Source organism: Mesoplodon mirus (genome assembly GCF_964341445.2).
Source record: "Mesoplodon mirus genome assembly, chromosome: 17".
Lineage (NCBI taxonomy): Eukaryota > Metazoa > Chordata > Mammalia > Artiodactyla > Ziphiidae > Mesoplodon > Mesoplodon mirus.
Window position 1 is genome coordinate 28,511,045 of NC_138993.1, and position 144,179 is coordinate 28,655,223.

Here is a 144,179-nt window from a genome sequence, read left to right on the forward strand (position 1 = left end):
GTGTGGAGTAGGGAGGAGAGATTTACTACAAAGTTACATGAGGGAACTTTCTGGAGTGATAAGAAGATTCTAAATCCTAATTATGGTGGTGATAACTATAAAAATTTGTCCAATCTCATTGAAAGTTATATATCAACTAAAGGGTGAAGTTACTGCATGTAAATTACATCTTAGTAAACCTGACTTAAAGAAACAAAAGTAAAATAGAGATTTTTTGATAAAAGTTAAATTTTGTTTGTCTCAAGGAGGCCTGATTGCATATTTATTTCCAATGGAACAAAACTGATCTCAGCTGAAAGCAAAGCTTCCATTCAAAAAGCAATGATAAGGGTAAATGTATAAATACATATACATAAATATTGACTATTTTTTTAAAAAAGCTAAATAAATTTCTTAAAGAAATCTCTTAAGGAATGTGTTAAAAATGTATATGCATAAATAAAATTCATAAAATTGTCAGCACAAAAAAATGATAAGTTCTTAATTTTTAAGGTTTTAGGAGAAAAATATTCAGTATAAAGATAGAAAATTAACATCATTTTACATTGAAATAGTGGGAAAATAAACTAGCCAAGTATTTCATAAGACCAGTCATCTTATGTACCAAAGCCTTTATAATATTGGCATACATTTTGAACTAGTATGAGTATGAGAATATTTTAATATGTGAGTGTTTAAAAAGTATATACAAAAATATTCAAGTCTTTTAATGAGAACAAAAACTTAAAATATTATTTTAATATCTATAAATTAAAAATTTAGTAATTTAATTAGGGTACATCCATGTAATATGTTTGCATGCTCTTTAGAAAACATTATTTTGTTTACTTAGGCATGGCCATTTTTTGTGGAATTGCCTTTATGTCATAGGCCAAAAAATATCTGAAGAAAGAAGGAAGACATGAGTAATATCATACTGAAGACATGAGTAATATCATACTGATGGTGATGGTACTATTAAATATTAGATGGGATGGGGTTATTGAAATTTTCTACTGTTAAGTAGAAATCTACTGTTAATTTTCTTATTAAAGTTAATATAATATTTTCTTATAAGTTTTTGCTTCAGATAAAGTGATTTAGGATTGAATGAGAAGCAACACTCCCATGGGTCTCTCACAATGTATGCTTTTGCCACAAGAAAACACTTTTACGTTTTAACATGCAAAGTTTTCTATTATTGAGAATAATTAAGACCATGAAAAACAAGAATTCTAAGATAAAATTAGTTGAGGTCAATATATTCCAGATAAAGATCTGGAAAAATGAACCTGAAAGGAATAAGAGTTCAAGGGTGGTTTTTGATGCATGCTTATATATTACACTCTTAGTAAAGGAAAAAGAAGTTTTAAATATGGGACCAGACTCACATTGATTATTTTGTTGTTCTGATCTTATTCCAGTTACACATTAATGTGCATATCAATATTTCTGCTGGGAAGCAGCATCATTTATTTTCTATTTACTCATATCCTGGCTTTGCCTATTCCCCATTATATATATATATATATATATATATTTTAATCATCTCCTACAGTTTTAAATATTCTTGTGGAAATGTTGTAAAGTATTTAAAAAATCCATAGGTTTTAGTGCTATTCAAATAAAAAAAACTATTTTAAATTTATAATTAATATTTACTAGTGTGTGTTTGTATGTATCATCTCTGAAATTTCAAACTAGCCTTAAATGATACCTATAAAAATATTAAAGCTTATTCTGTGTCCTGGAAATGAAAGACAGGGGTCTTGAATTGGAACATTAATAAAGAATTGAGTTGATACTGGATAAAGTCTCCCTCTCTACCCACCCATCTTTGGAATACCCCTTACGGAACCAAGTAAAGAATTTTACAGAGCTGACTTTGGTTGGGCTAAATTGAGTTGCTTGAATAACTAGTGTGACCAGAGGCACCAATTTCAGAGGAATAATTCAAATTCTTAACAATAAGAGTAGTTAAAACCCCAAAAAGGGACCAACATCAGAAATGACCTATGGTGTTAGGCCCATCTGGGCAACTAAGACCATAAGTATGTTGCTAGTGGAGTCAGGTGAACATGTAATGATGGATGAGTTCTATGAGCACTTCCATCTCATTGAAGTTCTGTAATAATTGAAGGCCCAATTATATGAGTTAGGTTTATGGTTAATATTAGCTTTCATGGCTTAAATAGCAGGCGTTTATACACGCAAAAAATATTGAAGTAATTTCCAGTTATTGGTGATACAATGTGTGATTTTATTTATTTTTTATTTTATTTTTATATTTTTAACATGTTTATTGGAGTATATTTGCTTTACAATGGTGTGTTCGTTTCTGCTTTATAACAAAGTGAATCACTTATGCATATACATATGTTACCATATGTCTTCCCTCTTGTGTCAACCTCCCTCCCACCCTCCCTATCTGACCCCTCTAGGTGGTCACAAAGCACCGAGCTGATCTCCCTGTGCTATGTGGCTGCTTCCCACTAGCTATCTATTTTACGTTTGGTAGTGTATATATGTCCCTGCCACCCCCTCGCTTTGTCACAGCTTACCCTTCCCCTCAACATATCTCCAAGTCCATTCTCAAGTAGGTCTGAGTCTTTATGCCCATATTGCCCCTGGTTCTTCATGAACTTTTTTTTTTTCTTAGATTCCATATATATGTGTTAGCATACAGTATTTGTTTTTCTATTTCTGACTTACTTCACTCTGTATGACAGACTCTAGATCCATCCACCTCACTACAAATAATGCAGTTTTGTTTCTTTTTATGGCTGAATAATATTCCATTGTATATATGTGCCACATCTTATTTATCCATTCATCTGTTGACAGACACTTTTTGAATTATGGTTTTCTCAGGGTACATGCTCAGTAGTGGGATTTCTGTGTCATATGGTAGTTCTATTTTTAGCTTTTTATGGAATCTCCATACTGTTCTCCATAGTGGCTGTATCAATTTATATTCCCACCAACAGTGTATGAGGGTTCCCTTTTCTCCACACCCTTTCCAGCATTTACGGTTTGTAGATTTTTTGATGATGGCCATTCTGAGCAGTGTGAGATGATATCTGATTCTAGTTTTAATTTGCATTTCTCTAATGATTAATGACAATGAACATCCTTTCAGGTGTTTGTTGGCAATCTGTATATCTTCTTTGGAGAACTGTCTGTTTAGCTCTTCTGCCCATTTTTGGAATGGGTTGTTTGGTTTTTTTTGAAATTGAGCTGCATGAGCTGCTTGTAAATTTTGGAGATTAATCCTTTGTCAGTTGCTTCATTTGTAAATATTTTCTCCCATTCTGAGTGTTGTCTTTTCGTCTTCTTTATGGTTTCCTTTGTTGTGCAAAAGCTTTTAAGTTTCATTAGGCTCCATTTGTTTACTTTTGTTTTTATTTCCATTTCTCTAGGAGGTGGGTGAAAAAGGATCTTGCTGTGATTTATGTCACAGAGTGTGCAGCCTATGTTTTCCTCTAATATTTTGATAGTGTCTGGCCTTACATTTAGGTCTTTAGTGCATTTTGAGTTTATTTTTGTGTATGGTGTTACGAGTGTTCTAATTTCATACTTTTATGTGTACCCGTCCAGTTTTCCCAGCACTACTTATTTAAGAGGTTGTACTTTCTCCACTGTATATTCTTTCCTTCTTTATCAAAGATAAGGTGACAATATGTGCATGGGATTATCTCTCAGCTTTCTATCCTGTTCCACTGATGTATATTTCTGTTTTTGTCCCAGTACCATACTGTCTTGGTTACTGTAGTTTTGTAGTATAATTTGAACACAGGGATCCTCATTCCTCCAGCTCCATTTGTCTTTCTCAAGATTCCTTTGGCTATCCGGGGTCTTTTGTGTTTCATACAAATTGTGAAGTATTTTGTTCTAGTTCTGTGAAAAATGCCACTGGTAGTTTGATAGGGATTGCACTGAATCTGTTGATTGCTTTGGATAGTAGAGTCATTTTCACAATGTTGATTCTTCCAATCCAAGAACATGGTATATCTCTCCATGTTTTTGTATCATCTTTAATTTCTTTCATCAGTGTCTTATAATTTTCTGTATACAGGTCTTTTGTCTCCTTAGGGAGGTTTATTCCTAGATATTTTATTCTTTTTGTTGCAAAGGTAAATGGGAGTGTTTCCTTAATTTCACTTTCAGATTTTTCATCATTAGTGTATAGGATTGCTAGAGATTTCTGTACTTTAATTTTGTATCCTGCTACTTTACCAAATTCATTGATTCACTCTACTAGTTTTCTGGTAGGATCTTTAGGATTCTCTATGTATAGTATCATGTCATGTGCAAACAGTGACAAGTTTACTTTTGCTTTCCAATTTGGATTCCTTTAATTTCTTTTTCTTCTCTGATTGCTGCAGCTAAAACTTCCAAAACTCTGTTGAATAATAATGGTGTGAGTGGGCAACCTTGTCTTGTTCCTGATCTTAGTGGAAATGGTTTCAGTTTTTCACCATAGAACATGATGTTGGCTGTGGGTTTGTTATATATGGCCTTTATAATGCTGAAGAAATTTCCCTCTATGCCTACTTTCGGGAGGTTTTTTTTTTTTATCATAAATGGGTGTTGAATTTTGTCAAAATGTTTTTCTGCATCTATTGAAATGATCAAATGGTTTTTCTCCTTCAATTTGTTAATATGGTGTATCACATTGATTGATTTGTGTATATTGAATAATCTTTGCATTCCCAGGATAAACCCAAATTGATCATGGTGTATGATCCTTTTAATGTGCTGTTGGATTCTGTTTGCTAGGAGTTTGTTGAGGATTTCTGCATCTGTGTTCATCAGCGATATTGGCCTGGAGTTTTCTTTCTTTGTGATATATTTGTCTCGTTTTGGAATTAGGGTGATTGTGGCCTTGTAGAATGAGTTTTGGACTGTGCTTCCCTCTGCTATATTTTGGAAGAGTTTGAGAAGGATAGGTGTTAGCTCTTCTCTAAATGTTTGCTAGAATTTGCCTGTGAATCCATCTTGTCCTGGGCTTTTATTTTTTGGAAGATTTTTCATCACAGTTTCAATTTCAGTGCTTGTGATTGGTCAGCTCATATTTTCTATTTATTCCTGGTTCAGTCTGAGAAGGTTTTGCATTTCTAAGAACTTGTCCATTTCTTCCAGTTGTATTTTTTATTGGCATAGAGTTGCTTGTAGTAATCTCTCATGATCCATTGCATTTCGGCAGTGTCAGTTGTTACTTCTCCTTTTTCATTTCTAATTCTATTGATTTGAGTCTTCTCCTTTTTTTTCTTGATGAGTCTGGCTAATGGTTTATTAATTTTGTTTATCTTCTCAAAGAACCAGCTTTTAGTTTTATTGATTTTTGCTATTGTTTCCTTCATTTATTTTTCATTTATTTCTGATCTGATATTTATGATTTCTTTCCTTCTGCTAACATTGAGGTTTTTTGTTCTTCTTTCTCTAATTGCTTTAGGTGTGATGTTAGGTTGTTTGTTTGAGATGTTTCTTGTGTTTTAAGGTAGGATTGTATTGCTATAAACTTCCCCCTTAGAACTGCTTTTGCTGCATCCCAAAGGTTTTGAGTCATCGTGTTTTCATTGTCATTTGTTTGTAGATATTTTTCTGACTTCCTCTTTGATTTCTTCAGTGATCTCTTGGTTATTAAGTAGTGTATTGTTTAGCCTACATGTGTTTGTATTTTTACAGATTTTTTCCTTTAATTGATATCTAGTCTCATAGCGTTCTGGTTGGAAAAGATACTTGATATGGTTCCAGTTTTCTTAAATTTACCAAGGCTTGATTTGTGACCCAAGATATGATCAATCCTGGAGAATATTCCATGAGCACTTGAGAAGAATGTATATTCTTGTTTTTGGATGGAATGTTATATATATATATATATATATATATATATATATATATATATATATATATATATATAATTTATTTAACTATTTAACTATATATATATATATCAGTTAAGTCTATTTTGTTTAATGTATCATTTAAAGCTTGCATTTCCTTATTTATTTTCATTTTGGTTGATGTGTCCATTGGTGAAATTGGGGTGTTAAAGCTCCCTACTATGATTGTTTTACTGTCGATTTCCCCTTTTATGGCTTTTAGTATTTGCCTTATGTATTGAGGTCCTCCTATGTTGGATGCATACATATTTACATTTGTTATATCTTCTTATTGGATTGATCACTTGATCATTATGTAGTGTCCTTCTTTGTTTCTTATAATAGTCTTTAGTTTAAAGTCTCTTTTGTCTGATATGAGAATTGCTACTCCAGCTTTCTTTTGATTTCCATTTGCATGAAATAACTTTTGCCATCCCCTCACTTTCAGTCTGTATGTGTCCCTAGGTCTGAAGTAGGGCTCTTGTAGACAGCATATATACAGGTCTTGTTCTGTATCCATTCAAAAAGTCAGTGTCTTTTGGTTGGACCATTTATTTCATTTACCTGTAAGGTAATTATCGATATGCATGTTCCTATTGCCATTTTATTAATTCTTTTGTGTTTGTTATTGTAGTTCTTTTCCTTCTCTTGTGTTTCCTGCCTTCATCCCCATGGTTCATCCAAGTTATACTATTGTCTGTTAGGACATTTATCTCATAAGGACTCAATCACATTTTGTTCCTACAGGGCACATCACTTATATTTTAAGCCTATTAGTCACTCTCCTCACAAAACACTTGAAGTAGTTGATTCTTTTTTGTTCTTTTGCTTAATGGGGCCAATAATATCACAGCAACCTTTGAGTCATGGATGTATAAGACAAAGTCCTTTTCCTCAAGGAAATCTTTGTAAAGGCAAGAAACTGACAAGTATATATATAGAGAGAATCTAGATATTTGCTAAACTAGAGGTTCTCAAAAGATTTACAGAGGGAGAATAAATAATTCATGTTAAGACTTCACTGTCACAAGTAAATTCTTAGTTAGATATAGAATGAACAATAGCATATTCAGAGAGAAGAGGAAGGGCAGAGCATAATATACCCAGGAATCTATCTGCATGTCAGTAAATTACTGAGTATATATTATTAATATTTGTTTTGGAAATCTGTGGGAATGAAACTGAAATTGTAAGGAAGAGACTATAAACATATTCACAATCACTTGTATAATTATGCTATATCTGTGTCATGCACTAGGCCTAGAATTAGGGATATGTGAACAAATTAAGATAGACATGTCCCTCTCCTCATGGAGCTTACAATCAAAAAAACAAGGACTGGGAATATAGGTAGAGATTTGAGGTAGCATTTTACAGCAACTCAAAACAAAAACACACTTTCGTTGATATAAGTTCTCTTCTTAATTCTCTATCATGTGATTGGGATTCTGTTGTGTATTTTTTGTGCATACAGAGTTGGTGAGAGATTATGTTATACACATTAGAGATACAAAACTAACTTAAAGCTTGAGAAACTCATTTTTAATGGTGTTGACAAAAGACTGAAGGATGATTAGAACAAGGGCAGAAACACTCTTTAAGAGGCAAATGATACACAGTACATGACATACGTGGGTAAAATCCAAGCCTGTTGCAGCAACAAAGAATAGTGGATTGAGTTGGTAAACTGTTTAGAAGTAGAATAAATGTAACATATATATCAAGGTAGCACAGATTTTATTTTTGATATGTTTTGCTTTGTTTAAAATGAAAACAGTCAATACTATTCAGACTAGAGGCAAATGGACACTGCTGGAGATTGTATAAATTGTTACATCTCTTTTGGGAAACAAGTTGGTCATAGGTAGTAAGGGTCTTCAAATTATTCATGTTCATTGACAGTTATTCCACTTCTGAGAATCAATCATATAGAATTAACTGTAAATAAAAGGAAAGTGTCTTGCACAAAGAAGTTCAATAAGACATTACTTATAATAGTAAAATTAGTGGAAAATGCTTAAGTGTTCAATTCAGGAGAGGTAGTTAAATAAACTGTTATGTGGAATTTTAAAAAAATCTTATATGTTAAATAATATAAATCACACACAAAATTTTATGGCCTATGATATCACACCTAATGAAAATATGCATAAGAAAAAGAGGTGATTCATTAAGTCATATGTTTTAACTCTAGACATAATATCACTTTTTATTTTTTCTTTGTAATCTATTTTCACAGTAGTTGAACGTGAACATTTATTGTTTGTAGTCAAAGAAAAGTTAACTATACTTTATTATTCTTAGGATGCAGTAACTCATTGTATGTGGTAATAAGATACAAAATTAATAATTAATAAAAATGTATACAGATTTCTACCTTTCTGGCTAGACATGGATACTACAAACAGAAACATATTTGTGGGGAAAAGATATGTGTAAATTTGATGATCATTGTAATTCACCATACCAGTAGACTAAAAAAGAAAAATTATATATTTAGTTCAAAAAGAAATCCTTACACTCTAGCTATTGCTTTTGTTCAAATTGATCTTAGTACATAAGGAATAAAAGCATATGTTTACAAAAAATCCCGAAAAAAAAAGTTTCTAGCAGCTTTATTCATAATAGCTAAATATCAAAATGACCAATATGTCCATAGATGGGTGGATGGATAAAAAATTATGATATACATATATAATAATATTCAACACCATATTGCTAAGTGATATTCAGCAATTATGCATCATGATCTACTGACACATACAATAACATGGATGAATCTCCAAATATATAAGCTAAGAACTCAGACAAAATTCACTTGTTTGATTTCATTTCTAGTAGTAAACTACTAATCTACCAATCTACTGCAGCCTAATCTACTGTGACAGATCAGTGTTTGATTGGGTTCATGGTCAGGAAATGGGAGGAATGATTTACAAAATAATATAAAGGAAGTTTTGTGGGTGATAAACACATTGATTCTGGGATTCTGGTGATTTTTAATGAATGTTTATATAAGTTAAGACTTGTCAAAATTTACATCTTAAACATGTGCTGTTTATTTTCTGTAAATTATACTTCAGTAAAGTATTAGAAATTTAAAAATTATCAGATACACATGTATGTACCAGGAATGAGCAAATGTAAACTGACACCTGTTTCAATATCATCAAAATATGTCACATACATGAGAATAAAAACATGAGCCATAAATCATTACTGAGGAAATTTAAAAAGATCTAAACAAATGGAAGAATATGTATCTGCCCATATGTATGTGCATGCATCTGTGTGTATGTGTGTGTGTGTGATTAACACAGATTTTTATGTAATCTGACAATTCAGATAGATATATAGATAGAAAGGTATAGTATCACCAATGTAATATTTAGAAATAAAAATCGAAGACTTATCATAACCAGTATAAATAATTTATATATTCAGTAATTAAGAGTGTATGAAGTTGGCACAAATAAACAATGATTGACTAATAGAATAGAATGTAGAGTTTATAAATAAACTCTCATAATTCAGTGGGTAAATGATAACTTTTTAAATAGATGGTGCTGGGTTGACTGGATATCCATTTGGAAATTAAAATGAATCCTGCAATGTCCCTCATACTATATTAAAAATTAATTCCAGATGAATTTTAGCTTTAATGTGAAAGAAAATATTTAGGTTTAGAACATATGAGCATAATTTTATGATTGCAAATAGGACACAAAAATCATTTGAGTCACATTAAAATGAAAAGAGTTTGTTCATTAAAAGACACCATTAGAGAATGAAAAGTTAAGCCTCAAGTCAGAGACAATAGAGAATGTGTGTATCTTATATGAAGAAAGACTTTATCCTGAAATTAAAAAAAAATAACTTTACAAAACAATGACAAAAGAATGGGTAATTTGATATATATGGGCAAAACTTGAAACTTCAAGATAAGGACACTGACTTCATTAAAAAACATATTAAAACCTTCAAGTTCATTAATCACTAGTCATAAATCAAATTCATTCATCATGCGGATGAAAATTCGTGTAACTAATTCGGAAATCTTCTTGGTGATACCTACTAAAACACAAAATACTTACATTCTTTGATTCAGAAATTTCTTTCTTCCATATATATCAAGCAGAAATTTATATATGTATTCACCAAAAGATGTATTCCAGAATGTTTATTATAGCACTATTTGTAACAGGCTCATCCTAGAAAGAACCCAATTGTCTATTAAAAGTAGAGTGAATAAATAAGTTGCTACATATTAATTCCATAGAAGGTTATAAAATGACGGGAATAACAATCTGTTTCTATACATGATAATGTGATGACACTCACAAAAAATAAAATTTAGCTAAAGTGGTCAGATAGTAAGAACAACATACTATATTTTTTCATTTTGATGAAATTTAAAAACAGTTCATAGTAATCTACAATTATTTTAAAAGTCAGTAAATTGTTTACCCTTGGAGAGGGAGTAGTGATGTCTGTGGTAATTGCAATGTTCTATTTCTCAAAATTCAGTGCTTGTTACTTGAGGAAAATCCACTTATGATTTATGTGCCTTTCTGTATTTATATATATAGTATACAAATAGTATTGTATACTATTTCAATAAAATGTATGTAAAATAATCTTCAAACAGATTAGTTTTTGCAGCAATTTTGAGTTGAGTATCTTTTTAAGGCCTAGAATTTTTTCATAGAAAACTTGAAAAAATATGCAATTTAAACAACACTAGAACATTCAGCAAAAATTACAAAGCATGTATATAAAAGACATATAAAAGACATATATGTGTGTATATATATATATATATATATATATATATATATATATATATATATATATATACATATATAGTTATCACGGTTATCATGCTATTCAATTGTGTACCTTTCAAGACATGGTTGCTTTTGAAAAAGTTTCACTTTGAAATATAATTTCTGAAATATAAATTCTGATTTCTGTTAGGCATGAAATACTTTCACATTTCAGAAATTTCAGCAATTTATTTCAGCAATTATGACCTTAGTTTGGTGAATATTGCTGTAAATTTATTACCTGTTATCTCTTAATTGCAAATGTAACCCCATTCCACCCTATGTTATATTCAAACTTTGTCAACTCAAAGTTCTGTCAGGGAAATTACAGTAACTGTAGGTATACACCATTTTTAAGAAAAAATAAATTATATCATTAAAATAAGATCATGACACACATCCATGAATATACATATACTAACCTAACTTTGCAAAACAGAAGATATCCATTGATATATGTATCAATCATGTAGCATATGCAAGTGTTAGTCTGATTGGTAATTTTATTCTGTTTTCCACACAAATGCATTCGTGTGATATAAATTGCCTACATAATTATTTTGCATTTTAACCTAACTTTCTGCTTTACTATGCACTAATAAAAGCAAATTAGAGAAACAAGATCTTTACATTTTTTAAAAATATATTCTGGAATAAGGAAGCAACCTTTGAAAATATGAAAGTTGCAATTGACACAAGGAGAGAATAAGACGTGTTTTATACCATTCTAACTTCTCATAAGATTTCTTAAAATACAGTGAAAATAAATTTATTTTTCATTTTGAAATAACTTATATATGAATCAAATTCTAATATGTTCAAGGTGTTTGCCAAACACTTTTAAAATAAAAAAAGCAAGTATAGTAATATAACCATTTTTCTTTTTTTTGTTTGTTACAAGAGTGTTTTGTCACAGGAAATTACTCTCTGTTTCCAGCTAAAGACTGTTTTCAAGGAGAATGGGTTTTGCTCAGTTTATTTCTACCCTAAAGAAGTTTCTTATGCATATGTTTAGAAAATAATTGACAATACTATTTTTTTTAAAAAAAAAACATCTTTCCTGGAGTATAATTGCTTTACAATGGTGTGTTCATTTCTGCTGTATAACAAAGTGCGAGGGAGATGCAAGAGGGAAGAGATATGGGAATAATTGAGAATTATTGCTTTTCATTCCCAGGGATTCATTTTTTTCCCCCTTTCCCTGTCTATTTTCTCTTTTTTCCCTCTCCTCCCAGCATTCCAGCAATTTGAGACTTTATAAAACTACAAGCTGGTGGCATAAAGATTTAAACCTCTGCCAAGGGCTTCCCTGGTGGTGCAGTGGTTGAGAGTCTGCCTGCTGATGCCAGGGACACGGGTTCGTATCCTGGTCTGGGAAGATCCCCCATGCCCCAGAGTGGCTAGGCCCGTGAGCCATGGTTGCTGAGCCTGCGCGTCCGGAGCCTGTGCTCTGCAATGGGAGAGGGCACAACAGTGAGGCCTGCATATGGCAAAAAAAAAAAAGAAACCTCTGCCACGAAATCGTCCAAACTAAAACTAGTTAAGAGCCTCAGAAGTCAAATTTCAGCCTCCTGTGACATTTGGTACCTTTCATAATTACATGCTCCGTTCTCTCTAGTGCTCAAGTGTCTCCTTTGTAGAGCCCTAAGTGGTGCCCTGGAAGCCTGAAAAAAACACTTGCTGCCAATGTGCCAGATGTGTGACTAGGGACTAATTTAGGCCTCGGGAAGATCAGGCTCATTCTTTCTTTTACTAATTTTTTTCCTTTCCTTTTTTTTTTTCCCAGTTGAGATGCTTCATTCTTTTATTATTTATTTATTTATTTTTACATCTTTATTGGAGTATAATTGCTTTACAATGGTGTGTTAGTTTCTGGTGTATAACAAAGTGAATCAGTTATACATATACATATGTTCCCATATCTCTTCCCTCTTGCATCTCCCTCTCTCCCACCCTCCCTATTCCACCCCTCTAGGTGGACACAAAGCACTGAGCTTATCTCCCTGTGCTATGCGGCTGCTTCCCACTAACTATCTATTTTATGTTTGGTAGTGAATATATGTCCATGCCACTCTCCCACTTTGTCACAGTTTACCCTTCCCCCTCCCTATATCCTAAAGTCCATTCTCTAGTAGGTCTGTTTCTTTATTCCTGTCTTACCCCTAGGTTCTTCATGACATTTTTTTCCCTTAGATTCCATATATATGTGTTAGCATACAGTATTTGTCTTTCTCCTTCTGACTTACTTCACTCTCTATGAAAGACTTTAGGTCCATCCACCTTACTACAAATAACTCAATTTCATTTCTTTTTATGGTTGAGTAATATTCCATTGTATATATGTGCCACATCTTCTTTATCCATTCATTCAATTATGGACACTTAAGTTGCTTCCATCTCTCCCAGGGATTCTTTTAAGTACACTTCTAAGATCCCATTTAGGAACTAAGTAGAAATGGTGTAATTTATCTCTTGTGTTGCCTATGTAATGGTGAGCAATGCAGACAACATTTTAACTAATCGAATAATTTAAGTCTTTCTGGCAGATGAGACTTTGCTGATATTGTTTTAATCTATGGATCATCTGTCTACTTCTCATCTGATTTCAAGCCCCCTTTTAATGTTTAATAGCTAAGCTGTGTGTTTCATAGTAGCTTACTAGAGAAAATAATATTTTTAATCAAGATATTGGTGCTTTATGAATTAGATAGTAATAAAAAGAATACAACAATAAAATATGTAAACTTTACTTTTTTGGTTTTTTTTTTCCACTATGGTACAATAACAAACCATAAGTATGTAAAATGCATTAATTGTTTTATATAAGCATATATATCTTTAATTCTATCATTTATACTACAAATAAATAAATACTATCATAAATTGGTGTTGAGTAAAATTACTTGTATTTCCTTCATGAACATAATCTTCCATGCAAACGATATCTGTCATTTAAAGTTTCTGTCCTATATGTTATATTCTTTCACATCTCTCCAGAAATTTAAAATCCACTAATCTTTCAAGGTCAATGTCCACAGACATTTTTCTAATAACCATAACTGGAAGAAGGATTTCCCTTCCCTAAAATGCCATAGTATTTTATGAGTGTTTTTACCAGAATATTTAGTACACAACCATTTATTGAAACAACATTTTGAAGCATATTTACTCTGTTGTTTTTATAAATATCCAAAGAGTAGAAATCTAAGTCTACAACTAAATATAAGATTCCTAAAATGTTTTCACATTTTTTATTAAGTACTTATTGTTGCTGTTAATTTATTGAATTATAAACAAGAACACATTTATTTATTTATTTTTCAGTAACAACTACCCACTCTATTGAGAAATTATCTACTTGTTTCCAAAGAATAATAAGATTTAAATGACCACTCGGGGCAATTCTGTATATTTTCTATCACTTTCTGTTATTAAGATGAAATATTTTGCATTTTAATTATTCAATTTCATATTTGGTTTTAAGTTTACGCCTTCACTCAGCACATGATCAAGTTAAGTCTTCAGTGATTTGGAGTTCAAGATGAACAAGTTCTTCACCACTTCTCATGCCTTTATTTCTCTCGGACCTTCCCCCTCTTTTCTCCAACTTGATTCCAATCATGAAGACAGAATACCTCTGGCAGCATATAGGGCCACTGATCTGACAGTGAGGTTTGGTGATAGTATTAAAGGCACAATCAGGATAGTATTAAAGGCACAATCAGGTGCCTTCAGTGTAGAAAGGAGAGACCCCCACGTCTCCTTGATTGGAGTTGTGTTAATATCCTTTAACGATTTTGCATTCTTGTCATCTGCAGTGGTTTCTTATTGTAGTATTTATCAAAATCAACCCTATCGTCCTTGAGAGGCAATACATGTGGCTTTTTGGTCTCTAGCAGCAGTTTCAAATCACCAGATGTTCTCTGGTTTCAGGATCTCCGAAATTTGCTAAACATCATTGTGTTTTGTTTATCATAGCACTTTCAGACTGATGGGAATATCCCAACAAGCAGTAGCACATGAACCTCCTTGATTTGGGCTTTTGAAAACTGAGTGACATTGGAGTCACCAGTGAGCAATATCCTATTGCTCACAGATCACGGGGAAGTGCCCTATCAGCACCTTATAAATACTCATTACATATTTTTTTTTGTTAAAAGTTTTGTTGCATGTTATAAGAATGAGTGAAAGGTGAAAATCTATTAAATGATCAAACACCACACTGGGCCATATCCAGACTTTGTGAAAGTCTAATTATACATAATTTCATAGTCCACAAAATTATGAATGTTAACTGATGTATGAAAGTGAATATTTGAAATGATAAAATAAATTACAACAAACTACAAATTAGGAAAGGATTATATCGCAAACATAATGAGAGCCAAAACAAAAGATATTAACTTTCTGAAAGAACTATATTTTTCCTACCCTTTCATTCCCTATTTTTTAACTTTTCTCTCAGAATACAAAAAAAAAGTAAAAGAAATATGTTCCACAGAGAGAACAGAAAGAAAATTCAATCTTTTCTTTAGTGTGGTTGATTAATATTGTTTATTAGTATTGGTGGTTTAGAGAAATTTCCTTCAGCTTTGCAAATTTAATTGGTAATGTCATGTACTTTTTTAGACTTGTCAAACACAGGAAAACTTCTTCAAGTGTTTTCATTATATTGTCTGAGAGATTTCAAGATATTTTAACTATCCTTACTTAATGACTACTTATAAATAATTTTTAATTCCTGACATTTATTTACTATTTTGCTGTCAGCTTCAAATTTGTTTATTATGAAATTACATTATGGCAATATAAACTGTGTTTTACTATGATATCAAAGTTCACTGTGCCTATCAAAGTTAAATAAGTCCTCAAAATGAAGATGTTATCAGTATTCTTTTAGGTGTACAATTCAAAGTTTATTAGTATATTCACGGAGTTGCAAACATCACAATCCATAGCATTTTCACAATTCCAAAGAAAAGCAATACCACTTAGTCACTACCAATTTACCCCTAACACTCCAGCACTTACACAGCCACTAAACTGCTTTCTGTATTTATAGGTTTTCCTTCCATTACATTGCATATAAATAGAATCATACAGTAATTGTTTTTTCTGACTTACTTCTTTCACTTAACAGAATATTTCATATTAACATAAATATTCAAAGTTTTGCCATGATGAAGCATGTGTCAGTACCTCACCTTTATTGATGAATAATACTCCATTAGGTGAAGATATAACATTTTATTCATCCAGCCATCTATTGATGGAAATATGGATTATTTTCACTTTTTGGCTTTAAGGAGTAATAATGCTATAAACCTTCATGTATAAGTTTTTCTGAGAGCATACATTTTCATTTATGTTGGGAATATACCTTGTAGTGTAATTGTTACATCATATGGTGACTATATGTTTAATATTTTGTGAACTAAATAACTACCTTATTATCTGTATTATTTTGTGCTTTTCAGACCATACAAACTGTACATTACTTAACTATTATTGCATTTCCCTTATTTTTCATTTCTAGTTTGGCAGTGTTCTGATTCTCACAATGTTCTTTATCTTTTGTTGTAATTTTTCATTAGGTATAGTTTAGTGACTATCATGCCATTCTCTATCTTTGTAAGTTGACTATCAAATTTTACTTTCTGTTTCATATATAGAAGTTTTCTCATTTCAAAGTGTGTGACATCTCCTTCTTTTCAGTTTATGCTTTGGGTCTCAACTAAAAGAGCATTTTCAATTATATTTTAATTTCATATAATCACTTTTTCTGCAAAATAAGTACATTTAATCAGACAATAAAGCATATGGAAGAGTAATTCCAACTCTTTTTAAAATTGACATGATAGTGTATAGACAAATATTTAGGTATTACATTAACTCATAGTAAATATATATTTACTCATATACTATAACCTATATAGTTTATACACTCACATGATATATAAGTATACTTATATGCTATATATATTGAAAGCACCCTTTCAAATGAAAAACCCTGAAGCTTAAGCTTCATTACCTTCAAGGTAGTTCTGTCCAAAATAAGTTTCTCACAAACGGTGACACCACATTAGTATTATGCCACACTAGTCAAAATGTGGAATTTTGTTGTATTTACTATAAATTTACATAATTCAGATTTATAGTAAAATTATACATTCACTTATTCATGCATTCACTTAAGAAATAGTAAATTCACACATATGTTTTTTCTGAATAAGTGGTAAATAAATGAACATAGTCTTTGTGTCAAACAGCAAGTACCCCATCAAATGGTATATTAAAGAGGTTATAACATGTTATACTGATTGCTATGAAAGTAAAACAGGTGATAAGAGAGAAAATAACTGACATGCTTTAAGGGAAGGGGATCAGCCAAATTTAGATTGCACATGTGAAGATGGCTGCTGGGGTAACGTGATATTTAAGCCCATCAAAAAATAGTAGAAATTAATAACAAACATGCATTATATATATATTAATTTATTTTTATTGTGATGATTAAACTAACATATTTTGATGTAGGAGTTTTGTAATGGCAGAAAAAAGAGATAAAAAACCCTCATTTCATCAAAAGTACAATTTCATTAGTGAAAACTATAACAAATAAAATCATTTAAGGGCTGTGGAAATTGTCCTGAGAGAATACAGTAAAGGGAGAATCATTCATTCAATCTACAAAATCCCAGTGAGAACAGCAAGAGCATCTGTGGCATGTGAGTCAGATCTACCCTCTTATTCCCACCCTAGCTCTGAACTATGGAAGTGGTATACAAGGTGCTCTACTTTGGGTAGGTGTGGTCAAGAAGGTGGGAACTCTTTCACCTCTCAGCTCCAGTCTGGTCCATGTACTATGATTTCAACATGAGAAGGAAAATTTCCTGACATTCTCACTACCCACTGTCCCAAAAACATGGAGCAGAAGCTCTACTTCAGGCAGGTACAGCTATGAAAATGTAATCTCCTAGGTTCTATCCCATTCTGAATTATAGGGCAGAAACTCCACCTCAGCCATAGCAGATTGAGACAACACGGGCCCCAATCATCTTTGCCCCCAGCTTGCTTGTAGGGAAGAAATGTCCACAATAGAGGGGAAATCCAAAAGGATCAGTGATCACTAGACCATCCCCCATCAAGTACCTAATAGGAATAGGTGTATCACTCTGGTAATATGAGGTCTCTGTCTTCTTTTCTCAGACAACAGAATAGGGATTCTGCCCAGGGTAAAGATAAGCCATAAAGGCAAAGAGTTTTTCAGGTCCACTTAAGGTGACAGACTATCTGGAACAAAACTTATAGAGAATTCCTTGTCTAAAGGCATTGTTGAAAAGAATGGAAATATTGGGAGAGAGAAGTTAAGAGGAAGTTGGTAGCTCCCTGATACAAGCAGCCAAAAGTTTGAGAGACTCAGGGGAGGTGACCGTTAAGAATAACCTTCCTGTAATCACAGCCAACTCAGGGAGTTAGAAAAGTTGTGCATATGAACTCGGCTGCACCCACTTGGAAGCAATAAAACTGGACACAAGACAGGTGGGAAAGCATTCCTCAAGCTTCACAAGGGGCTTAAACAGAACCTCTTGCCAAACACTGACTGAAAATCAGTTTCCTTAACCCAGTAGCAACTGTTAGGAAATGGTTTAAAAATGAAATTGTACTCATCTTTGTAGTTTGGAAGATTGTAGACATGCCCACCTGCTCCTTGTCTTCAACAGTGAGTGAGGGAAAATTTTTAAACTACTAGTTCCAGGTAGAATGTGGGGCAAAAATGTAAACTCCCTGAACTGTAATAGCAATCTACCAAAGGCATATTTCTCCAAATATATGTGAAACAACTTAACTGGCTAACAGATTTTAGTATAATCTTTGATCAGTAAATGACATATGAAAATGCAGAGGTGACGTTTTGGTAGATAAGATGAAAGGTGAAAACAAAGGGAGAAAACGAGCAGGTACACCAGAGGCTGCACACTGTATGAGAAATAGTTTGCAGGATAATTTGAGCCAAGTCCCTTAAACAAACAAATAAACAAAGAAAATGACTAAACCAATAATGACAATAACAACTACCACCAGAGTAGGGAGGCAGATGGGGATCATTACCCACAAGTGCTATATTATATTATTAAAAAGTCAAATTTTATAAAAACAAACATTGAGACATCAAAGCAAACAAACAAATGAGTAAAAACAAAACAAAGTAGGAAAGTGTGAGCCACACCCAAGAACAAAAGAACAGGCAATAGGAACTCGCTTTGAAGGAGCCCAAGGGTGGACTCAAGATACACACATTTCAAGCCAGCTATTTTAAGTATGTTCAAAGAACCAAAGGAGGCATTTAAAAATATAAAGGAGGATACAAAGCAGTGTTGCATCAATTAGAAAATATCACTAATGATATTACTTTAAAAAAGGAACAAACTGGAAATTTGGTATTTAAAAAGTATAATAAGTGAAATGAAAAATTCCCAGTATCTCAACAATAGATTTTTGGCTAACAGAAAAGACTTAGTGAACCTGAAGGTAGTCCAATAGAGAGTATGCAATCTGAAAAAGAGAGCAAAGGAAAGCAAACGGAGACTCAGAGAAATGTGGAACACCATTAATTCCACAGAGATATGAGTAATAGGAATATTACAAGGAGAGATTAGAGGAAAACTGACAGAAAATACTATGTAAGGACATAATGGCAATGACTGTAAGTTTCCCATAATTTGAAGAAAAACATTATTTTACATGTACTGAAAACTTAGCAAATTTCAAGAAGGGTAAATTGAAAGAGATTCAACCCAGTCCCATGACAGTTAAAATGTAAAAAAACAAAGTTAAAGAAAAATCCTTGAAAGCAGTGAGAGAAAAAACAATATATCACTTACTACAGAACCCCAGTAATACTAATTATTACTCAGAAAATAATAGAGAAGTGGGTAAAGTGTTAAGCCTCAACATGTATGATGTTCTTTAATAAGTAGGTGAGTGGGAATTACCTATAAAGTGTGGCATAGACTCACTTATATTGAATATAGGAAAGAGTAAATTCCTGCAAATGCATAGACAGAATATATTCTCCCATTACTGCAAATAGATGCAGTAGGGTAAAATGGATACATTTAGAAACATTTGAAGTAAATGATTATTTAGTTCATGCACTATTTTATATGATAATGGGATATTACTGTTTGTATTAATTTAGATAAAACTGATGAAATAGCTGATGATACTTACCAGCATGATATTGATATGGAAATTTAGCTAATAATGAAGTAAAATAATAAACCCCTTGCAGTTTCCACTTAATAACATTAATTTAATGTAAAATGTGTGATTGTTCCTATAACAAGAAATAATTAAAAGGCATAAAATCTTTTTTCGAGGTTTATATTTATAGTTTTCATCTATCTACAAGGGAATTTCAGAGTTTCACTGAAGGAGAAAAATACATGATAATTAATAAGTACAGTATCTTTTAAAAAAGTAAACAGAATAATTATCAATAGGTAAACAGATCATTGAGTATAGAATTTGCTAAACAGCAGCCCTGGGAAAATATGTAGGGTAGGTCAAATGTTCCAGGAAAGGGCAAGATATATGAACAGTTGAGATTTAATGAGCATAATTTCAAAATTACCAGTTATAAAATGCCTCGTAGTTTTCCGTGTTTATATACCTACATGAAATATATGGTTCTCAATTGAACTCCATTTAAGTATAACAGTTTGACCAAAACCCTACATTGAGTAACAGTAATATTTCCTCTCTAAATATATCATACAAGATATTAGATACAAAAGAAGTCACACAGTAGTGAACAAGGATTTTGCTCTTTTCTCTCTCCCACATAATTCTTATATATATCCAATTACCACTTATCATCAATTATTAGAGGGAAGACCCAAAATCTAGTGAATAAAATAACTAAACATTATGCAATGACAAATCAGCTGTGTTGCCATATTGTTTTCACTGTTATTATTTATTTACTTATTTATTTATTTTTTACATCTTTATTGGAGTATAATTGCTTTACAATGGTGTGTTAGTTTCTGCTTTATAACAAAGTTAATCAGTTATACATATACATATGTCCCCATATCTCTTCCCCCTTGCGTCTCCCTCCTTCCCACTCTCCTTATCCCACCCCTCTAGGTGGACACAAAGCACCAAGCTGATCTCCCTATGCTACGCATTTGCTTCCCACTAGCTATCTATTTTATATTAGGTAGTGTATATATGTCACTGCCTCTCTCTCACTTCATCCCAGCTTACCCTTCCCCCTTGCTGTGTCCTCTATGTGTGCATCTTTATTCCTGTCCTGCCCCTAGGTTCTTCAAAACCTTTTTTTTTTTACATTCTATATATATGTGTTAACATATGGTATTTGTTTTTTCCCTTCTGCTTACTTCACTCTGTGTAGCAGATTATATGTCAATCCACCTCACTAAAAAAACTCACTTTCATTTCATTTTATGGCTGAGTAATATTCCATTGTATATATGTACCACATATTCTTTATCCATTCATCTGTTGATGGACACTTAGGTTGCTTCCATGTTCTGGCTATTTTAAATGGAGCTGCAATGAACATTTTGGTACATGACTCTTTTTGAATTATGGTTTTCTCAGCGTATATCCCCAGTAGTGGATTGCTGGGTTGTATGGTCATTCTATTTTCAGGTTTTAAAGAACCTCCATACTGTTCTCCATAGTGGCTGTATCGATTTACATTCCCATCAACACTGCAAGAGGCTTCCCTTTTCTCCACACCATCTCCAGCATTTATTGTTTGTAGAGTTTTTGATGATTGTCATTCTGACCAGTGTGAGTTGATGCCTCATTATAGTTTTGACTTGCATTTCTCTAATGATTAGTGATGTTGAGCCTCTTTTCATGGCTTGTTGGCCATATGTGTATCTTCTTTGAAGAAATGTCTATTTAGATCTTCTGCCCATTTTTGGATTGGGTTGTGTGGGGTTTTTTGATATTGAGCTGCATGTGTTGCTTGAATATTTTGGAGATTAATACTTTGTCAGTTGCTGCATATCCAAATATTTTCTCCAATTCAAAGGGTTGTCTTTTTATCTTGTTTATGGTTTCCTTTGTTGTGCAAAAGCTTTGAAATTTCATTAGGTCCCATTTGTTTATTTTTGTTTTTATTACAGTTTCTCTAGGAGGTAGGTCAAAAAGGGTCTTGCAGTGATTTATGTCATAGAGTGTTCTGCCTATGTTTTCCTCTAAGATCATTATAGTGTCTGCCTTATATTTAGGTCTTTAATCCATTTTGAGTTTATTTCTGTCTATGGTATTATGGAGTGTTCTAATTCCATTCTTTTACATGTAGCTGTCCAGATTTCCCAGCACCACTAATTGAAGAGGCTGTCTTTTCTCCATTGTATATTCATGCTGGCTTTATCTAAAATAAGTTGACCATATGTGTGTGGGTTTTCCTCTGGGCTATCTATCTGTTCCACTAGTCTTTACTTCTGTTGTTGTACCAGTACCATGCTGTCTTGATTCCTGGAGCTTTGTAGTGTAGTTGAAGTCAGGGAGCCTGATTCCTCCAGCTCCATTTTTCATTCTCAAGATTGCTTTGGCTAATCAGGGTCTTCTGTGTTTCCATACAAATTGTGAAACATTTTTTTCTAGTTCTGTGAAAAATGCCATTGGTACCTTGATAGGGATTGCATTGAATCTATAGGTGGCTTTGTGTAGTATAGTCATTTTCAAAGTTGATTCTTCCCATCCAAATATATGGTATATCTCTCCATCTGTTTTTATCATCTTTAATTTCTTTCATCAGTGTCTTATAGTTTTCTGTATATAGGTCTTTTGTCTCCTAAGGTAGGTTTATTCCTGCCTATTTTATTCTTTATGTTACAGTGGTAGATGGGAGTGTTTCCTGAATTTCTCTTTCAGATTTTTCATCATTAGTGTACATGAACACAAGATTTCTGTGCATTAATTATGTGTCCTACTACTTTACAAAATTCATTGATTAGCTCTAGTAGTTTTCTGGTAGCATCATTAGGATACTCTATGTATAGTATCATGTCATCTCCAAAGAGTGACAGCTTTACTTCTTGTTTTCTGATTTGGATTCCTTTTATTTCTTTTACTTCTTTGATTGCTGTGGGTAAAACTATGTAACTATGTTGAATAATAGTGGTGAAGGAAAACATCCTTGTCTTGTTCCCCATCTTAGAGGAAATGATTTCAGTTTTTCAACATTGAAGACGATGTTGGTTGTGGGTATGTTATATATGGCCTTTATTAAGTTGAGGTAAGTTCCCTTTATGCCTACTCTCTGGAGGGTTTATATCATAAATAGGTGTTGAACTTTGTCGAAATATTTCTCTGCATCTTTCGAGATGATCATACGGTTTTTCTCCTTCAATTTGTTAATATGGTGTATCACATCAATTGATTTGCGTGTATTGAAGAATCCTTATATTCCTGGGATAAACCACACTGATACATGGTGTATGATGCTTTCAATGTGCTATTGGATTCTGTTTGCTATATTTGGTTGAGGATTTTTGAATCTATGTTAATTAGTAATATTGGCCTGTAGTTTTCTTTTTTTGTGAAATATTTGTCTGGTTTTGGTATCAGGGTGATGATGGCCTCATAGAATGAGTTTGGGAGTGTTCCTCCCTCTGCTATATTTTGGAAGAGCTTGAGAAGGAAAGGTGTTATTTCTCCTCTAAATATTTGACAGAATTCGCCTGTAAAGCCATCTGGTCCTGGTCTTTGGTTTGTTGTAAGATTTTTAATCAGAGTTTCAATTTCTGTGCTTGTGAGTTGTCTTTTCCTTTTTTTCTATTTCTCCCTGGTTGTGCTTTTCTAAGAATTTGTCCATTTCTTCTAGGTTATCCATTTTATTGGCATATAGTTGCTTGTAGTAAGCTCTCATGATTTTTTGTATTTCTGCAGTGTCAGTTGTTACTTCTCTTATTTCATTTATAATTCTGTTGATCTGAGTCTTCTCCCTTTTTTTCTTGATGAGTCTGGGTAATGGTTTATCAATTTTATTTATCTTTTCAAAGAACCAGCTTTTAGTTTTATTGATATGTGCTATTGTTTCTTTCATTTCTTTTTCATTTATTTATGGTCAGATCTTTATGATTTATTTCCCTCTGCTAAATTTTTGGTTTTCTGTTCTTTCTCTAATTGCTTTAGGTGTAAGTTTAGGTTGTTTATTTGAGAGGTTTCTTTTTTCTTGAGGGAGGGTTGTATTGCTATAGATTACTCTCTTAGTACTGCTTTTGCAGCATCCCATAAGTTTTGTGTTGTCGTGTTTTCATTGTCATTTGTTCTAGGTATTTTTTTTTAATTTCTTCAGGGATTTCTTGGTTATTTAGTAGCATATTGTTTAGCTTCCATATGTTTGTATATTTTACAGATTTTTTTCCTGTAATTGATATCTAGTCTTACAGTGTTGTGATAAAAAAAAGGATACTTGATAAGATTTCAAATTTTAAAAATTTACCATGGCTTGATTTGTGACCCAAGATTTGATGTATTCTGGGGAACGTTCCATGAGCACTTGAGAAAAAGTGTATTCTGTTCTTTTTGGATGGAACTTCCTATAAATATTAATTAAGTCCATCTTGTCTAATGTATCATTTAAATCTTGTGTTTCCTTATTTATTTTCATTTTGGATGATCTGTCCATTGGTGAACATGGGGTTTTAAAGTCTCTTATCTCTTGTAATAGTCTTTATTTTAAACTCTATTTTGTCTGATATGAGAATTGCTACTCCAGCTTTCTTTTGATTTTCATTTGCATGGAATATCTTTTTCCATCCCCTCACTTTCAGTCTGTATGTGTCCCTATGTCTGAAGTGGGTCTCTTGTAGACAGCATATATACAGGTCTTGTTTTTGTATCCATTCAGCCATTCTATGTCTTTTGTTTGGAGCATTTATTCCATTTACATTTAAGGTAGTTATTGATATTATGTTCCTATTGTCATTTTCTTAATTGTTCTGGGCTTGTTATGGTAGGTCTTTTCCTTCTCTTGTGTTTCCTGCCTAGAGAAGTTCCTTTAGCATTTGTTGTAAAGCTGGTTTGGTGGTGCTGAATTCTCTTACCTTTTGCTTGTCTGTAAAAGTTTTAATTTTTCCATTGAATCTGCTTGAGATCCCTGCTGGTTAGAGTAATCTTGGTTGTAAGTTTTTCCCTTTCATCACTTTAAGTATGTCCTGCCCCTGCCTTCTGTCTAGCAGAGTTTCTGCTGAAAGATCAGCTGTTAACCTTATTGGGATTCCCTTGTATTTTATTTGTTGCTTTTCCCTTGTTGCTTTTAATATTTTTTCTTTGTATTTAATTTTTGATAGTTTGATTAATATGTGTCTTGGTGTTTTTCTCCCTTGATTTATCCTGTTGGTAGTCTCTGTGCTTCCTGTACATGATTGTCTATTTCCGTTCCCCTCTTAGGGAAGTTTTCAACTGTAACCTCAGTTATTCTGCTATTGGTTGCTTCTAGAGAATTTTTAATTTCATGTACTGTGTTGTTCATCATTTTTTGTTGGCTCTTTCATTCCTCTAGGTCTTTATTAAATGTTTCTTGTATTTTCTCCATTCTATTGCCAAGATTTTGGATCATGTTTCCTATCATTTCTCTGAATTCTTTTTCAGGTAGGCTGCCTATTTCCTCCTCATTTGTTTGGTCTGTTGGATTTTTACATTTCTCCTTTATCTGCTGTGTATTTCTATGTCTTCTTATTTTCCTTAATTTACTCTGTTTGGGGTCTGCTTTTCATAGGCTGCACGTTTGTAGTTCCCATTATTTTTGGTGTCTGCCCCCAGTGGGAAAAGTTTGCTCAGTGGGTTGTGTCAGCTTCCTGGTGGAGAGGAGTAGTGACTGTGTTCTGGTGGATGAGGCTGGAACTTGTGTTTCTGGTGGGCAGGACAATGTCCAGTGGTGTGTTTTGAGGGGTCTGTGAACTTATTATGATTTTAGGCATCATGTCTGCTAATGGATGTGGTTGTGTTCCTGTCTTGCTAATTGTTTGGCATAGGGTGTCCCTCATTGTAGCCTGCTGGTCGTTGAGTGGAGCTGGGTCTTAGCATTGAGATGGAGATCCCTGGGAGAGCTTTCACTGTTTGATATTATGGGGAGCTCGGAGGTCTCTGGTGTATCAATGTCCTGCAGTCAGCTCTAGCACCTCAGAGGCTTAGGCCTGACACCCGTCTGAAGCATCAAGACCCTGTCAGCCACATGGCTCAGAAAACAAGGGAGAGAAAGAGATGAAAGAAAGAAGAAAAGAAAGGAAAAATGAATAAAATAAATAATTAAAATAAGTATTCAAAAATATATTATTAAAAATCAAAAAATAAGAAAAAGTAATTTAAAATGAAAGAGAGAAGAGAGTAAGCAAACAAACAAACAAAAAACAAATGCACCAATGATTACTAGTGCTAAAAACTTTACTAAAAAACCAACCAACCAGCCAAAGAAACAAACAAACAAACAAAAAAAAAACCCAGACAGAGAGAGTCCTAGGACAAATGGTAAAAGCAAAGCTACACAAACAAAATCACACAAAGAAGCACACATACACACTCACAAAAAGAGGAAAATGGGAAAAAAATATATATTAAAAAAAGGAATCCAGTAACCCAAATCAATGAAGATCTACCCATGATAATGAGCTCTAAATACTAAAGTAAGATAAACACAAAACAAGAAACAAATTAGATGCAGAAAGCAAACCTCAAGTCTACCATTGCTACCAAAGTCCACAGCCTGAATTTTGGGATGATTCATTGTATATTGAGGTATTCCACAGACGCAGGGTTCATCCAGTCAATTGTGGAGATTTAATACACTGCTCCTGAGGCTGTTGGGAGAAATTTTCCTTTCTGTTCTTTTTTCCCACAGCTCCTGGGGTTTAGCTTTGCGTTTAGACCCATTTCTGAGTGTAGGTCCCCTGAGGGCATCTGTTCCCTGCCCAGAGAGTATGGTGTTATAGTAGCAGCTGATTAAGGGGCTCTGCCTCACTCAAGACAGGGGGAGGGAGGGGTACCGAATGGAGGGCTAGCCTGCGGTTGAAGAGGCCAGCATGATGTTACAACAGCCTGAGGCATGCCACGTGTTTTCCCGTAGCAGTTGTCCTTGGATCACAGGACCCTGGTAGTGGCGGTCTGCACAGGCTCCCAGGAGGAGAGTTGTGGGTAGTGACCTGTGCTTTCACACAGGGTTCTTGGTGGCTGCAGCAGTCACCTTAGTGTTTCATGCCAGTCTCTTGTGTCCACACTGATAGCTGTGTCTTGTGCCCATCTGTGGAGCTCGTTCTGGTGGTTATCTGAATCTCCTCTCCTCATTCACCCCGAAACAATTGTCTCTTGCTTCTTAAGCAGTTCCAGACATTTTTCCGGACTCCCTTGCAGCTAGCTGTAGCACACTAGCCCCCTTTAGTCTGTGTTCACACAGCCAACCCCAGTCCTCTCCCTGGGATCTGACCTCTGAAGCCAGAGTTTCAGTTCCCAGTCCCCTCCCACACTGGTGAGTGAGCAGAGAAGCCTCTCAGGCTGTTGGGTGCTGATTGGCACTGATCCTCTGTGAGGGAATCTCTCCCTCATTCTGTAACTATACTCCACCTTTATTATATTCCGTCTTTGGATATTTAGGAAAAAAAACAAACAAACAATATTAACTTAACTAAAAAGGGGCTACTTTTTTCAAGTAATGTTTACCCATGGGGAGTTAGTTGCTTGCTAGTATTCAATCTGCAGCTCATAGATATCAGTGGTGCAGGTTGTGTGATTCTCTTGGTCTTCTCTTCTTAAATGTTACAGAGACTGCAATTATAGGTATTGTTATCATTTTGAAAGGAAAAGGATGAAAAAAGTGTTTATAAAGGTATAAGTCAGTTGATCTCCTTTGCAGAGTGCTTTCCTGAAACTCCCACCCAAAGTTTTCCACATGTATATCATTAACCAGCTCCATGTCATATGGATACTCAATTGAGGATTGAACAATTGAGTATTGGCAATTTTTTTTTCCTTTTTTGGTTGGGCACACTAACACCCAAATAAAATACAGTTTATGTTGTTTAAGAAAAAAAGAATAGAATATGTTTATATTTTTTTATGGAAAACAATGCCACAGTAACATTATTGTAGACTTATCTTTGCACACAGGTATATGAATTTCTCTAGAGTATGTGTGGTAGTATAAATACAAGATTATAGACAGGATAGCTAAATAACTTGTTGCTCAAACTGGGATTATTTTTAGAATAAAAAGGGAAGCTATGAATTATTATGCTAGGAAAACAGGTAAATACTAGGACTATTCCATGCAAAACTGATGTTTGAGTCATCTTAGTCATATAGCATATGTCTCTTCAAATTAACTAGACCCTGCTAAATCACAGATTAGGGCCAAGCTATGATAAAACCAACAATATTCGAGATTTTCCTTTGATCACCATCTTAGCCAAAGGTTAATGTTATACTTAGTGGTCAGTTTGTTTGTTTGTTTGTTTTCCAGTATGATATATAAAAATATATCCTTATAGTATTAATTAGCATACCCATTGTTATCTGCGAGGTTTATGCTTGTTGTCTGTTTAAGTTTTTTCTCCTAAAATTTCTGAACAGTTCAATTACCCATTAAATTTTGGGTTTGTCTTTGCCCAGTTGATTTTTGGTAAATCTTTGTATGCCCTGTGCTTTATGATCACCCCACAAAGGTGTTATATATATTCAACCAAAATTAGGTTTTAATGTGAAGAGTCATGATGCACATATGCACCAAGAGGGTGTGAATTTTTTTTTACTCACATAAACATTATGCAGAAAACAAGACAGTCATACCAAGCTGGTCCAAAACTGGTTTGAGGCAGCAGGCACAAAAGACTGACATATGGTATTTATGGTGGTACGAGGTGAGATCTGGCTGAGGCTTCCTACACATGATATAAACTTTAAACTCCTGGAGGTACTAAAGAAGGGAGCACCTGAACTTTCTCATCAGTTTCCTTGTTTATGGAACAGAATAGGAAGAAGGAGGAGTAAGGCATAAAAGTTGTCAGCAGCCAAAGATCAAAAAATTGTCTGATTCATTTTTGCAATTAATTTCTGATGGCTGTCTAATGAATAGAATGTGTCATGTTTCATTTAATTGAATTTCAACTTAAGTAAGCCATTATTGTACCCTATAAGATTTGTAGACTGAAACCGGTAAGGGAGGGGACAATTTCATTAAAAACCTTGTTTAAGAGTCCAGGACTGGGTATACTTTGAAGTAAAATTAGTGCCTTCATCATTATCAATGATGTCAGAACTACTACAAAGGGTAAAAATAATGTCCTGGGGAGGCCTGGTATCATTGAATTAAGTATAGAAACATGTACTACCTTGACTTACATTTTGAGTATCTGTGAAGCAAGACAATGGCTTTCCCTAAACTAAGAAATCATAGTTGCTGCCATTGGCCAGGAGATAGCCAAAAAATTTTATGTAAGTGTGCATATATTGCTTATTTTTGGTCAGGGCATGCTTTGCCAAGATGCCTGCTTGATATTTGACTAATTGTGTTAATCCTGGTCCTGACCTTTACTAGGGACGTCCTGGTTAAGGGATGAAAAATGCAGCAACTCCCCAATGAGTTTCCTGATGTTTAATGATGGCAATATCATCTATAAAGTGTGTAAACTCCCTCTGACTCACTTAGTTGATCCCAAACTGTTCCACAGGTAACCAACTGTCTTAGTCCATTCTGGCTGCCATAACAAAATACCACAGACTGTGTGACTTATAAATAAAAATTTATGTCTTACAGTTCTGGAGGCTGGACGTCCAAGATTAGGTGCCAGTATGATCAGTTTCCAGTGAAGATCTTCTCCTGGATTATAGACTACAGACCTCTAGCTCTGTCCTCACATGGCATGGGGGTGATTGGGAGCTCTGTGAAGTCTTCTTTTATAATGGAACTAATCTTCTTTATGAGAGCCCCACCCAAATGACTTTAGCATCTCTCAACGACCCCACCTTCTAATATCATAATATTGTGCATTAGGATTTCAACATATGAATTTTGGGGGGTCACATTCAGATAACAATACCAAGAGTGACCTTCTACTGGGACTAGCAAAGGAGAGAAGACAGAGAGGCTACCCCTCCTGCATACTGGGTATGCCAGAGTTCTCAGGTTGTCTCCATCCCATAGCAGACAAGCTTTGGATGCCATGACTAATGTGTGGGGCATTGGCTCTTGTGACCCTAGGTATAATAGGGAACTAGGTACAGAGGGTCAGTCGTTCAGAGCCTATTGAACCCTCTTTCCAGGAGAGCTCAATATGTACCCAGCAATTGTCCCTTTAATAACATAAAATGGGCCCAAAAAGGGTAGTTTATTCATCAGAAGCACATGGGTAATTATGGACATCATCAGTGGCCCTAAGACTCCAACAGGCATAAACTCTCTGGGCAGGGTTAATGGAAACACTTCTTGTATTTCAACTTAGAGCCTTTTGCTAGAGAAGGTCCCATGTAAGCTGTGCTGATTTGCAAGTAACAGCAAATGTCAATGAAGAGTATGTTGCCTCTAGAACTCAAAAAGGACTAAAAGATGTTGGGTTTGTGTTAAAATCATGGGTGCTGGGAGTGTCAATGGCTGTTAATTGATGGTGTCAGGGATGGAACAGCCTTGTTAGGGATTTAACTGAGGCGTTGGGGTTGTACCATGTGTCAGAAAATGGTCCATCCCCTTCTAGAGCCTCCTTTGTGAATATTTGTGTATTCTAAATTAGTTTTCAAATAATTGTAGTCAGAGGAAGATATCATCAGTGTGATATCATACATGAGCTTCTGGAGGAGTTGCATGTGGCTAAGATCTTGCATGCAAATATTGTGTGTGAGACTACTGAGGTACCCCACAACATGCAAAACTGTCTAGTGTTACATTTAAGGTGAATGTAAAATGCAACTGTATTAGTTTCTGTAACAGTTTAATTCCTTAATTCAATTTATAACCTTAATTTACCCTAACAACGTAATATAACAGCATCTTGACAGGTTCTGGGGATTAAGACGTGTTTTCTAGTATTTAATAATCCTGTATCCCAAGAATTACAAACAAGCATTTTATATCTTACTAGTGTTTATGTGTCTCTTGCTTATATTTCATTTATAAATTTCTCAAAATTTTGTCTATTTTGTTAGTATTGTTAAAGAGATTTTTATATGCAATCTGTTTATTTATTTGATATATGTGCTAACTATAAACCACAGTAGGTTTTCCTCATGTGTTTTATAATTTTGGATTCTGAGCTCATTATTTTGGCCCAAATCCTTAGAAAAAGTGTTTCTTGTCATCCTTCAGGGATGATAGTTCTTTTTATACAATAGTTTCTTTTTTTTTTTTTTTTTTTGTGGTACACGGGCCTCTCACTGCTGTGGCCTCTCCCGTTGCAGAGCACAGGCTCTGGACACGCAGGCTCAGCGGCCATGGCTCACGGGCCCAGCCGCTCCACGGCATGTGGGATCTTCCTGGACCAGGGCACGAACCTGTGTCCCCTGCATCGGCAGGCGGACTCTCAACCACTGTGCCACCAAGGAAGCCTTATACAGTAGTTTCTTATTGTCTCTGTACTAATGCATTTATTTTTCTAGCCAACTCCTTGCTCAGTAAGAAGTCTTTCACGGATGCTAAAGATAGATATATATCTCAATTCTAATCTACTTCTCACGTTCAAAGTTTCAATTCCTGCCCCCAGTGAGGCATCAAAACTTAAGCTTTGAGATCCCAGGGAGAGGACTGGGGTTGGCTGCATGAACACAGCCTGAAGGGGGTTAGAGCACCACAGCTAGCTGAGAGGGAGTCCAGGAAAAAGTCTGGAACTGCCTAAGAGGCAAGAGACTATTGTTTCAGGATGCAAGAGGAGAGGGGATTCAGAGCACTGACTAAATGAGCTCCAGATACAGGTACGAGCCATGGCTATCAGTGTGCACACCAGACCAGCAGGAAAATCTAAGGCGGCTGCTGCAGCCTCCAAGAAGCCTGTGTGAAAGCACAGATCACTATCCACACATCTCCTGGGAGCCTGTGCAGCCCACCACTGCCAGGGTCCCATGATCCAGGGACAACTTCCCCAGGAGAACAAATTTCACACCTCAAGCTGTTGCAACATCACGCCGACCTCTGTTGCTTCAGGTTCACGTTGCATTCCATACCCATCTCTCCCTCCAGCCTGAGTGAGCCAGAGCCCCCTAATCAACTGCTACTTTAACCCTGTCCTGTCTGGGCAGGGAACAGATGTTCTCAGGTGACCTACACACAGAGGCAAGACCAAATCCAAATCTAAACCCCAGGAGCTCTGCAAACAGATAAAAAAAAAAAAAAAGAAGTCACATTTTCCCCAGCAGCCTCAGGAGCAGCAGGTTAAATATCAACAATCAACTTGATGTACCCTGCATCTGTGGAATATATGAATAAACAATGATTCATCCCAAATATTAGGTAGCAGACATTGGGAGCAATTGTAGACTTAGGGTTTGCTTTCTACATCTAATTTGTTTCTGGTTTTAGGTGTATTTTGGTTTAGTATTTACAGCTTATTAACATTGGTAGATTTGTTTATTGATTTGGTTGCTTTCTTCCTTTATATGTATATATATATATATATATATATATATATATATATATATATATATTTTTTTTTTTTTCCTTTTTCTATTTTTGTGAGTGTGTATGTGTATGCTTCTTTTTGTGATTTTGTCTGTATAGCTTTGCTTTTAGAATTTATCCTAGGATTCTGTCTGTCCGTTTTCTTAATTGCTTTTTAATTTTCCTATTTTTAAAAATATTTTTTATTTTTTTATTTATTTCCTTTATTTTCACTCTTTCCTTCTGAGCCATGTGGCTGACAGGGTCTTGGTACTCCAGCGAGGTGTCAGGCCTGAGCCTCTGAGGTCAGAGAGCCAAGATCAGCACATTGGTCAACCAGAAAACTCCCAGCCCCACAGACTATCAAATGGCAAAATCTCTCCCAGAGAACTTCATCTCAATGCTAAAACCCAGCTCTACTCCATGACCAGCAAGCTACAGTGTGGGGTACCCCATGCCAAACAACTAGCAAGATAGGAACACAACACCATCCATTAGCAGAGAGGCTCCTAAAATCATAATAAATTCACAGATACCCCAAACCCACTACCAGACAAGGTCCTGTACACAAGAAAGAAAAGTTCCAGTCTCACCCACCAGAACACAGGCACAAGTCCCCTCCACCAGGAAACATACACAACCCACTGATCCAACAATCTTACCCACTTTGGGGAGATGCCAAATACAATGGGACTATGAATCTGCAGCCTGTGAAAAAGAGACCCCAAAAGCAGTAAGTTAAACAAATGGGAAGACAGGGAAATATGTAGCAGATGAAGGAACAAAGTAGAAACAAACCAGAAAAAATGAATGAAGTGAAAATAGGCAGTCTACTGGAAAAAGAATTCACAGTAATGATAGTAAAGATGATCCAAAATCTTGGAAATAGAAGGGAGAAAATACAAGAAACTTTCAAAAGAACCTAGAAGAACTAAAGAGCAAACAAATGTTAAACAACACAATAAATGAAATTTAAAATTCTCTAGAAGGAATCAAGAGCTGAAAAACTGAGGCAGAAAATGGATAAGTGACCTGGAAGGTAACATAGTGTAAACATCTATCACAGAGCAGAACAGAATAAAGAAAAAAGAATGAAAAGAATTAAAGACATTCTCAGAGACATCAGGAACAATATTAAAGGCACCAACATTCGAATTACAGGGTTCCCAGAAGAAGGGAAAAATAAAGAAATTGAGAAAATATTTGAAGAGATTACAGTTGAAAACATTCCTAATATGGCAAAGGAAATAGTTAAATCCATGAAGCACAAAGAGTCCCATACAGTGTAAATCCAAGGAGAAACTCACCAAGACACATATTAATCAAACTAGCAAATATTATATACAAAGAAAAAATATTAAAATCAGCAAGGGAAAAACAACAATAACATACAAGGGAATCCCCATAAGGTTAACAGCTGACCTTTCAGCAGAAACTCTGCAAGCCAGAAGGGAGTGGAAGGACATATTTAAAGTGATGAAAGGGGAAACCTACAAGCAAGATTATTCTACCCAGCAAGGATCTCATTCAGATTTGATGAAGAAATTAAAGCCTTTACAGACAAGCAAAAGCTAAGATAATTCTGCACCACCAAACCAGCCTTACAACAAATGTTAAAGGAACTTCTTTAGGCAGAAAACACAAGAGAAGGAAAAGACATACAACAACAAACCCAAAGGAATTAAGAAAATGGTAATACGAACATACATATCAATAATTACCTGAAATGTAAATGGATTAAATGATTCAACCAAAAGACATAGAAAGGCTGAATGGATACAAAAACAAGACCTGTATATATGCTCTCTACAATAGACCAACTTCAGACACAGGGACACATACAGACTGAAAGTGAGGGGGTGGAAAAAGCTATTCCATGCAAATGGAAATCAAAAGAAAGCTCTTAGAGCAATGTTCATATCAGAAAATATAGACTTTAAAATAGACTATTGCAGGAGACAAACAAGACACTACATAATGATCAAGGGATCAATCCAAGAAAAAGATCTACCCATTGTACATATTTATGCACCCAACATAGAAACACCACAATACATAAGGCAAATGTTAATAGCCAGAAAAGGGGAAATCCACAGTAACACAATAATAGAAGGCGACTTTAACACACCACTTTCACCAATGGACAGATCATCAAAAATGAAAATAAATAAGGAAACACAAGCTTTAAATGAAACACTAAACAAGATGGATTTAACTGATATTTATTGGACATTCCATCCGAAAACAACAGAGTACACTTTCTTCTCAAGTGCTCATGGAAAACTCATCAGGATAGATCATATCTTGGGTCACAAATCAAGCTTTGGTAAATTTAAGAAATTTGAAATTGTATCAGGTATCTTTTCTGACCACAATGCTATGAGACTACATATCAATTACAGGAATAATACTGTAAAAAATGCAAACACGTGGGGACTAAACAGTATGATAGTAAATAACCAAGAAATCACTGAAGAAATCAAGGAGGAAATCAAAAATACCTAGAAACTATTGACAATTAAACCAAAACAACCCAAAACCTATGGGATGTACAAAAACAGTTCTAAGAGGGAAGTTTATATGGATACAATCCTACCTCAAGAAAGAGGAAGCATCTCAAAGAAACAACCTAACCTTACACCTAAAGCAATTACAGAAAGAAGCAAAAAAAAATCCCCAAAATTAGCAGAAGGAAAGAAATCATAAAGATAAGATTAGAAATAACTGAAAAAGAAATGAAGGAAACAATAGCAAAGATCAATACAACTAAGAGCTGTTTCTTTGAGAAGATAAATAAAACTGATAAACCATTAGCCAGACTAACCAAGAAACAAAGGGAGGAGATTCAAATCAATAGAATTGGAAATGGAAAAGGAGAAGTAACAACTGACACAGAAGAAAAACAAAGGATCATGAGATTACTACAAGCAACTATATGCCAATAAAATGGACAAGCTGGAAGAAATGGACAAATTCTTAGAAAAATACAACCTTCTGAGACAGAGCCAGGAGGAAACAGAAAACATAAATCAATCAATCAGAAGCACTGAAATTGAAACTGTGATTAAACATCTTTCAACAAACAAAAGCCCACGACCAGATGGCTTCACAGGCGAATTCTATCAAATGTTTAGAGAAGAGCTAACACCTATCGTTCTCAAACTCCTCCAAAATATAGCAAAGGGTGGAACACTCCCAAACTCCTTCTATGAGGCCATCACCCTGATATCAAAACCAGACAAAGCTGTTACACAGAAAGAAAACTACAAGTTGATATCACTGCTGAACATAGATGTAAAATCCTCAAAAAAATACTAGCAAACATAATTCAACAGCACTTGAAACAGATTGTACACCATGATCAAGTTGGGTTTATCCCAGGAATGTGAGGATTCTTCAATATACACAAATCAATCAATGTGATAAACCATAATAACAAGTTGAAGGAGAAAAACCATATGATCATCTCAATAGATGCAGAAATAATGTTTGACAAAATTCAACACCCATTTATGATAAAACCCCTCAGAAAGTAAGCATAGAGGGAACCTACCTCAACATAATAAAGGCCATATGTGACAAACCCACAGCCAACATTGTTCTCAATGGTGCAAAACTGAAATCATTTCCACTAAGATCAGGAACAAGACAAGGTTGCCCACTCTCACCACTATTATTCAAAATAGTATTGGAAGCTTTAGTCACAGAAATCAGAGAAGTAAAAGAAAACAAACAAAAAAAGATATTCAACTCAGAAAAGAGAAGTAAAACTGTCACTATTTGTAGATGACATGATAATATGCATAGAGAATCCTAAAGATGATACTAGAAAACTATGAGAGCTAATCAATGAATTTCATTGAGTAGCAGGATACAAAATTAATGCACAGAAATCTCTTTCATTCCTACACACTATTGCTGAAAAATGTGAAACAGAAATTAAGGAAACATTCCCATCTACCACTGCAACATAAAGAATAAAATATCTAGGAATAAACCTACCTAAGGAGACAAAAGACCTGTATGCAGAAAATTATAGACACTGAGGAAAGAAATTAAAGATGATACAAACATATGGAGAGATATACCATGTTCTTGAATTGGAAGAATCAACATTGTGAAAATGATTATACTACACAAAGCAATCTACAGATTCAGTGCAATCCCTATCAAACAGCCAATGGCATTTTTAACAGAACTAGAACAAAAAAAAATTCACAATTTGTATGGAAACACAAAAGATCCCGAATAGCCAATGCAATGTTGAGAAATAAAAATGGAGCTGGAGGAATCAGGCTCCCTGATTTCAGACTATACTACAAAGCTTCAGGAATCAAGGCAGCATGGTACTGGTACAATCACAGCAACATAGATCAGTGGAACAGGATAGAAAGCCCAGAGGTAAACCACACACATATGGTCACCTTATTTTTGAGAAAAGAGGCAAGAATATACAATGGAGAAAAGAAAGCCTCTTCAATTAGTGGTGCTGGGAAAACTGGAGAGCTACATGTAAAAGAATGAAATTAGAGCACTCCCTAACACCATACACAAAAATAAACTCAAAATGGAGTAAAGAACTAAATGTAAGGCTGTACACTATAAAACTCTTATAGGAAAACATAGGTAGTACACTCTATTGCAGAAATCACAGCAAGATAGTTTTTGACCCACCTCCTAGAGAAATGGAAATAAAAACAATAATAAACTAATGGGACCTAATGAAACGTAAAAGATTTTGCACAGCAAAGAAAACCATAAAGAAGACAAAAAGACAGCCCTCAGAATGGGAGAAAATATTTGCAAATGAAGCAACTGACAAAGGATTAATCTCCAAAATATACAAGAAACTCATGCAGCTCAATATCAAAAAAACAAACAACCGAATCCAAAAATGGGCAGATGATCTAAACAGACATTTCTCCAAAGAAGATATACAGTCATTTCTCCAAAGAAGATATCAAACACATGAAAGGATTCTCAACATCATTAATCATTAGAAAAATGAAAATCAAATCTACAATGAGGTATCATCTCACACCAGTCAGAATGGCCATCATGAAAAATTCTACAAACAATTAATTCTGGAGAGGGTGTGGAGAAAAGGGAAGCCTCTTGCACTGTTGGTGGGAATGTAAATTGATACAGCCACTGTGGAGAACTGTATGGAGGTTCTTTAAAAAACAAAAATAGAACTACCATATGACCCAGCAATCCTACTACTGGGGATATACACTAAGAAAACCATAATTCAAAAATTGTCATGTATCACAGTGTTCATTGCAGCTCTATTTACAATAGTCAGAACATGGAAGCAAGCTAAGTGTCCATCAACAGATGAATGGATAAAGAAGATGTGACACATATATACAATGGAATATCACTCAGCCATAAAATGAAATGAAATTGATTTTTTTGTAGTGAGATGGATGGACTAGAGTCTGTCATACAGAATGAAGTGAGTCAGAAAGAGAAAAACAAATACCATATGCTAACACATATTTGTGGAATCTAAAAAAAAAAAAAGAAAATAAAAAATTGGGTCTGAGAAACCTAAGGGCAGGACAGGAATAAAGGCACAGATATATAGAAGGGACCTGAGGTCACAGGTGTGCGGAAAGGTAAGCTGGGACAAAGTAAGAGAGTGGCATGGACATATATACACTACCAAATGTAAAGTAGATAGCTAGTGGGAAGCAGTTGCATAGCACAGGAATACCAGCTCAGTGCTTTGTGTCCACCTAGATGCGTTGGTTAGCGAGGGTAGGAGGGAGAGGCAGATGTGAGGGGATAATGGCATATATGTATATGTGTAGCTGATTCACTTTGTTATACAGCAGAAACTAACACAACAAGGTAAAACAATTATACTCCAATAAAGATGTTAAATAAAAATAAAAGTAAAATAAAAAAATAAAGAATTATTCAGTGTTCTTTTTTTCCCTTGATTTTATCTCCTGGAATTTTTTCTTTGTTTCTTTGCAAATTATCTAGTCATTTAATGGGACTCTCTGAAGCATTTTAAAATAGTTTAAGTAAGAGAGTTTTCAGATTATCTAATCTCTCATGTAGCTTTTTACTGTAAATTTACAATTTCTTTAGGACGTTGAAAGAGCTTTTAAAAAGAGAAAAGAATTACTCCCTGACAGTGATTACTAATTTACTAACTTACTAATTTACTATGTATATATTTTATAATTTACTGCACTATATATACACTTCTTTAATCCTCACTCTTCTGTAAAATACAGTATGTCTCTAGTTTTTGTTTGTTTGTTTGTTTGTTTTCAGATAAGAAACCTGTGGCTTATTGACATTTATTGGAAATCCTAATTTAGTTTGGTTTGTTTCTGTCCATTCATTCATGTATGCATTCATCCATGCATGCATTCATCCATTTATTTAATAATAAATGCACAGTATAGTGGAAGAGATAGATATAAAACAAAAGTTATTGAAACATAATTATCCAATTGTAGTTGTAATGATAACTATGAAAACAGATTGCAGTTTGCAGTTAGAGTTTATGGCCACATATGTGATCAAAGGAGACTTCCCCAAGGAAGTAATGTTTAAACACTGACATTGAAATTGTATCAGTACAGACTATGTTAATGTTGTGTGCATATATGTGATGTATGAATGGGTGTATGTGTATGTGATGTGTATGTGTGTGTATGAGAGACAGAGAGAGACAGGAAAGGAAAAATATGAAGGTGATAACTTTGGCATGTAAAGGTATTTTTAGGCTATGACATGAAAAGCCACTAATCCATTTAGAAAACCACAGAAGGATAATATGGGAGGTAAATTCTATAAAAATGAAGAATCTGGGCTATAGCCAAATCATGTTGGACCCCACGGGTCATGTTAAAAGCATTAAAAATATATTGAGTGACTTTATTATAGTGAATATATGGAGAGGGATAAAATGATTTATATTTTCATTTAAACTTTCCAGAACTTTCTGTATTAATAGTCACCTTATATAAGCATTATTAAGTATTGTGGTCTTCAAAGCTGTTAAGTTGCAAATACATGCATCCTTAAAAATTATAGTCATAAACTGGGTAAGAAGGCAGATATGGGGAAGACATTATAACTTAAAGGAGTTAATGCTTTCAAATGAAATAGTATAGAAAGAAGGAGTGTAAAAATTAATGGAGAAAATTTGATCAGTTATATTGAGAGTTCAGGCAATATGTGTGAATAACTAGTTTAAATATCAGTTAAGGGCTGGTTAGGTAGTTTCTTCTTGTTCATCATTACAGGGAGTTCTTCAATAAACATTCTCATATTAGTGTCCTTGTACACATATATGAGATTTCTGTAGGGGAGACATTTAGAAATGAAATTTAAAGGTCATGGAGTACATGCCTTATAACTTTCTGGTATAATTAAAATCTCTCCAAAATAATTTAACAAATATACACTCTAATCATCAACGAGATTTCATTTTCACAACTTCAAGGACATTGTCTTAAGAAGTCAGTGAAGAAACATCAAAAGAGTTACAATTATATAGTCACAATGAGAGCAAAATTATCAGGTGCGAATCCATGAACCTGCTATGCCAAATCAAGGCAGGTAAGATATTTCTATTACCATATTTCTCTTTCACCAGGATCCAAGAACATCATAAAAATAGTAGCTACTTGGGCTTCCTTGGTAGCGCAGTGGTTGAGAATCCGCCTGCTGATGCAGGGGACACGGTTCATGCCCCGGTCCGGGAAGATCCCACATGCTGCGCAGTGGCTGGGCCTGTGAGCCATGGCCACTGAGCCTGCGCATCCAGAGCCTGTGCTCCGCAACAGGAGAGGCCACAACGGTGGGGGGCCCGCATACCACACACACAAAAAAAATTATATATATATATATATATATATATATATATATATATATATATATATATATATATAGTAGCTACCTACTGGAAGAAGTGAGAGAAATGAAATGCATGGAAATGGAATTGAGGCGCTGAATGTACCCTCACACCATCACAAACAAGGATTCAGACTTGAAGTAACAAAGCTGGAAAAAAAGAGTTGCTTTTGATAGTCCAAGTTTTATAAACAGTCATTTGTATGACACTTCATCTATGCAGGCGCTGTTCTAATCAAATTATAAATACCTAAACAATACCTTATGTTGTGGGTGCTATTTATTCTTTAACTTTACAAAGAAAATTAAGGCTTAGATATGTTAAGAATTTTCTCAAAGTCGCAGAGAGTTTTCATCTGAAGAACCTTAAAAAAAAACTAGCTGCCTAGAATGATTTTCATCAGCATTTGATCTACATCAGCACTTGCTGCATCACCTTACACTTTTATGTTATGGGGATGGCTTATTTCCTTTAACCTCATGAATCAACCTCTGCTAGCTTCAAACTTTTATTCTAGGGCTTCTTCACCTCTCTGAGGCTTCATAGAATTGTAGGGAGTTAGAGCTTTGCTCTGGATTAGGCTTTGACTTAAGGAAATGTTGTAGCAAGTTTGATCTTCTATCTGGATCATTAAAACTTTCTCCCTATCAGCAATAAGGCTATTTTGTCTTCTTATCATTCTAGAATTCACTAGAGTAGCACATTTAATATCCTTTAAGAACTTTTCCTTTGCATTCATGACTTGACTAATTGGTACAAGAGGTCTAGCTTTTGGACTATCTCAGCTTTCAACATGCCATTCTCACTAAACTTAATTATTTCTAGACTAATATTAATCGTTAATATCATGTCTTAGTGAATAGAAGAGCCTGAGGAGAGAAAGACGGGGAAACAGCTGGTCAGTGGAACGGTCAGAACACACACATTTATCAAGTTCCCTTTTTTATATGGGCATGTTTCATGACACCCCCAAAGAATTACAATCATAACATCAAAGATCATGGACCACAGATCAACACAGCAAATATATTAGTAATATAAGTATTTGAGATATTGCAAGAATTACCAAAATATGGCACAGAGACATGAAGTGTGCAAATGCTGTTGGAAAAAATGGCGACTACAGATTTGCTCCACACAAGGTTGCTACAAACTTTAAATTTGTAAAAAATGAAATATCTATGAAGCACAATAAAAGGAAGTATAATTAAACTAAGTATGCCTGTATTCTCCATTACAACATTCCTATAGAACAGAGAGAGCACACAAAATAACTACACAATTCTCATGTATGATTGTTGATTTTAAAAAGCAGTAAACATTAAAATCATCTGTACAATGAAATAAAACAATTAATATACCAAAAAAGCAAAAAATATTTTGGCATGGATATGAATATATGAATACACACATATATGGATACATGTATGTATATATGTATTTATGAGTATGTTTATACTCATATAGGACACAGTTTATGCACTAGGAGGAAATGGAAGTTTTATTGTAAACTCCAATGTACTGCTTTTGTTTTGTTCATGTGTTTTTTTCTTGTTGTTGGTGGTTTTTGCCTCTGTCAATTCATTATTGGTCAACTTTTAAAATTTGAAATATTTAAAATTACCAAGGAGAATCCATGGAGCTCTAAAAATGAAAGTAACAAGAAAACTGGTTAAATCAATCAAGAGAAGACTATAAGTAAAATAAATATCTTTCTTAGGGTCATATAAGTGGGGTTAAATTCAGAGACTCTTTTGAACCTATTTAATTGGTTAAATTTGGGTAAATAAACACACCTGAATTTTTCTTCATTATTCTGTTCTAAGAAAATATATGAGCAATCACCTGCACCATCTGCTGTTAACCATCTGTTGAGGGAAGGAAGTGGACACATTGATATTATATTTGTTTAACAAAATAATATTTTTTAAAATACTGCAATGTTAGCAACCACCTGAAGAAAAAATAAAGTTTAGAGAATTACCATCTTTAGCACAGAAAAAAAATGAATAATTCATATGAGAAAAATCTGCAAACCTATGGCCTAAAATTTCAAATAATAATTAGAAGGTAAAGTTCATATTGATAGAAAATTGAAGCAATTTATCAATGGAGGATTTTCAAAAAGTTTTAATTTTCAAATAATTGGTGTATTTAAAGGAGGCTATAGTGTCATTGTGCTTATCTAAAGACTATTAATATAATAATATTTTATTATAATTAATTTGTGTCAACTAAATCACAAAATTCTCATTTTTATCAATTTATTTTACTTTTTTTTCAAAATAGATCCATATATTTTTTTTTGTTTTAGATTAAGAGAAAACATATATGAAAGATAGTGTTTAATAATAGAGAATTTTACCAGCTGTTTCCACTGATGGAAAAACAGGTACATTTGGTAAATATCATTTCTACATAGGAGAACATTCCAATAATATTCTAATTTAGTACTTGGGAACCTGAAAGAAAATTGTCTTCTAATAAGTGAGAAAAGTTAAGATGGCTTTATTTTTTTTAATTGATATTTATAATTTGACTATGTATTGAAAATATGTCATAATTTTCTATATTTTTGATTTTCTGAAATTTAGAAAACTTCAGATGATTTACATTACAGCACAGAATTTAATAATAAACAAAGACCATGAGAAGAAAATAAAATTTTTCATTACAAATGATTACAAAATAACAATATGTTGTTTTGTTAAAGTGTTTACATATCTTTCTTAAAGCCATGTATTTCTTGCTCTGCTTTAAAAGAAGTAAAAAAAAAATTCAATAAAACATGATATGAAAGCAATGGCTTTCAAATTTTTGGCTTTAAAAAAAGAGAACAACTTATTTAAATAGTATATTCACAGGAAGTCTAGTATATAAAATTTTATAAAAGTTGAATCAGCCTGGCTTCTCTTGTGACTAGTGAGAGTCTCTGAGAAGATCATTTCTAAAGTAGCCTGACTGAAAAAGTGGGCAGAATTGGATGGCTGAAATTTGCTTTTCAATTTTAAAGTTTCTTTATCATTTTAACTGTTTATTTCCTCTTCCCCACATTCAGTTTCCCAACCATAGAAATATGATTTCTGACCCAACAATCTAATCCAACTCTCCTGAAAAATGTCGTGGATGATCCCCTAGTGGCCATTTCCTGGTCACCTCTTCTCTTCTCTTCTCTTCTCTTCTTTTCTCTTTTCTCTCTTTTTTTTTTTTTGTTATATTTATGACATATGAATCTATTTTTTATGCAGGTACATATTTTTTTTCTATTTTCTTTACACTGTAAACTTTTGATTTAGCCTCCCTTTTGTCAGCTTTGATCTTTTTTTTTTTTTTTTGAGGTACGCGGGCCTCTTACTGTTGTGGCCTCTCCTGTTGCGGGCACAGGCTCCGGACGCGCAGGCTCAGCGGCCATGGCTCACAGGCCCAGCTGCTCTGCGGCATGTGGGATCTTCCCAGACCGGGGCACGAACCAGTGTCCCCTGCATCAGCAGGCAGACTCTCAACCACTGCGCCACCAGGGAGCCCTGTCAGCTTTGATCTTTATGGTTGGTTCCACTTCCTTTTTTCTACTCTTACCACAACCCAAATTCATAGGAACTCAATTTTAATATTTTCCCTTCTAACTTTATAAACTTTAGGAATATTTTCAATCCTATTTATGTCTATGTTTATAACCACCTTCACTCTGATGACTATAGAATTCTGCAGCCTAAGATAGGTCTCAACATTAACATCTCAAAATGAATTGCAACTCCAGCTTAACTAAATTTATTGTCTACTCCTCAAAATTTATTCTCCCACATAGTTTGTTCTTACTTTAATAAAAACCTACATCTACCTATATACATAAAGGTGTTTTCTCATTAACCTATACATTTGTTTTCTGTATGTGTTTTATTTTAAAATAAAAATATCAGCCTAAAAAATCATTGAGTAAAATCCCCATGATCCTAAATTTGAGTAGGAAATATCAGAATGAACTCATAATGTATTTTTTCTTCAATAAGGATGAGTATTTACTATACAGAAAAGGCTTATTAACCCAGCAGAAATGATAAATTCTACTGTCTCAATTATGGTGTCCAAATACCATTTTCAGTTAAAGTCAGGAGTCCTGGTAGAAATAGTTTATATCTGTGCTGGGACAAAATACTTAGAAGATGAGTCTGGAGTATAATCATACAATAAGGCAAAAACTACTGCAATCATTTATAAAGGAAATGGAAAGAAGAGCTGCACACTGACAAAAACAGAATAATTTTCAATAACTATAGTAACTACAGTGGACCATAGCACACTAAGTCTCAGTGTGTGCAATGATTCAGAAACAAATAAAATAAACTTTGGTCACTTTAAGACAATTCTAGGGATATTACCAGATGTTCTGAATACTAATAAATAAAGGTAGGGGTGGTAGAAAATCAGGCATTTATCTTTCTTTATTGTTAGAAACTTACTTCAAGGTAACACAAGAGTTGATGAAGAGATGTTTTCCCTATAGAGACATTCTAGCTAATAAGTGAAAAGGGAATGATATTAGAATATTTTCACTTTACTATCCCTAATGAATTAACAGTTCTAAGCAATAATAAACAATGGTGATTTGTATCACATAAACATAGAAAATTAGACATTACATACCTTCTCTTGAAAGTACACGAATAAACCTCATATTAATCCAATAAATTTTCAAGATGTAATTTCCAGTAAACAGAGAGCAAATATAAACATTTAAAATGAAACAGTGAATAAGCAAATACAGAAAGGAGGAATGTTATTATATGTTATTTAATGGGCAAATTGCAAAGCAAAAAGAGAGAGAGAAAGAGAGAGAGAGAGAGAGGAAAAATGACTATTAATAAGACTCAAGTTATGATACTCTAAAAATATATACATTTTCTATTTTGAATTCAACAAATAAACTGTAAAATAAATATAGAGAGAAAGGGATTTGATTGCTAACTAGATATAATATTTGATGACATTAAAGCATTAATGTTATTCTTTAACATATGATACTGGCATTTTGATACATCATGATTGTCCACATATTTTAAACATAGATAATGAATGGTTTTTATTTCTTCTTTTCTTAATTTTTGTTTTATATTGGAGCATAGTTGATTAACAATTTTGTGTTAGTTTCAGATGTACAGCAAAGTGATTCAGTTAAACATACACATGTATCTATTCTGTTTCAAATTCTTTTCCCATTTAGGTTATTACAGAATATAACCTAAATAAGCAGTGTTCCCTGTGCTATACAGTAGGTCTTTTTTTGTTATCTGTTTTAAATATAGCTGTGTGTACATGTCAATCCCAAACTCCCAATCTATCTCTCTCCCTTACCCTTCTTAGTTCTCTAAGTCTGTAAGTCTGTTTTTATTTTCTAAATAAGTTCATTTGTATCATTCTTTTTCCTGCATATAAATAAGCAATATCATATGGCGTTTCTCTTTTTCTGTCTGTCTTACTTCACTCAGTATGATAATGCAAGCCCATCCAGGTTGCTGCAGATGGCATTATTTAATTATTTCAATTAAGAAAATGACAATAGGAACATATATGTCAAAAATTACCTTAAATATACAATAAATGGATTAAATGCTCCAACAAAAATAAATAGACTGGACGAATGGATACAAAAACAAGACTTGTATATATGCTGTCCACAAGAGACCCACTTCATATCTAGGGATACGTACAGACTGAAAGTGAGGGGATGGAAAAAGGTATTCCATGCAATGGAAATCAAAAGAAAGCTGGAGTAGCAATACTTATATCAGAAAAAAATAGACTTTAAAATAAAGAGCTGTTATAAGAGACAAAGGAGGATACTACATAACAAACAAAGGATCAATCCAAGATGAAGATTTAACAATTGTAAATGTATATGTATCCAACATGGAACACCCTCAAAATTCAACAAACATTTATGATAAAAGCTCTCTATAAAGTAGACATAGAGGGAACATACCTCAACATAATAAAGGCCATATATGAGAAACCTACAGCAAAAATCATACTCAATGGTGAAAGGCTGAAAGCATTTCCTCTAAGATCAGGAACAAGATGAGGATGTCCATTCTCACCACTATTATTCAACATTGTTTTTGAATTCCTAGCCATGGCAATCAGAGAAGAAAATAAATAAAAGGATCCAAACTGGAAAAGAAGTAAAACTGTCACTGGTTGCAGAGGACATGATTCTACACATAGAAAATCCTAAAAATGATGCCAGAAAACTGCTAGAGCTCATAAATGTATTTGGTAAAGTTGCAGGATACAAAATTAATACACAGAAATCTGTTGCATTTCTATACACTAACAATGGAAGATCAGAAAGAGAAATTCAAGAAACAATCTCATTTATCACCACATCAAAACTAATAAAATACCTAAGAATAAACCTACCTAAGGAGACAAAAGACCTGTGCTCTGAAAACTATAAGACACTGATGAAAGAAATCGAAGATGACACAGATGGAAAGATGTACCATGTTCTTGGATTGGAAGAACCAATATTGTCAAAATGACTATACTACCCAAGGCAATCTACAGATTCAGTGCAATCCCTATAAAATTACCAATGGCATTTTTCACAGAACTAGAACAAAAAATCTTAAAATTTGCATGGAGATATAAAAAAATTCAAATACCCAAAGCAATCTTGAGAAAGAAACATGGAGCAGGAGGAATCAGGCTCCCTGGCTTCAGACTATAGTATAAAACTACAGTCATCAAAACAGTATGGTACTGGTAGAAAAACAGAAATATAGATTAATGGAACAGGAGGGAAAGCCCTGAAATAAACCCACACACCTATGGTCAATTAATCTAGGACAAAGAAGCCAAGATTATACAATGTAGGAAAGACAGTTTCTTCAATAAATGGTGCTGGGAACACTGGACAGCTACATGTAACTAAAATGGAATTAGAACATTCTTTAACACCATACACAAAAATAAACTCAAAATGAATTAAAGATCTAAATGTAAGACTGGATACTATAAAAGTCTTAGCGGAAAACATAAGCAGAACACTCTTTGACATAAATCACTGTAATATTTTTCGGAGCTGTCTCCTAGAGTAATGGAAATAAAAACAAAAATAAATAAATGGAACCTAATTAAACTCAAAAGCTTTTGCACAGCAAAGGAAACCATAAACAAAATGAAAAGACAACCCACAGAATGGGAGAAAATATTTTCAAATTATGTGAATGACAAGGGATTTGTCTGCAAAATTACAAAGAGCTCATTCAGCTCATTATGAAAAAAACAAAACAAAAGCCAAATAACCCAATCAAAAAATGGGCAGAATACCTAAATGGACATTTTTCCAAAGAAGAAATATAGATGGCCAAGAGGTACATGAAAAGATGCTCAACATCACTAATTATTTGAGAAATGTAAATCAAAACTACAATGAGATGTCACCTGACCCCAGTCAGAATGGCCATCATCGAAAAGCCCACAAACAATAAATTCTGGAGAGGGTGTGGATAAAAAGGAACCTTTCTACACTGTTAGTGTGAATGTAAATTGTTACAGTCTCTATGGAGAACAGTGTAGAAGTTCCTTAAGAAGTTAAATATAGAGCTATCATATGATACAGCAATCCCACTCCTGGGCATATATATGGAGAAAGCCATGGTTTGAAAGGATACATGTACCCCAATGTTCATTGAACCACTGTTTACAATAGTCAAGACATGGAAGAAACTTAAATGTCCATCAACAGATGAATGGATAAAGATGTGGTACATATATAAATTGGAGTATTCCTCAGCCATAAAAAAATGTAGTATTTCTCTTGAATATATAATATTATGTCTGGGATCTTCTTTAAAATAATCTAGGTGGATAAGTGAATGAGAATTTAAATTAAACAACACAGTTTGATTATTGAATGGTGATAAAAATATAGACTTTCTTTATAATATGTCATTCATTGGGTGTTTAAAGTTTTCATAAAATAGTAAAATATTACTATCCTTACAGACAGACAGAATATAAACATTTATAGGAATAAGTAAAATGCTTTAAAGATTTTATATATATTCAGAGATGTTTGAGAGGATAACTTATGCATAAACAAGTTTATTAAAAAATCAGAAAACAAAGTAGTGTATGGTATTTTTTTTGTAAAAAAAAGCATGATTTTGAAACTAAAAAAGAAAATACGTCTCATTTTGGCTGTCTAATTTTAAGTATAGCCCTAAAAGTAAAGCTTTTTATTTATAAATTAAACTGAGGAAATAATTAAAATGCAGTAAAATACAAAACTATGTAATATGTTAGAAGAAAATGAGAACAGTAAAGACAAATCCAAGAGCTTCTTCATCCATGCTATCAGGATTCTAAAGCAAGAAGTAAAATAAGGTATACACGGAGGATTATCAAATTAAAAAAAAATTTTCCACTGTTGAGCTTCCCCACTATTTTTTTTTTCTTTCTTGCGGTACATGGGCCTCTCACTCTTGTGGCCTCTTCTGTTGCAGAGCACAGGCTCTGGACATGCAGGCTCAGCGGCCATGGCTCATGGGCCCAGCTGCTCCACGGCATGTGGGATCTTCCAGGACCGGGGCATGAACCCATATCCCCTGCCTCGGCAGGTGGACTCTAAACCACTGCGCCACCAGGAAAGCCCTCACTACTTTTTTTAATCTCAGGCAGATTTATCTGCCTGGCTCTAGCTCTAAAATGAAAATGTATACCTTCACTTGATTGGACTACAATCATCTAAAACTCAATATGGCCTAAAAAGGAGTTCATCATTCTCAGGCAAAATTATATTAACAAATCTTACAGTTAAGTCTACTTCTTATGGCTTTGAGTTACAGTTATTTAAAAGTTTAATTCTAAAGTTTCTAAACTGTGTAAACTTGGAAAACTATGTTGCTTAGCCTCAGACGCAAAGAACATTTATAGATCCTCGTTCATAGAGTTCTTATGAGCTTTAAATGAGAGCATGCAGGAGGACAGATTAAGATGTCATAGTAAAAAGATTCTGGGCTCTCTTCCCCTCATGAGCACATCAAAACCACAACTATATATACAGCAACTCTTTCTGAGAATGATCTGAAGACTGGCAGAATGGCTCTTCTACAATGAAAGTTATAAAGAAAGAACCACATGGAGTCTGTTATGCATGATGCAGAAATGATCTTGTTGGGAAACACACCACTGGCAGGTGACACAGAGAGGAGTATCACAGGTTCAGGGATCCTCCCTAAGGAGTAATATGTTTGAACCACATATAGTCAGCATCCCAGCCCTGAAGTCCTGTGCCAAGAAGACAAGATTCTTGGCTGGCTTGAAAACCAGTGGGACTTATAGGAGGGCCGTGGGAAACTGAGACAACCCTCTTGAAGAGTGTGGACACATATTTTCTTGCTCCCAGGCCCAGAAGAGAGGCAGCATATTGAAAACTGTTTGGAGCTATGGCTTGCCTTCCAGGACTGGCCCAGAGCATGCCCCTCCCCCCCACACTACCATGCTGCACTAGGCTCGCACTCCAGCCACTCCTTGTTCAACACTGATCCCTGTCAACATGGAGACTGCCATCACACTGAGGAGAAACAGAGTTAGCTCAGAAATAGAAAACAAATTACCCTGAAGAGTAGGAGGTGAGACATTAAATAAATAAATACCTAAAATTAATCAGCTTCCCATGAAGAGGAAAAGTATATGATGACTTTAGAGTACATGTGGATAGAAAATGGAAACATAGTTTAAAATATGGATTTAAACATTTTAATAAACTGATGAAAACTCTATCTTCTTCACATTTTTTGTTAAATGAATTTAAAAATATTATTGATTTGCTGTTTCTTTTTAAATATATGTGTGAATGAGAGAATATATATGAGTAAAATACACTGTATTTTAACAGACAACTTATGTCCTATAATGAAATAGTACTAAACTCGAAAAGTTTAAGATTAGTAACCTAAATTTGGAATAGCAACCTTAAGAACCCTAGCTAAAGTCATTAGAGACGTTGAGCCACCACACCATCAGCTGGGCTGCTGCAAGAATTTTGAACCAGAAAATGTATATGATAATGCATATTAAGTGTTGCTTTAAATCATCATATTTTTTGGAATATTTCTTACACATTAGTAGTTATTTAATCATCCATTAAATTACCAATATTCTGTCTTTTTTTAAAAACTGCACCAGTATTTTACATATATAATGGTGGTACTTGACAAATGCCAAGTTCAGGCCCTGCAACTCCTAGCCTATCAACTTACTTGGAATGTTTTGAGGCACTAAAACTGGTGTCCTGACTTTTCTAACTTACCTAGAGTTTGGACACGACATGGGGTAAACGTTAAACTCTGGCCTGTCTTATTATGAAATTCCTGACAAATACAGTGGAGAGTGTGTGACATGGACACTCAAAGAGAGGGAAAAATACCCTGAATGACTGAGAAGTTCTACCCTAATAGTCTACTTTTACAGCCAACTTCTAAGTTCCAGGATGGAGTAGTGGCTCCAGCTACTAGGAGAGTTCCTTTTGTGCACCAAGACAAAGTCTACTCCCAAATCCATATTTTTAAGTACCAGTGAGTTCTAGAAAAAAAGCAGAAGAAAAATTTATACAGATAACTATACACATCTACCTACTGTGATGAGGTCTCCTTCTGAATGTGCTAAATATTATTTAAGGAAAGGACCTCTCCTTGGAAACGATCATTGAGTCAGGGGAATCAACCATTGGAAACAATTTGGTATCTTCTTAAGCCTTCAAGAGATAGGCCATGGGGACAAGGGCATGCTATTACCACCTTGTGAATAGTCCACAAAATGCAATGGCAATAGAATTACAGCATCAGAAGTACTTTGGTAGGAAGAACAACAGAAAACTACCAAATGTATCATTAACTAGAGATGTCCCAGAATTCAGGCTGTATTACAGTGATATGCTTATTTCATTAACAAATTTTTCTTGAATGTCTAAATCAACACCTGACATGCAGTAGATGTTCAATAAATGTTTACTAAAGAGAGAAATGAATGAATGGATGAGTTTTACTAGGGTCAGTGTAAGGTAAGGATGGGCTGTCTCATCCTAGAAAGATTCAAAAGGATCTTTACAGATATCAAAATTATCTGACAGGGTAATTTGGGGTCACCTAAGGAAGAGTGGGCTTGTAAAGTGAAAGAATAGCTTGGATCAATTGTCAGATACCACAACTACTCCTACCTGAGACTTTTATAGAGGTTTAAAAAATATGGATAAAAATATCCCAACTAATTTGTTAGATGGAGAGTATTAATTCAACTGACCTATATACACATTGCTCTAGAAAACTCAGAGAATTAGGGTCAAGTTAAACATAGTAATTTATAAGATATTTTTATTCTAGTTAAACATAGTAATTCTTATTTATATGATATTTTTAAGTCTTAGAGAGGGCAATTTCACATTGCAAACAATAGTATTGCTAATGACTACCTAAAAGATATTTGTTGTGAACACTTCTTAGGAAAACATTAAAATATTTCCCATAGGCATATATAAAATACTTAATAAGTGATATAAAGTATTACTAGGAGGAATTTTGGTAAAGGTAGATGTGTTTGAATTAGGAGTAAGATGAGTGAGTATAATACTAAATTTATGCAATATTTCATATCAGTGTTCTTATAAACACATATTTTTATAATTTTAAGCATGTTGCATATGTAAAAGTAAGTTTAATGTGTTAATATAAGGAAGATTCACATGCATTTTTACATCTAATTATGTTATCAGCATTATTTCAATTTTGCAGAGCAAAACTGAAAGAAAATTATTTTATCAAAGTCATAAAATATAATAAAGATGCAAACTCCAGATGTTAATATTGCAATATGCATCCTCTCCACCCCCAAATTATAGCATCTTGTAAAATATAACAGAACGTGGTAAAAGTGTATTTTGGTTATGTTAGAGTTTCTGTATAAAAATTACTAACTGTTGCTCTGGAATTTACTGCATGCAGGTGATACTTTACCTTTAACGTAACATGGATTTTTATCAACCGTGGCTCAAAAATGTTTATTGACTGACAGTTATATCTAGGCATTCATCTTCTTATTGAAAACATAGAGATCATTATGAAAACTATTTTTATAAAGTTCTTATAATCTAAGAAAACATAATAAGAAGGTAAGTAAATAAGTTTGTATGTATATATTAGTGTGGTGATAAAGGTATACTCAGGTTACAATGGCAACACAGCAAAGGATACTAGCTCTACCTAGTTGTTTAAGCAAATCTTCTATTGGGAAAGCTCATCAATATGAGATAGGAAAATTGATAAAAGGCTAAGAAGAATTATAGAACGAGTGATGATAACTTGAACACAGACAAATGGAAAAGGAGACTATAAACAGTTTGATAATATGATAGAATGAAACACAAGGAAGAGAATGTCAGGAAATGACTGAATAAATACAGTATGCAGGCCTCTGAAAACATAGTGAGTTCTTAATAAGTAATTTTAGTTTTATCTAGGTGATGGGCAGAAAATGAATAAGTATTGAAAGCCTTCCAAAGTAATGTCTACCCATCCTGATTATAAAACCATCCCAATAATAGATGACTGAGGCTTCTATGATGCTTCAGCTCTGTGTGTATAGAAACAGTGGATAGAAAAAACATTGTCTTAAGGGACAAGTGATGAGCAATGAAGGGCTTCAACCTGCCTAAACAAGTGTGATCTCAAACTGAACATTCCTTGAATTCTCACCAGACACAGAATCTACCAGTGCCTTGATCTTGGACTCCCCAGCCTTCAGAACTGTGAAAAATAAATTTCTAAGTCACCTAGCCTATGATATTCTGCTATAGCAGCTCAGCTGACTGAGACAAAAACTAGCACTGATGGAGTGAGGCACAGCTGTAAGAAATACCTAAAACTATGAAAAAAGCTTTGGATTTGGGTAATAAGTATAGGCTGGAAGAGTTTGGAGGGGCATGCTAGAAAAAGCCTATATTGCTGTGAATGAACCTGTAAAAGTAATTCTAGGGAGAGCTCAGAAAAACTGCTCAGCTCACTTCCACATTCCCTGCCTCAGCCAGCAGCCTAGCCAGTGCAGAGAGATTTGCTGTGCTGATTAAAAATTAAAAAAAGAAGGAGGAGCTTCAAGATGGCAGAAAAGTAAGACATGGAAATCACCTTCCTCCCCACAAATACATCAGAAATACATCTACATGTGGAACAGCTCCTTCAGAACACTTACTGAAAGCTGGCAGAAGACTTCAGACATCCCAAAAGGAAAGAAACTCCCCATATACATGGGTAGGGCAAAAGAAAGGAAAAAACAGAGACAGAAGAATAGGGACGGAACCTGCACCAGTGGGAGGAAGCTGTGAAGGAGGAAAGGTTTCCACACACTAGGAAGCCCCTTCATGGGCGCAGACTGCGGTTGGTGGAGGGGGAAGCTTCAGAGTCATGGAGGAGAGCACAGCAAGAAGGGTGTGGAGGGCAAAGCGGAGAGATTCCCGCACAGAAGATCGGTGCCGACCAGCATTCACCAGCCCGAGAGGCTTGCCTGCTCACCCACTGGGACGGGTTGGAACTGGGAGCTGAGGCTCCTGCTTCGGAGGTCACACCCCAGGGAGAGGACTGGGGTTGCCAGCGTGAACCCAGCCTGAAGGGGCTAGTGCACCATGGCTAGCTGGGATGGAGTCCAGGAAAAGTTCTGGAACAGCTGAAGAGGCAAGAGAGGTTTTCTTGCCTCTTTGTTTCCTGGTGTGAGAGGAGAGGGGATTAAGAGCGCTGCTTAAAGGAGCTCCAGAGACGGGCGCGTGTCGCAGCTATCAGCATGGACCCCAGAGACGGGTATGAGATGCTAAGGCTGCTGCTGCAGCCAACAAGAAGCCTGTGTACAAGCACAGGTCACTATCCTCACCTCCCCTCTCTGGAGCCTGTGCAGCACGCCACTGCCAGGGTCCAGGGACACTTTCCCGGGAGAACACATGGCATGCCTCAGGCTGGTGCAACGTCACGCTGGGCTCTGCCACCACAGGCTCACCCTACACTCCGTAACCCTCCCTCCCCCCTGCCTCAGTGAGCCAGAGCCCCAGAAGAAGCTGATTCTTTAACTCCGTGTTGTCTGAGCAAAGAACAGACGCTCTCAGGCAACCTGCATGCAGAGCCATGGCCAAATCCAAAGCTGAATCCCAGCAGCTGTGTGAAAAAAGATGAGAAAGGGAAATCTCTCCTAGCAGCCTCAGGAGCAGCAGATTAAATCTCCACAACCTGATGTACCCTGTCTCTGTGGAATACCTGAATAGACCACAGATCATCCCAAATTGACGAGGTGGACTTTGGGAGCAACAATATATATGTATTTTTCCCTTTTTCTCTTTTTGTGAGTGTGTATGTGCATGCTTCTGTGTGTGATTTTGTCTGTATAGCTTTACTTTTATCATGTGTCCTAGGGTTCTGTCTGTCCGTTTTTTGTTTTTCTTTTTGTTTGTTTTGTTTTGTTTTTAGTATAGTTTTCATTGCTTGTGATCATTGTAAGATTTATTTTTTGGTTTCGTGGTTTTCTTCTTTTTTCTCTCTTCTTTTTTTACTTACTTTAAAATTTTTATTTAATAATTATTTTTTTGTTTTTTTATTTTAATAACTTTTATTTTATCTTATTTTATTTTATTTTATCTTTTTCTTTCTTTCTTTTTTTCTCCATTTTATTCTGAGCCGTGTGGATGACAGGTTCTTGATGCTTCAGCCAGGTGTCAGGGTTGTGCTTCTGAGGTGGGAGAGCCAAGTTCAGAGACCTCCCAGTTCCACGTAATATCAAACAGTGAAAATCTCCCAGAGATCTCCAATTCAATGCCAAGACCCATCTCCACTCAACAACCAGCAAGCTACAGTGCTGGACACCCTATGCCAAACAACTAGAAAGACAGGAACACAACTGCACCCATTAGCAGAAAGGGTGCTTAAAATCATAATAAGGTCACAGACACCACAAAACACACCACCAAATGTAGACCTGCTCACCAGAAAGACAAGATCCAGCCCCATCCACCAGAACACAGGCACTAGTCACCTCCACCAGGAAGCCTACACAACCAACCAAACCAACGTTAGCCACTGGGAGCAGATACCAAAAACAACAGAAACGACCAACCTGCAGCCTGTGAAAAGGAGACCCAAAACACAGTAAGTTAAGCAAAATGAGAAGACAAAGAAACACACAGCAGATGAAGGGCCAAGGTAAAAACCCAACAGACTTAACAAATTAAGAGGAAATAGGCAGTCTAACTGAAAAATAATTCAGAATAATAACAGTAAAAATGATCCAAAATCTTGGAAATAGAATGGAGAAAATGCAAGAATCATTTAAGAAGGACCTAGAAGAACTAAAAAGCAAACAAACATTCATGAACAACACAATAAATGAAATTTAAAATTCTCTAGAAGGAATCAATAGCAGAATAACTGAGCCAGAAGAACAGATAAGTGACCTGGAAGATAAAATAGTGGAAATAACTACTGCAGAGAAGAATAAAGAAAAAAGAATGTAAAGAATTAAGGAAGTCTCAGGGACTTCTGGGACAATATTAAATGCACAAACATTCGAATTATAGGGGTCACAGAAGAAGAAGAGGAAAAGAAAGGGACTTAGAAAATATTTGAAGAGATTATAATTGAAAACTTCCTAAATATGGATAAGGAAATAGTTAATCAAGTCCAGGAAGCACACAGAGTCCCATACAGGATAAATCCAAGGAGAAAGCCATCAAGACACATATGAATCAAACTATCAAAAATTAAATACAAAGAAAAAAATATTAAAAACAACAATGGAAAAACACCAAATAACATAAAAGTGAATCCCCATATGGTAAACAGCTGATCTGTCAGCAGAAACTCTGCAAGCCATGAGGGAGTGGCAGGACATATTTAAAGTGATGAAAGGGAAAAACCTACAACCAAGTTTACTCTACCCAGCAAGGATCTCATTCAGATATGATGGAGAAATTAAAACCTTTACATACAGGCAAAAACTAAGAGAATCCAGCACAACAAAACCAGCTTTATAACAAATGCTAAAGGAACTTCTCTAGGCAAGAAACACGACAGAAGGAAATAATGATCTACAATAACAAACCCAAAACAATTAAGGTAATGGTAATATGAACATACATATCAATAATTACCTTAAATGTAAATGGATTAAATGCTACAACCCAAAGACACAGAATGGCTGAATGGGTACAAAAACAAGATCCGTATATATGCTGTCTACAAGAGACCCACTTCAGACCTAGGGACACATACAGACTGAAAGTGAGGGGATGGAAAAAGATATTCCATGAAAATGGAAATCAAAAGAAAGCTGGAGTAGCAATTCTCATATCAGACAAAAGAGACTTTAAAGCAAAGACTATTACAAGAGACAAAGAAGGACACTACATAATGATCAAGGGATCAATCCAAGAAGAAGATATAACCATTGTAAATATTTATGCACCCAACATAGTAGTGCCTCAATACATAAGGCAAATACTAAAAGCCATAAAAGGGGAAATCTACAGTAACACAATCATAGTAGGGGACTTTAACACACCACTTTAACCAATGGACAGATCATCCAAAATGAAAATAAATAAGGAAACACAAGCTTTAAATGATACATTAAACAAGATGGACTTAATTGATATTTATAGGACATTCCATCCAAAAACAATAGAACACACTTTTTCTCAATTGTTCATGTAACATTCCCCAGGATAGAACCTATCTTAGGTCACAAATCAAGCCTTGGTAAATTTAAGAAAATTGAAATTTTATCATGTCTTTTCTGACCACAACACTATGAGACTACATATCAATTACATGAAAAAATGTAAAAAATGCAAACACATTGAGGTTAAACAATACACTACTTAATAACCAAGAGATCACAGAAGAAATCAAAGAGGAAGTCCAAAAATACCTATAAACAAAATGACAATGAAAACACGACCACCCAAATCCTATGGGATGTAGCAAAAGCAGTTCTAAGAAGGAAGTTTATAGCAATACAATCCTACCTTAAGAAACAAGAAACATCTCAAATAAACAACAAAATCTTACACCTAAAGCAGTTAGAGAAAGAAGAACAAAAAATCCCAAATTGAGAAGGAAAGAAATCATAAATATCAGATCAGAAATAAACTAAAAAATAAATGAAGGAAACAATAGCAAAGATCAGTAAAACTAAAAGCTGGTTCTTTGAGAAGATAAACATAAGTGATAAACCATTAGCCAGACACATCAAGGAAAAAAGGGAGATGACTCAAATCAGTAGAATTAGAAATGAAAAAGGGGAAGTAACAACTGAAACTGCAGAAATACAAGGATGATGAGAGATTACTACAATCAACTATATGTCAATTAAATGGAAAATCTGGAAGAAATGGACAAATTCTTCAAAAAGCACAACATTCCATGACTGAACCTGGAAGAAATAGAAAATATGAACAGACCAAACACAAGCACTGAAATTGAATCTGTGATTTAAAATCTTCCAACAAACAAAAGCCCAGGATGATATGGCTTCACAGATGAATTCTGTCAAATATTTAGAGAAGAGTTAACACTTATCCTTCTCAAACTCTTCCAAAATATACCAAAAGGAGGAACACTCCCAAACTCATTCTACGAGGTCACCATCACCCGGATACCAAAACCAGACAAAGATGTCACAAAAAAGAAAATTACAGACCAATATCACTGATGAACATAGATGCAAAAATCCTCAACAAAATACTAGCAAACAGAATCCAAGAGCACGTTAAAAGCATCATACACCATGTTCAAGTGGGGTTTGTCCCAGGAATGAAAAGATTCTTCAATATATGCAAATCAATCAATGTGATAGACCATATTTAAAAATTGAAGGAGAAAAAACAAATGATCATTGCAATACATGCAGAGAAAGATTTTGACAAAATTCAACACCCAGTTATGATAAAAACCCTCCAGAGAGTAGGCATAGAGGGAACTTACCTCAACATAATAAAGGCCATATATGACAAACCCACAGCCAACATTGTCCTCAATGGTGAAAAACTGAAACCATTTCCTCTAAGATGAAGAATGAGACAAGTTTGTCCACTCTCACCACTATTATTCAACATAGTTTTGGAAGTTTTAGCCACAGCTCTGAGAGAAGAAAAATAAATAAAAGGAATTGAAATATGAAAAGAAGGAGTTAAGCTGCCACTCTTTTCAGATGACATGATACTATACATAGAGAATCCTAAAGATGCTACCAGAAAACTGCTAGAGTTAATCAATGAAGTTGGTAAAGTAGCAGGATACAAAATCAATGCACAGAAATCTCTGGCATTCCTATACACTAATGATGAAAAATCTGAAAGTTAATTTAAGAAAACACTCCCATTTACCATTGCAAGAAAAAGAATAAAATACCTAGGAATAAACCTACCTAAGGAGACAAAAGACCTGTATGCAGAAAATTATAAGACACTGATGAAAGAAATTAAAGTTGATTCAAATAGATGGAGAGATACACTAGGTTCTTGGCTTGGAAGAATCAACACTGTGAAAACGACTGTACTACCCAAAGCAATCTACAGATTCAATGCAATCCCTATCAAACTACCACGGCATTTCTCACAGAACTAGAACAAAAAATTTCACACTTTGTATGGAAACACAAAAGACTCTGAATAGTCAAAGAAATCTTGAGAAAGAAAAACGGAGCTGGAGGAATCAGGCTCACTGACGTCACACTATACTACAAAGTTACAGCAATCAATACAGTATGGTACTGGCACAAAAACATAAATATAGATCAATGGAACAGGATAGAAAGCCCAGAGATAACCTAAGCACATATGGTCACCTTATCTTTGATAAAGGAGGCAAAAATATGCAATGGAGAAAAGACAGCCTCTTCAATAAGTGGTGCTGGGAAAACTTTACAGTTATATGTAAAAGAATGAAATTAGAGCACTCCCTGACACCATACATGAAAATAAACTCAAAATCGGTTAAAGACCTAAATGTAAGGCCAGACACTATCAAACTCCTAGAGGAAAACATAGGCAGACCACTCTATGACATAAATCACAGCAAGATCCTTTTTGACCCAACTCCTAGAGTAATGGAAATAAAAACAAAAATAAACAAATGGGACCTAATGAAACTTAAAATCTTTTGCACAGCAAAGGAAACTACAAGCAAGATGAAAAGACAACCCTCAGAATGGGAGAAATTATTTGCAAATGAAGCAACTGATAAAGGATTAATCTCCAAAATTTACAAGCAGCTCATGTATCTCAATATCAAAAAACCCAATCCAAAAATGGGAAGAAGCCCTAAATAGACATTTCTCCAAAGAAGATATACAGATTGTCAACAAACACATGAAAGAATGCTCAACATCACTAATCATTAGAGAAATGCAAATCAAAACTACAATGAGATAACATGTCACACTCTTCAGAATGGCCATCATCAAAAAATCTACAAACTATAAATGCTGGAGAAGGTGTGGAGAAAAGGGAACCCTCATACACTGTTGGTGGGAATGTAAATGGATACAACCACTATGGAGAACAGTATGGAGGTTCATAAAATACTAAAAATTGAATGTCCATATGACCCGGCAATCCCACTATTGGGCATATACCCTGAGAAAAACATAATTCAAAAAGAGTCATGTACCACAATGTTCATTGCAACTCTATTTACAATAGCCAGGACATGGAAGCAACCTAAGTGTCCATTGACAAATGAATGGATAAAGAAGATGTGGCCCATATATACAATGGAATATTATTCAGCCATATAAGGAAAAAATTGAGTTATGTGTAGTGAGGTGGATGACATAGAGTCTGTCATACAGAGTGAAGTAAGTCAGAAAGAGAAAAACAAATACCATATGCTAACACATATATATGGAATCTAAAAAAAAAAAAATGGTCATGAAGAACCTAGTGGCAAGACGGGAATAAAGACGCAGACCTACTAGAAAATGCACTTGAGGACACAGGTTGGAGGAAGGGTAATCTGGGACAAAGTGAGAGAATGGTAGTGTACACATGGATACATATGCACTACCAAATATAAAATAGATAGCTAGTGGGAAGCAGTCACATAACACAGGGAGATCAGCTCAGTGCTTTGTGACCAGATAGAAGTGTGGGATAGGGAGGGTGGGAGGGAGGGAGACGTAAGAGGGAAGATAGGTGGTGATATATGTATATATATAACTGATTCCCTTCTGTATAAAGCAGAATCTAACACACCACTGTAAAGCAATTATACTCCAATAAAAACGTTAAAAATATAAAATTAAATTAAATTAAAAAAAATTACTTGTAAACGCCATTCTGATGAGGTCTCAGATAGAAATGAGGAACATGTTATTGGAAACAGGAAGAAAAGTTATTCTTGCTATAAATTTGGCAAAGAAGTTGTGTTCATGTTCTAGTATTTTGTGGAAGGTAAAACTTGCTAGTGATGAAATTGTGTCCTTAGCAGAAGAGATATCTAGTCACATTGTTGAAGGCATTGTTTGGCTTATCCTGACTGCTTAATAGTAAAATGAGAAAAGAGAGATTTTTTTCTCTTATGGCCAAACCTTTGTATGTTACTAAACGATAATAACTCTGAACCAATTTTAAATAGTCTTTAATGCCTCACAGGAGACTCTGATGAACCCACCTGCCCTCAGACATCCTAAGTATCATATTTTCTTTTATCTTTTTTTTGTATATAAAAAGGAAAGAAATGCCCTTCGTTTACTCTCCTGAAAACAGGAATCACTTTTGACCTATAGGGTGTTATAGTCAGCTGCTAGACCCAGTGAAATGGGGACACCTCCCTTTCCTTAGAGTCATTACAGTCACTGCCCTTTTGATTAGGGCCACCAAGAAATTCATTGTGGAATCCCCTTTAATGACTTTTGTCTCTGTTGCAGTAGAAGCTCTCCTGAATTCTCATCATGTTGATTATTTCTCAGCCAGCTGTCTCACCTCCTATAATGTCCTTTTGTTACTTGCTCCTCAAGTATCTCTACGATAACATTAAGTCTACTACTCTTCTCTCCTCTGTCACTAAAGATGTTCCTCAAGACAGCTGGAGGTCAGGGATTGCTTCCTGACTCCTCATGATGATCTACAAAAAATTCCTATAGGTAATGCAGACTTCTCATTGTTCACTGCTGGTTCTTATTTAAAGACGACAATGGCAAATATTTTGCTGAGTATGCTATTGCAACTCCTTTTGACATTATCGATGCCCCATCTTTACCTATGGCTACTTAAGCTCATCAGGTTGAACACTCTTACGTGGGTCTATACTTTGGCCAAGGGCAGAACTGCCAACATTTGTACTGATAGTAAATATGCTTTCTGAGTAACTCATGACTTTGGAATGTTGTAGAAACAACTTGGCTTTCTCACGTCCAGTGGAAATACAATTTAAAACAGCCCCTATGTTCAGGAATTATTAGATGCAATACTTTAACCTGACACTTTAGCTACTATTTAGAATCTATGGCATTCTAAACTTGACCCTCTAGAAGCTAAGAAATTCTGCCCTTAATGGGACCACTAGCTGCCAAACCTCTGACATTGTCCAAAGGGCTATTTCTCCAAATGATAAGTTAGAAAAATTGGCTACAGAAGCCCAAAAATTGGCCACAGGAAACAAACAGGATTGGAAATTCAATAATTAATGGTTTGATAAAAAGACAGACTTCTGGTTTGTACCAAGTAACAAGTCAGTTGTACTGGAGACTCTAAAATTCTCACTTCTCAACATTGTTTATGATTACACCATTGGTCTACTGACAAAATGATAGCATTCATGAATCAGTAGTGGTGGAGAACATTAACAAGGCTATAAAAAGTGCCTACTTCACTTGTCCCCCTTGTCTGAAGTATAACTCAAGGGATCCTGTTTACTCTGCTCCCAGACATTTAACAGCTTAATGGACATTTCAAAGTTGAGAAAATAGATTTCATACAACTTTCTCCATCTTATGAATATAAATATGTTTTAGTCATTGTCTGTATGTTTTCACACTGGACCAAAGCCTTTCCGTGCAGACAGACTATGCCTTTTCTGTGGCTAAAGTCTTTTTGGAAAAGATTAACCCTATTTGACAAACTCCTTTTGTACTTCATAGTGATCAAGCAACCCATTTTACTGACCAGGGCTTTGACAAGTATGTGCTGTTTGGTTGGTTTTGCAACACTTTCACTGCACTTACTACCCATGATCCTCTGCTTTAGTTGAATACATTAACAAAATTATTAAGACTCAATTGGCAAAATCTGTAGAGGCTTTCCAAATACCTTGGCCAAAAGCATTATTATTTTTCTTTCTAAATCTCACATTCACTCCTTTTGGAATTCACAAACTCTCACTATTTGAGATAGTCACAGGATACCCAATGCACTTAGCTCCTTCCTCTTTGACCCACAACAGGAAAAAGAAGAGCTATTCCAATATTGCAAAAGCCCAGTTGTTTCTATTAAAAATAGCTATATTTTGGTAGAGCCATCTTTACACAGTGCACTCATGGGAGATTAAGACCTTAAGCACTGCACCTTGCAACCTGGAGGTTTCATCTATTGGAAAAGACACCAGAAGGACTCTCTTCAACCTCACTGGAGAGTCCCTTATCAGGTACTGTTAACCAATCCTTGTGCAACCAAACTCCAAGAAATAGACTCTTGGATTCACAGGACACAATTAAAGAAAGCACAGAACACTGAGTGGACCTGCACATCATCTGGTGACCTAACAGTAAAAATTTCCTAAAATTGAAGCACATATCTGATGAGACATCTTTCCCAAAGTATCTGGACTAGGCCTCTTGGAAGGTTGTCTGCCAAATCCTTGATGATGACATAATAAATTGATGACCTCCAATGTCTATGATCTTGATAACCTGTGTACTTTAGTTAAAAGCATATGAGAGTTCTCCCTCTTACCTCACTTATTACACAAATGTGACCTCAGTAGGTTTTCAATCTGTGCACTTTTCCTCCAACATGAGACACTACACTCAGGAAAGGTCCTTCTGCTATTGAGGGATAAAAATCCACTGTAACAGGAAAACCTGACTTTTGGTCAGCAATGCTTTCAGAGAAAGATCTTGATCCAAAGGAGGAAATGCAAAAAATTAATAAACAGAATCCTCAATTAAATAGAATAAGGATGCCAGAGGGAAGAGCTCTCATGCCCTGTGAGTATAGCAAAGCCAACAGGAAGAATAAAGACCTTTTCTTTCCTAGTAAGGACTCAGCCAATGAAAAGTCATAGACTTTTTGCTTACAATAGTTTTCCTAACTTCCATTTTCCCTCTATAAAAGTGTTCTTCCCTTGCCATGCAGGGACTTGCACATGGCTTGCCATGACTTCAGATCCTGAATCACAATTCTCTGCTGATTCCAGATAAACCCGTCTTTGCTGGAGAAATATTTAGCAGTCTACTTGTCTTAGGTCAACACCCACTAGGTTTTGTTTGGACTTCCTTGTGACCTATCAGTTTATTTTCGCCATTTTGGAACAAGAATGTCTATTCTATACCTATCTTAACATTTTGTTTTGGAAACACATAACATGTTTTGATTCACAAGTTCATTGCTGGAGAGGAATTTTGTCTCAGGATGAAGCTTCCATTGAGCCTCAATTATTATCTGATTTAGACAATAGTTAGGTGCAACTTTGAATTTAGACTAAAAGTTGATACTGAACAAGTCATAATTTGGAGGGGGAGATACTAGGATCTGATGAATGTATTTGGTGTGCAAGAAGAACATGAATTTGGGGAGTCTTGGGGTAGAAACCTGTAGACTAATGATTGTCTCCCTCAGAATTCATATGTTGAAAACAAATCCCCAATGTAATAATATTTAGAGGAGAAGCCTTTGAGAAGTGATCAGACCATGAGGGTGAATCCCTCATGAAATATATAGTGCCCTTTTAAAAAATACTTCAGATTTCTCTCTCACCCTTTTGGCCATGTGAGAACACAGTGAGAATATGGCTGTCTTTGAATAAGGAAATGGATTCTCTACCAGACACTGAATCTGCCTGTGCCTTGATCTTGGACTTGCCAGCCTCTAGAACTGTAATAAATAAATTTCCATCCTGTTCTATGATACTCTGTGTAGCTGCCCAAATTAGCTAAAACAAAGCTCAGTAATATAATGAAAGAAGGGTGGTACTGTCCCTTTCAGATTGTATTGGGTCCCTAATAATAGATATAAAACTCACTTGGGACGTAATATAAATCACAGTAAAAGGGGGAAAGACTTGAAGTGTATTTTTCTGTGTACATATACCTTAAAAAACTGCTTCTTCTAACTTAATTCTGAATTGGGTTAATGTTATTCCTAATCCATTAAGTCTACAACATATCTCAGAAGCCAATGTGCTTTTTGTTTGTTTGTTTATTTTAATTTGTTTTGATTGTCAATTTCTATTCACCTTTGGATTCTGTGATAAAGGAGTACCCTTATATGGAGGGTGTGTCAGCCCACTAGGAATGGGTTTCTTCATTATTTCTTGTCTTGCAGATATTTTAAATAGTATGCTTTATTTATATCCCAGTAACAGAACTTTCATTGTCAAAAACTTAATAGTAACAAATTAGAGAAATCAAAATAGAAATATTTAAAAAATAAAATTATAGAGTGCAATATTTTCTGACAGATGATCTCTTAAGATTATTTTCTTCTTCATCTCTACATTTTTCTTCTACAACTAGTACCCTATACATTTCTCTCATGTTGCCAAGAACACTTAATGACCCCGAAAATATCCAAAGTTTATTAGCACGATGGATATTGCTGGAGCTTCTACGTAAATAGAGTACAAGATAAAAATTATTTTAAAGAAAATTAAATTTCTCTGTTTCATGGTTTTACTTTTACAAACTACTTATTTTTTAGTAATTATAGAAAATTGAAAATTTTCAAAATTTCAACTAGGGAAAAGGAGCAGATCTTTCTTCTAAGCTCAGAAGTTGGTTCTCATTTAGCATCTCTCTATATCTTCATAGGTCCCATAATTAACATGACAAAATTTGAAATCTTTGGGATAGGCATTAGGGCATTCAAGAAGGATCTTCAGTTCTGTTTCTATCTACATCTAAAAATTTTACTTTTCAATCTGCTTAATTTTATGTGTTTTCATGAAACTTACTTTATCCAAAGACATATGAGTGGTAATGGGCTGTTCTAAGTTCTATCCCCTCTCATCCTCTCTTGTTATCTACCAAAGAGAATAGCCATGCTCTTAATTGTGGTTACTACATCATCTGGTTATCAGAGTATATATAATGTGAAGCAGAGACTCCAGACAGCCTGCAGTGAACAGACAGTTTATATGAAAAAAAAATTATTTTTCAAGTTAATTATTTTTTTTAATTAGTGATATTATCATGACAATATTATGTATCTGGTCTGAATCAGTGACTCAGTAAAGAACACTTAGCACCTTGTGATACTCTTTTTAGCCTTACAATGATTGTATTTATGTGTTTAATACCTTTACGTTTTATTAAAATACAGGCTCCAAATGGCCAGATGTCATCATACATATTTGCTCACCACCATCCTATCACTACTTATAGTGTATCTAGCATAGAGTGAGGAACTAATAAACTGGCTTTCCTGTAACACAAAAAAACAAGACAAAACAAAACAAACAACCAAGCTAAGATAGCTTTTAATTAGGACCTTATGAATTTAATTCTATCACTGCTAACTGATGTACAAATCAGCTTATTCATAGAGTAATTAAAATAATCTAGTATTAACAGAACTAGTGATAAATCTGAAGTCTTTTAAACAGGCAGAATTCTAAAAATATATAGCCTGATGTTCCATACCTGGTAAACACTTAATAAACAGCATGCAAAGAACATATTATTTGAGTCAACTGCAACAAATTTGGAATCCTATATATATATATCATTCACTACCTATATGTTCTTACACCAACCTCAAATATTTTCTTTACCCATTTAGCCTAACAGTGAGAGAGCCTACAAAATTCCCAGAAAATACTTTTTAGACAGAGGTAGAATTATCCATTCTTAGACTGTCATCTCTTCTTTCAATAATTCCAGTTCTCTTTTAATTTTCAATATAATTTTTTTTTTTTGCTTTACATATGAAAAATGCAACTGATAATGAAGAGTGTGACCTCTGGCATCAGATGATGTATGGTTAAAAGAAGTGCCCAATCACCAGTTGTTTAACCTTGAGCAAATCAATTACCTTAAGAATCCTGCTCCTCAACTCTATGGAGGTAAATATTGTTTATCATCATTGTATCAAATAAGGTAAACTAGATAAAGTGTTTAGTAGAATAACTCACGTAAAGTCGGTTCTCATAAAATTATCTTCCCAACCTTGGCCTGCAAGTAATTCATAATTTAGTGAGAAAAAAAATATGAGAATGATTCAAATATGATATTATCAGTTCAGATAAAGAAAGGTACAGATGCAGTTAGATAGAGGGTAGTGCTTACTTACCAATCAAGATAATGTTGGAGAATATTCAGCAAGGAGGTAATACTAATACTTAAGGAAAAAACTTGAAGGATAATTAGGATTTAACCAAGCAAAAAAGAGAGAATGTTCATATAGCACAGAAGTTAAATGGAGTAAGGCACGTTAAGGCACAGGTGATGCTAAATTGAGATGGAATACTCTATTTAATATTTAACTTGAGTAGATATGTGGTATAAGTCCCACCTTTAAACTTATATTAATAAATGGAAAATTATGAATATATTATTTTTTAAAAGATGGTGAATGAGTATTTCACTAAGAAAATATCAATAGGGTTAAATATTACTATGATTCATGAAGAACATGTCAAGATAAAAAAAGGACAATTTCTTGTGTGTGTGTGTGTGTGTGTGTGTGTGTGTGTGTGTGTGTCAGTGTCAATAGATTGAAGACCAGGAGTCTATTAGAGAAAAAAAAAACTGTTTCTTGACTTGAGAAAATAGTTTTCTCATGATTAATAAATCAATGTGAGCCTGGAGAAAGTTCCCTATAAGTATTGCCATTTGATCTATTCTTTGTTTCTAGTTTCCTATTCAATAAATTTACCAATAAGTTAAATTACCTATGCTTGTGAATTTTGCTGGATATATAGGTTTGAGAATGATAACCATGTTCAATGGACTATAAAATAAAAAAAGATGTTTTCAAACAGAAGGACTATCTGAAAATCATAAATTCTAAAAGAAACAAATTCAAAAATTGTCTTGAACTTAAAAAATCAATCAACCATATAAAAATAAGATCTTCATTTCATGCACACTCCTGACTTTAGATTCTGAGATATACTATTTTGAAGAAAATGACAACAAATATTTAAAAGAAAAACAGTTTGTGACTGACTACATTTGAAAAATACTAGAATACAAAGAGTTAAAGAGGTTTGCTTACTAAATAAAAAGTCCTATATTTTACTTTTGCCAGTATCAATTATGAATCTCTATAGTTAAATACTGTTAAAATTGAAATTCATTTGAAGTGTGAAATTCACCCCTTCCCACACAGCATCTTCTGAAATCAGTATTCTTTGGAACAAAGGTTAAACATTTCTAAAAGAGTAGAGTGATAGAAATTTGTAGTCAAAGTGATCCTATTAGTGGTAAGTTAGTACAAATTAATCAGAGCAGTGAGCCTTATAACTGATCTCTGCTATTATGATTAAAATATGATACAATTCTCAATACTATTTAACATGTAGATTCTCATTTTTCAAATTGTTCACTTATTTATTCACTCATCAAGTATACAAGTAATACAATATTACTCAATGTATACAGTAGTGGATATGATAATGGATACAACAGTGCATAAGATGGATAGAGATGTTCTCTTTACTCAATGAATTTATATTCTAGTAGTGGGATAAGGATATTAAACGGACATGATAATTTTTTATTGTGATTAGTACTTTTTAAAGCAATTTATTTATTTATTTATTTTTGTCTGTGTTGGGTCTTCTTTGCTGTGTGCGGGCTCTCTCTCTTGTTCTGGGAAGTGGGGCCTACACTTTGTTGTAGTTCACGGGCTTCTCATTGCAGTGGCTTCTCTTGCTGTGGAGCACAGGCTCTAGGCACACGGGCTTCAGTAGTTGTGGCACGTAGGCTCAGTATTTTCGGCTCAAGGGCTCTAGAGCACAGACTCAGTACTTGTGGTGCACGGACTTAGTTGTTCCATGGCATGTGGGATCTGCCCAGCCCAGGGCTGAAACCCGTGTCCCCTGAATTGGCAGGTGGATCCTTAACCACTGCTCCACCAGGGAAGTCCAAGTACTTTTAAGGAAATACTTGGAATAAGTAATACAAAGTATCTAGTTGTTTTATTTTTTTTAATAAAAGGATAATATGACAGTGTCTCCTTGAGAAAACACAATTTGAGTCAAATACTACTTGATGAATTAATGAATGTATACAGAATTAAAGAATAGATTTAGTAAGGAAGATATGAGTTCAGTTACCTCAAGAATTCCCATGACAAAAACATAAGTTTTGTCTCAGTAAGGAGGAAGAGAATGGGGAAGTTATGTTTAGGCATGTTTTATTTTTAGACAATGTTTTGAGGACAGCATAAAATTTGTTTCATTTTCAATTTTTCTTCAGTGTATTAATATTTAGAGAGATTCACATTATATTTCAACATTATATAAAGTGTTTTTTATCTATGTTTCAAATTTATTTAGGTTTTTGTATTGCTTATATTTTAGCAGATTTTTTTCATTTTAATTAAAAATCACTAAAAGATGAACAAGCAGGTGCTAACAAAACATTGCTTAAACTTGAAGTCTCTTTTAATGTTTGATGGTTACACATTTATCATAATACTTTAAGAATCTATATTCATAGGATCTAGAAGAGTTCTATATTCACTCAGGGGAGAAAAAATTGGAAACATAAAGATGAATTCTAACAATCTTGTGATAATATATCTGTGTGTAAGAGGAAAAGAGCTTGATCTAGAACACCACTGGAAATAAAATAATTTCCCTTCAACTTTTTATTATAGTCTAAGCTAATGGAATTAGGCACAATTTCTTTAACTTCATTCAGCAGTACCTATGAAATATATAATTGTTCTTTTACTGATTCAAACGTTTATGTCAATACATATAACAGTGGAATATTAACAAATACTCAAGAAAGCATCTTTCAAGAGTGAAAGAACAAGCTCCCTAGAGGCAAAATAAACTAACTCCTTTAAAAAATTCTATTAAAAAATAAAACTATATATTGTGCACAGATCTTCATTTCTAATATCATTCTTTAATAAAAGAGACCAGCATTCCTTGGAGAAATGACCGATTATAGCTTTGAAGCAAGATATGTACAAGAGGAGTCTGGAACATCTTCTAGTGTTACAAAGAAAGGGATTACTAAAACAAACAAACAAACAAGAAAATAAGCAAACAAAAACTCTCAGTGATGAGACGTATGTCAAAGAAATAAGGAGCCAAGTGAAAGTGCTCACAAAACTGGGGTATTTTGTGAAATAAAATAAATAAGTACTGAATTATAATCCAACATATAAAATAAATATCCATGAGTCCATACTAATATAAATAATCATTGCATAAGTAAAAGAGGGGAAAAAGACTAATCTCTTTTGCAGAATAATTCCAAGTAATTTATGTAGATACTCCACCCTCTACATGAAGTGTAACTAACACTTTTAAGTGTGGCTTGGATATAGTAGCTTTTTGGCAAGCAATACAATACAGAAAGGAGGAAAAAGTGTAACTTTCTAGTGGAGCAAGCTGACAAATGTGACAAAGCATGTTGGCTTTATGTACCCTTATCTGATATGATGAGAAAAATGGTACTTTACCTCTGTGGTCTTCCTTCCAAAAATCTATAACTCCAGTTTAGTCATGAGAAAAATACCAGAAAAATCCCAATGGAGGGACATTCCATGAAACGCTAACCAGTACTCCGGAAAATTTTCGAGGTCATCAAGACCAATGAAAGTCTGAGAAATCAGACTTAGGAGGAACCTAAGGAGACCTGACACCTTATTGTAATGTGGTATCCAGACGGTAACCTGTAAGAGAAAAAGAGTATTACATAAATACTCAGGAAATCTTAATAAAGTATAGACTTTAGTTAATAATATGTATCAATATTGGTTTCTTAATTGTGATAAGTGTATCATATTAATGTAATATTGTTCATAATAGGGGAAAAATGGGCAGCATATGGGCAATCTCTGTACTATCTTCATAACTCTTCTGCAAATCTATAAACATTAAAAAATTTTTAAAAGTAAAATAATGTAGTTTGTAACAAATAAAGTATATTTATATGATGCATAAAAATTATAAGCATTTTGTATCCAAAAGGAACCTGCTTTTCAAAAGGGTAAACAAATTGTAATTTCAGAGAAAGTAATTTTTAAATTCTAAAGTAAAGAGTTAAAAGAAATTTAAATGTGAAAGTAGGTTTTTTTCATTAGTAATACAAATTCATGAAGAAGATTAAGTACAGAATTATAAGACTTATTCTAAAAACTTGTAAATGGCATAGAAAAACAGCTATAAAATATATTCTTTGCATAGGGTGAAAAAAGGATAAAACTGTGGATAATTTGTGATAGGATAAACAATAAAGTCATAGTTTTGTTTATATCTTTTGAAATTGATGAGACAATATTTGTAAGAGCAATCTGTTTTAAACCACTTCCATGAAATTTGAAATTTTCCTTGGAATGTTCATCACCATTAAATTCACATCTTCTTTCTCTCCCTAAATCTCTTGAAACTGAATCTGAATTCTGGAATTTGTACAACAATAGGAGAAACAGACTAACAAAAATGGACTGTAATTCAAAACAATGAATTTTAACAGTAGAGTCAGGAGTCTGAAAGCCTCAGCCCAAAAGAAGAATTATAACATGTTTGAAGCAAATACAGATAATAGGTAGCATGCTGCGTCTTAAACAAAGCAAACAAAAAACACTAAAGTCAAAGAAGTATTTTAACCAGTAACTTTAACTTCCTTAAAGGAGTAATTCCTTTAACTGGTAGAGGAAACTGAAAGCATCTGCCTCTCTTAGCTTTTGCTTTTTGTCTGGCAACACTAAATTAATAGACAAAAGAGCATAATTCATGGTGTCATAAAGAAATTAATTAATCTTTCCAAGTCATATAGGTAATTGGTGTGGTGTCTTTGATAAACTTGAAGGATTCTTTCTTTTTCACTGAACCAAATTGCTTTTCACTTATTTATTGGGAAAAAATCAAGTACTGAACATATAAGATAATATGTACTTCCATAAAAATATAAATACAAAAAAAGCAAAAACAAAGCAAAATTATTTTTGGCTTTATAAGCTTCTGGTATCATCTTCTTTTTCATTTATTCTAATTCCTAATAAAACATTACAGGTCTTTTTAGCTGTACTTAATTTCCACTGGTTATACATTATTCTATTTTATATCTGTTATGTTTACGTTTTTCAACTAATTTATATCAACCAATGCTAAGGAAATACATCTTTGCAAAATATGATAACTTGAGAGCAAATTTTATATATTAAGGTCATTTTCTGGCATATTAGAATATTCTGATCAAGTAATTGGTAATTGATTTTTGATCAACTTTATTTGACTAAAAATGATTATTTAAAAAATTATGGACTTTATTTTCCTTATACTGGATAGCTCTGTCAAAAAATAATTTAAGGGTGTGTCTCAATAAATGAAATTTTAATCATTTTATTCATTCCATCTTTGCTATGATTTTGTTAAATTGACATGTATTAGGTGGAGCAGAGGCTGCTGATTTTTTTAACATTATTTTTATTTAAAAATTTTTTAAATTATTTTTTATTGGAGTATAGTTGCTTTACAATATTGTTAGTTTCTTGCTGTACAGCAAAGTGTCAGTCATACGTATACATATGTCCACACTTTTTTAGATTTCCTTCCCATTTAGTTCACCACAGAGCACTGAGAATTCCCTGTGCTGTATAGTAGGTTCTCATTAGTTATAGATTGGCTCAGCACCTGACCACAAGAGCAACTGAAATAGCGAAGTTTATTATTCAAAGGTCCTGGAGGAAGTAACCAACACGCCTGTAGCGGCCACAGTGGGAAGTCAAGGCAGAGTGCAAGCAGAAAGGTCAACCTGGGACATACCTTTATTAGGGTCCCTGGGTTCAGTGCTTTGGGGTTCCCAGGCTGGGGCCAAATTGGTTAATTCACATGTACACACTGCTGTATTTAAAATGGATAAACAACAAGGACCTACTGTATAGAACAGGGAACTCTGCTCAATGCTACATGGCAGCCTGGATGGGAGGGGAGTTTAGGGGAGAATGGATACATGTACATGTATGGATGAGTCCTTTTGTTGTGCACCTGAAACTATCACAACATTGTTAATTGGCTATACTCCAATAAAAAAAAAAGTTTAAAAAATATTTGTCAATTTAAACCAAAAGAGCAGGGCTTTGGTAAGCCCCACAGGGAGTATTATCTAAGAGGCATATAAGACAGACTATGCACTGGGAGTCAGGAAGCTGTTAATCATAAGGGCTGTTCGGAAAGTTGCATCAGGAATTTACATTCCCTGTGACTCTGTGTGCTGCTTTGTAGGGTATGAGCTTGAACAAGGTGGCTGCTGTTAGTTTAAGGTCCCTCCAGGCTGCTTTGCCAAAGAAAATGGATGCTGAGGCAGAAATACCATGGAGTGGTGTAGCTAAACTCTCAACATTTTTTTACCCATTCATGGGTAAAATAAATATTAACTGTGCACTTCATTACATGTAGAGTAACCTGAGATATTTCAGATAAAATTTCTGAAACAATCTTTCTACCTTCTTAAATAACTTTCTGCCTAGTTCAAAGTTAAAACATAAATCTATTTTAAAAATGTGTTAATGAGAAATACTGTTAAAAGAAGTCATATAATCATTGGCTAAATGAGTGACATACATTTTTACTATGTGTTTAACTAGGATGAGCTCACGGTATTAAACAGTATAACTGCTAGGACAAAATTTTATATTAGAATTTAAATATTTTAATTCAGCTTTATAGATGTTATTTTTGTGATTTAGATTTTAATACTTTCAGAGATTTTTGACAAACCAAGTGCGTGTTATTATATGGTCAATTGCCAGGTAACAATAACGTATTTGATAAATTGTAGCACATTGAAATAAGCAATATTCCAGTAATCAGATGTTAACCAGGGTTTCAAGTTATACCATGTACATCATAGTTATAATTTTTTAACTTTATTTTATCATTTTAAATCACAAAGTCACAGAAGTTATATATATGCTTTAAGGAAAGAGACAAATAGGATAGGTAGGATACTTTGGCCCCTAATATTTTATTGGCCACATAGTAAGGATTGTATCCCATTATTTTCTTAACATATACTTATATTGTCATATAATTGTAATAAAATTATCTTACAGACATAGAGATATTTTGATGGTGGGAGAGAATGAGAAGTTTGGTAATGTAATTTCTAATATACCTTATAATTTCTCTTGATTACTCTCACCCTAGGTCATAAATTTATTAACTTCAGTTATTTTATTAAATAACATCAGTTATCACTATTGATACTTGCATTATGTGTTTATTTTTTATTTTAAAATTTTCTTTCCTGATCTTTATTCTTTAGTTTATTTTACTTTCATCAGATTAACTTCTTCTTTGATTAACTTCTTGACCTATATATGTACATCATTAATTTAATTTCTCTTTTTTTCCAATAAATGCATTCCAGGATAAAATTTTCTATCTTAACACTGCTTATCTTGCACACCACTAGAAAAATTATAGAAATAACATGAGACTTAAAATGATTTGTCTTCTTCTAGAAAGTATTTACATGTGGCAGTAAGCTAGGAGCATTAGTAATCATCATATAGCTAAATCCAATGTCAGGACATAGACCATCCCAAATTGGACTTGAGTAACACTTTCAGTATTTCTAGTTTTCTTCCACCACTAGGGAATGGTGAATTGTGTTCCCTCTGGTAGGCTTAAGGTTCCTACTTTTGCCCTCCCTGTTCTATAAAGGTATGGAAAGTCTTTCTTAACCTCTTGAACCTTGGCTGATTCTTAATAAGCAAATTGCTCTAAGGAAAATACCACTCCAGATTCTGGGGTCTTTACGCTGGGTTTTCTTTTCTATTCGGATGACTGACTGATAATTGCCCTGAGAACTCTCTGTCTCTTAACCCGTTGTTATCAAAAGAGCAAACACCTTTTGTGCTATTTTAAGAACTTTAGCTTTAAGTAAAAGAATATGAGAAAGCAATAGATCCTCTATATTTTATCTAACATGCTACCAGTTACATCTTGAAAAAAAGTATGGTAAACTCCTTGTTGTAGTGCTTTGTTATGACAGTTTTCAATGGCGATCTTAAAAATTCTTCTATTGACTATATATTGGTTGTTGATTTTATTTGCAAATATTCATTTAAAATCTTTATCATAAAATGCTACTGAAGAAACAGGATATAGCACCATGCAAATTAAATTAGTCAGTGAATCTTAAATTTAAAAGTATAGGGCAATGCCCACATTTAATTTGTAAGATATTCCTTTAATACAAGCAACTTTTTAAAAATTACAAACTCAATTTATGGTAATATATTTTTAAAACTAAATAATTCAGTAGTTTTTCTTATTTCACAAAGTCTGAGAAGAAATAAAGTTACCTTTTAATCCACAGTGTATTCATTCATACAGGAATTTTCATTGTGAAGAATTTTCAGCAAGCATAAATTTACTATATGGTAAATATTCTGAAATATTTTTGATAATCATTATTTAACCAGAAAAACTGTTCTCCTTATTAAATATATTTTCCTACTTTTTGCATTCTGATCATATGCACATAAATTGTTAAATTTATTTCCCTTTCTTGGTGGTTTGTTCATTAAGCTTTAACACATTGTCTGTGTTATTCACCACAAAGAATTTTGTTTTACTCATTCTATTCAAAGCTGGAGGGTCTTAGGATACCTGCCTTATTGTGTAGCTTTTTATATCTCATTAACTTCTTCTAATTGACCCTGGTACTCAATGTATACTTTTTGTGCTGCTGTTGACATGAAGCAAATTATTCTATCCCTCATGACTGCTCTGGCAGCTTCCCACAAAACACCCAGGCTAGTTTCTTGTTTTTTATTGATATTAATTTATTCTGAAATAGTCTTCATTTGTGGCACAAATGCTGCAGTTTAATTAGAGAGTTGTTAAATCTCCATACTTCAGATCTTCTATAATTCAGTATATCACCAGAGACATTGACACCAGGAAATTACCATGCAAAGTTAGATGGTCAATAGCAGATGGTTACATGCTTCAAAATTTCATATATATATATATATAATATTCCAGAAGTTAGCCTTCTATAAAATGTAAATATATCAGGTTCCATACCTATTTTTTATTAATTTATTTTTCAGTTAATATGAAATTGTACATATAAATTTCATATGTGAAACATCATTCTGCACCTTGCTTTGCTTCTGTTTTTTCTTTAACTTTTCAGTATATTGTGAAGATCATTACAAAGCAGTATGTGAAGAGGTGTTTCCCATATTTGGGGAGAGGGAACTGCACAGTATTATGTCATTTAGATAGATTTTAATTTATGTAACTAGTTCCTATAAATTGGTATCAAGGTGGTTTTAACGTTTCAGATAATATTTTGGAAACGTGGGGGGTGGTGTGTCTCAAATCAATTTTTGAAGTTCAGGTTTCTTAACTTTTTTGACATTAAAATCTCTTGTGTCTAAGACTTTATGCTCTCAATATCACAGTTAGTCCTGTGGAATAAGTTCATTTATTTATTTGGTTTTATAGTGTTTTTCTTTCATTTTTTTTAAAGAACAGTACACAATATTATACCCAAAGAGTATAGCAATATGAAGAATGTGTGAAATCATACTAAAGTGTTTTTTCATTGTGAAATAGTTCAAATATGTAGAAAGCTCAAAAGAAATGTAACAGACAAATGCTCCTGCATCCCCTCCTCCCTCTCTCTCTCTCTCTCTCTACTCTGTTACACCTAAACCGTTATGAACTGCTAGGCCATTTATGAACAGATCTCCCCTTGTTTCTCCTTCCAATACAAGTAAGTATTATTGTGATGTATGTGTTTCTCCTCCTGATTGCTGTTTCTGTGATCTTTTTAATACGAAAATTACTCTCCATAGTATACACTACTGTTTTTTGTGTTGTAAAATTTATAAAATTTCTATTATACTCTTTCATATTGTAAAGTCAGTTTACAAATGTCATTCATTGCTCAATATTATTATTATGAAGTGCAACTCATATTGATACACATAGATGTATTTCACTGCCACCATACAAAGTTAATGCATTATTACTGACTATATTCCCCATGCTCTACATTTCATCCCCATGACTTACTTATTTTGTAACTGGAAGTTAATTATACTCTTCATTTCCCTAACCTATTACACTCATCTCCCCACACCCTTCCCCTGTGGAAATGACTTTTTCTCCATATATATGACTTTGTTTCTCTTTTGTTATGTTTTTTCATGTATTTTATTTTTTTAGATTCCACATAGAAGTGAAACCATATGGTTTTGTCTTTCTCTGTCTGAATGATTTCCTTAACATAGTACCCTCTCAGTCCATCCATATCACAAATGGCAAGATTTAATTATTTTCTATATTGATTCATCTATCAATAGACACCTACATTATTTTCATATCTTGTCTATTATGAATAATACTGCAATGAACATAAGGTTACATATATCTTTTCAAATTAGCGTTTTTGTTTTCTTTGGAAAAAAATACACAGAAGTAGAATCACTGGATCTAATGGTAGTTCTCTTTTTAATTTTTTGAAGACTCTCCATACTATTTTCCAAGGTGGCTGCACCAATTTACATTTCCACCAACAGTACAGGAGGATTCTTTTTTCTCCACATTCTTGCCAACACTTATTTTTTTTTTCTTTTTGATAAACGCCATTCTGACAGGTTTGAGGTGATACCTCATTGTGGTTTTCATTTGTATTTCCATGATGATTAGAGATGTGAAGCATGTTCTCGTGTCTATGTTGGCCATCTGTATGTCTTCTCTGGAGAAATGTCTATTCAGGTCCTCTGCCTATTTTTTATTATTTATTTATTTATTTATTTATTTATTTATTTATTTATTTTGCAGTATGCGGGCCTCTCACTGTTGTGGCCTCTCCCGTTGTGGAGCACAGGCTCTGGATGCGCAGGCTCAGTGGCCATGGCTCATGGGCCTAGCCACTCCACGGCATGTGGGATCTTCCCAGACCCGAGCACGAACCCGTGTCCCCTGCATTGGCAGGCAGATTCTCAACCACTATGCCACCAGGGAAGCCCCTCTGCCCATTTTTTAATCAGATTGTTTGGTTTTTGTTGAGTTGTATAACTTCTTTATATATTTTAGATTTTTTTAATTTATTTTTCTTCTAGTCCTTTATTTTTCTATTTTTATATTAAATTTAAATTATATTTTAAAAAAATATTTTCTGAGTTCTGTGGTGCTTTATTTTTCTTTTACATCTTTATTGGAGTATAACTGTTTTACAATGGTGTGCTAGTTTCTGCTTTATAACAAAGTGAATCAGCTATACACATATATATGTTCCCATATCTCTTCCCTCTTTATATTTTAGATTTTAACCCCTAGTTATATATATCATTTGTAAATATCTTCTCCCAGTCAGTAGGTGATATTTTCCTTTTGTTGATGGTTTCCTTTCCTATGCAAAAGATTGTCAGTTTGATTTAGTCCTAGTTGTTTATTTTTGCTTTAGTTTCCCTTGACTGAAGAGACAGATAAAAAAAAAAAATTGGGAAAACCAGTGTCAAAGACCATACTATGTATCTTTCCTTCTAGGAGTTTTATGGTTTCACATCTTATATTTAAACCTTTAATCCCTTTTGAGTTCATGGTTTTATACAGTGTGAGAGAGTAGTCCACTTTGATTCATTTACACATAGCTGTCCAGTTTTTTCAATACCATTTATTTAAAAGGCTGCCTTTACCCACATTATGTTTATGACTCATTTGTCAGATTAATTGACCAGATAACTCTGTGTTTATTTCTGGGTTTGCTATTCTCTTCCATTGATCGGTATGTCTGCTTTTGTGCCAGTTCCATACTATTTTGATTTTTTTATCTTTGTAGCGTAGTTTGAAACCAGGCAAAATGATACATCCAGATTTGTCCTCTTTCTCAAGATTGCTTTGGCTCTTTGGGGTCTTTTATAGTTCCATACAAATTTTAGAAAGATTCTCTCCAGTTCTGTGAAAATGCTATTGGCATTTTGATAGGAATTGCATTAAATCTTTAGACTGCCTTAGGGAGTATAGTCATTTTAACAGTATCCAGTTCTTCCAGTCCATGAACATGGTATATCTTTCTACTTGTTTGTGTCATCTTCAATTTCTTTCATCAGTGTCTTATAATTTTCCAAGTACAGTTCTTTTACCTCCTTAGTCAGATTTATTCCTAAGTATTTCATTATTTTTGATACAATTGTAAATTACTTTTTAAAATTTATTTTTCTAATAGTTCATTGTTAGTGTATAGTAACTCAGCTGATTTCTGTACATTAAATTTGTATCCTGCAACTTTACTGATTTAATTTATTGGCTTTAGTAATTTTTTTGATGACATCTTTAGGATTTCTACATATAGTGTCATTTCATCTGCAAACAATGACACTTTTACTTCCTTTCCAATTTGGATTCATTTTACTTCTTTTTCTTCTCTAATTGCTGTGGCTAGGACTTCAAGTACTATGTTCAATAACAGTGGTGAGAGTAGACATCATTGTCTTGCTCCTGATCTTAGATGAAATGCTTTCAGGTTTTCACTATTGAGTTTTTCACTATTGAGTATGATGTTGACTGTAGGCTTGTCATATATGACTTTTATTATGTTGACTTGTATTATGTTCCTCTACACTCACTTTGTTGAGAGTTTTTATCATAAATGGACACTGAATTTGTCAAAAGCTTTTTCTGCATCTATAGGGATGATCATTTTATTCAATTTATTAAGGTGGTGTGTAATATTTCTCAATTTTTGGATATTGACTGATCCTTGCATCCCTGGGATAATTCCCACTTTATAATGGTGTATGAACCTTTCAATGTATTGTTGAATTTGTTTTGCTAATATTTTGTTGAGGGTCTTTGCATCTAGGTTCATTAGTGATATTGGCTTGTAATTTTTTTTTTTTTTTGTCGTGTTCTTGTCTGATTTTGGTATCAGGGTGATGCTGAATTTGGAAGTGTTCCTGTCTCTTCAACTTGGGGAATAATTTGAGAAGAATATATGTTAACACTTCTTTAAATGTTTAGTAGAATTCATCTGAGAAGAAGACTGCTGGTCCTGGACTTTTGTGCTTTGGGAGATTTTTTTTGTTTTTTTTTTAATCTGATTCTGTTTGTTACTGGTGATTGATCTGTTCATGTTGTTCTAGGAGATTGTATGTTTTCAGGAATGTATGCATTTTTTCTAGTTTGTCCATTTTATTGGAGAATAATATTTGTAGTAATCTCATGATCCATTGCATTTCTCTGGTTTCTATTGTAACCTCTCTTCTTTCAGTTTCAATTTTATTTATTTGACTTCTCTCTTTTTTCTTGATGAATCCAGCTAAAGGTTTAGCAATTTACTTATCTTTTCAGAGAAGCATATTTTAAGTTTTATTAAGCTTTTCTATTGTTTTTAGTCTCTATTTCATTTATTTCTGCTCTGATCTTTATTATTTCTTTCCTCCTACTAACTTAGGACTTATTTTTATTTTTTTTCTTTTTCTACTTCCTTACATAAAAAGTTAGGTCGTTTATTTGAGATTTCATTGAGGATTTATGTTTATTTACTCCATCCTAAATAAGTGCAGTGTTATTCGTTTGAGAAGCCACATCTTCTGACAGTTCTAGAGAGTTCTTGGACAATTCCTGCTTAATTGTAGGATTTTCTCATTATCTCAATCCTTTCTTCATAATACTTGTTTTAGATATACAGTCTCTTTTCTATTTCACAATGCCAATTTTTTCCTTCTGTATGAAATTCTGCATACTTTTCTTAGATCTTTTTTACAATTTAATAATTTCCCTTTAGTATCTTACTTATCAACTCCATATTTCTATGTCTACACAGTACATTTGAAGTTCTTCTAGAGTAATTTTCCTTTTACTGTGCATTCTCAGCCTGTGTTTAAAAATGAATTACCTAGATTAATAGAGTTATAAAGTGTTATGATTTTTTAATTCCTTCTTCATTTATGGTCAATTAGAATTTCATTAATATTTTTATTTGCTTTTAAAGATCTAGTATGCATTGAAAAGTGTTCTATTTTATCTACCATTTCTAAGTGTTCCTCAAGAGAAAAAAAAATCTTTCATATATTCAGAACCTAAACTGCATATTGCCATTTATTTAATACTGACTAAATCAATTTAAATTTGAGTCAATACAAAATAAATATGTTCAACTTTTACCTGGAAACATATATAATCATCTTTTAACATCTCAGTTAAATAGATAAATATGTATGATTTAAAAGTCTACAGAAGCCTTATATATTAGCAAATTAAAAGAGATAATTTTAGAAAATGATTTCATTGAGGTGAGGAGAGATTACAAAATTTGACTAAAAAGAGAGTCAACCTTTAGCTATTGTCTTCTAGTTTCCCAGTTTTGTTTTCTTTTCATATTTATATTAATATTATATTATAATTATTTGTTTTTTTCTATTAATAGAGTTGATATATTATTAATGTTATGAGATACATACAATCATTAGTAAAGTCAAGAAAAATATGCTTATTGGTTTATTATTGTGTTAGAAATTACCTTTATATTTTAAGGGAATTAGTGCAAAATACACTGTTTTTAATAAGAAATGTTTCATTAAGGAATTAAGAGACTTTATAGAATGAAAGAAGAGATTGGAAGCTCTGTGAATCCCTAAGGTTAATATATAGTAACAGATAATAAAGTGAGAACAAAAGGCTTAAATTTACTTTCAGAAATTTTAAAACAAAAGTATTCAGGAGAAAATTAGAAAAGGTTCAATCCTGGAATGGTAAGTTTTGGATTATTGGAGAAGAAAATAACGCAAATTAAATTTGAAAATATTTAAATCATGACCAATACTCAGGACATTGACAATACATCATGGAGTATTATTACAGATAAAAGAGATAATTGAATAGAAAGTGATTAATTTTTGTCCAATAAATATATTCTTGCTTTACACAACTTGCATGGATATAAGACTGAAATATTTTTATTCACATGCAGATAAGCTATAAGTTGTTTTCCAACTGGTAACATATGGGCCTCCTTTGGGACTTCTCCCACATGTTTATATATTTTAAAATTATTTCCTTATCTTCATTTGCTTCTTCCAAATTCTCTTTCTTAGTATTTTGACATATTTAAGTTAAATCTAATATTGTATGCATTTGAAAATGAAGTTCCATAATACAGTTGTATTAATTTTTTAAAAATTCTCTGTTACACCAATATTAGAATGCTTGAAATGACATTATGAAATATAGGTTTTTGTCAGTGAGCTTATTATTTTATTTTTATTTTTATTTTGTTTACTGAAAAATAATGAAATATAGTTCCTTTGATTTTATAGAAAGTTTCATTTTTTGATTTCCTGCTTTTGTAGCTGTGACCTTGGGGTTTTTACAAAATATTTTATTTCAATTAATACATGAATTTAATTTTCATAGTTACTGGAAGAATTAATACTGAAAATGGAATTTCTGGGAAAAATGTCAAAATTTAGATTAATCACTATTAGCTGATACAATGATATCATTACTTAGAACATCATCTTTCAAATGGGATAGTTTTAAAAGAGAATAAATTAGTAAAAATTCAACATGCATATATTTAATATATCTATCAAAATGTGACCAACAAAATGAGCAAGATTAAACACTGGAGTTCTTTAAAAGATACTAACTATAAATATTTGATATTTACTTCCCCATATGTGTAACACTTTTATTTCTTAATCAAATGAATACAGTATTCATGACTGTATTTTATTTTTCTGTGGGTGGTTAATAATATATATATATAAATGTCTTTGACATCATTACATTATATGAATGTAACACAATCTATTTCTGATTTAATGTATTTTCCTAAAAGTTTCACTGTGGATAATGAAGGTTTCTTCCAAAGTCTGAAAGAATTGTAAGTTTTAGTGTCATCACTTTTCTGAAATCATAGGAAATAACATTTATTTTTTTAATTAATAAATAAATATGAACATTGGGAATTAAGATAATATTTTTCATAAAATAATTTTATTACAGATGTATGCTGAACAGTGTATTTAAAGAGCAACTCAATCATTATGTGTCATGGTTCTAATGCTTTCCCACTTTGTGTATCTTTTATTTATCTATAGGTCTGATGTACTTTTCAGTTTTTATTTAATCACATCTCTGGGCTTCAGTGAAAGTCTGGATTCTGAACTAAATCCAAAAGAGTTTGTATTCCTGGGATCTTTAATTAGATTTTCTGCCAAGAGGGAATGAACCACTGGCCACAGAAGGCAAACCTAAATTTGTATGCATCTTCAAGTCAAACCTCCTATTCTTTGTCTTTCCTAGAGCCAGTATAAATCTAATGTCTCACTTAACGGTGCAAAATACCTACATCGCATTTCCAGGTCTCTGAACCACCACAAGATGGAGAAGACTTCCTTTAATGCTTACAACAAAGGGAAGTTCAGATGGAGATAACGTGATTAAAAAAAAAAAGCAGCACAATACTTTGAACAAGGTAAACATTTTTCTCACCTAGGAATCATATGAGACTGAATTTCAGAAAATTATTTTTTTTTAAAAAGAAACTGCTATTCAATATATACAATGAAGATTATCTAATAATACTTATAATATAACCTAGTCAAAAATGAAAAAATCAGAATAAAAATATCACTAAAGTTTCAGGAACTTGTTTTATTGCCTGACTGCCAAATTTAAACTATGAAACAGATTTGTTCATTTCTAAATTTCTATGCTTAAGTCCTGTGCATAACTTAAACCTTATGTAGAAGATATGAATTATAAAGGAAATTATTAGATGATTTGATCATTTTCTTGCTAAACTCAAAAGTTAAGGGAAAAGAAATGAAGTCAAATTTAGGGTTAAAAGCCAGTGATTATTTTCCCTGTGTTTTATGTAATTGTAAAGTTTTGAAGAATTATTTAACATTGCTATATACCATAATCTTTTTTGTTATTTTTATATTAGAATAAAAAGCATAATAATCACTTTTTTTTACTAGTCTATTCAGAATAATGAATTCTTTAGATGTCTGTGTTGAATAAGATATGAAAGAGTTTTGCAGGTGGATCAATGAAGGTGCAAAAAATCTTGAAAATATTTGGGCAACACTAGAAAGAATTCAACATTCAAAGCCTTTGCGTTGGTGATGAGACGGAGCTCTTTTATTTTCACTCCAATTTCAGCCTCATCATTCAAAAATATATTGCCTTATAAAAACAGTAATGATCTAGGAAGTTTATCAGATTTATTTATAAGAAAGCAAACAGCTCAGTTTGAGCTACAATTTGTAGGGCTCTTCATTCTTTCATTGTAATCTGAATCTTTTGCACAGAACTCTCTGTACTCTGTGTGGGGAGAAAAGGAGCCTTCACCGTATGCATCCCTTTTTCACTTTATTTTTTTAACGTCTTTATTGGAGTATAATTGCTTTACAATGGTGTGCTAGTTTCTTCTGTATAACAAAGTGAATCAGCTATACATATGCATATATTCTCATTTCTCCTCCCTCTTGCATCTCCCTCATACCCTCCCTATCCAACCCCTCTAGGTAGAATTAAAGCATCGGGTTGATCTCCCTGTACCATGTGGCTGATTCCCACTAGCTATTTATTTTACATTTGGCAGTATATATATATGTCCATGCCACTCTCTCACTTCATCCCATCTTACCGTTCCCCCCTTCCCTGTGTCCTCAAGTGCATTCTGTACATCTGCGTCTTTATTCATGTCCTGACCCTAGGTTCTTCAGAACCAATTTTTTTTTTTTTTTTTTTTTTTAGATTCCATATATATGGGTTAGCATACAGTACTTGTTTTTCTCGTTCTGACTTCCTTCACACTGTATGGCAGACTTAAGGTCCATCCACCTCAATGCAAATAACTCAATTTCATTTCTTTTTATGGCTGAGTAATATTATATTGTATATGTGTGCCACATCTTCTTTATGCTTTCATTTGTCGATGGTCACTTAGGTTGCTTGCATGTCCTGGCTATTGTAAATAGTGCTGCAATGAATATTGTGGTACATGACTTTTTGAATAATGGTTACCTCAGAGTATATTGCCAGTAGTGGGATTGCTGGGTCATATGGTAGTTCTATTTTTAGGTTTTTAAGGAAGCTCCATAATCTTCTCCATAGTGGCTGTAACAATTTACATTCCCACCAACAGTGCAAGAGGGTAAGTTTTTCTCCACAGCCTCTCCAGCATTTATTATTTGTAGATTTTTTTATGATAGCGATTCTGACTGGTGTAACATAATACCTCACTGTGGCTTTGATTTGCATTTCTCTAATGATTAGTGATGTGGAGCATTCTTTCACAAGTTTGTTGGCAATCCGTATGTCTTCTTTGGAGAAATGTCTGTTTAAGTCTTCTGCTCATTCTTGGATTGGGTTGTTTGCTTTTTTGTTATTGAGCTGCATGTGCGGCTTGTATATTTTGGAGACTAATCCTTGGTCGGTTATTTCATTTGCAAATATTTTCTCCAATCTGAGGGTTGTCTTTTCGTCCTGTTTATGGTTTTCTTTATTGGGCAAAACTTTTCTTTCATTAGGTCCCATTTTTTTTTATTTTTGTTTTTATTTCCATTTCTCTAGGAGGTGGGTCAAAAAGAATCTTCCTATGATTTATATCTTAGAGTGTTCTGCGTCTGTTTTCCTCTAAGATGTATATACTGTCTGGCCTTACATTTAGGTCCTTAATGTATGCTGAGTTTTTTTTGTGTGTGTATGGTGTTAAGGTGTGTTCTAGTTACATTATTTTACATGTAGCTGTCCAGTTTTCCTAACACCATTTTTTGAAGAGGCTGTCTTTTCTCCATTGTATACTCTTGCTTCCTTTATCAAAGATACGGTGACCATATGTGCATGGGTTTATTTCTGGACTTTTTAATCTTCTTCCATTGATCTATATTTCTGTTTTTGTGCCAGTACCATACTCTGTTGGTTACTGTAGCTTTGTAATATAAATTGAAGTCAGGGAAACTGATTCCTCCAGCTATGTTTTTCTTTCTCAAGAATGCTTTCTCTATTTGGAGTCTTTTGTGTTTCCATACAAATTGTGAAATATTTTGTTCTTGTTCTGTGAGAAATGCCATTGCTTGTTTGATAGGGATTGCATTGAATCTGTAGATTGCTTTGGGTAGTAAACATTTTCATAACGTTGGTTCTTCCAATCCAAGATCATGGTATATTTCTCCATCTGTTTGTTTCATCTTTGATTTCTTTCATCAGGGTCTTATAGTTTTCTGCACACAGGTCTTTTGTCTCCTTAGGTAAGCTTATTCCTAGGTATTTTTTTCCTTTTCTTGCAATGGTAAATGGGAGTGTTTCCTTAATTTCTCATTCAGATTTTTCATCATTAGTGTATAGGAAAGCAAGAGATTACTGTGCATTAACTTTGTATCCTGCTGCTTCACGAGGTTCATTGATTAGCTCTAGTAGTTTTCTGTTAGCATCTTTAGGATACTCTGTGTATAGTATCATGCCATCTGAAAATAGTGGCAGTTTTATTTCTTCTTTCCTGATTTGGATTCCTTTTATTTCTTTTTCTTCTCTGATTGTTGTGGCTAAAACTTCCAAAGTATGTTGAATAACAGTGGTGAGAGTGGGTAACCTTGTCTTGTTCCCTATCTTAGTGGAAATGGTTTCAATTTTTCACCATTGAGAACAATGCTGGCTGTGGGTTTGTCATACGTCACCTTTATTATGTTGAGGTAATTTCCCTCTATGCCTGCTCTCTGGAGGGTTTTTATCAAAAAACTGGTGTTGAATTTTGTCAAAAGCTTTTTCTGCATCTATTGAGATGATCATATGGGTTTTGTCTTTCAGTTTGTGAATATGGTGTATCACATGGATTGATTTGCATATATTTAAGAATCCTTGCCTTCCTGGGATAAACTCCACTTGATCATGGTGTATGATCCCTTTAATGTGCTGTTGGATTCTGTTTGGTAATATTTGGTTGAGGATATTTGCATCTATGGTCACCAGTGATATCAGCCTGTAGTTTCCTTTTTTTTGTGACATCTTTGTATGGTTTTGGTGTCACAGTGATGGTGGTCTCACAGAATGAGTTTGGGAGTGTTCCCCTCTCTGCTATATTTTGGAAGAGTTTGAGAAGGATTGGTGTTAGCTCTTCTCTAAAAGTTTGATAGAATATGCCTGTGAACCTATCTGGTCCTGGACTTTGGTTTGTTGGAAAATTTTAAACACAATTTCAATTTCAGTGCTTGTGATTTGTCTGTTTATATTTTCTATTTCTTCCTGGTTCAGTCTCAGAAAGCTGTGCTTTTCTAAGAATTTGTCCATTTCTTCCAGACTGCCCATTTAATTAGCATATAAGTGATTGTAGTAATCTTTCATGATCCTTGTACTTCTGCAGTGTCAGTTGTTACTTCTTTTTCAGTTCTAATTCAACTGATTTGAGTCTTCTATCTTTTTCTCTTGATGAGTGTGGCTAATGGTTTATAAATTTTGTTTATCTTCTCAAAGAACCAGTTTTTAGTTTTATTGATCTTTGCTATTGTTTCCTTCTTTTTTTTTAAATTTCTGATCTGATCTTTATGATTTCTTTCCTTCTGCTAAATTTGTATTATTTGTTGTTGTTCTTCTTTCTCTAATTGCTTTAGGTGTAAGGTTAGGGTGTTTATTTGAGTTGTTTCTTGTTTCTTGAAGTAGGATTGCATTGCTATAAAGTTCCCTCTTAGAACTGTTTTGTTCCATTCTATAGGTTTTGGGTCATTGTGTTTTCATTGTCATTTTTTCTAGGTAATTTTGGATTTCCCCTTTTATTTCTTCAGTGATCTCCTGGTTATTTAGTAGTGTGTGTTTAACCTCCATGTTTTTGTATTTTTTATGTTTTTTTCCCTGTCATTCATTTCTAATCTCATAGTGTTGTGATCAGAAGAGATGCTTGATATGATTTCAATTTTCTTAAATTTACTGAGGCTTGGTTTGTGACCTAAGGTGTGATCTATCCCAGAGAATGTTCCATGAACACTTGAGAAGAAAGTGTATTCTCTTGTTTTTGGATGGAATGTCCTGTAACTATCAATTAAGTCCATCTTGTTTAATGTATCATTTAAAACTTGTGTTTCCTTATTTATTTTCATTTTGGATGATCTGTCCATTGGTGAAACTGTGGTGTTAAAGTCTCCTACTATGAGTGTGTTACTGTCAATTTCCCCTTTTATGGCTGTTAGCATTTGCCTTATGTATTGTGGTGTTCCTACATTGGGTGCATAAATATTTACAATTCTTATATCTTCTTCTTGGATTGATCCCTTGATCATTATGTAGTGTCCTTCTTTGTCTCTTGTAATAGTCTTTATTTTAAAGTCTATTTTGTCTTATATGAGCATTGCTATACCAGCTTTCTTTTGATTTCCATTTGCTTGGAATATCTTTTTCCATCCCCTCACTTATAGTCTGTATGTGTCCCTAGGGCTGAAGTGGGCCTCTTGTAGACAGCATACATATGGGTCTTGTTTTTGTATCCATTCAGCCAGTCTATGTCTTTTGGTTGGAGCATTTAATCCATTTACATTTAAGGTAATTATTGATATGTCTGTTCCTATTACCATTCTCTTAATTGTTCTGGTTTGTTATTGTATGTCTTTTCCTTTTCTTGTTCTTCCTGCCTAGAGAAGTTCCTTTAGCATTTGCTATAAAGCTGGTTTGGTGATGCTCAATTCTCTTAGTTTTTCTTGTCTGTAAAAGTTTTACTTTCTCCGCCAAATCTCAATGAGATCCTTGCTGGGTAGAGTAATCTTGGTTGTAGATTTTTCCCTTTCATCACTTTAAATATATCCTGTCACTCCCTTCTTGCTTGCAGAGTTTCTGATGAGAGATCAGCTGTTAACCTTATGGGGTTTCCCTTTTGTGTTATTTTTTACTTTTCCCTTGCTGCTTTTAATATATTTTCTTCATATTTAATTTTTGATAGTTTGATTAATATGCATCTTTGCATGTTTCTCCTTGGATTTATCCTGTATGGGATCTCTGTGCTTCCTGGATTTAATTGACCATTTCATTTACCATATTAGTAAAGTTTTCAAGTATAATCTCTTGAAATATTTTCTCAGTTCTTTTATTTTTCTCTTCTTCTTCTGGAACCCCTATAATTTGACTGTTGGTGCCTTTATTGTTGTCCCAGAGGTTTCTTAGACTGTCCTCAATTCTTTTCATTCCTTTTCCTTTTTTTCTGCTCTGTGGTAGTTATTTACACTATTTTATCATCCAGGTCACTTATCCGTTCTTCTGCCTCAGTTATTCTGCTATTGATTCCTTCTTGAGAATTTTTAATTTAATTTATTGTGTTGTTCATCATCATTTGTTTGCTCTTTAATTCTTCTAGTTCCTTGTTGAAAGTTTCTTGTATTTTCTCCATTCTATTTCCAAAATTTTGGATCCACTTTACTATCAGTACTCTGAATTATTTTTCAGGTAGCCTGCCTATACCCTCCTCATTTGTTTGTTGTGGTTTTTTTTTTACCTTGCTCCTTTATCTGCTGTGTATTTCTCTGTCGTCTCATTTTGCTTAACATACCATATTTGCGGTCTCCTTTTCGCAGGCTGCAGGTTTGTAGTTCCTGTTTTTTTGGTGTCTGCTTCCAGTGGGTAAGTTTGTTTCAGTGTGTTGTGTAGGATACCTGGTAGATGGGACTGGTGCCTGTGTTCTGGTGGATGAGGCTGTATCTTTTCATTCTGGTGGCCAGGACCGCAGCTGGTGGTGTGTTTTGGTGTGTCTGTGAAGTTATTATGATTTTAGGCAGCCTCTCTTCTAACAGCTGGGGTTGTGTTCTTGTCTTGCTAGTTGTTTGTCATGGTTTTTCAGCACTGTAGCTTGCTTGGTGTTGAGCTGAGCTGGGTTTTAGCATTGAAATGGAGGTCTCTTGGAGAGCTTTCACTGTTTAACATTACATGTCTATAGTGGATCAATGTACTGAATTCAGATCTCCCAATACAGAGGCCCATGCCTGACACCCAGCCTAAGCACCAAGATCTTTCAGCCACTCTGCCAGTTATGTGGGGAGTTTCTTGCCTTTTGGAGAGTCTGAGGTCTTCTGCTAGTGTTCAGTAGGTGTTCTGTAGAAGTTGTTCCATGTGCCGATGTATTTTTGATGTTTTTGTGGGGGAACATCTTACTCCTCTGCCATCTTGAAAGTCCTCCTCTTCCCTTTAAATACATTATTTGTCATTGAGTATGCATGGAATAATACAAGCCCTTTACTGAAGATTTACTCTGTGGAATGAAAGGTAGTAACTCAGTTTGACAACAATATGTGTTGATTTCTTTCAAATGGAGCCAGTCAAGGTGGACTTCCAAGTTTCCAGCCATAGAAGCTTTCCCTGACATTTCTAAAATTTACATTGTGAAATGAACAACAGACATAGTTGGAAATTGTAAATTTTTATATGTTCATTTCGTGTCAAAAATCTTATCACAGCTCAATTTAACTGAAGTTCTCAGAAACAATTTGGGGCACTACTGCAGCCACTATATTTTCATGACCATGATTTTGCATTTCAAGTTGCTTCAAGTTTTTCAAAAAAAATGCTTTCTTTATTCTTTCATTGTAACTGGATCAGTGTCTGATTGTCAACTTGGACATTAAGCTTTACCTAACTTTCTAGTTTGAAGGCAACCTGTCTTGACACATTCCTTCACTATAGTTTTTCACTTATTTAATTTTTTGTCACCCTTCTAATAGCATTTCCTATATCTAAAACCAGAGGGGGAGAAGTACTGTGACAGCTAAGTGTATTTCTCAATGAGCATAATTATACCTATAAAATCCTTCATAAATAGTGGTTCCAATAGCTAATAGCCTAATGAATAACATTTGCAGGCAAACATCATTTGTTCTTTGTACCATTCATTCATTATTTCTTTTGACATATTTTTTTTTCATCCTGTAACATCAGGATGATTGTGCTAAATGATCTTATTTTCATTTCATTGAATTTTCTCAGAAAGTAATTTACAAATGAATATCAAGATATTAATACATCTTGCAAACATTGTAAACATAATTGAATTGAGTACTGTACCACACACATTTCCAAAATTGCTTTGTCTGTCATTCTGTGAATAACATTTAAAATCAAGTGATATTATATAAATTTTATTATTTTACTACACAAGGATTCTATCCTAAATTTACTGTTTATTGCACTGAAGATCTCTTCTTAAGTTAGATCCACACAATATTATTTAGTAACACATATTAATTATTTGAATAATAATCTGGTACAAATAAAGCTCTAATTAAGTTATTATAATTAGTTTTATTTTTGTTATTCTGTATATGTCATGTTAGTGATCCAGAATACTATTTGTAACAGTTTCAACTGGAAAGACAGCCTCTGATAAAAAGTATAGTTCAAAAAAAAAGTCCTCATGGAGAATTAACCTATGTATTATTTTGTAATGTTTCTCTTTATACCTAAGATTTTTAATTTTCTTTATTGTGAAGTGTGCTGTGTTTGAAATTAATACAGCTACACTAGCATCTTTTGGTTGGCATTTTCATGGTACATCCATTATAGTAATACCAAAAAATGTAGGCATGTCTCTAACAAAATATATGCAAGGTTTGTATGGGGAAGATTGAAAAACTCTGATGAATGATATCAAAGAACATTTCAATAAATGGTAAGTCATTTCATGTTCATAGATAGAAAAAAATCTTAAAAATGGTGATTATTCTTAACTTTATTTGTAAATTTAAGACTATCCTAATGAAAATCTAGGCAACCTACATTGTAGATATCTATGACTAATTTTAAAGTTTATATGGAAAAGCAGGAGCCACCAAATAGTCAATAAAGTGCTGAAAAAGAACAAAGTTTGAGCACTGACACTACCCTACTTCTAGATTTTCAATAAATATTTGTCATTAGACACCATGGTACTAGTGAAAAAATAGAAATATAGATTAATTGAACAAATAGCAAGTCCATAGTAGAATCACATAAATAGAGTAAACTGATCTTTTACAAGAATAAAGAAAATTTAATGGAGAAATGACAGTTTTCTCAACCAATGGCTATTAAAAAATTCCAAAAATTAATGTAGAAACAGATGACAGATCTCACAACTTTCACAAAAATTAACACAATGTACACCAAAAAACTTAAATATAAAGAAAGACTATAAAACTTCTAGAAAAAAAAATCTAGGCAAAAACTGATTTGATTTTTGGTTTATGTGTTTTAGATGCAAAAATCAAAGTTACAATCTATGAAAGAAATAAAATCATATGAGAGTTTACTGAAATGGAAAACTTCTGCTCTGCTGTAGACACTGTTAAGAGAATGAAAGGAGCAGTCACTGACTGGGAGAAAGCAAATTGCAAAACACATATAAAGAATTAGTAGAAATAATGTACAACACTTAAAACTCAACAGTAAAAATAAACAACACAATTTAAAAATGTGAAAATAAGTTCAATAGATACCTCACAATATAGATATGCAAGTACCAAATCAGTATATAAAGAGATAGTCAAAATTATGTGTCATTATGGAATTGAACAATTAAAACTACAACAACATTGAGACACATTGTACACCAATTAAAATGACTAACATCCAAAAATCTGACAATCCCAAATGCTGGCATAAAATCAGAGAAACAGGAACTCTCCTCTATTCCTGCTATGAATGAAAAATGGTATAGCCATTTAGGAAGACAGTTTGACAGTTTCTTACAAAGCTAAATATTGTTTTAATATATGATCCACTCACTGTGCTTCTAGCTATTTGCCAAATTGATTTCAAACCTTATGTCCAAGCAAAAATCTGCACATAAATGTTTATAATAGCTTTATTCAAAATCACCAAAATGTGGAAACAATTTAGATGTCCTTCAATAAATTAATGGATAAACTATGGTAGTTCCATACAATGAAATATCATTCAGTGATAAAAATGAATAAGTAACCAAGCAACAGAATTATGGAGGAAACAATAAAGGTCAAATATGACAATTCCACAGCTAACATCATACTCAGTGGTGAAAAGCTAAAAACTTTTCCTTTAACATCAGGAAGAAAACAAGGATGTCCACTCTTGCAACTTTTATTCAACAGAGTATTTGCTGTTTTAACTACAGAAATCACACATGAAAAGAGGTAGAAGGCAACAAAATTGGAAAAGAAGAAGTGAAATTGCAACTATATGCAGATGACATGATTTAAAAACCCCAAAGACCACCACCAATAAAACTATTAAGATTAATAATTTATTAAAGTTTCAAGATACAAAATCACCATACAGAATCTGTTGTATTACATTAAAAATGAACTATCAGAAAACAATCCAATTTATGGTTGTATTAAAAAGGATAAAATACCTAGGAATAAATCTAACCAAGTTGAGGTAAATGACTTGTACTCGGAAAACTATAAAACACATTGAATACATAAAAAGTAAATGGGAAGATATACTATGCTCAGGGATTGGAATAATTAATATTATTAAAAAGTCCATAGTACTTTAAAGCAGTCTACAGATTCAATGCAATCTTATCAAAATACCAATGGCATTTTTCACAGAACTAGAACAAATAATTATAAAATTTGCATGGAACCATAAAAGATCACAAATAGCTAAAACATCCTTAAGAAAGAAGAACGTAGCTGGAGGTATTACACTCCCTGATTTAAAACTATGCTGCAAAGCTATAGTAATCAAAACAGTATGGCACTGGCACAAAAACAGGTACATAGCTCAATCGAACAGAATAGAGAGCCCAGAAATAAACTCATAATTATAAGGTCAGTTCATTTATGACAAAGGAGCTGTAAATAAACAGTGGGGAAAAGACAGTCTCTTCAAAAATTTGCAACATGCAAAAGAATGAAAGTGGACAACTTTTTTTATTCCATATACAAAAATAATCTTAAAATCAAGTAAAGACTTAAATGTAAGACCTGAAATTATGAAACTCCTAGAAGAAAACATAAGCAGTGTGCTGTTTGACATTGGTCTAAACAATAATTTTTGGGTCTGTCTCCTCAGGCAAGGGTAACAAAATAAAAAATACACAAATGAGGCTACATCAAACTAAAAACAAACAAACAAACAAACAAACAAACAAACAAACAAACAAAAACCATGTACAGGGAAGGAAACCATCAATAAAAGGAAAACACAACCTAATAAATGGGAGAAGATATTTGCAATTGATATATCTGATGTGAGGTTAATATCCAAAAGATATGAAGAACTCACATAGCTCAATACCAAAAAAAAACCAAACAATTGAATTAAAAAATGAGCAGTGGGGACTTCCCTGGTGGCGCAGTGGTTGAGAGTCTGCCTGCTGATGCAGGGGACATGGGTTCATGCCCCAGTCTGGGAAGATCCCACATGCTGTGGAGTGGCTAGGCCCGTGAGCCATGGCTGCTGAGCCTGCATGCCTGGAGGCTGTGCTTCGCAATGGGAGAGGCCATAACAGTGAGAGGCCCGCATACTGCAAAAAAGAAAATAAATAAATAAATAAATAAATAATGAGCAGAGGACCTGAAAGACATTTTTCTTTTTCTTTTTTTAGGCATTTTTCAAAGGAGACATACAGATGACCAATAGACACAGGAAAAGCTGCTCAACATCACTAATCATCAGGGAAATGTAAATCAAAATCACAATGAGATATCACTTCACACCTGTCAAAATATCTATTGTAAAAAAGACAATAAATAACAAGTGTTGGTGAAGATATGAAAACAATGAAACCCTCCTGCACTGTTGGTGGGAATGCAAATCCATGAAGCCACTATGGAAAACAGTATGAAGATTCCCCCCAAAATTAAAAAAAAAAAAAAAAAAAGAACTACCATAAGATCCAGCAATTCTCTCTCTTCTGAGTATTTTTTCCAAGAAAACACAAACACTAATTTGAAAAGATATATGCACCCTTATGTTCATTGCAGCATTATTCAAAATAGTCAAGGTTTGGAAACAACCTAAGTGCCCATGATGATGGATAAAGGAGATGTGGTATATTTATACAACTAAATATTAATCAGCCATAAAAAAGAATGAAATTTTGCCATTTGGGACAACATGGACCTACCTAGATGGTATTATGCTAAGTGGAATAAGTCAGACAAAGACAGATACCATATGACTTAACTTATATATGGAGTCTACAGCACAAAACGAATGAACTGGTGGTCACCAGTGTGGAGAGGTTGGGGGCTGGGCAAATAGGTGAAAGGGATTAAGAGGTACAAATTTCTAGTTACAAAATGAATAAGTTGCAAGTATGAAATGTACTTCATGGGGAATACAGTCAAAAATATTTTAATAAATTTGTGTGGTGACACATGGAAACTAGACTTATTGTGGTGGTCATTTTTTAATGTATATAAATGTGGAATCACTATGTTGTACACCTGAAACTAATATAATATTGTGTGTCAGCTGTACTTCAATTTTTTAAAGGAAAATAAATAAAATAATAAATGACATTTGTTTTGTGAGGATCTTGCTCTGAACGGAAAGGTGAAGAAAATGTACATAATCAGATGTGTGATGCCTGGAAGATAAAGTAAAGCATCTAAATCTTTAAAAGCTTTCAGATCATGATTAATCACTCAAAGTAAATAGTTTTTACTTCTGCACTTTCCGAATAGTTCAAATACACACACACAGATCAAATGTATACTCACCATGTCTTATTGTCAAACATCATATTTTAAACAAAATACAATTACTTCATAAGCATCTTCATCCAGCTCAATAGTAGAATGTTGTCACATGTAAGCAGCAAAGAGCTGATTAGAAGCTACAACACTATTCTAGAAGTGGCAATCTCTTCAAAAGATTTTTCTAGAACAGAAAAGTCTAAAGAAATGACACTACTAATTTTATGATGGATTTGGTGGCTAATAATAATTTATATTAAATATGTGTTTTAGTTTCCCTTAGTTTTTCAGTCTAATGGAAAACATCATATAACATTTTACATGAGCAAATTGTCATGAGCAAGATTAATGTTCTTATTTCTGCAATGTATATTCTAGAAGTTCACTTTTAAAAAGAAACAAATTTGATCACCCTGATTCATTTTATCATTTTCACTTTTGATATTTAATTCACAAAACAAAAAACATGGTGAAAAATTTATACTAATATACATTAGACATATAAAGTTTTTAAAATTTCATGAGATAAATGCATTAAGATAGTGTACATACAATAACTCTAGATAACAAGGAAGAAAAATCCTTACCCAACGGGAAAGTATAAGCAGAATTTCCATTACTGAGAGAGGAAAAAAAAAAATAAAGAGAGAGAGAGAGAGAGGAAGAGAGTAAAAGAGGGAGAAAAAGTGAGAGAAAGTTAGAAAAAGAGTGTGTGGAGGAAGGGGCAAGTATCAATTTCCCAGGTAAAAACTTACATTTAGGTGAAGACTTTAAAAATCTATCTGGATATCTATTATAGATAGAGGATTCCATTTGCAAAAAATAAACAACTGCAACAACAAACACACACATTATCATTAATCTAAATTAAATTATCCTCATTAGTTTTGGATCATACACTTTTATAAAATTGAAATAAAATAAAAATAAAGTTAATTGAGTATATCAAAATTAAAGTATATCCAATGGTCCCTCAATAAAAACATGATAAAAATAATTATTATTCCATTAATAGTTTTGAAGGTTTTAAAACTTGGTATCTAAATAAATAGAAGTCATTAACGAAGGACCTCGGTTACTAATAAACCAAAGAGGAGAGGTGGTCATTTACACTACCTCTAGGTACTCACTTCAACAACATCTAAATTACCAAAATTGTTAAAATAATTTTATTGAAGATGAAATTGCAAGGAAAAGGGAAGAGATTCAGTAGCTTGACAATATTCCAACATTAAAAAATACAAAAATAAATATTATATTGTTATAATTGTTCTATTTTATTATTAGTTATTTTTGTTGATCTCTTACATGCCTAATTTATAGATCAAACTTTATTGTAGGTATGTATGTATAGGAAAAAACACAGTATATATAGGGTTCAACATTCTCCATGGTGCCAGGCATCCACTCTAGTTCTCGCAAAATATTCTCCACAGATGGGGGGGCGTTACATATATTTCAAAATACATGTGAAGAAATATTTTGTTGTTGAAAATGTTTCATACCAATAAAGTATTGTGCATATGATGTGTAATTAAATAATATATTAATGATATATTTATTATTTAATAAATAATATAATTTAATAAATAAATAATATATTTATTATTAAATAAATAATAATTAAACAGTACAATTTCGTGAACCATCTTCCCACTCAAAAGTGGTGTTATTTTGACTTAAAAAAGTTAGAAAATGCTAAAAGTTAGCTAATTATGTATGCACTCTTCCCACATCAAAATCTGTTTAAATGGTTCCCAAAGGGTGGTTTGTGGAAACTTGGTGATCCATGAGACTTTTCTGGAGGGTTTGTGGTGTCAAATATTTTTATCCTAATAATAAGATGCCTTTTTCAGTGTTTTGCAAACTATGCACAAACTATGCAGGTGACTTAGCACAAACTGTGGAAATAAACTGTATTTATTCATATTTATTTTATTCTGTACCACTATGCATTCATTATAAGAAAAATGTGAGTTTTGCATGTCTTTGAGGTGAAAGTAAAAATTACTAATTAAATAATAATTACAATTAATTAATTGTATATAATTTGTATATAATTACAATTAAAATTATTGACTCTTTCTTGTTCGTCTTTTTAGTATTCTATGTAGTAAAATGAAAAATCTACATATCACTTATACTGCTTTATTTAAGTGGAATTATTTTGTTGAGGAAAAATATTTGTGAGCTTAATTAAAAACTGAATTAAGTGACTCTTTTCCAAATATGATGTATATGGGAAAATTTGAACTGTTTTAAACATTTTTTAAGAAAATTAATGCTTCAAATGTGAGCTTTCCAGCATCTGATTACAAGAATTTTCTGCTGGGATTGGTGACGATATTAATCTTTGATTTTTAGATATTATATGATAAAATGTGTCAAAATTTGAAAAATTTGTATCACTCTGTAAATCAATATTTTCCAAATGAGCAAAGTATATTTGACAAAACCATAATGGGTAAAAGTTCCATTCAAGGTATAGAATAACCTAATTGATATTAATAATTTTTGCATATAACTTTATAAGGGTTATTGATCATTAGCTTTCTTTTCAGGTAATGTATTTGGCTGTTCTTTATATCAAGGTTTATTGGCATTATAGAATTAATTATACATATCCTCATATTCAATTTTCTGGAAGATTTTACATAGAATTAGTATTATCTTTCCTTAATTGTTTTCAAAGAATTCATCAGAAAAGCATCTGAGTTTACTTTTGAAAAAGGTTTTTAACTAGAAATTCAGGCTATTCTGATGACATTTTTCTTAATTTAGCATTGGTAATTTGTGTGTTTAAAGAAATTTGTCCATTTAATCTGTGGAGTCAAGATTACTAGCATAACTTTATTAATAACATTCCCTGATTATATATTTAATAACTGTAGCATTCAGTGATTTCCCTTAATTCCTGATCTTGGTAATTTGTGTCTTTTCTCTTTTTGTTTTAGATCAAACTAGGTAGAGTTTTATCAATTTTATTGATCTTAGAAATACAGATTTGATTTGATTTTCTTTTTTTTTCAATTTTCTGTTTCAGGTTTTTCTATTTTCTATTTATTGTTTTCTTTCTTCTTTTTACTTTGGTTTTCATTTTCTCTTCTTTTTCTAGTTTCTTATGGTAGAAACCTAGGCAATTGATTTGGGAACTTTCTTCTTTTCAATATTGGTATTTAATGTTATAAATTTCCCTGTGTGTAGTTTACTAGCTCTATTGCCCAAGATTTTAATATGTTTTGTTTTCATTTACACTTTCAGAATATTTCTAATTTCCCTTTTGACATCTTTTTTTGACTCATGGGTTGTTTAAAAGTGTCTTTTTGTATGTGGTGTTTTGGTGTCTGTTTCTACTGACTGATTTTCTCCTCATTAGAGGGCATTATTTTCTGTTTTTTTGCATACCTTCTGAGCTTTAATAGAATGCCAGCCATTATAATTTATAACTTTTTGGTGGCTGGTTATTTTTATGTTCCTTTAGATGTTCTTGAGATTGTGTGGGATGCAGTTAAGTAACTTAGAAACTTTAGTCTTATCCAGATTTGCTTTTACTTTTTGTTAGATTGGACCAGAACAGCTTTTCGTTTAAGGCCAATTTCCTTTCATTCCTAAGGCAATAGCATACTGAATACTTTAACCAATGCCCCATGTAGTATGATATTTTTACACTTCGACTGATGGCACACAAACAATTCTGGGCCTTGTGTGAACTCCTGAGATTGTTCTGCCTGCTAATCTCCAGTGAACCCTTCCCAGCCTCAGGAATTATCCTCACATGAATTATCTGGTCTGTATTCTGTTAAGACTCTAGGGAACCCTCAGCAGATGTTTGGTACTCTTTCCCTGTGCTTTCTCTTCTTTGGTACTCTGCTTTATGGGGGAAGTCTTCTCAGACAGCAAGCTGGTGTAGGCAATGAGTTGCCTTCTTTGTTTCCATTCACTAAAAGATCACTGTCTTCTGCTGCCTCTTTTCAAACGCATGAAAACTTGTTTTATACTAAACACAGTCTTAGTGAAATAGAGTGATATATTGTATTTTTCAACTAATCCTGAAAAAAAAAAACAAAAGCTGTTTGTCTATTTTCTGTGTATTAGCAAGGAAAAGTACCACCCTGCTTGTCCAGTTGGGTGTATTAACAAAGAATGTTCACAATTTGCTAAAAAGTCTATTGGAATACTGTTGTCCTTTCTGTAAAAAGACCACATTTCCCCCCATACTTCAACCAAAACAACAAACCTTAGCAGATTGTCTCCAAAGGCAGAAAGAAGAATTCAGATATCTTTTATCAAGCTAGATATTTTTTTTAAAAAAGGGGAAGAATGTAAAACAATTCCACTCATCACTATTCTGGGGAGAAAATATATTTTAATCTTCCAGTTTTGTGAATATAATGGGCTTAGTATTGTTTGTAATAATTTCACAAATAATTTTAAATATAATATATTAATAACTAATGTGGTAGATATTATTACCTATAAACTAAATGAACAATATATCTTTAGGTTTCCAAGTATTAAAAGAAGTTAAATATTCCTATAACCAAAATTTTGAGAATTATTGATCTATTTTATTTTCTTAGACATAATTATCATTTTTACTCATTTGAAGCAAACTCATGACACTAATTTTCTGTATGGTGTTTTCTTTTTGTTTGTTTGTTTTTTGTTTCTCAATGTAAACGTGTTAAACATTAGGTTCAACTAAAAAAATATATATGAGAATTGTGTTAGCACCAATATTTGAAGATATTTGCTCATTCTTTAAGTAAGTGATTCAACAAAAAGGCTAAAAATCATATGAAACAGAAATATTTGTGTAATTTCTCCCTTTGGCTACTGAAATGGCTTCTTGCCAGTTAGGTTGTGTGTGGGGGATATGAGGGTGTGGTGAGAGAGCTGTACAGGGAATCCAATTCATTCATAACTATCCTGAAAAACTCAAGATTCTGCTTGTGTTTAAGACAGTTAGAGACACCTATACATGACAGTCACCTATAACATCGTCTCTTTCTGAGCTTTATATAAAAGCATCATAAAGGGGATATCCAATCATGACAAATGCTCAGGGGCCTGCACACATCCTTATACCTCTTAAAAGACCTGGCAATAGAATGTGGAACTATGACTCTATTCTTATTCCTAAGAGCATTGCAATTTATCACTCCCCTATCTGTACTTCTTCAGGAAAGAAATATACAAATTTCACCTTGGAGGAATTAGCTGAGCTGCTTTCTGTGCATCTGTAATATATGCATGCATTCTGACTTTACAGTTTTATTAGTGTGAATCATGAACAGTCATTTCTTTATTTCTTAGTCTTCTACATCTTCCACTCAAAAAAGACATTTAAAAGTCATCTAAAAAGGCCATTGGTCCCTTGAGACTAGTAAATCTCTACTCCTTCACTGATTTGTTACAACATTAAAATCTTTTCCTGACATGCCTAATACTCTATATAAGAAATTTTGTCCTTTTTTAAAGGTCTTCCATCAGGAGGAGGATTTAGGTTGTATTAATTTAAAATATATCAAAACTTGATGCCATCTAAGATTTTTAAAAATTGATTAGCTTTATATTAAATTTCTATAATGTAATTGCACATGATAAAATTATTTGTATCTCTGTATCTTTGGTGAAAATGGTCTTAATTTATTGGTTTTACAAAAAATTTTGTTACTGTTTAATTATTCATTTCCTTGCTATTACAATCTTAGAAACTCATGCAAAGATACCATTTTCTAAATGTTAAATGAATCAGAAATATTTCTTGCAATGAGAAATGTAAATCAACTTAAGCAGTATTTTTTAATCCCCTAAATATAAATTAACATATCTACTATAAATAGCATAGAAGAACATGTTTAAAATGTATTACTTAACGTATTTTATCTTTAGTTTTATGCGGGTACCATACACAATTTTCTCTTTGTGTGTATATGTGTTGTGTGTGTGTGTTTAGGTAGATAGGTTGGTAGATATTCAGTCAACTCAACTCACCTAACCATAACTTCATGAGAAAAGGACAGAGATTACATATTATAACACTTGTATCCTTTATATCACTAACCAACATACACTGTAAATAGTAGATGATTTGATTGATTATAAGAATGATAAACTTATTAATACATTTAAAAAATAAATTTATTTATTTATTTTTTGGCTGTGTTGTGTCTTCTTTGCTGTGTGCGGGCTTTCTCTAATTGTGGCAAATGGGGTCTACTCTTTGTTGTGTTGCATGGGCTTCTCAATGTGGTGGCTTCTCTTGTTGTAGAGCACGGGCTCTAGGCTCATGAGCTTCAGTAGTTGTGGCACGTGGGCTCAGTAGTTGTGGCTCGTGGGCTCTAGAGCACAGGTTCAGTAGCTGTGGCACACAGGCTTAGTTGCTCCATGGCATGTGTGATCTTCCCGGACCTGGGATCGAACCCGTGTCCCCTGCATTGACAGGCAAATTTTTAACCACTGTGCCACCAGGGATGTGCCACCAGGGATGTCCCATATTAACACATGATTAGAATTTTTATACATTTAGAATGTTTTGATTACATTTATATTACTTTTACTAGGAAAAAAACCAAGAAATATAAAAAATATTAAAGATAGTAAAATACTTGTCTGTTATGAAAAATATATATTATTTTCCCATCCAAAAATGTATGGAAACATAATAAAATTTTGAATAGAGTCTCTGTGAAAGTGGCAGTCTAGAAACCATAAAACCTCTCCCAAGACAAGTGACTAAAAAAGTACAATAAACATCTGTTTCAATGCACAGACGTGAATAAATAAATACATTTCCAGAAACAATTAACAAGGAAAGAAGTGAAAATGAGAGTAGGAACATATGGACAATCACATCTAATATGATTTACATAAAACAAAATAGATGAAGGAGGCAATATGCAAAAGGTAATGACTACAAATTTCTCAGAATTGATGAAAACAAGAATCCTTAGATACTGAAATAAATGCACCTAAGCAGGATAAATAAAATGTAACTCACAAACACATAATAATACACATGTAAAAAAAAAAAAACAACTAAGGAGTCATAAATTAAACTATACATATATATATTAAGCTGATCAAATTTTCAACAAAATAATTAGACTTGCAGATGATTTCATATTAGCAAAAATAGACATCACAAAATAATTGGATATCATTAAATATTGAGAAAAAATTATTTGTACATATGAATGAAATATTACATTTATAATGAAATCCAAATCAAGTTACTTCCTCCTCATTTTTTACCCAGAGGAAATTATTCTAACATCAATGATCATGTCTACAAAGTATATATCTGTGCTATATTATATATGTATTTACCCATAAAATGTTTGTTTCTTCATGCATATAACCTTTGGTTTTTTTCATTATTTATTCTTAAAATCTATCCCATCCACATGTATGGGATGTAATATTTATATGTTATATGTAATGTTTATATTTAATATTTATATTTTAATAGAGCAACTTGTTCTATATACATTACTATCAATAAAGTTTTATAAATTTATGAATAAAATTCTCACAAGTTTTTAGTAGATTTATTCCCCATACTTAACAGTTTGTTCCCTTCTGAAATGGTTTCCTTAAATTATATTTTCCAAACAGTTGTTGTTAATGTATAATAATGCTATTGATACACATATCACACACACACACACACACACACACACACACAAACATATATGAAAGCTAGCCCAACTTTCTTATTATAATCAATTCTCTGTAAATATATTCTTTCTTGGTAAATTATATCATGTGAAAACAATAGTTTGTTTCTTCCCTTTTATATCCTGATATACTTTATTATTTTCTTTTCTAATTTGCCTCACTAGAGTTTTCCCAATTAAATTAAAATGAAAAGCATTTGTCATTTCCCTTATTTTAAATATAATAATTCTATATTTCTTAAATATTATTTTCAGTAAGTTTTTGGTGGACAAACTTTATCAAATTAAATCAGACCTCCTCTATTACTGGGCTGCAGAGATATTATATTATGAGTACACAAATTTTATAAAATTCACTTTTAGCATTAATTGAAATAATTTAAAGCTATTCCTATTTTAATCTGTGAATGTTATAAATTACTTTGATAAATACTTTTATTGATAAACCTTATGCTTCTGAGATAAATATAATTTGTTTATTGTATACCATTGTAGACTTTATTGCTTAAAATTTTACTTTGATAGTCATCTATGGTTTTTCTTACCTGTGCTATCTCCATTTAATTTATTAAAAAGTAATTCTAGTTTCATAAGGTGATTTAGAAAGTCTTTCTCCTTTCTAAAATAATGGAAATTATCTCTTTCTGGATTTATTTTTAGAATTCTTTTTTAAAACAATCTGAGCTCTTTGTGTGTGTGGATGTGGGTGTGTTAATTGCACAATATGTTTTTGTTTTGGAGTGGGAAGACACATTTTTTTCTCTTTACATACCAAAAACTCTACATAATTAATGTACACAACTTGATGAGTTTGGAGTTAAGTATACACCTATGAAGGTATCACCACAAGTTTATGCCATAAACCTATCCATCACCTCTAAAAGATTCTTCCTGTCATTTTTAACCTAACACTTCTGATATCACTTTAAGTACACTATATCATCTTGAAATAATTTTTCTAATATATATATTTTTCTATAGAAATTATTTATTTCATTTTCTTTCATATTTATCATGGCATATGGCTGTCAATAGTCTACATATGTATATTTTAATTGATATTTTCTCTGTGATTGCATCCTCTTTCTCAGTCCTGACTTTACTTGGATGGTGTTCCTTTTTGTTTTTTTTTTGTGTTTTTTTGTGAACAATCTTTCCAACTTTATTTTATACATGCTTGCTTTTGGTTAAATACATTTATTGAATTTCTACTTTAATATTATTTCACTAATTTATGCACTTTTGGAGATACTTCCTTGCAACTACTTCCAGGTACAGGTACTTAGTTAAACTTTTTCAAGGTTCCCCATGTGGATAATGATTTTCTTTTTCTTTTACATTTTTTCTTTCCTAAGTTATGCATAGAGATAATATAATTTCCATTTATATATTTATTGGCATCTCACAAAATGATGAAGTTTCCTCTTTTAGCAATGTATAAAGATTAAAATGTGATTGGAGGTATTGTAATAGTAAAATCAACTGATCTTACTGTGTCCTGTAGATGCCAAGAAAGTATGAGACTCCCCAGAAGGGAGATAGGAAGGAGATTTTTCACACTTATGTGAAAATATATTTACTTTTCCCTTAACCTTGAATAATATTTTAGCAGTTATTTCCTTCTGCATTTTAAAGATAGAGATATATTGTCTCCTGACATATTTTCTTCTCCCTCATTGTTTTTTAACATTTTTTTTACTTGTGCATTATGTACAGAGAAAGATCTAGGTAGCAAGTGTGTTTATAGTTTCAGGTTTCCTTTTCCCCCAGCAAGTACCAAAACAAATATTGTGTACCTGGTTGATAATGTTTTGGGGATGGAGTTGTGGTTCTCTTTTACTCTTTTCAGTGCAGTTATATTTTATAATTAGCATTTTGTTAATTGTTTGGGAGTTGTTTAGTAGTTCTTTTATCTCTTTTCTTCTTCTTGTGTTATTTTTTTTTCTTGTGATTGTATGATTATCTTTAGTGTTATCTTTGGATTCCTTTCTTTTTTTGTATGTATCTATTATAGATTTTTGGTTTGTGGCTACCATGAGGTTCATATATAGCAATATATATGTACTCATTTTAAATTGCTGATCTCGTAATTTCAAACACATTTTAACAAGCTTGCATTTTTACTCTCCTCCCTTCATGATTACTCTTTTTGACATCATATTTTACATCTATTTGTTTTGTGTATCCCTTAACTGCTTATTGTCAATACAGATGACTTTACCACTTGTGTCTTTTAACCTTCCTGCTAGCTTTGTATATGGTTTACTTACTAACTTTACTGTATATTTGCTTTTACTGATGAGCTTTTTCCTTTCATAATTTTTATGTTTCTAGCTCTGGCGTTTTCTTTTTCTCTTAGAGAAGTTCATTTAACGTTTCTTGTAAAGCTGATTTGGTGGTGTTGAACTCTTTTAACTCTCACTTGTCTGTAAAACTTTTGATCTCTCCATCAACTCTGAATGAGAGCCTTACCAGGTAGAATATTCTTGGTCATACATTTTTCCCTTTTATCACTTTAAATATATAGTGTCTCTCCCTTCTGGCCTGCAGAGTTTCTGCTGAAACGTCAGCTGATAGCCTTATGGCTGTTCCCTTGTATGTAACTTGTTGGTTTTCCTATATTGCTTTTAATATTCTCTCTTCACCTTTATTTTTTACCATTTTAATAACAATGTGTGTTTTTGTGGTCCTCCTTGGATTGATGCTGGGTGGGACTCTGCTTTCTGGACTGAGATGTCTGTGTTCTTTCCCAGGTTGGAAAAATTTTGGCTATTTTGTCTTCAAATATGTTCACTCCCCCTTTCTCTCCCTTTTCTCCTTCTGGGCCCCCTATAATGTGAATGCTAGTATACTTGATGTTGTCCCTGAGTTATCTTAAACTCCCCTGATTTCTTTTTATGCTTTTTTTTCTGTTCAGCTTCAGTGATTTCCACTACTTTGCCTTTCAGTTTGCTGATCAATTTCTCTGTAACTTTTTCATTTCAGTTATTGTATCCTTCATATTTTTTTATTGTTCTTTATATTTTTAGCTCCTTGCTAAATATTTTAACTTCTAGCTCTATGCATCCATTTTTCTTTCAAGTTCTTCAGTAATCTTGGATCATTACCCTGAACTCTTTCTCATGAGTTTGCCTATTTTCACTTCACTTAACTCTTCTGGGGTTTTATCTTGTTTGGAACATGTTCCTCTGTTACTTCATTTTGCCTAACTTGCTATTATCACTTCTATGTATTTGGTAGTTTAGTTATGTTTCCCAGCCTTAGAGAAGTGGCCTTTTGTGGGAGAGTTCCTATGTGTCCCAACAGCACACACTTCTCTGGTCACCAGAGCTATATGCTCCAGGGGTGCCCAGTATGTGGGTTGCATGGACTCTTCTGTTATGATAGGTTGACCACTGTGGTGGGTCTGGTAGGTCTGCTTGGCCCCCGGTCCAGTTGGTTGCCAGGCCCTGCCTTGTGTGGAAGTCACTGGTTGGTGGTGTTGGGTCATGAGGCAGCTGGATATGGAACCCTAGGGATTCACAGAGCTAATGCTGGCTCACTATTGGGTGGAATCATGGTCCAGAAGATCTAGGGCCTGGAGCTCAATCAGTGGTGGTTGAAGACAGGTCCTAGGGCTAGTACTAGCCCACTAACTGGCAGACCCAATGGTGGGGTCTGGCCTCAAGGCTTAGGGCCCCATACCTGGTGTCTGACCAGTGGTGAGTGAGGTCAATTCCTGAAAAAGTTCACTGAGGGGCCTGGGATGTCCTGAGGCTTATACTGGTCTGCTGGTGTTTAAGGAGGCTCCTGCCATGTCAGGCTACAGGGCTGCAGTTGTCCTGGGGATAGTGTCTACCCTCTGGTAGGTGAGGCTGGCCCCAATTCTAGAGCAGATTTGATGGTGGGCAAGGCCAAGGACCAGGGATTCTTGGGCTGGTGCCTGTCCACAAGTGGGCAGACCTGGTTCTGAGGTCTCTGGTTGCAGGGCTCTGGGGGTCCTGGGTCTAGTACCTGCAGGATGGGTCCTGGTCCCTCTGTTGGGTAGGACCATGTCCAGTGGTGGCTGTGGGCTCAGAGGGTTTTAAGATGGCCTATCTGCTGGTAGGGGGGTGCTATGCCCCTTTCCATCTAGTTGCTTGCTCTGAGGCGTCCCAGTACTGGTACCTACAGGATAGTGGGCTGAGGTAGAGCTGGGTCCTGAGGCTAGCAAGCTGGATGGAGCATTACAAAATGGCACATGCCAGCACCAATGTCTGTGTGGTAGAAGAGGTTCCCCCAAATGGCTGCCATCTGTGTCTACCTCCCCAGGGTGAGCTGTATTTGCCTCCTGCCTCTCCAGGGGATTCTCCAAGATCAGCAGTTAGATCTGACCCAGGATCCTTTCAAATTACTGCTTCTTCCCTTGGTCCTGGAGTGTGTGAGATTCTGTCTGTGCCCTTTAAGGGTGAAGTCTCTATTTCCCACAGCCCTGTGGGTCTCCCAAAAGTAAGTCCTGCTGGCCTTCAAAGCCAACTGTTCTGGGGGCTCATCTCAGAACAGGACCTTAGGGCTGGGGAACCTGATGTGGGCCTCAGACCCTTGCTCCTGGGGGAGAAACTCTGCAATTGTAATTATCCTCCTGTTTGTGGATCACCCATAGGGGGTATGAGTCTTGACTATACTGCAACTCTGCCTCTCCTACCTATCTCACTTTGTTTCTTTGTTTATATCTTCAGTTGTAGAAGATCTTTTCTGATAAGTTATTTTCCTTTTCATCAATAGTTGTTCTGTAAATAGTTGTAATTTTCATGTGGTTGCAAGAGAAGCTGAGCTCAGGGCCTTTCTACTTCACCATCTTGGGAAGGCCTCCTGAAGTATCTTCCTCAACAGAAATTTTTCTCCTGGTTAAGAATTGGGATTCAGAAAATTCCTTAAAAGTTTGCCTTTAGAGGAATGATGAAAACATGTTATTTCTGCAGACCATTTTGAGAGAAAAGAAATTAAATTATTAACTTAATTAATAGACATTATGGCATAAAATGAAACCTTTTAACTTTTATATAAGCTTCCATTATTTTGATCAGATAATTTGCAGAGAGATGTAAAAATAGCACAATTCAAAATGGTCAGTCCTTTAATTCATCCCAAAATTTTATATTTGTAGACCTACATATTCTGGTTAACAAAATAAGTATACTAAATTTTAAAATATTCTAGTTATATTGTCTGTTCTCAGACTACAATGGTAATAAATTAAAAATCAAGTATAGAAATGTCTCTGAAAAACCCTGAAATATTTGGAAACAAAATAACACAGTGCATGGTTTGGAAAGATGTCTATCTGGAGGTCAGTAAACTGCCTATTCCTTGAAATTTGAGGCCACTGACTTATCTGGCTGTCAGCCTTCATGAGCTCTCCTAGTCTGAGTTTCAGTGTCCAGCATAATGCATTCTTGTACTGTTCCTTAAAGAGAGTAGCAATTGTTGACTATCTTTTTTTTTTTCCTCAATTAACTAGACTTAGAGAAAGAAAACTCTTTCATTATATTATGTTTTTCCTGAAAGGCCACTCTAAATACTTTCTCTTTTTTTTTTAATTGAATTTTATTTTTTTATACAGCAGTTTCTTATTACTTATCTATTTTATACATATTAGTGTATATATGTCAATCCCAATCTCCCAATTCATCCCACCACCCCCCCCAAAGAGCTTCTGTGGTGACTTACTTAGATTTATTCTGTTTTTCCCTTCTTCATTTAATATTACCCATCTCTACTATTTTTGGCTTGATATCATTATAACACTAATATCAATCAAGTGATATATGCTTATTTTTGGTGCTTAATTAAAACTGAAGTTTTAATCCCCTTTCCTCAACATACACTTTTACAGATATTTAAGTGCTGTTATTCTGATGCACATGACATTGTAAACTATTGATGACTTTTATATGATGGCTTCAGAGGCTTCATAACAGTATATTTTACCTATCTGCACCGGACTCCTTTCATATATAAATTTTTGCATCACTTTGTGGTAATCCATCTACTATTTTAAGTCTTCAATTCTGAATCAGTCTCTGGCATTTCCTGAAGCTGTTCCCAGCAATTCTCTTGGGTATAAGCTCTACTATGCTTAAATGCTCTAACATATGAGACCTCATTTTTTTCTGAATCAGTCTTACCCAAGACAAGATTGTGACCTCTGATATATGCAGATGTATCTTTTTGATCCTGGTTTGCATAATAACTCAAACTATTCTATTGCCTGCAACATAAAGGAGGAAATCCTAAGACATTTACAATCTCAAAGGTTTTTAGAATATTGATAATACTTTCTGTCTGAAATTTAAATGTTGAAGATGCAATCTCAATCCCAAAATGATTTCCAATATTTACCTGTGAATATGCAGTAATGTTACAAAAATGGGTCAAATATCATTTTTATTATTTCTTTAAAAGTAGGCATAGTGAAGATTCACACATGACTGTCTCAATTATTTAGATAATCAGTGAAGATTCACACATGACTGCCTTAATTACTTAGATAATAATTGGCTCAAGATACAGACCGTGCTGCATGTGGACTCATAAGAACTTCAAATCTATCCCTCAAAAGTACTTCAGAATGGTATTTCTGATTACTCTTATCTTTGATGAGAAAAATGTCTAGACTCTCTTATTATACTTTGCTCTGAAGCCTGGTGCTTCTTCCACGAACACTGCACATTCTAGGGGAGACAAGGGAGAAGATTTGGAGCAAAGTTTATCTTTTATTCCAGTATAGGGATGAGATGAATATAGAACAGTTTATACATAATTTTTCCAATGTCCCTTTCTCTATGAATTTTGATATATGACTGTAGTTTTTCTTAAAATGAAGGAGATATTTGTCCCACATTTGAATCTGGGATTAGTCTTTTCATTTGCTTTGACCAGTAAAATAATGAAGAGATGGAAGTGATGATATGCCAGTTTCATCCCTACACCTCAAGAATTATTGCATGCTTTTTCTTCCACTCTTTCATTTTTGCCATCCTGAAGAATATGTCCAAACGTGCTCACTGATCCAGGAGAAGGATGAAAAATACCTGGAAAACAGCCAGTTAAGTCTGAATCAGCTAATCACTGCTTATATATGAGAAGCAAATATTCATTTCTGTATGCCACTGAGATTCTATTGCTGTTTTTAATTGACAACTTTGTGACAATACTTAATTGGATTAATTGAGCTAACTACTCAAAACTAACCAAGGAATGTAGCCCCTTTTAATTGAGTTTTCTTACACAACACTCACAAAAAACATTTACGTGCATATATTATATTTTGCTAAAGGTTTTAGGGGAATATACTGGATGTATACATGATTTCCAACTTCAAAACCTTTAAAACTGAAACTATTATGTAGTCCTTTAGTCATCTTGCAAATGAGTTCTCATTATCCATTTTCCTAGGGTTTCACCTCCTGACATGGCTCCACCATTGAATAAGAGATTAATTTGCCTTTAAGTTCTCCAGTGCTCAGTGGCTCCAGCTCCTCTGTTTATTTCATCATATAGATGAATTAAATCTCCCTCTTACTCTTCAGCTCTGGGTTTATTTTTTCATATAGAAAGTATTTTTAATGGGATTTGCTGAACAGAATCATTTAATCAGTGTCTCATCACTTCATATGTAAAAGACATGGCAAAGTTTAGAAATATAAATTTTTCTTTCTCCCTTTCCAGGTTCTTATAGAGGAAAGTGAGCAAAAAATATTTATTTTCCCACTGATATAAAACTATGTACTATCTTTAGATGACAGAAGTATCTGTAATCATTTTTATCACAACAATATCACAGGAATTTTTCATTCTACTACATTTATTTGTATAACACTGATGGTTACATGAATACTGTAATACACACACACCCTCACAGAAGTAATCTGTATTTGCCAATTTATTATTGAAAACTTATTTGAGATATTATGAAAATTATGCATATTAAAATTATGGTAAAGGAAAGTCTTCTGATAAAATTATGGTTTATTATAAATTCATTCCCATTAACTTAGAAATGCTAAAGTGATATCTAAAGATAGAAAAATATTAGAAGTAGAGTATATGCATCTGGGGCTCAGAAAACAACGATGCTTAGAGTATTAATGTGGTCATGATTAGTATATGGTGTAATTTAAAGAAGGTAGATTGATGTGCTATCTTGGTCAAATTCTATTTTAAAAAGAATATTTAGTAGCAACATGAAGACTACTTTGGAAAGGATACAGGAAGACTCATTGGATGTCTACTCCACTTATCTAAAAAATAGGATGGCTGTTGCAATGAATATAGATGAGTTAAATTTCATCCTTACTCCTCAGATCTGGGTTTAATTGAAAAATATATAGACTACATTAGGAAGAAATTTAGAAAGCAAAATTCATGGAAATTGGATATGGATTAGATGTTACTTGTGAGGAGGAAAGACTAGAAAAAGATTGCTCATGGTTCACACTTAAGTGTGAACTAATGGACAGATTGTGATAATTTCTATGTTTCCCATAGGTTCAAAATACAGTCAATGATTTTTCATTGAATAGGAACCTGGTGGTTAGCATAGTAGGTCACCTATTCCTGAGAGGGAAAATATGGTGGTCCCACTCAAGATGGGTAATATACTTGACAACAAATGGGACTTCCTGGAGGTACTAAATCTCATGTCCTGAAGCACTACCCAATATAAGATGAGATGGTCAATGGCCTGCTAACTCATAAATTTCATCTATCAGATGATGAATCATATCAGTTACCTGAATAACTTCTTAAGAATTTTTTTTATTATTAAACTAGAGCTAATAGAAAATAAATATTTTATCCATCTCTACTGAACTGTTAGATTTACACCTCAAGGGCTGTCAGTAGTCAAAGGACAAGATCTGGCTGATATTGAAACCAACAATCAGAATAGACAGTAAAAGAGAAAGGAGAGAGCTGTTTCTGGTGTTATTCTTGTGTATGGATTGGGTTAACTCTACAACTTTAGTGCCATACTTGACTGAGGGATCAATGAATTCCCATTTTTGGCCAAACTATTTTCAGCTGGGGTTCTGAGCTCAAAGCCAACAGTCATGTTGAATGCTATGTGTACAAATAATTTGCAATTTTTAAAAGAGGGATAACATTCTGTTTATGAAATTAAAGTATATTTCAAATGCTTTGCCAAATCAATATATGCTGATATCTCAAGTATTTAAAACTGTTTTAAGGTTCTTCTACAGTTATCATTACCCTATATTTCACTGCTCCATACGTCTACAAAACGAGTGTAGAATTTTAAATGCCACTAGTCATGCTTGGTATTTATATAGCTATATTTTAGAAAATTTCATAAAAATTGCAATAAAATGTAGAATTCATAACTATAGAGCAAAATCCCAAGCAATATAATCACATCTCACTATAAGCCTGAGAATAAAGACAAGATTTTCAGTGAACAATAAATTTAGAATCAAGCTATTGAATCAATAGAAAAAAAATTCAAAGTATTTTATTTGTGTGACCTAAAAGAACTTTTGGAATTATAAGGTAATATACAAAATATGATTACTCCATTATAATCTCAGTCTAAATGTATACTTTTTTGAATGGCACTTAAGTGCTGGTTACATCAAAGCAGCTAATCGAGAGTCAAAGAGAGAAAGTCTGAAATACATAAAGAATGTTTTTACATTTTAAAGACTACATTTTTCAAATAATTATTTAACCATCAAAATGTTTAGTTTTGTGACTACTAATGCCAGTAGTATTCTTTCAGTAATATTTCCATCACTTTCATAGAAGGAATTTAATTAAACACACACAGAGACACACACAATACCATGAATGTGCATAAAAAAAAGAAAACCTTGTGTGGAGCTTTGTGAATATTTTTTAAAAGTCTTGGGCTTCCCTGGTAGTGCAGTGCTTGAGAGTCTGCCTGCTGATGCAGGGGACATGGGTTCGTGCCCCAGTCCGGGAGGATCCCACATGCTGTGGAGCGGCTGGGCCAGTGAGCCATGGCCACTGGGCCTGCACGTCCGGAGCCTGTGCTCCATGGCGGGAGAGGCCACGGCAGTGAGAGGCCCGCATACCGCAATAATAATAATAATAATAATAATAATAATAAATGAATTAACATAATAAAAAAAGTCTTACACTATCATGCTAATAAATTTAAAATAAAATAAAAGAAAAGAAAATTAGTTAATTATAAGTTCCAAAAATATTATTCGGTTTGAATTTTTCTTTTGGAAATATTAAGCATTTTTAAAATTTCAAACCCCTCAAAATACAGGTTACCATTCAAGAACTCTTACATATTACTTAAAAGTTTGAAGGAATCCAGAGTCAAGCCTTGTGACTTTGTATTTATAGCACTATACCATAATTAAATCTCTACCATTATATAGTGAGATCCTTAACAGGAGTATCCTATCTTATTGAGATAACATTGCAAGTCCTACCATTCTGTTTAAAATTATTAGGTAATGACCTTATCACTTGGCAGATGGTTGTAATATCTGTACCAAACTTTAAGTAATGATGTAAAGTGGAACAAGCATCCCCAGTTTTTCTATAACTGTCTGCAAGTTGTGAATCAGTTTGCCAGTGAATAAATCCAGACTGATACTCTTCTTGTAATCTATTTGGCATTCAGTCTTTTTAAAATGTAAATTAATTAACAACACTAAAAATCAAGCTATTTCACAAAAAAAAAAAAAACATGCATTTTTGTTTCTCTCCAGAAGTTGGAATATCTGGCAAACATGGACTCACATCCCAGAGAGTTAATAGTGCACTTGAGCGGAGTAGCAGAGCTGCTTATTTACACAATGCACCACAGTTTCCTATTTTTATTTCTTATACCATTTCCTTTGTTAATTTCTATCATGGAATGGCCCTTATAGTTCTTAGTATGTGATTTCTATTCCATAATAACTCATACAAGTCATGATGGTTTCTTAGATACAATACTAAAAATGTAATATAATATGGAAATATAACAGGCTAGCTTTTTGAACCACAAGAGTGGAGTTGACACCTTAATGTTGTAAAGACTGCTGATATTATGAGTTTCCAATAAGAAAAATAAATTCGGAACACGAGATATTTTCATGGGGAACAGAAGATTGTCATAAAATAAACAATATTCATAAACTTAAATGACTGAAAGTGGAAAGCCAGCCATGTCTATTTCTTTGAGTAGACAGAATCATAGTTTTCCTTTTTAATACAGGATATTATATTATACCTATGAAGTATTGGTCCTTAGATATGAAATGCTATTAGAGCTCTTATTGGTGAAACTCAAAGAATATTTGAATTGCAATCAGAATATATCTGCAATACAAGGAAATAACAGTATATTTTCATACAAGTTTTACTCATCACCTTAGAGTTTTATTTTGGTAACTTCAAGAAAGAGTATGTAATCCTATTTTTATATCATATGATATATCATATCCTATTTTTATATCATATGATGAATTGATTTTGAAAAGCCTTTGTAAATAGCAAAATATGTGGAAAATAATATCTTTTAAAAAATCACCTTTAATCTTTATTGTACTCAAAGACTTTGGTGTATGTATGAAATTGAAACATATATATTTAAAAAAACTGAGAGCTTCTGACAATTATAAGGATAAATACTATATCAAAGCACCACAAATTTTTTTTTACACTTTTTCAGTTCTTGTTAGATCATATTAGGATCAATCTTAAGGTACAAAATCTGTATCAATATATTATATTATTTTCCAATTTTCAGGGAATAGTTGTTCCCTGACTATCCTGTTAGTAATTCAATATTTTTCATACTTATTAAAATTTAAAATAATTTCACTGATCATTTAGATTTTAAAAAATCTTCTGTGCCAAAGCACAGAACTATCTATAGAACCTTAAAGAGGTCAAACATACAGATACTCTCATGAGATTGTTTCTGTGTGTAAATCTGTCCAGGTCTTCTGGAAGGTAAGATATTAAAACTGAGTACCTTAAACATGTCTGGATATTTGAATAGAGTAATTTCAGTTTCAGGAAACTATCTTATGGATTTTTTGATCATAAGCTAAACAAATCTTGTACATCATTTTATAATAGAATAAAACTGGAAAATTAATTGTAAACAATTGCTAAGTAATCTATAACTACTGATATATATATATATATATATATATATATATATATATATATATATACAGTATACCATAAAACAAAATAAATTTTCAAATATGTTTTGAACTTTCTCATGATTTAGTGTTAACAAAATGTCATTATTAGAAATATACACTTTTAAATTTGATTCACAAATATTTGCTAAGAATTTCTCATATGCCAGATACGTTTTGCAGATATATCAGCAAACAAAATAGAATTTAAAAAGGCCTTTATTTTAATGGAAATTTCTATCTAACAAGCATTTACATTCAATATAAAAATTAAGGAAATTATGTAGCATTTTTGAAGAAAGAATGATATATTAATATCTAAATAGGATGGCCAGAAAAGCCTTCAATGAAAATTATAGCAAACACATGAAAGACATAAGGTATAAATAATAAATATAGCCAAACAAACTTACTTATGGTAAGAAGGAACCATTTTCAAAATCCCTGAGTAGTAGCCAGCATATCATGTTCCAGAAACAAAAAGAAGACCCCTGCTCTTAAGTGCATGGAGAGAGGAGGAGTCAGATCTTGACTGGGATAAGCTTGAGGAAAAGCAAATAAGATGTGAATTGGAGACAGAGGAATAAGTGATCTTTTTGAGGAGTTTTGGATAAAGGGCAGAGAGAATTTGGAGGAAATTGTGGAATCACAGGAGGTTTTTATAAAAAGTGGGAGAATTTAAAAAAAAAGAAAAAAGCTGAAGAGAGAAGCGAATTTTGTTTAAGTATTGTCTTTGAATGGGCAAAGAAATGTATATCTAGTATAGAAATGAAAGAGATGGACTTATAAATATGGGTATGTTAAATCTGGAAGACCTGGGGAGAAGTGACCTACTGTTTTACCCAGAGTCCCATTTATGATGCAAAGACATAAAAATAAATAAAAATAGAAAACAGGCTTTTAACCTATCTACCCCCAGAAATAATCTTTATCCCTCCACTAACTCACTCCATATTTATTCATCAAAGGTACTTATCCTTGATTTATGAATTAATATAAGCCAGCTTGTATATCTTAAAATGGATCTGGTTGTTTTCTTGGTCAACTAACTGAAGATAGAAACAATAGTGGCTTATTAATGAAGCATACATGCTAGGACTTTTCTGATGAAATTCGAAGTTTTATGATAAGATTGACTGAACAGCTTTATTAACTACAATCTACACCCCATTCCTTCAAACTATATCCCTTAAGGGCCAGGAAACACATTCAAGAAGACAATGAAAAATATATTGGCAAGGGGAGCACAAGCATTCTTGGAAATCTCAATGATAAATGCTTTTGGATGCTAGGAATAATGACAATGAAGTGGATAGCATATTTTCCATGTAAATTATCGAATACAAGATGGATAGAGTTCAGTTTGCAACATTCACCATTAGAGGCAAAATGCATGCAATGGCCATAATGAGGATCAGGAATGGAGTGGAAACCAGAGTATTTTGAGCCAGGATCTGTGGTAGTGACTAATTAATCATGAGGACACTAGGAATTAAACGTTTTGATTATCTACTATTTCTTAATCTATATAACAGTAAAGGGTTCTGGTGAACAGAATTCTGACATTAGAGAACACAACAAAGATTCTTAGCCTCTCAGTTAGTTCTGAAACCTAAGCTAACTCTATACACCAAGATCCCATGATAGAAGTGTCTTCCCTGAGAAAATACCCTGTGCCACTGTTAAGTGTTAATACTCTAAATATTTATCCAAGTATTTTCCAAAGGCCTCTATGAGCATCTTCACAGATGAATGAGCACTGGGAAAACAAAAATACCTAGAATGTTTCAGGGATTATATGACAGAGGCTATAAATTGATGCCAATACCTAGAGAACCTAGATACTACTATTGTCCTGTGGTCAGAAAGGAGATTTAGGGAGGTCAGGTAGGAAATTAACTTTCAGCCCAAGTTAATCTCACAATATTCCCAATGTATGTGCTGAACCATCAGGCAATAATTTATCCAGTTGCTGATAACATTGAACTAGATAATTATTTTCTGGCAACTGAAAATGTCCCCATACTGGTATCCTGATCTGTATACTAAAAGCTATTATATTTGCAAGTATCAAATGGAAGCTCTTTGATCTGCCTTACTCAACCAAAATAGAGACCCTAAAGCAAAACCACATCCATTGAGTAATTGCAAAGATTAGGGTGACCAATAAATATTTAAAAGATGCAAGGTGATGTTTTCTATCAATTTTTTTAAAAAATCTCACATCTAGGAGTAGTGTAAAAACCAGCTAGTTATTGGAGAATTATTGCACACATAATCAGATGATGTTTCAAATTGCAGTTGCCATGCCATATGTGGTACCCTGTTGGAGGAAATAATCATATTCTCAGGTACTGGCATGTAGCTATTGATCTGGAAATTGCTCTTTTCTCCAATCCGATTAGTGAAAATGATCAGTATCAGTTTGCTGTTATGGAACAAAGACAGTGTCTTAACCTAGAAATATATTAATTTTTTTTCTCTGTATTACAAAATAATACAGAGATGATCTGTTATACGGATGACAGGATATGGTGAGTTATACAATTGACAGAGGTATGATATAAGCCCTTTGAAGATTAAATGACTTATCATATTAGTAAATTTCTAAAGGTCCAATTTTTTGCAGCTTGCCTAAGATGAAAAGCAAGTTACTGTACTTCAAACCACAATCAATACAAAGAAGCACAATGGTTGCTGGCCTCTTCTAATTTTAATGGTAACATGTTAAATATGTCAGTGAACTATTCTAATTCAATAACTTAAAAAAAAAATTAAGGTTGCTAGTTGTAGGTAGGGTCCAGAACAAGAGAAAGTTTAGCCTCAGTTCCAGCTGTGTCTTCAAGTATCCTGCAACCTTGTTTTTTTTGTTTGTTTGTTTGTTTTGTTGTTGTTTAACTATAGCCCCCCCCATTGTAGAAAAAACATTTTACATGAGATCTGCTTTCCTAAAAGAGTTTTCAGTGTACCATACAATATTGTTAAATATGGGCAGGCTCATCCATTCTGCATAAGTTAAACTTTATAACCATTGAATAGCAACTCTTCATCTCCCCTTTCCCCAGCCCCTGGCAACCACAATTCATCTCTCTGCTTTTAGGAGTTTGAATGTTTTGTATGCTTGATATATCTTGATATGATTTCCTGTGACTGGATTATTTCACTTAGCACAATGCCTTGCAAGTTCATCTTTGTTGTTTCATATTGCAGGCTTTCCTTCTTTTTAAAGGCTGAATAAAATTCTGTTGCAGGTATATACCACATTTTACCCATTCATCTGTTGATGGAATTTTAGGTTATTTTCACATCTTGGTTACTGTGAATAATGCTGTAGTGAACATGGGTGTGCAAATATATCCTCAAGATCCTGATTTTAATTATTTTGGATAAATACCGAGAAGTGGAATAACTGGATTGTATGGTAGTTCTATTTTTAATTTTTTGGGTAATCTCCAAAGTGTTTTCCATAACGACTGCAACATTGCACACTCCTTCAAGAATATATGTGTTCCCATATTTCCACACCCTTGTCAACACTTGTTGTCTTTGGTTTTGTTTTGTTTTTGATAATAGCCATCCTTCAAGCATGAGGTGATATGTCATTGTGTTTTAGATATGCATTTCCCTGATGATTAGTCATGTTGAGTACATTTTCATATACCTGTTGGCCAATTCTATCACTTCTTATTTTAACTGAGTTATTTGCTTTGCTTTGTTTTGTTTTGTTTTAATTTGCTATTGAGTCATGAGTTTTTTAATATATTTTGTTTATTAACCCTGTTTCAAATTGATGGTTTGCAAGTATTTTCTCCCATTCCATAAATTGCCTTTTGACTCTACTTTTTGTTTTCTTTGTTGTGCAGAAGGTTTTTTTTTGTTGTTGTTATATTTTGTTTTGTTTTATTGTTTTTGTTTTTATGATACAATCTCAGTTATCTATTTTTGCTTTTGTTCACTGTGCTTTGATGACATATCCAAAAAAAAAAAAAAGAATCATTACCAAGACCAATGTTATAAAGCTTTTCTACTGTGTTTTCTTCAAAGAGATTTACAGTTTCAGGCCTTAACATTTAAGTGTTTAATCCATTTTGAGTTGTGTTTTTGTATATGGTGTAAGAAATGGGACCAGTTTCATTCTTTACATGTGGATATCCAGTTTGATATCTTCACCATTCGATGAAGAGACTATATTTCCCCCATTGTGTATTCTTAGCATCCTTTTCATTAATTGGTGTTCCTTGTGTTTCCAAATGAATTTTAGAATTGTTTATGCTATTTCTGTAAAAAAAAAAATGTCATTGGGATTTAAATAGGAATTGCACTGAATCTGTAGTATGGACATTTTAATAATATTAAAACTTCCAATCCATCAACATGAATGTCTTTCCATTTATTTGTCTCTTCTTTAATTACTTTTGTCAGTGCCTGGACCTTATTTTTTTTTGTTTTGATTTGTTTTTGAATTTTATTTTATTTTTTATACACAGGTTCTTATTAGTTATCTATTTCATACATATTAGTATATGTCAATCCCAACTCATCCCACCACCACCACCACCCACTGCCCCGCTTGCCCCCCTTGGTGTCCATATGTTTGTTCTCTACATCTGTGTCTCTATTTCTGCCTTGCAAACCAGTTCATCTGTACCATTTTTCTAGATTCCACATATATGCATTAATATGCTATATTTGTTTTTCTCTTTCTGACTTACTTCCCTCTGTATGATAGGCTTTATGTCCATCCATGTCTCTACAAATGACCCAATTTCATTCCTTTTTATGGCTGGGTAATATTCCATTGTATATATGTACCACTTCTTCTTTATCCATTCATCTGTTGATGGGCATTTAGGTTGCTTTCAAGATCTGGCTACTGTAAATAGTGCTGCAATGAACATTGGGGTGCATGTGTCTATTTGAATTATGGTTTTCTCTGGGTATATGCCCAGTAGTGGGATTGCTGGGTCATAAGGTAATTCTATTTTTAGTTTTCTAAGGAACCTCTATACTGTTCTCCATAGTGGCTGTATCAATTTACATTCCCCCCCAACAGTGCAAGAGGGTTTCCTTTTCTCCACAGCCTCTCCAGCATTTGTTGTTTGTAGATTTTCTGATGATGCTCATTCTAACTGCTATGAGGTGATACCTCACTCTAATAATTTGTGATGTTAAGCAGCTTTTCATGTGCCTGTTGAATGCCTGGGCCATATGATGCATCAGTTTCAACACTGTTTATTAGGTGGTCATGATTAAAAATAACAAATAACAAAATTATATTCAGCAAACATCTTTATATTTTGAGGCAAAGCCAAAAACTCTGTTCACGTTGTTTTTCTAACCCATCTCCTTTGGAAAATTGAGCCTTCCTTGTACTGTGTTATGGAACAAAACAAACAAAAACAGAATGCTTGGTGTGGGACACCAAAATATATGTAACCTGAGCCGTGCATGATGAATATAGTATTATCTGTTCCAATAAGCCATGAGATTGACTAGCTTATCAGTAATTTATTATCAAATTGTAGTATTATATATGAGATCAAACATAAACAATTGTAAAAAACATGAGCATATTCTGTAAGCAAGAAGCTCAGACTTCCAATGTGTCTACTCATCCTTCTTAATCCACAAATAAGGTCATATGTATAATTTCTTATAACTAGTTGATGATAAAATAATAAAACTTGGGAACAGTTTCCAAATGCCCTGTGCAAAATGTTAACCTTTACTAAAAGTAAAGTGCTAAAAGAATTACAGCTTCACTTATGGATGGCCATGAAAGAGAATAAAAAAGGAGAACTATTTTAGTGCACATAACTTTAGGAAATACTCTTGGTTGCCACTCTGTGTGGATGGCCAGTGGTATGGATCTATACTGATTTATAAATAATGAAACATGATTTGGGTAGAAATATGGAATTTAGGTGTAGGATTCTGCATCCAATTCTAACTTTTTTTTTTTTTTTTTTTACCCACACAACCAAGCAATTCTTTGGGATACCAGCTGGGAGTCTCACAATTTAAATCAATTCTAACACTATCTACCTGGATCCTATAGGTAAATGCTCAGTCCTGCAAGACTGCCTCCCACTTCAGTTGCCAATTTTAAGTACAGGTTGTCACCTGTGCTTCTGACCAACTGATGATAGATTGGGAGTTCCAGTGACCACCCCACTCCTTGGGTTCAATTAATTTGCTAGAGTAGCTCACAGAACACAGAAACATTTTACCTACTTGAGTACCAGTTTACTATATAAATACAGGGATATAGCTTAGATGGAAGAGATGAATAGGGAAGAGTGGGGAGCTTCCATGACATCTCTGAGCATGCCACTCTCCCCAAAACTCCATGTGTTCACCAATATGAAAGATCTCCAAACCCTGTCCTTTTGTATTTATATAGGCTTCATTACATAGGTATGACTGATTAAATCATAAAATGTCATCTTAGCTCCTCACCTCTCCCTGAAGGTCAGGTGGGGAAGTTAAAAGTCTCAACCTTCTAATGTGGCACATATATACAATGGAATATTACTCAGCCATAAAAATAAACGAAACTGAGTTATTTGTAGTGAGGTGGATGGACCTAAAGACTGTCACACAGAGTGAAGTAAGTCAGAAAGAGAAAAAAAAAATACCGTATGTTAACACATATATATGGAATCTAAAAAACAGATTAATAAATATCTGTAGAACCTAGGGGCAGGACAGGAATAAAGACACAGATGTAGAGAATGGACATGAGGACATGGAGAGGGGGAAGGGTAAGCTGGGATGAAGTGAGAGAGTGCATGGTCATATATGCACTACCAAATGTAAAATAGATAGCTAGTGGGAAGCAGCTGCATAACACAGGGAGATCAGCTCCTCGGTGCTTTGTGTCTACCTAGAGGGGTGGGATAGGGAGGGAAGGAGGGAGACACAAGAGGTAGGGGATATGGGGATATATGTATACATAGAGCTAATTCACTTTGTTATACAACAGAAACTAACACACCATTGTAAAGCAATTATACTCCAATAAAGATGTTAAAAAAAAAAAGTCCCAACCTACTAATTGCATGGTTGGCTCCACTGGCAACAGTCACCATTCTTAGGTGCTTTCCAAAAGTTAACTCATTTACAAAACAAAAGATAAATTTATCATTCTCATCTCAAGAAATTCCAAGGGTTTTAAGAGCTCTGTGCCGGAGACAAGGATGAAAATCAAACATATATTTCTTATTTTAAATAACAATATCAATCAGAAAGAGTGATGTTGAGGGATGAAGGAAATTTGGGGGCTCATATTTCTTGAGGTCATCAATCATAATTTTTCATTCCATAATTTATGGTTCTACTCTGTCTCTCAGGACCTGGCTTTAACAAAGAGGACCTGTTAAGGCTGAACATGTCCTCTCTTTTGTCATTCTCCCACCTTCAAATTCACATAATTGTCCCAATTTTCAGCATAATTTTCTTTTTCTTTTAATTAATTTTTATTGGAGTGTAGTTGCTTTACAATGTTGTGTTAGTTTCTACTGCACAACAAAGTGAACCAACTGTATGTATACATATATCCCCTATTTTTTGGATTTCCTTTCAATTTAAGTCACCAAAGAGCATCAAGTAGAGTTCCCTGCAGTACACAATAGCTTCTCATTAGTTATCTATTTCATACATAGTATCAATAGTGTATATATGTCAATCCCAAACTCCCAATTTCTCCCACCCTCCCCTTTTCCTCCTTGGTATATATATATTTGCTCTCTACATCTCTGTCTCTACTTCTGCTTTGCAAATAAGGTTATCTCTACCATTTCTCTGGATTCCACATGTATGTGTAAATATATCATATTTGTTTTTCTCTTTCTGAGTTACTTCACTTTGTATGATAGTTCTTAGAAAAGTACAACCTTTCAAGTCTAAATCAGGAAGAAATAGAAAATACAAACAGACCAATCACAAGTAATGAAATTGAAACTGTGATTAAAAATCTTCCAACACACAAAAGTCCAGGACCAGATGGCTTCACAGGAGAATTCTATCAAACATTTAGAGAAGAGCTAACACCTATTCTTCTCAAACTCTTCCTAAAAACTGCAGAGGGAGGAACACACCCAAACTCATTTTACAAGGCCACCATCACCATGATACTGAAACCAGATAAAAATATGACAAAAAAAGAAAATTACAGGCCAATATCACTGATGAACATAGATGCAAAAAATCCTCAACAAAATACTAGCAAACCAAATCCAATAACACATTAAAAGGATCATACACCATGATCAAGTGGGATTTATCCCAGGGATGCAAGTGTTCTTCAATATATGCAAATCAATGTGATACACCATATTAACAAACAGAAGGATAAAAACCATATGATAACCTCAATAGATGCAGAAAAATCTTCCAACAAAATTCAACACATATTTACGATAAAAACTCTCCAGAAAGTGGGCATAGAGGGAACCTACCTCAACATAATATAGTCCATATATAACAAACCCACAGCAAACATCATTCTCAATGGTGAAAAGAGAAAACATTTCCTCTATGATCAGGATCAAGACAAGGGTGTCCACTCTCACCACTATTATTCAACATAGTTTTGGAAGTCCTAGCCACAGTAATCAGAGAGGAAAAATAAATAAAAGGAATCCAAATCAGAAAACAATAAGTAAAGCTCTCACTGTTTGCATATGACATGACACTATACGTGGAAAATCCTAAAGACGCCACCAGAAAATTACTAGAGCTAATCAATGAATTTATATACTAACAACAAAAGATCAGAACGAGAAATTAAGGAAACAATTCCATTCACCATTGCAACAAAAAGAAAAAAAGTACCTAGGAATAAACCTACCTAATGAGGCAAAAGACCTGTATGCAGAAAACTATAAGATAGTAATGAATGAAAACAAAGACGACACAGATAGAGAGATATACCATGTTTTTAGATTGGAGGAATCAACATTGTGAAAATGACTATACTACTCAAAGCAGTCTACAGATTCAATGCAATCCCTATCAAATTACCAGTGACACTTTTCACAGAATTGGAACAGAAAATTTTACGATTTTTATGGAAACACAAAAGACCCTGAATAGCCAAAGCAATCTTGAGAAAGAAAAATGGAGCTGGAGTAATCAGGCTGTACTGCAAACTACAGTAATTAAGACAGTATGGTACTGGCACAGAAACAGAAATATACTACAGACTATGGTACAAAGCAACGGTAATCAAAACAGTATGGTACTGGCACAAAAACAGAAATATAGATCAATGGAACAGGATAGAAAGCCCAGAGATAAACCCATGCACATATGGACACCTAATCTATGACAAAGGAGGCAAGAATATACAATGGAGAAAAGACAACTTCTTCAATGAGTGGTGCTGGGAAAACTGGACAGCTATATGTAAAAGAATGAACTTAGAACACTCCCTAACATCATACACAAAAATAAATTCAGAATGGATTAAAGACAGAAATGTAAGACCATATACTATAAAACTCTTAGAGAAAAACATAGGGAGAACACTCATAAAAATCGCAGAAAGATCTTTTTTGACCCACCTCCTAGAGTAATGAGAATAAAAACAGCAATTAACAAATGGGACTTAATTAAACTTAAAAGCTTTTGCACAGCAAAGGAAACCATAAACAAGATGAAAAGTCAGCATAATTTTCAAAGTGACTTCAAGAAACGGTCTCTCCAACAAAGATGCCAAAAAGGACATCTGCCTATCACAGCATGCCTCAAGTTGTCATCTAGATTTCCTGAGTAACCCATAATTTCCTTATTACAAGGACTTCAATGACACTAATCTAACCAGCCCACATCACAATCCTTGTAATTATCACTGCATCTTTACCAAATAAAAATCATATATATTGTGCATCCCAGTACTCCACCTTCCATTTATACTCCAAACCAATTAACCACTGATGAAAACTGTAGTCACTCTGATGCTACTCCATACAAAAGAATACACCCCATCCCTTCCGATGAACATACTGACCATAAATAATAATGTCCCTATTGCCTTCAGAATAGTGGGGAATCTAAATCCACAAACAATTCTGTGTTCTGCTTTCTCATGTTCCTCCTGTTGCTGGTAACTTTTTTGTTCAGAAACTCTAAACTATGTAGAAACATGAAACTGGTTTCTCTGAAAGTCCACAAATGAGAATCAGTTCATATTATATTTGGGTTTTAGTAAATGCAAATAAGTCTACTATACAATATTGAAAATTGCACATATATATGTATAATATAAATGAAAATAAAGGAAGAAAATTTCCAGTTTACATTAAAATATTAAGAGAGTTTTGATTTTTTTTCACTTGTACTTTTGCTGTCATTGCCAAAACCAATGTCACAAAGCTTCCCTCTATGTTTTCTTCTAGGAGTTTTATAGTTTTAAGTCTTACATGTAAGCCTTTAATCCATTTTGAGTTTTTCCCTTTCTATATAACTATACTTTCTTTTCTTTCTTTCTTTCTCCCTTAATTTTTTTTTGTTTTTAATTTATATGAGTATACAGTCATACTTACATATATGTGGGGGGTTTCTTCCAGAACCCACCACAGATAACAAAATCCATGGATGCTCAAGTCCCTTATATAAAATGGCATAGTACACAACCCACAATCTGCAGCTGGTTGAATCTGTGAACGTGGAACCCAGAGGTACAAAAAGCTGACTGTACTGAAAAATATACATGTGTAAGTGGACACATTCAGTTCAAATCTGTGTTTTTCAAGGGCCAACTGTATATAATTATAAATATAAGGATAAAAGACACAAAACCAAAATCATTTGGGGAAAAATATTGTCCATACATTTTTCTCCTATAATATCAAACATGGAAGCAGAAAAAATATTAAACTTGCTTTCTTAATATAAAAGTAGTGATCCTGATTTCCTTTATTTGTCATGCTTTTGGTTTTATTAGCCATAAAAATATTACTTGTTTCAGAGTTTACTAATAAATATAGACTGAAGACAAATGTTGTGTACCTCTAATTAACAGTCATCCCAGAAAACATTTCTTTACTAAGAGAATTATATTTAATAAGATGTTTCATGTAATGTAGAAATTAAAATCTTTTATGATAAAACTGAGGCAATGAAAGTTTCTTAAAACACAGGAATAAAGAATAAACATAAAGGAAAATTTATGGAGGGGTTTCATTGTCAGATTTACATTTCTACTATATCTTATAAAAAGTTACATTATTTTCTTGTGATAAATTTAAATTACCTCAATGTTATTGTGGAAAAATTTTATAGATAGTCAAACTCTAAAAGTTTAATGATATCTCCTATGCACTGTAGCCATCGATTTTTCAGCAGTTCTAATTAACTGTTATATAAAACTCCTTTCAATCTTCTGTCTGTAAGCCACTTACATATATCTAAATTTTTTTCTTTTGCCTAAATGTTGTTTCATTTATCTATCTGCCTCCTCTTTTAGGTAGAGCATTATTAATAAAATCACTGACTCTAGCTGAATATATGTCTTAAATTAGCATTAGCCAGAATTTTTTTCTATATCAAATGGTGGAAAAATCATCTTCAACTAATGACTGCATACCCTGTTGGCACATATTTTATTTATTCAGCTCCTCTGCACAAAGACACTGAGTATTCCTGACCAGAAATTATCAAACTAAGGAGAAAGAGAGAGAAAGAGACAGATTAAGAGTAGTAGAAGAACTTATCTCAGTTTTGAGACCTACTGTTACTTTGTCACTTAACTTTGAGATTTATTTCCTTCTCTGTTATATGAGTATTTAGACTTCACAGTTGAATTATAAACTCTAATTCTTAGCAATTAATTTATGAAAAAGTTTAGATGTAGTTGAGGGCAAGACAGAAATTTATAAATAACTAAAATCTTCACAGAAGCTACTGACAAAATCTATTTTTAGGGGCTTAATAGAAAGCATTGATTTGAAGAGGCTGTAATCTTACTTTTAATTGAATTATTTAATTTTCATTTGAATCATAAATCCATGAATTCTTTTGAAATTTACTTGTAAAACCTATATGATCATGAACATATTTTAAAGATTCTGACACCATCAGATTTCAAAAAAAGAAAAAAAAGCATAGCATTTTTTTGTTTTTTCATAAATAAGACAGATATCTATTTATGAAAAGACATGAGAATCCAGCTTTACTCAGGAAGAGTAAACTTATTTTTGTGTTTATGTATGTAGGTGTGTAAGTATGTATGTATGTATTTATTATAGCTTCATAATCTGGTGGAGGCCCAGTGAGTTATAAGTTTAGGAAGACCACTTAAACTTGGCTCTGAAGGCTTCTCCAGGGGAGGCCAGCTCTCAGCTGCCTGCTCTTTTGGGGTCCAAGAGTCAGGTTGGAAAGGTGCTGGAATCCCAACCTTGGGCTGTGGAGTCATCACCTCCATGCAGGTTGGGATAGCAGGACAACCAAGCTGAGACAGGACAGGTCTTCATAGCCTAGACTGGGGCATCACCTGGTTCTCCAAGCTCATTCTTTTCTGTGTTAGGCTTTGCCTATCAGCCTGTGGCACTGTGTCTTGCTGGTATGAGTGGCATTTGGGAGATTCTTGGTAGAGTCCTGAGCCAGTCGGAGATGTATTCTCTTTATTTTTTGCAACTATGTGTATGCAGTGATGCCAAGAACATAAAGGAGGATACTTGCTGAGATAGCAGGGGTCTCTGGACTTCCTGAGTAAGGCTCATGTCGGCTTGTCCATGGATGAGATCTACTTCTCTGACCGGTTTCCAGCCTTTGTTTAAGTGGGAGCCGTGGGAGTAGACAACCCTCACAGATCAATGTTCTTGACTGTGGTCATGGTGACTATGTGGTTGGTATGGTCTTACTGCACTGACCCTGCATTCGCCATCACCAGCCTGTATGGTTCATCTGCTTCCACCAGTGCCTCCTCTCTCTCCTTTGGCATCTTTAACTGAGGTAATAAAACCGGAGCTACTCAGATAATTTTTCTTAGATGATTCTGTCCTTCTGGTCAGTATAATCAATCACACTACATTTTCCTTATACAAATAAAAGTAACATGAATTTTGCCATTATCTAGCTATTCAATTCTTTTGGAAGGAAAGTAGTTAAAGAGTCAGAAAATAATAAGGTACATGAAAAGAGTGAATCATATGCATTGCATAGCTAAACTAAATTCACTACATGTTTCGACTAAACATATCATTATTTTCCCTTGGTATCCTAAATTAAGTTTTATCATTATATCATTAATAAAGCTAAGTGAAACATAGCTAATAACTTTTCACTGAGCACTGAAATCTCTATATAATTTCTGACCATGCTTCAGACAAATAAGAATTACTGATAGTAATAATAATGGTTAAAAAGAAAAAAAAGCATATAGGGCTTCCCTAGTGGCACAGTGGTTGAGAATCTGCCTGCTAATGCAGGGGACATGGGTTCGAGCCCTGGTCTGGGAAGATCCCACATGCCATGGAGCAACTAGGCCTGTGAGCCACAACTACTGAGCCTGCACATCTGGAGCCTGTGCTCTGCAACAAGAAATGCCGCGATAGTGAGAGGCCCGCCCGCCATGATGAAGAGTGGCTCCCTCTTGCCACAACTACAGAAAGCCCTCACACAGAAATGAAGACCCAACACAGCCAAAAGTAAAATAAAATAAATAAATAAATAAAAGAAATGCATTCCCATTAAAAATAAAAGCATACAAAAGTGTACTCTGAAGGAATTATTAATTGTCATTGCTCATTTTATTTTGATGAAAGATTTTAATATATTTTTAATCAGTTAAGTTTCCTTGAAAATGACAACCATGAGGGTGGTTTGATCACCGAGAAAAAATAAGGGCTTAACCAGAAAGTTAAAAACATTAGATATAAGGTAATCTTATATCAACAGTCTCTTTTATTTTATCTGAAAAGAGAGCCAATTAATAGGAGAGCTAAATGATTAGAGATTTTTTCTATTGAATCATTAAAATATAAAACATTTTGGGGCTTCCCTGTTGGTGCGGTGGTTGAGAGTCTGCCTGCCAATGCAGGGGACAGAGATTCATACCCTGGTCCGAGAGGATCACACATGCTGCGGAGTGGCTGGGCCCGTGAGCCATGGCCACTGGTCCTGCACGTCCAGAGCCTGTGCTCCACAGTGGGAAAGGCCACAACAGTGAGAGGCCCGTTTACCACAAAAAAAAATAATAATAATAAATTAATAATAATAAATAAATAAAACATTTAAAAGTAATACAAAATCCCTTTAAATTCTATTTGTTAATTCATATTTGATTAAATGATTAATATGAAAATGTCAATTTTGTTATCAAATGCTAATGAACATTTGAACTGCATTTTGGAAAAAAACAATATCAAAAATAACCTGTTGTTGTTGTCATTGATGTTGTTTTTCAAAGCTTCCAACATAAAAGGTAAACATTGGTAATCTCAAAAATGTAATTTAATCAATTTTGATTATTTAAAAAAAATAATTTCAAGAATAGAAAAGGCAAAATGATTTTATGTAAATATATATATATATATATATATATATATATATATATATAAAGAAAAATAAAGGGAGGTGTTCAAATGATTTTTAATATGAAAATAACATTCAAAAAACTATTCCTTATATCTCTAAGATTTGAATAAGAGACTAGGCATATCCTGCAAAAACAAGAAGACATGTGGGAATAAATTTAACCAAAGAGGTAGAAGATCTGTATACTGAAATCTACAAAACATTTATGAAAGGTGTTGAATATGACACATATAAATGGAAGTATATCCAATTCTCATGGATTGGAAGAATTAATACCATTAAAATGACTATACTAGCCAAAGCAATCTGCAGAATCAGTGCAATCCCTATCAAAAAACCAATGGCATTTTTCACAGAATTAGAAAAAAAATCCTAAAATTTGTATGGAACCACAAAAATCCAGAATAGCCAAAGCAATCTTGAGAAAAAAGAACAAATTTGGAAGCATCCCACTTCCTGACTTCAATCTATATTACAAAGCTCTAGTAATCAAAACAGTATGGTATTGGCATAAAAACAGTCACATAGACCAGTAGAACAGAATAGAAAGCCCAGAACTAAACTGATCAATTAATTTATTACACAGGATCCATCATGTCTTCAAAAAATGGTGTTGAGAAAACTGGACAGCCACATGGAAAATAATGAAACTGAAACCCTATCTCATACAAAACCGAAAAATCAACTCAAAATCGGAGAAAAACTTGGATATAAGGCTTGACACTGTAAAATTCCTAGAACATAGTTCTTTGACATCAATTTTGATTAGGCTTGGCAATTTTTTTTTTCAGAATTGATAACAAAAACTCAAGTAACAAAAACAATGTAAACAAGTGGGACTACATTTGATTAAAAAGACTCTGCACAGCAAAAGAAACCATCAACAAAATGAAAAGGCAGCCTGGAGAATATGAGAAAATATTTGGAAATCATATATTTGATAAGAGGTTAATTTCTGAAATATATAAGGAAGCCTTACAGATAATAACCCAAGTTAAAAAATTGACTAAGGACCTTAATAGACATTTTCCCAAAGAAGACCTACAAGTGGTCAACCAAACTATGGAAATGTGCTCAAAATTTTATTATGGCAATCCAAAATCAAAACCACAATGAGCCATAACCTCACACATGTTAAGATGGCTATTAAGAAAAAGTAAACGTAACAAGTGTTGGCAAGGATGTGGAACAAATCAATTGTATTTTATACTGATAAAATTCCTTTAACTTACTCTTATCAGAAGAACAAGTTGTTTTTTTTTAGAGATAAAAAATTAATGTTAATGAAATGAAAAATGATTTAACAAATCTTAGAAATAGAAAGAACTGTTTACATGCATTTTAATTCATACTGTGGGAAAAGTAAAGTTTTGCTTTATTTTCAAGAAATTGTTTGCAATCTTCTAAAAATTCTGTCCAAAGTACCTTGACATATCTCTTCTTTTTAATATAATTGGAATTTATTTTAAAGGTTGGTTTAGCTTATCTAAGTATAATGCAAGTCATCTTGGAAATACAGTGTGCTCTTCAGAAGTTTTTAAATGTGATTTACTACTAAAAGAATATTGAAAATTTTTATTTAAACTAAATGTTTAAAAATTTTTAATTAATCATTTAAAAAATAACACAAAATAGTAAATGGGTCCAGAAATAGATATGTTTGAATCTTCATACTATCTCTCTAAATTGTCCAAAGTTATTCAAATTATTATTTCTACAAGGAAGACCAACTTCCTGGTCAAGGATTAATACATTTGACAAACTATTGATTATTTTCAAAGTCTCTCTAAAGATAGTTTATCCAAGTATCCCAAGTTCCACTCTATTTGAGCCAAAATATAGAACCTTTGAAGACCAGTCTCAAAATTTAGGAGAGTTACTATAAAATGGATTAATGATCTATAGAATATTTCCTGTGCTGTCTGAAGTGACACAGTGAAATCATATAGGGTTAAATTTGTATTTGTTTTTATTTATAATTTATTATTTTCTAAAGGGTTATCACATTAAAATTTTTCTCTCAGGAACCCTGCCTTTACTAATAAATATAGTTTGGAAAAATACAATTAGAGCTATACAGTCTTTTATAATTTAAAGAAATTCTATACCCTGTGTTATCCTCACAATTCTAAAAGTAAAATTGAGAGGGTATCTACTTCATTTGGAACTTTACCCATCGCTAGATAAAAGTTTTATTGAGCTCTTTGAGAAAAATATGGTGTTTTCATATTCTAAGGACAAATTGTTGAGGTGTGAATTATTATTATTATTATTATTATAACTTACCATCAGAAATCCACTTAAACTAATCAGTTACTGCTGCAATGCAGATTTCTTTCCATAAAGAAAGAAGCAGGATGTAGACCTCTGAGGACAATGTGGAGGTCATAAATGCCATTTATAGTTTCAAGGTTTGTATACTCTTCTGTTAAAAAAAAAATCACACCTCCTATCATTTATACATATTTTCCACACTGTGTATTGTCATATTGACCCTGAATGATAACTTGAACAGCTAAGTCTGTCCTTTGAGATATTTAAATATATTAATCATGTACTTATGTCTTTCTTCTGTGCAATGTTACAGTTGCTTTAGGAAAAAAAAATATCTATTCTACTTAGGATTTCAACTCTCCATAAATCTGGATTTTGTTTGATTTGATTATTCTGTAAATGTGTTAAGCTGGGTGTAAACTTCTTTAATAATAATCTAGTTTTTGTGTAATAAATAATAATGGTTTTACTAGGGGACTTCTGGCTCAGTTTTAATTTTTTCATAGGTGACTAATATACCACTGAGCATGCATGTTGCAAACAAAATAAGTCAGAATGTATGTGTGTTTTTCTTTTCTTTTTTTTTCTAACCAATAATCAACCTTTCTGATGTACTTATTCCATTACCAATACATATGGAAAGACAGAAAACTGCTTACCATATCATCAGTTATAAATAAGAAACCCATTCTCCATTTACTCAGAGTGAGATTGGGGGAAATTTTCTAATCCATGTCCTTTACCAAGGATTAGGCTAAACCTCCAAATATGTAATCAGAAATCAACATCCTGTAAAGATGTGACCATATCTTATTTGTGGAGTGATGTACAAATATATAACCCACAAGATCAACCACTCTTGAGACACGAAAATTTTATTCAACAGATAAAGTAAAGCATCTGGAATCTGCAAATATATTACTAAATGTGCTGCTTCCTGTTATCGTATCGGTCTTCAATATCTATGTTGCTGAATGGATTAGACTGTGTAGGGTATAATCAGAAAACAGCTTTACTTTCCCAATTGCCTCCAATTGGCTCTGAGACATCTTTTTTCCCAACACTGATGGGACAGTTTTCTGGAGTTAAGGAGCCAGTCTCCACAGATCATGCCTATCACTTCCTTTAACGTGTTTTTCTGCTAGCAACTCATCTAGTGTAAATGGGTGAGGAAATATACTCATCTTCACAGTGAGTTCTCTCTTTGTATAAGTTTCCTTTAAAAAATCTCAATGAACTTCTTGCTTCCCTTATGTGTAGTTTAGAAAGAAAAGGGTGCTGGTGTAGGACAGAGGGAGGGGCAATGGAGTAGGTGGGTAAAAGTCCAGATGGGCCATCTCTGAACAAGTCCTGCAGAGACAATTCAGCCTCTCTTAGCAAAAGGTACAGGCTTGTGGAACTCATTTTCTCTTCCTTGGAGCCTTTTTCATAACTTTGAGAAAGGAGAGAAAATATTGTTTATCGTTCTTTACAATACCGTTCTAGAATGAGTCATAAGCTTGAATCCAGGTAGAAAACTAAGGAGGATAAAGAAGAGAAAATATTTTGCTTTTCCAAAGAATCAGGGTATGGTGTTCCTTTAGGTGATCAGAATATTCCAGTTCCAAATATTACTGTTTCCTTTTACCACTTCTGCCTTCAATAAGCAGAAATCATTTTTTTAACTTGATATATAATGCATATTATTGATTCTAATGTTAATTTTCTTTGATCTTAATACTTCATTTTTGAAAGATTTTACTCCTCTATAACAGAAGCAAACTACACCTGAAGTATAGGAAGAGTAATATCTAAAATGTTACTTGACAAACTTTGTTTAGCTAAATTCCTGTTTGAGAAGAATTTGTTTTTGCAGAGTTGTTGAGGAAAATCAGGGCTACATGTACAAAATAAGAAGGCCTTTCATTTAGGGGAAAAATATGTTTTATCTTTCACATCCCCAATAAACAACAACAAAACAAATAAGCTCAGATATTGCATTATTATTTCCCTTATCAAAGGATTCAAATTAAAATGATTTGGTGCAGATTAAAAGACAATTTTAACAACTAAATGGAATGCTTTATTATTCCTAATATCAAGTATATTACATATTGATAGGCACTGTGATTGTCCAAACAATTGTGCATAATCTTTGGTTTCCAGAAAAATTGTAAATTTGGTTACAAGTTGGGGATATAAGATATGAAAATAATAATAATATTAAAAATCAAATGTGTCAAATGATGGTTACATACTTACGTTGATCTTGCAATCTCAAATGGATAAGATCCTCAGGGAAGATATATGGTGATGATAGAATTTAAGTTGAGTGAAAGGGTGGTTAGAATTTAAAACAAGTTCTGAATTTAGAAAGTAATGAAAATTTGCAGAGGCAGGGGAGCATAAATTATGTTGTTACACAAATCACTGTCATCGCATATGAAATCCTTCTATTGGGTATGAAATCATTAATAGACATTATGTAAACCAGTGAATGTGGCAGTGTTCCAATTTTATGTATAGAATGAACTTAAATTCACATAATGTTCATGTATTATAAGATTTTATACTTCTTTTGATATTTTTCAACTACATAAAAATGTAAAAACTACTTCATGGACCATACAAATATGGGTGGTGGCCTGTATTTTTCCCATGGCTATACATTGTATTCTCTGTTTCAGGCAAGAGGCTAAGCCAGTAAAATTATTAATGTAAAGTTGTTAATTTTTGATTTTACATGCATTTCTCAAGTAGATTTATAGAAAATTTAACAGCTGAAAGTGAATATATGACACATAAATTAGTTTTATTTTGCTGTATGACAAATTACCACAAAAAATAGTGGTTTTAAAAAGAAAAAGTACCTTTTTATTATCCATAGTTTTGTAGGTCTGAAGTCCAGCATGGCTTAACTGGATTGTTTGCTTAGTAGTTCACAAGGCCAATATCAAAGTTTTGGAACTTATGCTGGTGCTCTGGGTAAAAATCCACTTCCAAGTTATTCAAGTTGAGATAATCCAGTTCCTTGCTGATGTAGGAAGTAGTTCCCTATTTTCTTCCTGGCTGTCAGCCAGGGGCTGGTCTCTGCTCCTAGGTGTCACCTGCATTCCTTCTTCTGTGGCTCTTTCCATCTTCAAACCAGCAAAGCTGTGTCAAGTCCTTCTTCTGCTTTGAATCTACCCTCTCTTTTGCCACACACTAAAAAAATGTTCTGCTTTTTAAGGCTCATGTGATTAGTTTAGACCGAGCAGCATAATCTCCCTATTTTAAGGTTAACTGTATCATGTAGCATATCATGGGAGTGATATGTCATTATATTTACAGGTTCTGAGGATTAGGATGTAAAATCTCAGGAAAGAGTACATTTTTACAATTCTGCCTACAAGAAAAATATTTCATATTTGACAGACTTAAACAAAGGGAATGTTAAGTAGGCAGATTAACTGAGAGGAAAGATTAACACATGGAAAAGCTGAATTGTATCATTAACCCGAAGGATGCTACACAATTTTATGTCAACTTTCTAACAGGAAAAATAAAATAAAATAAAATAAAAAGAAAGAAATAAATGTATGAGCAGGTGGAAAGTTATTAGTGTCTAGAAATTAACACAAAATTGTGCTTCCCTTTGCTAGAACTATAAAATTTACTGATATAAAACAATCCATTCATACTCTTGTATTCTTTGGGTCTGGAATTCTGACAGATTGCTGTGTTTCTGTTCTGTGATATCTGAGACCTCAGCTGGAAGATTTGAAGATGAATTTACAATCACTTGAAGGTATTTTTCCCTGGTGTGTTTAATGTTTGATGCTGGTTGTCAACTGTTATTGTTGACTAGAACACATTCATGCATTCTCCCCATTTGGTCTGGGCTTCCTTAAAACATAGCAACTAGATTTCAAGAGTAAGCATTTTTTCTTTTTTTTTTATTTATCTTTATAGGGGTATAATTGCTTTATAATGTTGTGTTATTTTCTGCTGTACAACAAAGTGAATCAGCTATATGTATACATATATCCCCATATCCTCTCCCTCTTGAGCCTCCCTCCCACCCACCCTATCCCACCTTCTAGGTCATCACAAAGCACCAAGCTGATCTCCCTGTGCTATTCAGCAGCTTCCCTCTAGCCAACCATTTTACATTTCGTAGTGTATATATGTCAGTGTTACTCTCTCACTTCCTCCCATCTTCCCCTTCACCCACCCCCGTGACCTCAAGTCCATTCTCTATGTCTGCATCTTTATTCCTGCCCTGCCACTAGGTTCATCAGTAACATTTTTTTTCGATTAAGGGTAAGCATCTTGAGAGAAAAAGAACTAGCTAAAATTCACATTGCCTTTATTAAATAATAAATTTAATTATTTTTAAAAATTTAAGTATAGTTGGTTTACAATATTATATTAGTGATTAGAGCATAGTGATTCAGTATTTTTACAGATTATACTCCTTTAAAAGTTATTACAAGAAAATGACTATAACTCCTTGCGCTATACAATATATCCTTATTGTTTATCTTTTTTTTTTTTTTTTTGTGGTACACGTGCCTCTTACTGTTTTGGCTTCTCCCATTGCGGAGCACAGGCTCTGGATGTGCAGGCTCAGTGGCCATGACTCACGGGCCTAGCCGCTCCGTGGCATGTGTGATCTTCCCGGACTGGGGCACAAACCTGTGTCCCTTACATCAGCAGGCGGACTCTCAACCACTGCGCCACCAGGGAAGCCCCTGTGTACCTATTTTATACATAGTAGTTTGTATCTCTTAAATCCACACCCTAATTTGCCCCTCCTCCCTTTTCTCTCCCTTTTGGTAACCACAAGTTTTTCTATATCAACAACTGTTTCTGTTTTGCATATACATTCATTTGTATTAATTTTTTTAGATTCTACATGTAAGTGATATCATAAAGTACTTGTCTTTATCTGACTTATTTCACTGAGCATAACACCCTCTAGGTCCATCCACATTACCTTTTATATCTAGCCTTAGTAGTCACATTGTGTCCCTTCCGCTGCAGTGGAAAAGAGCTTCCTGTTCAGTACAAGGGAAGGCAATTGTATCTATTTTTTGAAAGGTGAGTGACAAAGTTACAGAAGAGCTTGAAGGACCAGATATATTGCAGTGGGCGTTTTGGAAAATAAAATGTGCTGCACTCACTGCTCAGGATGAAGTAGCATTCTATATGTTACTATAATTAAAAAATAATAAGACTGGGCTTCCCTGGTGGTGCAGTGGTTGAGAATCTGCCTGCTAATGCAGGGAACACGGGTTCGAGCCCTGGTCTGGGAGGATCCCACATGCCGCGAAGCAAATAGGCCCGTGAGCCACAACTACTGAGCTTGCGCGTCTGGAGCCTGTGCTCCACAAAAAGAGAGGCCGTGATAGTGAGAGGCCCGCACACCGCAATGAAGAGTGGCCCCCGCTTGCCACAACTAGAGAAAGCCCTCGCACAGAAACAAAGATGCAACACAGCAAAAATAAATAAATTAATTAATAAACTCCTACCCCCAACAACTTCTTAAAAAAATAAAATAAAATAAAATAATAAGACTAATAAGAACATAAATATTACTAAAAATAACTATGTTTACAACAAAAGAGAATGGTAAAGATATTCAAAGTTTTTTGAATAGTGTATGTACACCAGAGCATTTTGTACAACTCAGAGTTGTCCACATAGGGCCTCTAGCTATTTGTCAATTACAGTTCAGGTTTTCCTACTCCAATTCTGGTTCTCTTGGTGGTTTCAGCTCGTGAGTTTCTGCTCCAGTACACCATGACTCTGTATGTGCCTGTTTCTCCCGCTTGGAGGTCAGCAGTTTGCTGCTCCTCTCTTACAGATCCAAGAACGTTGTTAATTTTTCAGTCTTTTCAGTTTTTATTTGTAAGGACATAGTGGCAACTTTCAAGCTTCCTACATGCAGACCCAGAAACTGTCTCCATCATTTAAAAAATTCTTTCCATTTATTTAGTTTCCTCCATAACACTGGTCTACACTGACATATTAGACATGTTGACTTTAAAAAATGTTTTTCCTCTGCTATCTAAGTATGAAAGTTCAATGAAAGCAGATATTTTGACATTTATAATCACTACTATTTCTATAATATCTATTAACAGTGGCTAGCAATCAGTAAGAGTTCAATAAATATTTGAAGAAGGAAGGAAGGAAAAAACAAATCTATGCCCCAATGTTATGGAAAAAAATTAACAAATAAGTACCACATTTTAAAAGAAATGCTGTAATATATAATACATATAATATAAACATATAGTAAGTATACAGATATGTTTGCAAAGTGTATGAGGAGTTGTAATTTTTTAAAAGATTAATTTATGTGCAATTCTAGACTCTATTTACATTGCTGCCCTTTATACTACATAGACATGTAATCAGTCTGAAACAAGAAATAGAAACCTATTCAAACCAGACTAACATTGGTGGAATGGTAGACAAGATTCCATCGGGAAGATACATGGATATTTCACAAAAACCTAAACCAAAGCAAAAAGAACAGCCGGTTTCACAAGATGCTGAAACTGAGAACTGGAAAGTCAAGAACGAAGATATTAAAAGGCACAGTTACATAAAGGAGCATGTTTCATTTTGTTTTTATATTTAATTGTGTTTTCTTACAAAGTTTGGAGTTTTACTTGTTTCAACATAACTTTTTTTTTTTTTTTTTGCAACTACTTCTGTCTTGGAAAAAATTTGTTATACCTCAGTAGGCAGAATAAAATTGTCCCAGAGAATGGCCCTGACGGATTCAGCCCTGGCTATAGTTATTCACATGGCTACCTACTAAGATGGAACAGATAATTTTATGGGCTATAGCAGAAGTTGCATTTATGCTGGGGCAAGTTTACTTTTATGTGTTATATTACAGTGAATTCTAAAGATTGGTTTATTCCATTCTCTATGTACTGTAAATTATCTTGTCTGAAGAGTCCCTTTCATATGACTGCATTCTTGGATCTTATCTACCCACAAAATATAGTTTTCAAATTTTGTAAAAAAAAATACTCTTAGCTTCTCAAAAATACCTTCATATATCTATTTTGATTTATCCCCAGGTTAAGCAAAGTGATTTTTATGTACCCCACCTCACCCACATGTGAAAATGATGAAATCACTGACTAACAACATTCTCCTTGAAATGTCTTGCCAGTTGGTCAGAGCAGCAATACAGGAGAGAAAATAAATCAATTAACAAAATACAAGTTAAAAAAAATAAAGGTGGGGTTTTATTTTCTTTGAAAACTTGAATAAAATTCTCTAAGACTCTCATCGTGTTATACTTAAAATGAAGATAAACATTAATTCTACCTGCTTGAGGTTTGGAAACCATGATGTGTTAAATAAATGTAAGGTATAGTTACTATTATTCATTTTGTTAATAATCAAACATTACTGGTAGGTTATTTTTATGTCTTTTTATTTTCATAAATAAATATGGGAGAGATAAAGCTTTATAAGTTTTTTTTAAGGAAAATGACAAAACATCCAAAACTGATGTGGTTTTACCTAACCACAACTACAAGTTGGACTTTGTTCAGTAGTATATTATGTGTAATGCATTTTAGATACAAAAACTATTTTTTCATTAGTAGAAATGTTACAAGAGCAATCACATTAATTGGTGACTTTTAAGCACTAACTAGGAGCTAGCTACCTCTTTTTTTAGCGTATTCAAGGTATCCATTTGTTTTTAATTATTAGAACCACCCAAGTAACTATTAAAGACTTTGTACCAGTCTCCTATCAGACAGATAGTCCTAGTCATATTATTGTCAGGAAGAGAAATTCAAATTCCATTATCTCCCATTATTTTACAAGACATTTTACTTCTACTAGCTTTAATTAAATTAAAATCTGCTTCACTTGCATTACTGATTCAAACTAATTGAGTTTGTTGTTTAATCCTATCTAGAAAGTCTTCCCTTACTTAAACAGGTTTACTTACAAATGGAATTGCTTTGGAGGGGAAGTCTCCATAATATCTGGACTAGATTTTATTGTTTTCAAATTTATTAATATATTATCTGAATTTATCTCATTTGGAAAATTTCTCACATTGAAATTCTGGAGAATGTAGTTTTTGCCTGTTTAGGCAGTGAGAATTGTTTAACAGTGATAAAACTTAATCTTTGCATTTTGATGAAGAAATTGGCAAAAATGAAAAAGCATCAGTTTTCATTTATTTCAATTTGGAGAATAAAAATTGACTTAATTTATCTTTTATTCATTCATTATTTAAAAATGTATTACTATTACTTAAAGCCAATTATTAACAAATGTTTAAGAATTTTAAATTGTAAAATATTACTAAGATGTTAAATATCCTATACTAAATTTTCATAAATGTGTCTATTAGTAAACTTTGTAAGAACCAAGAAAGAGGCAAAATAAAGTGTTTTTTTTGCTTATTCTGAGTTATAAAAAAACCCCAAAACTAGCAAATGATGTTCTAAATTTACAACTGATGCTATTTTACAAATTTTTCAGTTTATGTAGTTCAACCATTGTACTGTAGCCACATCTCACAGGAGCTCCTTTAATCTTCTGCATCCCCTGAGAAGATGGCAAAAATATAATCTTCAAAGCAGAGAAGAGCTAAGATAAAACACAACTACCAAACTCACTGGTCCATGGTTCACAGTAGGCTGAAATCAACAGACGGTCAGTGCTTGGGCAGTTAATGGTGGGCTTCTTTTGCCTTCAGCTGTGTTGGTCTGTTCCAACTCTGGAAGAAAATATAATTTAGAAATAATCAAGGGGGAATAAGATCTAATTTAAATCTTTGCAAGCTAATACTGTTTTAATTTTCCTTTGATGGCTATGGTAGTGTGATTACTATCATAACATATAGATAATGATATCTGGGCAGTTTGGGATTGAGTACTCAGTTTCACACTCAATTTTCATGACCCCAAGTGATCATAGTTTATTGATATTTGGGAGGTTACTGAGAGATGAATGTAAATCTTGTGCAAGCTTGATAGTTAAATATATGTAACTAATTATATAGCTTACATAATGCAATGGAGTGTTATTCAATTGTATTCAGTTCTGCATTCACCTTGATCTTTTTAATGTAAGAAAAACTGAGTTTCTTTAGTTTAAATGTATTCTCTCAAAGAAAGATCATTAACAATCTTTGTCATGAACATGAAGAATATGTAATAGAAAAATTAAAGAATGGAATCTTAAATTTGGAAGAGTATAGCATGTATAATTATGCCTACCCTGTGCTCAACAGGGGCACAAGAAAAAGTATCTTATAAAAATGTTTTAGAGAATGTTGTATAGCAATTCACTCAAGTGTGGCTGTTTGTAAAGATATCAGATTTTATCTCTTGAGAAGGTAAAGGACTTCCTTTTATACTTGGACATGGGAAAGCAGTAGACTAAATGTAGTGGTGAGTTGGTACATTGCTCTTACTTCTCAAATTCAATGATATTTGATATAAATGAATATTTTACAATATATATTGCTATCAGTTATTGGAAATACCAATGATATATCAAGACTGATAGTAGTGATATTATCAGGAAAAAAGGTAATATTAAAGTTTCAAAATGCCATCTAAATAGAAATGAAGGAGTAACAGGGACCATCAGTTATCATTTTTATTTTATTTTATTTTTTTTAATGAGGGAAATCCAGTGCACTAAAAGGAAGAATTACTTTTGATGGGAGATGATATTTTCCATCCCAAGAAGTTAAGAAAACAATGATAAAGGAGGAGAAGTGTTCCATATACAACACTTTAATCAAGTGATAAAACTTGAGCTTGAAAGCTGTCTGTAAGCAAAGACTTTTCAGAGTTTAATTACTTTCAAAAAGTACTGTTTCTCATATAATTAGTTCAAAAGGTGCTTTTATATATAATGATTGTTAGTGATAAAAATGATTAAATATGCAATGTGTTATTTAAGCATATAAAATTATGTGAATAAGTATAACCATTAAGCAAAATCATTTTTTGTTTTAGAATGTTTATGGCTCACGTTTCTGAATATTTTAAGAAATACATTTTCAGTCTTTGAAGACATTATTAAAAATGTAGAAAATTAAAATTGGATTATTAAAAGATAATTTTCAGCAAGTCAACCATGTAAATAAATCTTTGTAAACAATTGTTCAAATGTTACTTCCTTCATTAAACCTATATTCTGATTAGTCATTTTGTATTCTACTGTAGCTTGATTTGAAATATTTAATTTATTTTAAAGTAATACAGACACTATAGATATAAGTACATCTCTAAAATCAGCTTAAAATATCATTATTAATATATAGATATTAAAAAATGTAGTCTCTGTAGAACTTCATTTCCTGCATTTCTCATGAAATTCTTTGTTAGATCAAGTAGTGCTCTGGTGTTCACTTTGTATTTCTCATGGCCAATCATAGTTAGATAACTCCCTATGTATCAGTGAATGATGAAAATCCTGTGTTGAATTTTAATATCAACAGTTCTAAGTAATTCAGTGGAGTAAAGATCTATCCTAGAAGTACTTTCCTTCAAGCAATGCCACACACTACAGTCATTCAAAAACCTCAGAGGCCAATGGCTCAGCAGTATATGTCTCAAATTGGCAACATGCAAGAAGCAGCATTAACTTTTGATTTTTTCTGGTGCTTGTTTTCTATTTTTAATATTGCATGTGAGTGTCAGAATTCAGGCTGTCATATAATGACAAGACCTAAATGCAACGAGATCCATGGCTCTCCTACAACCTGTTTTAATTTCCCCTTCCCCTCCTTAAGCACGTTACTTATCTCTAATAACTATGATTGGCACTTATGATTCCTACACATTTTGAAAGGATGATGAAAATAAGGAGGGAAAAACACCTTGAAAGGATGATTTACAGTAAATAAAAGTGCTATGTGGCTTTGAGCCTGTGGCTCTTATCTACCTGTGCTTGTTGACTGAAGACCAGTTCTAATACTACTGAGTATTTTGCTGTGCATCCAAAAGTAAATCAAAATATGAGAACACTCATAACGGATCCTTGATAATCTCAGTAATGAAAGGATAAGGAAATGTAAACATCCCTGCAAAAGCTATTTACTTTTTATTAAGCATGTTAAACTAGAGATAAACTAATAATTTATACCAGAACTGAGAAGAATAGTTCCTAGAATGGTAAGCAGAGAGTTATATCTTTAGATATATTTGAACGTACATAGTTATATGAGACATGAATGTGGCAACATGTCACCCACATGAACTCAGCTTAATAAAAAATTCTGAAGATCAAAATAATTGTCTTAATACTGATTTACTAAAACATAAACAGTTTTATCATACCATTATTCCTTAATTTTTCACTTAAAGCTTATTTACTTTTAACTTAAAGATAATTCTAATTAGTTTAGTAATTCATTTTCCAGTCACATAAACATGATACTAAGGAAAATAACAAGGGGAAGGAAGAAATTCTGAGAGAAAACAAACTATACACAATTAGGAAATGATTACTGACAAGAAAAATAGGGGACACAAAATGCAAAAAGCAACAATCTCAGATAATTTTGCACAAGGGCAAGTGGTCCCACATTGCACAGTCAACCTCAAGGCTCTAACTGCAGAAACGTCAGCACAATTACATAATTGCTTCTCAGAACAACAAACCTGAACATTCAAGAAAGACTTCAACACATTCCCTGAAAATTTTAGAGGAATATACAGCTCTCTTTATATATGCATATATGTGTATAATTTATAAAATTGAAATAAGATTTTTATGAATATCATCTAAATTTGAACCTAAGTATTGAAGCTCCTAGATGAATAATGAATATTAAATAGAAAATTATCCAAAGGGAAAAATAGAAGGAAGGTCTGTCCAAAATTCTCTTAAAATTCATTTGTAAAAAAATGGTAGATTTGGAAAAGAGCTTTTCCAATTTATACACAATAATCTATAAATAGGTCCCACACTTCTGTACTTAGAATATTAGAATAATTCATAAAAAACATTGTGTTTAGTAGTACCTCAATGGTTGAGGCAAGCATATTCTAAAGTTATTGAGTACCTAGGCCTTGCCCATTTGAGCACTATTAGGAGAGATGGTTGACTGGATGTCTCTGTAGGGCAGAAGAATTTGCCACCCTAAAATATGGCTCTTTGGCATATATTGTTTTAAGCTGGTTACTTTCTGAGAAACAGCAGACAGGGAAGGGCTCTGAAAACCAAGTAGGACTTGCCTTTCTGTAAGAAACATTTACATTTGCAACAGAAATCTCCATAAACATGGAGTGTCTCAATCTCTGTACCTAA